The sequence below is a fragment of the Papio anubis genome, chromosome 1, assembly GCF_008728515.1.
Source record: "Papio anubis isolate 15944 chromosome 1, Panubis1.0, whole genome shotgun sequence".
In the NCBI taxonomy this organism is placed as follows: domain Eukaryota; kingdom Metazoa; phylum Chordata; class Mammalia; order Primates; family Cercopithecidae; genus Papio; species Papio anubis.
The window spans coordinates 107,940,117-108,080,147 of NC_044976.1; the positions used below are offsets into that span (position 1 = coordinate 107,940,117).

Genomic DNA, 140,031 nt, shown 5'->3' on the forward strand with positions numbered 1-140,031 from the left:
TCCACTCCGGGCCTGTTCATCTGTAAAATCAGGAGTTAGACACCTGACCTCCTGCGATCCTTTCAGCTCTGCTACTCTGGCCCCATGCCAAGCTTCTGAAGCAGGGCTGTGCTGAGCAGTGGGCATTGGTGTCTGCCTCCCCAGGCTTCAGCACTGGGGACGACCCCACCCAGGTCCTGGACAGTATTTCCCAGAGAAGGGAACAGAACCCAAAGCCACGGGGAAGGAGGTATGTGACCTAGGTAAGCTGTGTCCTGGTTTGGAGGATGTGAAAGCAGTTCCAGGGGGAGATCACACCCCTCCAATTCAGAGCAATTAAAGTGCCAAGTTTTCAGGCCCCAGGGAAGGGTTTTGGAGGACTCCCCTTTCCTTAACTGTGCTTCCCTGTCTTCTTCCTTGCCTCATCCCCATAGTATAGATCTGGAGTTTGAACCCCAGTTGCTCAACTATGTGGCTCTGCAAAAGTCACTTAATCTCTCTAAGCCCCAGTGTCCATATCTGTAAATGGAATCATTGAGACTAACACAAAAGATTGTGTAAGACTACTCACACGAATACGCCTAGTGCTGTGCCTACTGCCAGAGCTCCCTTCCTGAGTCTGGAAAAGGACTGTTAGGACAGATGGCCCCCAGGCCACAGGGCAAATGACTAATGCTGCTTTGCCCATGCACTGGGTGTGCGGCAAGGCCTGTGGAGGGACAGGCTGATGATGGGAAGGTTGGATGGGAAGAACGTGCAGAGGATATTACCCTGATTGCTAGTGAGGAAGGGTCACTCAGCCTGTAGACCTATTTATTGTGTTATTAATAAATAGGAGACCCAGGAGCTCTCTGGGACTTTTCTGTGGGGTTCCAGCATTGAGCCCCTGCTGATGGACAGGAGGTGGGCAGCATGGGAAGGGCCCTGGTCCATAGCAGGCCTGGCCTAAACATGCACTGTGGGTGTTCCTGCCACTCTTTTGAGCCTGGTTCATCCGAGGCCCCCAGTTTCTAATCTGGTTGGGAAGGATTTATTTTTGGGTCCCTGTAACCTAGCAATGGGCTCACATGACCAGTGGCAGCTGCAGGCTGAATATACCGTTGGATCTCAGCTCCTGGCAGGGGGTATGGGCCAGACTGTGGGGGAATAAAGAGAATGGAAAGGCTCTCACCTCTGCTTTCCTCTGCCTCCCTCCTCGGCCCCTTGGCCTGGCCCCCAGATGGTAGGCAGGGTGAGGCGGGTGCCTGGAAAGCAGGCATGGCTGGTACTGGTACAGGGGTCTCCAGGCAGCCAGGAACTGAGCTGTGGTGGGGAGGTCCCAGCTGTGAGCCTGCTGTCTGGGTGGCAGGGGTGGGGGGGTTGGGTGCCTATGTGGATGGAGGTGGATGCCAAGAGGACACAATGCCAGCAGCTTGGCGGGGGAGGCCTGGCTAGGGAGTAGGCGGCTGACAGGCAGTCTATGTTGTGGGATCTCAGGGACATCCCTGGTCGATGCTGGAATCCCAACATTCTGCTTCTTCTCTTTGTTCCCTGTTAAATTGTTAATATTCCTGGGAGAGAGAACACGTTAAGCTGCTATCAGTGCAAATGGATTTATCAACCTCTTTCCTGAGAGCAGATTCTGACACAAGGCAGAGAAGGAGGGTAGTGGGTGCCACTGAGCAGGCGAGGGACTCTAGGGAGGGGGCAGTGGCAACCTAAGAAGCCTTCAATGTTTATTGAAGAAGTGGATGGATGACTGAAAGATGAACTTGGTTGGCTTCCAGGTCTCATCCTGGGGCAGAAAAGGGTGGACAGGCAGACACGACCCTGTCACGAGGTGCTGGTGGGCAAGGGTTGGGTAGGACTGTACCAGAAAGCAAGTCTAGGATGGAAAGATCAGTCCTCAGCACCAAGGGCCCTGCCACGATACCAACAGGAGGGATGCCACTGTCGGGAACAGGGCCTGGTCCCCGTCCTGTAACAGGATTCCCTTCCTGGGTATGTGCACAGCATAGTGAGCCATGGATTTCTTACGTGGTTTGGGGGATCACACCCAGTTTCTCCATCTTGGTCTTCTTGCCCCCTCCATTGTGCTAAGCTTTACTAAAAGGAGGAACTGGCAGGTGAAGTTGGGGGTGTGCTGTCAGTAGCTACTCCACACCCTGACTGAGATCATTTAATGAGATACAGCATAAGAAGTGCCTCCCAGAGTGGGCTTTCAAGAACTAGTAGCATCGGCCGGGCGCGGTGGCTCAAGCCTGTAATCCCAGCACTTTGGGAGGCCGAGACGGGCGGATCATGAGGTCAGGAGTTCGAGACCATCCTGGCTAACACGGTGAAACCCCGTCTCTACTAAAAAATACGAAAAACTAGCCGGGCGAGGTGGCGGGCGCCTGTAGTCCCGGCTACTCGGGAGGCTGAGGCAGGAGAATGGCGTAAAAACCCGGGAGGCGGAGCTTGCAGTGAGCTGAGATCCGGCCACTGCACTCCAGCCTGGGCGACACAGCGAGACTCCGTCTCAAAAAAAAAAAAAAAAAAAAAAAGAACTGGTAGCATTATTATTATTATTATTATTATTATTATTTTTTATTATTACTATTATTTTGAGACAGAATCTCACTCTTGTTGCCAGGCTGGAGTGCAATGGCGCAATCTCAGCTCACTACAACCTTCATCTCCCAGGTTCAAGCGATTCTCTTGCCTCAGCCTCCTGAGTAGCTGAGATTACAGGCATGTGCCACCACGCCTGGCTACTTTTTATATTTTTGGTAGAGATGGGGTTTCACCATGTTGGCCAGGCTGGTCTTGATCTCCTGACCTCGTGATCCACCTACCTCAGCCTCCCAAAGTGCTGGAATTACAGGCGTGAGCCACTGTGCCCAGCCAGCATGACGATTATTATTATTATTATTTGCCCACAGGCTAGGATAAGCAGTTCCCCACCCCGACCTCCTGAGCAAGACGGTTCCAACAGCTGGAACATGCTCCCTCTTTGGTACCACCTTTCCCAGTAGCTCTCTGGGAGGGGCTTCAGGACACGGAGGCCTTGCCTGCTGTCCACAATACGAGCTGTGATTACCTGTACTAGCTCCCTGAAGCCGGAGAGGCAGGCTATGTTTGTTTTGCAGGCTCCCTATCACTATTAGATAAGCTTGGAAGTGAAGAATTTTGCCCATTTTCACAGACAGCCAACTCACAGGCCAAGGTCTTACCACCAACCAATAGAATGGCGCCAAACTGGAACCAAGGTTTATCTGACTCCAGTCTAGCGCTCTTTCTAAAATCCTGTTCCAATGGGTCCAGGTCTGCTCTGGTTCTTATTGAACCCCTTGGAAGGGGCCATGCCAGTCTGGGCTGGGGCCCTGCAGGAAGAATGTGGGTGCTGAGCAGGGACAGGCTTTACCTAATCCCAGACAATCTGCTTGATGCCAAATTAATCTTGCCAACACAACAGCACAGGGCTTCATAAAAATCACTTTGCTGTCTACAGGTTTTCAATTTGGTATTTCCATTTGAATTTCTTGTACTCAGGTATACCTAGTTTTGAGGTCTGTTTTAGGCTTTCTGGAAGGCAGTGACTACTTCTATGAAGATAGCTTTTAGGGCTGTAGTCTACAGTCTTGTGTCAGGCCACTGGAGAGGGCATGGAGCCAAGGGAGAAGGAGGAGGAAATACTTGGACTTCAAACAGATCTGGGTTCAAATATCAGCTCTGGCACTTATTAGCCGTGTGATCTGGGGAAAGTCACTTCTCCTCTGGCACCTGGTTCCTCACTTATAAAATAGGGCAAGTCATGGCTGCCTCATAGATTGGTGTGAGAATTGAACAAACTGTATGTAAAGGGCCTGGCACTCATAAGAGCTCAAAAAGTGGTGGCTGGTGACAGCCGCACTTGCTGCATCGGCTCTTGGTTGGTCAGTGGCCTCTTTGTTGTTGACCTGGGGCAGCCAACTTGTCCCAGTGAGGTCCTTGGGTAACTCATTGTTCTTATGGCTCTTTGGGTTGGGTCTGGTAAACAATTCCAGAATTCCCTTTTTCCTTCTTAGAGGCAGAAGGAGTCCCTAGATAGGCAAGTCTGAGGGAAGAAGGCTCTGGAGTAGGGTATCATGCCTGAATTCCCTGTTTAGGCTCATGGCTCTGCCACGTGGAGCTATGTGGCCTTCAGCAATCTCTTTATCTCTCTGGGTCTCAGAAACATGGATACCTTGGCCTGTAGGACGTCTTACAGCTTTGCAATGTTAGGATTCTATCCTTGGGTATCAGTCATGTACCCGGGGAAATGATCATTTTCTTCATAGCTAGAGGGAAGCCATGCCCCTTCATTGCGTCTCTAAAGGCCCATCATGCCACAGATGGGCGATGCTCAGTGGCTGATGCTCCCGAGCTCTCTCCAGTCCTACAAATCCAGATCAGTGTGAGCACTCCTGAGTCCCTGGCTCCCACTCTGTCTCCTTCAGGAAGCAGTGTTGTGTGGTTCCCATGGTGGCTCGGGGGGAGGTTAGATCCTCCCGCCCCCTCCCTGCCAATCTCCATCAGCCCTCACAGCCCCACTCCCAATAAACATACAGTCTAAGCAAATAATAACAATTTGCTTTTTGGTGGCAAGGACAGGTTTAAGACAAAGCCTTCAGCTGCCCTTCAAACCTGAGTGCTGCTCCTAAACCTGTCCCCCATATGCATTAGGCAGCTTCCAAAGGAACCAAACTTTGGACCATCCCTTGGAGCCTCAGTCCCCTCCCTGGCCTAAGCCTTGGGGCCCTGGGTCTGCGCTGACCTGATGCATCAGTACCTTGGTTCTGATGTCACACAGAACCATGCATCTCTCCTATTTTCTCTTTGAACCACTAAGAAATCAAGGCCAAAATGTAACTTGCCCAAGGTCACACAGCTAGTAAGTGCCATAGCCAGGCCTTAAACCTGGATTTTCTGACTCCATGTACTTTTTTTTTCACTTTATCAGGCTGATCAGGAGGGTCTCCTCTACCTATCATTACCTGGTCCCACGAAACTTTTGAGATGCAATCCAGCAGCCTGGAGAAGTGAGAGGAGTTGAGCTCACTGCCCGGCACCTTGCCTGGGACATTGGTGCCCATCTTTTTGCTCCAGAAGTGACTCTGAGGGGCTGGGTGAGAAGCAGGAGGCCATTAGGACCCAGAGGCTCTCGGAGCACTCTGCTTTGCCGGCTGCCTCTCACCGCTCACTGCAGTGCTTCAGGCTTCAGCAGCTTTGGAGAAGCATCAGCTGAGAGGAGCTATCACATGGGAGCCGGGACTGCTCAGCAAAGGTAGGAGTTGCCGACTAGGCCAGGAATGGGGGCCAGACCCAGGGCCTGGTGGTGAGTGCCAAGGTATCCCCATAGAAGGGTGGCTTTCCAAGGACCAGCCCTGCCTACCTTCTGGTGAGCAGTTTGATCAGGAGATGGGCTCTCAGGTATCCCAAAGGCGGTATTGGGGTGTGGGCATCTCTGAAGCCCAGAGCTGGGGGGTTGATCATCTCCTGCCGGCAGGAGTACCCACATCCTGCAGACAAACAGCATTCCCGGTCTGTCTTGCTCCATGTCATGGAGATGGGTCTCCCACATTCTAGGAATGGGCCCTTCAGCATCCAGGCTGATGGGCAACTGTGTCCTGGGCGTGGGCAACTCTGCTGAGGAGAGGTTTTGTAGCTCCCCGGAAATCTTCCCTAGCTTAGGAGGGGCATGCTCTTGTCGGAAGGAAGGCTAGGCTCAGGTCTTTGGGATGGAAGCTCTGGATCTGGAAAACAGGTGCATGTGAATCCCAATACCTCTGTGGCCTTGGGCTGGGCACTTATGCACATCTTGCATCCTGTAACTTGACCATGCCCCTGCTAGAGGCCCAGATCTCAGGCCCTAGTGGCACAGCCTTCTAGGTACTGAAGGTCCTGGAGGTAAGAGGGGTGTTGTTGGAAGGAAGTAGTGGGGAAAGGAAAGCATCTGTTGGGGGAGTAGGCATAATGATATGACCTGGGAGAAGAGTAAGGAACCCTGGTTTCATCTATGAAACTGCTACACCACAGCCCTCCCCTCCATAGCCCCCGTCCATTAGTGAGGGAGTGCCAAGTAGCCAGATACACTGATCTGTCTGTTAAGAGAAAAACTGGAGTCCTGGCATTTAGTAGTCATTGTGGAGACACTGGCAAGCTTGAGGGGGCTATGAAAAAGAGCAATGTCCAATGCCTTCGTGCTCAGGGCTCCATCATGGCTGCATGGCATCCCTCCAGCTCCACGTGGAAACCACATCTGCTTCCCTCCGTCTGGGACTCTTGATGTCCATCCAGACATGGTGGGTCTCTCCTCCTTCAGCCACCAGGGAGGGACTCTGAACCACGTTGTCTGGGCTTCACTTATAGGCAGAAGGGATAGGTAAATTGCAGCATGGAGAGTAAGGAGGAAGGATGCTTCTCCTAGCATTTCTTTCAGGCATTTTTCCTGGTAGACTCTTATGAGAAGCTGATATCTCACTTTTTGCCCACTCTTCATCTTCTCTGCAGACCCTAAATCTCTGTGGGCATGTTAACTGTGAAATGAGCTTTCTGTATCCCTAGAGAGAGGCACGTCTCTAGGCAGTTGCCCAAAGTTAGGGCTTCCTCAAGTCCAGGAACCCCGGCTACCCTTTCCACAAGAGAGTCCCTTGGCTGGCACACAGCTGGCTGACTGAGTGTTCTTGGAGTTTGTCCTAGGGGGCAGGGATTCAACTATCAATTTGAGTTTGATTCAATTCACAAAATTGTATCCAGCACCTATTGCAGGCATAGCATGTTAGAAGTTGGATCGGTGTAAGGTTTGTGGAAACACCAAAAACCAAAGGTGACTGTAAGGCTGTAACTGTGGAGGAGGGTGAGGCCCATCTTGCCATGTGGTCCTCTTTATTGCAGCCATAGAAATGATGGGTTTTTAAACTGAGCAACCTCAGTGCCTCCTCCCTACTTCTTGTTCCGTGACTGCAGTAATAGTCTAGAACTAAGGGGGTTCTTGGTCAGGGATCCTCCAAGGGTCAGCTCTAGAGACCAGAGATTTGGGAATCTGGGGAGCCGGAAGTTGGCAGCAGCTCCTTTCCCACAAGAGGGACACAGTGGCCTTGAAGAGTTCATGAGTGGGTGGAGGAGGGCAGCTTGAAAGCGACTTCTGGCTTTGGGAGCAGTGGAGGCTGGATGAGCTGGCTTCCCAGTTTCCTTCCAGCCGGGACATTTTATTTTCACTGCTCCTTCTCAACATTCCCAAAGTGGCAGCTCTTTGTGCTGGGAGTAGTGATGTCAAAAGAGCCTAAAGCACAGCTCCCCTTCTCAGGTGATAGCCCCAGAGCAGCAAGAGACATTTTTAGAGACAGCTGAAATTCAACAACTATTTAATGGATGCCTATTATAGTCCAGCCGGCATGGAGGGCACCTTCACATATGGCATGGCACAGTGAGCAAGAGTACTGGCCCTGGGGCCAGATTGCCCAGGTAGGTGCCCAGCCCTTGCTGCTTACTAGCTGTGTGACCTTGGGTAACTTACTTAACCTCTCTAGACCTCAGTTTCACCCCTTGCAAAATGGAGATAAAAATAATACCTACCTCATAGGGTTGTGTGAGGAATAAAATGAGTTAATATAGGTAGAGTGCCGAGAACAGGGCCTGGCATGTGGAAAACGCCATTTTAATGCTACTGCTTGTCATTAATATTATTATTAACAAATCACGCAGGATCCAGAAACACAGTTGTGAAGCAAGTCTTCTTCCTTTCATTTTACAGATGGATTTATGAGGAAACTGAACTTCAGAAGATTCACAGAGTTAGTAATGCCCAGAACTGGGACTAGAAACTAAATTTTGTGCTCCTTCTACTCCCCAGCAGCTCCTGCCATTCTGAGGAGACAAGAAATCAGGAAATTTACATAAGGAACCCTAAAACTGAGGCACCATCCCAGAGATCAGCAGGACACTGGGAAGGAGAGACAGAGGATTTAGAATCCCCGGCTAACAGTTCTGGAAAGGGTAGAAGGGTATGGAGAATGAGAATGGCAGAAAGGAAATGGAAAAGGAAGAGGTGAAGGCCATTCCGAAGGCGAAGTGTTGAGTGGGTCAGGCTCCTGTACCTCTCACGTCTCCTGCTTCTTAGCAGTCACCAAGGCAGATCCTGGAGCTACCTCTGGCCAGAAAGGGGATATGAGCTTCTAATCCTTCAGCTGCCTGGCCTGGCGCTCTGTACGCAGACAAACCTGCCCAAGAGGCTCCAGTGGGAGGCGCCCCCTACAAAACCGGGAAGCCTGGGCCTGGGCTCGCCATCCCAGGGTCACTGGACTAGGATGGGGGATGGGCCTGTGACAGGAGGTACCCTGGGTGTCCTCTTTCGGCCCCATGGAGTCCTCACCCATCCCCCAGTCATCAGGGAACTCTTCGACTTTGGGGAGGGTCCCTCAAACCCCAGGTCCCTCTACTGCCAGTGGGGTCCCGGAGGTGGGGCTGCGGGATGTCGCTTCGGAATCTGTGGCCCTCTTCTTCATGCTCCTGCTGGACTTGACTGCTGTGGCTGGCAATGCCGCTGTGATGGCCGTGATTGCCAAGACGCCCGCCCTCCGAAAATTTGTCTTTGTCTTCCACCTCTGCCTGGTGGACCTGCTGGCTGCCCTGACCCTCATGCCCTTGGCCATGCTCTCCAGCTCCGCCCTCTTTGACCACGCCCTCTTTGGGGAGGTGGCCTGCCGCCTCTACTTGTTCCTGAGCGTGTGCTTTGTCAGCCTGGCCATCCTCTCAGTGTCGGCCATCAATGTGGAGCGCTACTATTACGTGGTCCACCCCATGCGCTACGAGGTGCGCATGACGCTGGGGCTGGTAGCCTCTGTGCTGGTGGGTGTGTGGGTGAAGGCCTTGGCTATGGCTTCTGTGCCAGTGTTGGGAAGGGTCACCAGGGAGGAAGGAGCTCCCAGTGTCCCCCCAGGCTGTTCACTCCAATGGAGCCACAGTGCCTACTGCCAGCTTTTTGTGGTGGTCTTTGCTGTCCTTTACTTCCTGCTGCCCCTGCTCCTTATCCTTGTGGTCTACTGCAGCATGTTCCGAGTGGCCCGCGTGGCTGCCATGCAGCACGGGCCGCTGCCCACGTGGATGGAGACACCCCGGCAACGCTCTGAATCTCTCAGCAGCCGCTCCACGATGGTCACCAGCTCGGGGGCCCCCCAGACCACCCCACACCGGACGTTTGGGGGAGGGAAAGCAGCAGTGGTTCTCCTGGCTGTGGGGGGACAGTTCCTGCTCTGTTGGTTGCCCTACTTCTCTTTCCACCTCTACGTTGCCCTGAGTGCTCAGCCCATTTCAACTGGGCAGGTGGAGAGTGTGGTGACCTGGATCGGCTACTTTTGCTTCACTTCCAACCCTTTCTTCTATGGATGTCTCAACCGGCAGATCCGGGGGGAGCTCAGCAAGCAGTTTGTCTGCTTCTTCAAGCCAGCTCCAGAGGAGGAGCTGAGGCTACCTAGCCGGGAGGGCTCCATTGAGGAGAATTTCCTGCAGTTCCTTCAGGGGACTGGCTGTGCCTCTGAGTCCTGGGTTTCCCGACCCTTACCCAGCCCCAAGCAGGAGCCTCCTGCTGTTGACTTTCGAATCCCAGGCCAGATAGCTGAGGAGACCTCTGAGTTCCTGGAGCAGCAACTCACCAGCGACATCATCATGTCAGACAGCTACCTCCGTCCTGCCCCCTCACCCCGGCTGGAGTCATGATGGGCCGCTGGACACTCGGAGGGATATGGGGCTGGGGGCCAGTTATGATCGCAAGGACCACCTTGTGGGATCACCTTTTCCCAGCTGGCTAGGGCTGAGGCTGGGGTCTCTGCACACAGCTTTTGCTTAGTGTTTCCTGGGTCAGGAACAGAGTCAACAGGACGAACGTGTGCAAAAGCCTTGGACTTGGCTGTGATCTTTGACTGCTGGGGGAGGGAACCTGGGTATGGTGAGACGGTGACGAGAGAAAAGGGTCACAAAGGTGAGGTGAAGCCTCTCAACCAGTGAAATTTCCATGCTTCCAGAAGTAGGGAATTCTCTAAGGGTAGGAGTTGGAGGATACAGGGCAGCAGGCCAGGTTTGGAGTTATTCTAGGGGCCATTTAGGATATTTTATTTTTCAGTGTAATTGTCCAGGGCAGTAATTGCACCCAAGCAAGGTAAGAAAATGACCCATGTTTTCTCATTTCCTTGCTAGGTTTAAAAAGAACTAAATTATAGCCAAGCGTTTCCACTTGAGTTAATAGATCGTTTTTCTGGTTTTATACCTGAGATTTCTTTAAAACGAGAGGACCAGTAGGGTGTATTCCTTTACTGAGTTTGGCCAGAAACAAGGCAAAATAGAAATTAGGGTACATGGAGTAGAAGATAGGAAAGCTGACTGCAGCTCTCTTTCTCCCATTCTTCAGGATAAGCCCTTCTGTTCTATTTTTCTGTCTCTCTCCTGCACACAGGAGATCAAGGGTAGAGCCTGATCTCAGCAGAGACAAAAAGAAGGCAGGATGGCTTCCCTCTCTTTTAGGAGGAAGAACTAGAATGCCTGGGGGTCAGATGGGTGAGGGTGGAGGTTAGCATTTGAATTGGTAAAGTAGCTGGATACAGAGAGGCCAAGTAATCAGCCTGACCAATAATACTGCGAATCTTTTCTTTCCAGGACTGGCTTCCCTGATCTCTCTCCTCATGGCAGCGACCCACCTCCAGTCCCGTGGACAATCGGGTACAAGAGACTTAAGGTTGGGCATGGGAAGGGTGGGGTTTCCATGATCCATTAAATGCCTTCCTACTCCCATTCATCGCTCTCAAAATTAGCTTCAGTGACAAAGACTTAAATCTCTCTCCTATCTGCAGCACTGGGTTGGAGAGAGGGCACAGGAGTTGGTCTTGGCTGTTCATTGATTGAGACTGTAGGAACTGTGTTGGTTGGTATTGGTGGTGGTATTTTCAGCAAAGAGGGAATAATTGCAAACTGGACAGGACACCCATCTGGGACCACCTGTCCATCCTACTTCCCTCAATTGAAGCAGGTAACACTAAAGGGTCAAGGCAGGGCCAGAGGGTGGTGTGGTCTGCATTTGAACAAATTCCTGGCTCACTGAGCATCAAAGGGGGAAATGGGCTGGTGGGAGTGGGATAGTCTCCCCTTTAAACAGTTAATAAATAATTTTTATAAAAGGTTATACTGATATCAACATTGACTCCTTTAGTTCAATTCAGTGCATAATAGTTGAACACCCACTAGTCCCTGGGACCCACACAGAGTGTGTGGTCACTGCTTTTAAGGAGTTCATAGTCTAATTTGATGAGATACCTTGTATTTTCACAAAGCACTTTGATCTGATAAAGCACTACAGAATGTGCTTGAGAAATATACTGGAGAATATGTCCATGGTTCTAACTTCTGAGAGTTCAGCCCATAGCAGCAAGATGCATACCTGGAAGCTTCCTGCAGATTGTAGAAAGCATAGGGGTTGTAAATGAAACTCTCTAATAAAGAAAAAAAAAATTAAATGAAACTGGGCAAACAGCTTTCCCCCTTTGTTGTAGGAAAATTTCTAGGTTTGTCTTCCTACCACTAGATTATTATACCAGTCTAGTGCCTATTAACATTGAGGAAGTCACCTAAAAACATAGTATATATAGGGAGGAGAGTCGTTTGTGATTGAAAAACATGTTCACCTCTCCTCCCTATTAAAATAAATGCATACTGAGGAATCAATCATTCCTAGACAGGGAAAAAAACTTCTTTCCAACACCACTAATCAGCTATTAGATACAAAGCATTGCCAGCAGGTGGCAGTGTGAGTCCAATGGAAGGAGGAAACGCGAGTGTATGTGGTGGGAGGGGGAAGGGGAGGGCATTAAACATTGCCTGGCAGCCATTTTGTTAATTTATTTTGCCTTTTCCTTTGACTTTGCCCTCCAACCCTTCCTTCACATACATCAAAGAAGAAAGTTTTAAGAGTAAGGGTATCTTTAATTCAGGCTGAAATTTCCTGACACTGTGATCTCACTGGTGTTTATTACAGAGTTTGACATACATGGGTTCATTTGCCATTTATTTTTCCCTGTAGGAGTGGATCATGAAGGAAATAAAAATTTCTCTTTTATTATGCTGAGAACTTTCCCAACAATTTCTGCTATGACCACCTTCCAGGAGTTTTCTAGTCACCAGGATGCCTTGGTAAAGTTCAATACGTAATCTTTGGCTCTGAAAGCTGTTCCTGGACAAAATCTGAGCTAACTCACTGAAGAATCAACAGATTGAGGCAACCATCCGGTCAGTTACTTTTTCCTGCATCCTGCTGGTGTTGGGGTAACTCCCAATCCTAGATGAAAACCTTAGACTTTCTGTTGTCAGGTGTCCCCAGGCAATATCGTAGAGGGGCATGATAGAAAAAGGTAACTCTGGGGTCAGAGAGATCTACTTACTCACTGTGTGAAGTTGGGAAAGCTGCTTAATTTCTCTGAGCCTACTTCCTCACCTGTAAAAATGGGGATCTTTATTACCTACCTCACAGGGTTGTTGTGAGGATTAAGAGATGGGATGTGGAAGCACCTAGCCATATCTGGCAAATAGGTACTCAATAAATATTGGTTTTACTTCCCTTTCCTCTTGCCCTTTTTCCCCAAAAGTATTGATAATGGAAAAGCAGTCCCTTTCATTCTAACAGTCATTTGGGAATGACTGGGGGCTATTCAAACCTTGAAGAATTGGCATTGCTAAGAGTTATGGTGGACGAGGCTTTTTAAAGTGGCTCTAATCCTCTAATTAAATCCTTCCAATTAATGAATCATCACTATATAGCCCTCTCTGTTGGGACCTTACATTCTCAAGTTCAGATTCTATTAGAGAAAGAAAGTAATTTACAATCACAGGGAAAGATTTTAGGGACTGAGTTCCCTTCCCTAGAATGTATAGTAATTATGGGCTTATTTGCCTGAAAAGTTCATTTACGACTACCTTCACGCAGTATCCAGGGTTATTAGTGAAAGATGCTATCGGCCTGGGGCTTTCACAGTGGACTTAAGTTTCAAGTGAGAATAGGGCTGAGAGGCAAATTTTACTAGAATTTCTCCTTTTGTATGTAATCGCAACAGGAAATTTTAATAGGAGATTCACAGGATGCATTGGTTTGTTTCAGGGTGTGGAACTGAAGTTGACTTATCTTGGTTTTAGTTCTAAGACCCTAAGGTAGGAAGATATGAATTATACTGGAGAGAAGGGCAGCATGGAAATTTTATGGAGGAACTACAGGCTTAACTTTAAGGTTATCGAGTATCTGCTAGTGATTTCATGTGGCCTTTTGCCAACATAGGAGTTAAGCAAATCTCAAGCCCACAAAAAAAACGTGAAAGGTATAAGGACCAGGGGACATTTTGAGAGGAGTCAGTGGGCCAGAGAGGGCAAAAAGATATTGCTAAGGTCCTGAACACAGTCGGTGTTACGGTCTCAGATGTGAGACGTGAACGGCGCCCAGGCCGGGCAGCTTGTTCCCATTCCATTGATCCGATACAACCCCAACAGAGGCAGTGTCCCAAACTTGGGTAGGGGCCCCGAGTCTCCAGAGCAAGAGATCAAAGGAGTTTTCTAACAGCAGAGAAATTATCAGCAGAAATTCCCGCGCGGATGTAGGCTTTAATTTAGACATCTCCGCCCCAAAACTGGCATTTTGAACGCGGGAGGGCATTATTTGTTGGAGGCCCCGGTTTTTCTCCATTTATCCAAATCAGGTAGCCGAAAGGTAAATGAGGCTTCAAGTTGGGCGGCGGGCAGCGAACTTGACAGAACCTCGAAACTGTAGATCCGCCGCCCAACCTGGCCGCCAGGTCCCCGTGACTTCCGCTTTCGGTCTCAACTCCTCTCCCCGAGGAGAGCGGTTTAAACAGTGAAGGCTGCGGGGCGTCGCCGGAAGTGTCGTAAACGCCGGATATCCGGTTCTTCAGGGCGCTAAGGGAGCTGACGGAGAGGGCCGCCGCCCAGCAGTAGACGCTGCCTTAACCTGCCGAGCCGCAGTTCCCGCGGTGTGTGAGTGAGCCCGGGCAGGTGTCCCCTCTTCCGCCGCCGCCATGGGCTGCACGTTGAGCGCCGAAGACAAGGCGGCAGTGGAGAGAAGCAAGATGATCGACCGCAACTTACGGGAGGACGGGGAAAAAGCGGCCAAAGAAGTGAAGCTGCTGCTACTCGGTGAGAGGCTGGAGGCGGGGACTGAGTGGTGGTCGGGAGAGCCTAGGCGCTTGGAAGGCCTGAACGGGGTCTAGTCGGGCCGACGAAAAGTACTCTAAAGGGATCTGGAGGGCGTGCCGGGTGTGGGGCGGGGTGTTGGGGTTCATAGCTGAGGCCCCAGAGGGCGTGATGAGGGGGGTGGGGTTTTGGGGTTGCGGGAATTAGGCTGTAGAGGGTGTGACTCCGGGCTGGAATTGCGTTTAGCAGAGAGACTTGGGAGTATGGGCAGGTAGGATATTGAGGGATTAGGAATATGGGAAAAGCTCATAAAGGAAGAGTTGATACTCGGGAAGGTTTTACATTGGGTTGGAGCGTGTAGGTAATGGTTTGTGAGATTGGAGCGTCGTGGTTCTTTGGCAGGATAAAGCTAGGAGGCTTGAATGGATGGTATAGAGACTGGAACAGAATGGTCACATAAGGACGTTGACATTTGTTAATGAGAGAGCCTTTTGAACTGTTGGAGGAACCCTGGATTATCCAGGAACATGAAGGTAGGTAGATGAGATAAATGACAAATTATCAAGTATAAAGGAAAAGAGCTTGGGTGCAGAGGCCATGTCTACCTTTCCACCGCTGTCTATCATTTTTATTTTCAAGGTTTTATAACGCCTTCTGTTTTTATAAAAGGATCGGAAATGGTGTGAGCTAAAGAAATTTAAAGAATGATTTGTTTGAGGTTTGTAGCAGAAGATACAGTGAACAAGAGATTACACATTGGAAAGTGCTGAACAGTTGCTATAGATGATGTGCAGTTGGAATAGTTACCTTAGGATAAGTTACAGAGTTGGACATATTTACTGTAAAGACTATGGTAGACTTCTGGTGGCTGTTGTATCCATTTTGGCCTCTTCAAAGCAAAACCATTGGCTTCAGGAATTACTGTTTATATTATCTGATAGTCGTTTTAAGTGGCTTTTTTTGTGCAGTCGGATGTGTTTTACTCAACATGAGTTTTAAAATTTTTGAGAGGCTCAGTAAATCACACAAAGAATCCTGGCATTAGCTTACTAATAAATCAAGCCACATTTCATTATTAGTATTTTCTAGGGTAGTATTTCCATTAGAGATGAATAAGTAGGAGTAGGGGTTTCTGTAAGCAATAGAAATTTACTTTTTAAAACAATTGATTTTTGAGGAAAAGGAGTCACTTTAGGGGAAGTGCTAAATTTTCGTGGTATAAAGCTCCAGAGAACAGAATGTACCATTGTAACCCAAGACTAATTTTGTACTCTAGGACATGCTAAGTGCCCCGGTAGTCTCTTCTTAACGTATTTGGTTGGTTGTAGGTTGCAGAAGCTCTGGTAATAGCTTTTTTGGATATACTATAAAGGGAAAGTTATGTATTGGAGCTTAAGCTTCCGGTTTGTATACTTGAACTTTCAGAAGATGCAAGTTCAAATTGTTCTAGACTGCCACTGTCTGTATAACAGGTAGATAAGCATGGTCCCTGGTACATAGTAGGTGCTCCTTAAATATTTACTGTTAACCAGCCTGAGCCAGCAAATGTTGAACATTGGTCCTTGGGGCCTTTGAGAAATTTGATATAAACTATAATATTTAGGGCATTCACTTTTTTTTTTTTTTTTGAGACTGCTCTGCCTCCCGGGTTCACGCCGTTCTCCTGCCTCAGCTTCCTGAGTAGCTGGGACTACAGGCACTTGCCACCACGCCCGGCTAATTTTTTGTGTTTTTAGTAGAGACCCCGTGTTAGCCAGGATGGCCTCGATCTCCTGACCTCGTGATCCGCCTGCCTCAGCCTCCCAAAGTGCTGGGATTACAGGCGTGAGCCACCGCGCCTGGCCAACATTTTCTTTATTGATTTATTGGTTATGAAATTAAAGATGTATTCTCATCTTCTATGAGTGATTTGATTTACACTGACCAACAGAGATACCCTCAGGACATCAGCTTATTGTAAGGTAGTTGGAAACTTTTGAGACTTTCTTCCAAAAGGCAGGATTAGGCAGGCACAATTTGGACAGGCGGAACTTGTCCATATGTCTAGAAGAATTTTTATTCAGGATTTTACAAATAGTGCATTTAATTAAAAACAAAATTAGACACTTGATGACTTAGGGAACTGAGTAAGCAGTGAGTAAAAATCAAAGTACTAAACATATTTGCTTTCAATTTTTATCTTCATTCTTTTTTAAGTAGGATTTTTTTTTAATATTCTTGAGCAAGTTAAATCCAGAAATTCAAATAGTTTGCAGAAACATATGTTCTTGCTTGAGCCATATCATAACACACATAGAAAATTAAAATTATCTTCTATGCTATTTCTGTAAGCAAAATGTACCCAAAACAGTATACAGTTTTCTTTTTCCTGAATAATATCTCCTTTGCTGTAGATGCAAGTCGTTTTTACTTTATCACTATGGAACTTAGTTTAAGTTGAGATCTATCTACTTACCCTTGTGTCTCCTGGCACATGATATATTTTCTTATGGGGGTATAGTTTAACATGGTGATTAATAGCATGGGTCCTGAAGTCAGACTGCTTCAAATCCTAATTCCCATTTGCTAGTTATAGCCTTGGGAAAGTTAATTTCTCTTGGCCTCAGTTTTCTTATCTTTAAAATGGAGAAAATAGAGCTACTTCTAGGATTGCTGTGAGGATTAAATATGATAATGATGTAAAGCAGAACACAGCTTGGCACATAGTACTAGCTTCATGAAGATTAGCTATTCTTATTAAGTCAAAATCAATGTTACAGATTGTAGGTATTATGGAAATTATACCAAATTAAGAAGCTAGTGTGGGCCAGATTATTAACAGACACTTCAGTATTGTAATTCTTCCTTTGATAACCTTTGGTTCGAATTTCCTTTAGATGTTCTTGGAAGGGCTGGGCATGGTAACTCATTCCTGTAATCCCATCATTTTGGGAGGCTGAGGCTGGTCGAATCACCTGAGGTTAGGAGTTCGAGACCAACCTGGCCAACATGGCGAAACACTATCTCTACTAAAAGTACAAAAATTAGCCGGGCATGGTGGTGTGCATCTGTAGTCCCAGCTACTTGGGAGGCTGAGGCAGGAGAATCGCTTGAACCTGGGAGGCAGAAGTTGCAGTGAGCAGAGATGGCACCACTGTACTCTAGCCTGGGCGACAAAGTGAGACTGTTTGTCTCAAAAAAAAAAAAAAAGTGTTCTTGGAAAGATCTTGGTAGGTATATCAAATTAGTGTTTAATTATGACATTCTGTTGAAAAAATACTATGCAAAGCTTCCCAACCAATGTTCCAGTGCTTAGGATGGCATATAGGTGTGCTGTTTACAAATTTTTTATAGCATTGAAATTTTAAATCATTTTTAGAAGTTCAAACTTTTACAGCAGTTGAAATTACATTTGAACGTCTTTGGTTTGATTTCCTCTTTAAAATTCCTGAATTTGGTAATTTGGTTATTTACTATTTAAAAAGGTAGAGATGGGGGTCTCATTATGTTGCCCAGGCTGATCTCAAATGCTTGGCCTCATATGATTCTCCCATCTCAGCCTCCCAAAGTGTTGGGATTACCAGTGTGAGCCACTGTGCCTACCCTACCATGAATTTGGTAATTTGAAAAAATTGTATTTGGTATAAATACTAAATTTATACCAATTTTATATTTAATATCATCTGTAATACTTTGTATTTTTTATGCCATAATTTCATAATAAAAAGAAATTTTGTGTGTGTGGGTTTTGTTTTGTTTTGTTTTGACCCCAGGACAAGCAAGAAAATTTTTTTTCACCAAGCTCTTTCAGCGCACCCCAGTGAGCCTTACAAATATTTTTAATATGTGCCATCATGTGACAAAGGTTGGGAAGCACTGGTATAATGGATAAGAGCAGTGCTTTTGGATTCACACAAAACTGAATTTAAGTTCCACCTCCATTTATTAGCTCTGAGACCCAGAGCAAGTAACTTAACCATAAGAATCATAATTTTTACATATGTAAAGCAGAGATGATGTTTCATAATATGAAATGAGATAATGCATGTAAAATGCTTCACATTAGTGCCTAGCAAATAAAAAATAGTAAGTGGTCACTTCTGTCAATGATGATTGTGAGACTTACCATTTTAGCTACTTTTTTCAGAGGTTTTTCAGACAGCTATTTTGTTATTTTCCGTATTAATATACTGTTTTCAAAGATCTTCAAATAATTTTAATATCCTTTTATGGTGAAAGGAATTAAATGTTAGTCCTTTTCTTTTTTTACTCGTCACTATACTAATGAAGATATTTAGTTTTGTAAGTTGTTGAATGATCTGTTCTCTGAATTTCCATTTCTTGATAGTTTCCTTTAGCAGGTTCTGAGAAAACTTAAAAAAATACTTTGTTATTTGGGATTTGCTGGTGGTAGTATGGCAAAAAGCCAGTTGCATGCAGAGAACTGGAATCATCTTATTTACTTGAACTGTTTATTATACAGTTAGTTATTTATATTTAAATCGCTGCATATTATTGGCTGAATATGCTTATTATTGAGAATAAGACTGCCCTTTGGTAAACATGCCATTACATTATATCCTCCTATAGGATTATACCCTTTATTATGTTTCCATTTACTTGGGATAAGGTTCATAGCCAGTTACATTTCATGTGAGGATGCATCTTGTGTCTCGGGGAAGAAAAGCTTTGTGTTTTATAAGCACTTGTCATTCTTTGTGTCTTTTATTTAAATGCATTAGTCACTTTTTTTTTTTTCCTTTTTTTAACATTTCTTTTTTTTTTTTTTTTTTTTTTTGAGACGGCGTCTTGCTCTGTCTCCCAGGCTGGAGTGCAGTGGCCGGATCTCAGCTCACTGCAAGCTCCGCCTCCCGGGTTCACGCCATTCTCCTGCCTCAGCCTCCCGAGTAGCTGGGACTACAGGCACCCGCCACCTCGCCCGGCTAGTTTTTTTTTTTTTTGTATTTTTTTAGTAGAGACGGTGTTTCACGGTGTTAGCCAGGATGGTCTCAATCTCCTGACCTCGTGATCCGCCCGTCTCGGCCTCCCAAAGTGCTGGGATTACAGGCGTGAGCCACCGCGCCCGGCCTCTTTTTTTAACATTTCAGTAAGTTTTGGGGGAACAGGTTGTCTTTGGTTACATGAATAAGTTTGGCAGTGATTTCTGAGATTTTGGTGCACCCATCACCTGAGAAGTGTACACTGTACCCAATGTATAGTCCTTTATCCCTCACTCCCCTCCCACCCTTTTCTCCGAGTCCCCAAAGTCCATTGTATCATTCTTATACCTTTGTGTCCTCATAGCTCAGCGCCCACTTATGAGTGAGAACATATGTTTGGTTTTCCATTCCTGAGGTACTTCACTTAGAGTAATGGTCTCCAGTTCCATCCAGGTTGCTGCAGATGCTGTTATTTCATTCCTTTTTATGGCTGAGTAGTGTTCCATGGGTGTAGAGGGGTGTGTGTGTGTGTGTGTATCACATTTTCTTTATCTACTCGTTGATTGATGAGCATTTGGGCTGGTTCCATATTTTGCCATTGTGAATTGTGCTGCTATAAACATGCATGTGCAGGTACCTTTTTTGTATTATGGCTTCTTTCCTCAGGGTAGATACCCAGGTGCGAGATTCGTGCATCAAATGGTAGATATACTTTTAGTTCTTTAAGGAACCTCCACACTGTTTTCCATAGTGGTTGTATTAGTTTACATTCCTACCAACAGTGTGAAAGTGTTCCCTTTTCATCACATCCACGCCAACATCTATTTTTATTTATTTATTTATTTATTATGGCCATTATTGCAGGAGTAAGTTGGTATCACATTGTGGTTTTGATTTGTATTCCCCTGATAATTAGTGATGTTGAGCATGTTTTCATAAGTTTGTTGGTGATTTGTATATCTTCTTGTGAGAATTGTCTATTCATGTCCTTAGCCCACTTTTTGATGGGATTATTTTTTTCGTGCTGATTTGAGTTCCTTGTAGATTCTGGATATTAGTCCTTTGTCAGATGTATAGATAGTGAAGATTTTGTCCCACTCTGTGGGTTGTCTGTACTCTGCTGATTTCTTTTGTTGTTCAGAAGCTTTTTAGTTTAGTTAAACCCCTTTTTTTATTTTTGTTTTTGTCTTTGCGTTTGCTTTTGGGTTCTTGGTCATGAAGTCTTTGCCTAAGCCAATGACTAGAAGGGTTTTTCCAATGTTATCGTCTAGAATTTTTATGGTTTTGGGTCTTAGATTTAAGTCATTAGCCCTATACACCAACAGTAACCAAACTGAGAATGAAATCACGAACTCAATCCCTTTTACAATAGCTGCAAACAAAAAACAAACAAAAATACCATAGGAATATACTTGACCAAGAAGGTGAAACACCTCTACAAGGAAAACTACAAAACACGGCTCACAGAAATCATAGATGACACAAATAAATGGGAACACATCCCATGCTCATGGATGGGTAGATTCAATATTGTGAAAATGACCATAGTACCAAAAGCAATCTACAAATTCAGTGCAATTCCCGCTAAAGTACCACCATCATTCTTCACAGAATTAGAAAAAACAATCCTAAAATTCATGTGGAACCAAAGAAGAGCCTGCATAGCCAAAGCAAGACTAAGCAAAAGAACAAGCCTAGAGGCATTACATTACCCGATTTCAAACTATACTATAAGGCCATAATCACCAAAACAGCATGGTACTGGTGTAAAAACTGGCATATAGATGAATGGTACAGAATAGAGAACCCAGAAATAAAGCCAAATAACTTCCAGTCAACTGATCTTCGACAAATAAACAAAAATGTGAAGTGGGGAAAGGACACCCTGTTCCACAAATGGTGCTGGGATAATTGACAAGCCACATGTAGAAGCACTAATCACTTTTGCAGTCTGAAAATACGGCCCTTTTCAGGAATTAAAATAATGTAATCTTCCCTGACTACGCTATTCCTGTAGTACACTGATGGCCATAGAGTAGGGTGCTTAATACTAGATTTGACAGGGCATGTACAGTTCTAATAAGTGCTGCTACTATGTCTCTTTAAAAAATAATTTTTAGCATATTAAACTTATATGCACTATTACAAAAAAGTCTTTTAGTTTTTAGGCAATTGTCTCTGTTAAAAGTAATTCCTGGCCTAGAGATCTTTTAGAGATGGTTAGTAAAACCTGAAGCACTATGCCACCCCGTGGTGCTGAGCTTCTTCATCCTCTAGCTTCTTGGGAAGGAAAAGAGAGTTGTTAGGCCTCTGCAGATATTTCCTTTTTTCCTATCCTGTCTCTCTTCCTTCCCTGGTTTCTTCTACAGCATACTTTCTCTTGGGGAAAGGAGTGTGTGTGTGTGTGTGTGTGTGTGTGTGTGTGTTTCATCAGGTCCTTCCACTAACTTCCATTCTTTTTTTTTTTTTTTAGACAGAGTCTTGCTGTGTCACCCAAGCTGGAGTGCAGTGGTGCAATCTCAATGCAACCTCCGCAATCTCACTGCAACCTCTGCCTCCCGGGTTCCTCCTATCTCAGCCTCCTGAGTAGCTTGGACTACAGGCTAATGCCACCACCCCTGGCTAATTTTTTGTAGAGATAGGGTTTTGCCATCTTGCCCAGGCTGGCCTTGAACTTCTGGGTTCAAGTGATTCACCCACCTCAGCGTCCCAAAGTGTTGAGATTATAGGCTGAGCCACTGTGCTCAGCCTCTAACTTCCATTCTTAAAAGTCTCTCATCTGTAACCAGGAAAAAACAATATAGAGAGACAGATGGCAGGAAAATCAGTAGCTATGCAAAAATGGAATGTTCAAAACGTGGAAGAAAAAACTGAGACATTGTGAAGAGTCTTTTGGTTCCTTTATTAGAGGACAATTTTTTACTTGGAATTTTTGAAAAATCTGTTCTCTCTACTTGAGATGGCTTCTCTTTCTGCTCTTCCCCCAGCGTATTAATGAACTACATCCTGCTAGTTACCTTAAGTCAGTTTATCCAGTACAGAACTTGCCTTCACTCTTCACCCCCAAATCCACCTGTTGGGAACTTTTCTGTTTTAGTACCACCATTCTCAACATCATCTAGGCTGAAAACAGCACTTGTTTTTAACTCCTCTCTTACTGTCATCTCTTACAATCAGTCAGTTGTGAGGTCCTATGACTCAGTCATTACTAGATTCCAGATTTTTGGACTTTAAGGTTTTTGGTAGACTGACCTAGGATTTTAATATTTTATTTTTCTTAGTAAATACATTTTAAAAATCTCAGACTACTGTCTGTTATGATTACTATTTAGTTCTCTTTCCTCCGTGAAACTTTTGAGACAGTCTCACTCTGTTGCCTAGACTGGAATGTAGTGGCACAATCTTGCATCACTGCAACCTCTGCCTCCCAGGTTCGAGCAATTCTCGTGCCTGACCCTTCTGAGTAGCTGAGATTACAGGTGTGCGCCACTGTGCCCAGCTGTTTTTTGTAGTTTTAGTAGAGATGGGGTTTCATCATGTTGGCCAGGCTGGTGTCAAACTTCTGGCCTAAAGTCATCTACCCGCCTTGACCTCCCAAAGTGCTGGGATTACAAATGTGAGTCACCATGCCTCACCACTGGTAAAACTGTTTTGATGTTCTGAATTGGATATGACATGACTCTCTCTTTTTGAAACCTCATAGTACTTTCTATGCCGCTTTTAGTCTGCCTTATATATGGTTATTTATGTACTTACCTGGTCCTAACAATATGGTCTTTTAGGGCAGGAGGACTAAGTATTTCTCATCTTTGTATCTGTTGCAGGACCTAATATAATGCTAAAGTGTTTTTGCCCATAAGGAATAGGAACACCACTCATACAAGTCACAAGTAAAAGAGGTATATTGAAAGGACACAGTAGGCAACTTCATAGGTGTTAGACATTCAAGAATAGGTAAGAAATGAAATACAGGTAGGTTGTATGTACGTGGATTGTGATACCCAACTCCCACCCTCTCCCCTATTTCTCCTAGAGCAGAATGACCTCCCCCGAGTCTTCAACTTTGGCTTACTCTGACATCTTCTGTGGCTCACACACTGCCCGACCTGGTAGTTCAAGTGCTTCATGTTATCTGATGCAGGATCCCATTCCCAGTTCCTGGGAAAGAGTATCAGATTGGCCCAACCTTGTCATGTGCCAACCACAATCCAGTCGTGTATGGTTGGGGTATAGCAGGGTTGATGGGGTATCATGAGTTTTATAAGGTAACCCTTTCAAGGACTGGAGTAGGTCAAATTCTCTATTAAAGGCATGGCCAGAGAATTAATGTTTAATAAAGAGATGACAATGCCTAACACCTGGTAGGCACTCACTAAATATAAGTTGAACATAATGGAATGACATGGGAATATTGAGGAACTAAACATATCACTGTGTTACTTTCTCGTTAGTTCATGAGAACGTGCCTGCTCATTCTCAATATTACCATCTTGTAAGGTTGGGAGAGAGAACTTAAATTCAGATTTAAAATTAGGCCAGGCACACTGGCTCACGCTTGTAATCCCAGCACTTTGGGAGGCTGAGGTGGGCAGATCACCTGAGGTCAGGAGTTCCAGACTAGCCTGGCCAACGTGGTGAAGCCCTGTCTCTACTAAAAATACAAAAATTAGCCAGGTGTGGTGGCGCACACCTGTAATCCCAGCTACTTGGGAGGCTGAGGCATGAGAATCACTTGAACCTGGGAGGCGGACGTTGCAGGCAGCCAACGTGGCACAACTGCACTCTAGGGTGACAGAGTGAGACTCTGACTCAAAAAACAGAAGCAAAATTTGAAGTTAAATTGAAGTAGGGTACAGGATTTTAAAGTCCCATTATCAACACATTCAACTCAGAATAGTTAATGTAACCTGAATTTAATTACCTTTGATTTTAATTTAGGAATTAATTTTTTTAAATGCATATAACCAGCTCAGGGTCTGTGCATCATCACCCCGGCTCTTTTTTTTTTTTGGTGCTAATTTTTCCTCTTACTACTTTTATGAGTATCAGAAAATTGTCCAAAGCTAAGGGAAGAAATAAAACACTATTTTTGCTCCTTATTAATAATTTTGCTTCTAAGTTTTTGTTAGAGAGTGGCCGGGCGCGGTGGCTCAAGCCTGTAATCCTAGCACTTTGGGAGGCCGAGACGGGCGGATCACGAGGTCAGGAGATCGAGACCATCCTGGCTAACACGGTGAAACCCCGTCTCTACTAAAAATACAAGAAAATTAGCCGGGCGAGGTGGCAGGCGCCTATAGTCCCAGCTACTCGGGAGGCTGAGGCAGGAGAATGGCGTGAACCCGGGAGGCGGAGCTTGCAGTGAGCCGAGATTGTGCCACTGCACTCCAGCCTGGGGCACAGAGCAAGACTCCGTCTCAAAAAAAAAAAAAAAAAAGAGAGTAGATAAAAACGTTTGGCAAAGTAGATTGCTCATAGAGTTAAGCTATCCATGCTTTGTTTTTACCTTTAGTTTAGTTCTATGGCGGGAGCATAGGGCTTGTTGAAGGGAATGGGGAAGAAGGGATGCAGGTCTTCATTAATAAGAAATGTCAGCCAGGTGCAGCATCTCACACCTGTAATCCCAGCACTTTGGGAGGCCGAGGCAGGCAGATCACTAGGTCAGGAGTTGGAGACCAGCCTGGCCAGCATGGTGAAACTCTGTCTTTACTAAAAATACAAAAAATTAGCTGGGCATGGTGGTGTGCACCTGTAATCCCAGCTATTTAGGAGGCTGAGGCAGGAGAATTGCTTGAACCCAGGAGGCAGAGGTTGCAGTGAGCTGAGATTGTGCCACTGCACTCCATCCAGCCTGGGTGACAGAGCGAGACTCTGTCTCCAAAAAAAAAAAGGAAAAAGAAATGTCTAGAGCAGTGTGCACTGAATTTGTTCACGTTACTGAAGTTCATTTTTAAACTTTGTTTTCTAGTCAATAAAATATAGTAGACTAGCAATAATAAAACATATCTCTTTGAACTGGTAACTCACATCAGAAATAGGAGATACCATGCAATTAATATAGGGCAAAGAAACTGAAAATTGAGAGATTAGTCCTTATCACTGAGCTTCATTTTCCTTTGTTTTTACCACTGAGGGATTTAAATTGAACCTCAGGGGTCCTTTGTCTGTGAGCTTAGTATTATTAACCAGATGGAATATTTTAGCAAATTATAAAGATAATTATTTTTGTGTTATGTCTCTTATTCTTGAGTTTGATTGAAATTAGTTTAACATCATAAAGCTGGTTACAAGGATAGTTAAAAACTGAAGTTAAAAACCTGAAAAACATAAATTCATGAAGTACCCCTAATGTCAATGTTCAAAAGAAAATACAAAGAAATCACTCGAGTATTTGACTTCCCCTCCAATTTTAATTGTCTTTTGGTATAATTCTTTTTCGGTGTTTAGCAAGTTAAAGTTATCTTTAAGCCATTATCTGTCCAGGTGATCCTGTTACCGGCTTAGTAATCAGCTGTATCATTTCTGTAATTCAAGCTGCTTGAACTGAATAACATTGTGTTAGGATCACTGTTTAATTGTTCTAGTTTTGATAGATACAGTGCTTTATATAAGTGAAATACCCTATTTTTCGTGACTTTCTGTTAAGTTGTAACAGAAATTCATATATCTGATGTGAACTAAGCAAAGAAGAAAGATACCTAAAAGACCAAATTTGTTTGACTTGTACCTAAATAATGGTCTAGTGATCTTAGAAACAAGTTTCAGGAAGAGCTAGTCTTCAGATCTGAACTTCCTTTGATTTCCAAGTTAGACTTAGATACCTAAAAGTTTAAGAAAGATTGTTAAGGATTAGCTGAGATGTTATTGTGTTTGTTGATCCATTACTAATTGCTGTTAGTGCCTCTTTTTGTCACCAAGTCACGTTTTCAGATGGATAAATGTTTTTAATATTAATACAAAACATCTGTGTTTTGAATGATGTTAGTATTTTACATCTCAAAGAATTCTTATTGCTCTTGGAAGTAGATAGTATTCTAAGTCGTAATAATAATAATTATTATTTTGCTGCTCAGTATAATATTCTGAATTTTTTCTAGCTGTAGCAGCTATTGAGTCAGGCATGCCTTGCTGTGATCAAAACATACACTCTGTTTGTATATTTAAATTGTACTGGCTGGGCAAAGTCCTGTAATCCCAGGACTTTGGGAAGCTGAGGCCGGAGGACTAGCCTGGGCAAGATGACAAGACCTTGTCTCTACAAAAAATTTGACAGAGTGAGACCCTGTCTCTTTAAAAAAAAAAAAAAAAAAGTCATTTGAGGAACAGCAAAAGTCCTCTCTAGTCAATGCTCTTGTGATCCTCCTGCCTCAGCTTCCCGAGTAGCTGGGACTACAGGCATGCACCACTATGCTAGGCTAATTTAAATTTTTGGTAGGCATGGGGTCTGTCTACAGTGCCCAGGGTAGTCTTTAACTCCTGGGCTTAAGTGATCCTCTCAACTCAGCCTCCCAAAGTGGTGGGATTACAGGTGTGAGCCACCTTATCTGACCTGATTCACTGCTCTTAAAGAGCTGATGTGAAAGTGAGTTTTGATGGGTTGTTTTAAAGTGACATATCTTTAACAGAACATTTTCCCTGTATTTCTTCAAATTAGAACTTGGGAATCATTAACTTCAAAACAGGGTTTTGTTTGATATAATGATAAAACTACTACCATGATTTACGTAGGTAATGTAGTCCTGAGGTATATGTTAGGATAGTGCAGTCTTAATTTTGGTTCATTCCAGGGTATTGAGAATAATTTGCTTCTTTTCTCCTTCTGCTTCTAAGAAGAAAAGTATTTCTTACTCTATTTTTGTTATTATGTTTGTAATTAAAATCCACATTCATGTCCCCAGCAAAAGTTGAAGTAGTTCTTTCAACTTTTTCTAGACTACTCAATTTTTTTAAAATAAACTTTTAATTTTGGGAAAATTTTAGATTTACAGAAAATCGTTGCAGATAGTGCAGAGTCCCTATATACTTTACACCTGTTTTTCCTTAATGTTGATACCTTATGTAGCTATGGTACATTTGTAAACACTCAGAGATTAATGTTGGTGCCTTAATGTTAACTAAACTTCACATTTTATTTAGATTTCAGCAGTTTTCCCACTAATTTTCTGCTCCAGGATCCAATCCAGGATACGCTATTGCATTTAGTCAAGGCTACTTTTTATTGAGCTTTTTGATTTTCAGTGTTGCACTGTTCAGTGGAAGGCTCATGTATTAACTTATTTTCCAGCCTGGAGATATAAATGAGAAATACACAATTCTTAAGCAGTTCAAGTAGGGGAGATACAAAAGTAAACAATGGTAATAAAATGTGATTACAGAAGGAATAGTCAATTTTGTAAGGAGGAGGAGGAAGAGAGAGAGACATTTACATCAGGGAGGCCCTCCCAGAGGAGGTGACATTTGAAATGTGCTTTGAAAATTAAATAGCAACTTTTCTTTTTTTTCTTTTTTTAGTTTCTTCCTTTTAGAATATTTTACCAAGCAAAAAGCTGGGATGAAAGTTAAATAGGAACTCTTAAGGCAGAGGCTGGAGAGAAGCATATCCAGACAAAGGGAAGAGTAAGCACAAAGACTCAGAACATGAGTGAGCAAATAGATTTGATTGAAATCAAGGGTTGGTGCCGGGCGCGGTGGCTCACGCCTGTAATCCCAGCACTTTGGGAGGCCAAGGCGGGTGGACCACGAGGTCAGGAGATCGAGACTATCCTTGCTAACACGGTGAAACCCCCATCTCTACTAAAAATGCAAAAAATTAGCCGGGCGTGGCGGCGGGCGCTTGTAGTCCCAGCTACTTTGGAGGCTGAGGCAGGAGAATGGCGTGAACCCGGGAGGCGGAGCTTGCAGTGAGCCGAGATCGCACCACTGCACTCCAGCCTGGGCGACTGAGCGAGACTCCGTCCCAAAAAAAAAAAAAAAAAGAAATGAAGGGTTGGTACAGGAAGAGTGTAGAAGGTGAGCCTGGAAAGGTATGCAGAGGATTTGGAGAGTGTTTATGTTAATTTTTTTGGTAGCTGTATTTTAAACTGTATTATGTATGTGTGTGTACATATGAATATATGTGTGTGTGTATATACCTACACAAAATATATATGTATGCACGCATATGGAGTAGGTTCTGCATCTGGATTTAACCAATGATAGATAAAAAATATTGGGAAAAATAAAATAATATGACAAAAATTAAAGTATAACAACTATTTACATAGCATTTACATTTTATTAGGTATTATAAATAATCTAGAGAGGATTTAAACTGTATAGCAGATTGTGTGTAGGTTATATGCAAATACTACACCATTTTATGTAAGGGACTTGAGCATTGGTGGATTTTGGTATCCTAGGGGAGTCCTGGAGCCAATCCCCTGTGGATACCAAGGTGTGTGTGTGTGTATAAAATTTAGGGGAACTCATCCAGAGACTGCGTTGTTCTCCTCCTTATTACCTGCTTTTTTTTTTTTTGTCATTCCACCACTAATTCATGCTGTAACAAAAGGTTAAGTGGAAGTAAATACATATGTGAAATCCAGACTGTTTTGGGTTTTAGCTTAACAGCTTTGGTGAGCAATTATTATAGTAAAGGAAATGAAATTGCAGGCATTCTTATCTGGCAACTCAGTGTGTAGAGTTTGCTGTTAGTGAATTTTGAAAGTGTAGTTTGATTTACATTTGATTAAATATACCTGTAGAAACGTGCTCTATGTGGCTATCGATGTTAGAGGGCCCTAGGTAGGGAGGAATATGATTTCAACATTTTAAATCCCAAAATTGTAGAATTTTGGGATGTAGGTGTTTTGATAAATGATTTAGCATTGCAATTAACTTTGGAGGACATCTGCAGTGTGATGAATAATTATTTCTATGGGTTAAAATGAAATATTTGGATTATTTGTGCATTACAGTTGCTTCTGTCAGTTCTGTTCCCTTTTACTCTAAACAAAAGATAGTTTTCAGTCATGTCATATATAAATACTGCGTAATTTAATATTAGCATCAAAATGGCTTTTTGCTGCCCTGCTTTCATACGTAGAGGGAAACGTACCACAGGCCAAAATTAGAACACTGAGACTGGGCACAGTGGCCCATGCCTATAATCTCAGCACCTTGGGATCGCTTGAACTCAGGAGTTTGATACTAGCCTGGGCAACATGATGAAACTCCATCTCTACTAAAAATACAAAAATTAGCCGATGTGGTGATGTGCGCCTGTGGTCCCCCCTTTTAGAGGCTGAGGGGGAAGGATTGCTTGAGCCCTGGGATGGGGCAGAGGTTGCGGTGAGCAGAGATCATGCCACTGCACTCCATCCTGGGTGACAGAGCAAGACACTGTCTCAGAAAACAAACAAACAAACAAAAACCATTGAGGCAGCTAGAGGATGATCCCAGTCCTTGCTCACAAATGACTGCTCCCTTAAGCATTCAAAGCCAAGGAAGGAACTTAAGTGGTAACATTTTGAGGAGAGCTGCTTAGCTGAGTGAGCTGCCTTTTTTTAAAAAAAACCTCAAACCAACCCTTCCTTAGATGATTTATGAATGTAAAATGCCTATTAACTTTCTGCTTTATGGTTTATGATGCTTGTAAAACGATAGAATTATTGTCCATGTATGTAATTGGTGAAGGATGTGAAACTCAGAACAAACCATACAGTGCCATGTAAGTTATGGACATATTTTGGTTGTTAGGGCCTTTAAAAAACATCTCCCCCTCTGTCATTACATATTTTACCCTCTAGAAATATTTAATGAAACAGTAACTGATATTGGAAGGGACACATAGGTTGCTTCAAAGATAAATGGTAATGTTTAATTTTTTATGCTGGACAATAGGTACACAGATATTTTTGTTATACATTTGCTGTAAGTATTCCCTTTTATGTATCCAATATTTATTTAATAAAAAACAACCTAAAGTTTTAAAGGCAAAAAAGGTAATTCTCATGTCCTTAAAGCCAATTCCATTCAGTTGTTTTGTGTGTGTGTTTTTTTTTTTTTTTGGTGGCAAGGAAAAGAAAACTCATTCAAACTAGGACCAAAAGTTGGTGGGTTGATAGGTTATTGTTAGACTATAGAAAGGTGTATGTGGGAATACAGGAAGAGTTGGAGAATCAGGCCACAGGAACTGAGGCAGCTCTTAGACTGGCCAGACTGTTGTCTCTTTTTTGTCTGTTTTTGCCTCTTGCTGGCTTCACTGTTTCTGCCTTTATTTTATTTTATTTATTTTATTTTTTTGCTTTCTTACCTTTGCTTGTTCCCCTCTTTCTCTCTTTCCTTGGTCCCATCCATTTGTTTTTTTGTTTGTTTGTTTTTTGTTTTTTAAACTGGGGCAACAACCTTTGTTGTAGAACAAAGGTGCCCTTCCCCCATTCACTCTCTGTTTCCTCACTTACTTGATGTCTCTTTTTTTGTGAACTCTCTCCTTTAAGTCTCACTGCACATTTGTCTGTTCTCTTCTCTCCAGACCAACCTTCCTCTGAATCTCTTCCTTTGTGACCTTGTTGTGCATGAAGCTCTATTATGGTAGCCTAGGTTTTTCACATGGATCTCCTAGTGCAGATTCCTCAGATAATCCAATTGGTCCTGCTCATCTTTTGGAGCTAGGTCACGTAGGCCCCCAACAGTCTGTGACTGGGTGACTCCTGTGTTAGGTATTCACTCTCAATTCAGTCACAGGAAAGGATGTGGCCTAGATGGTGTGGGCCATTCCCCACTGAGGTAGTGAAGTAGGGATTTTTATAGAAGAGATTATGGGCAGGCAGGTGTTCTGAAATTCTAATATGTCAGTTAAGTTTTATCAAAATTTTCTCATATGCTCTTTAAGCTATTTTGATAATTGGTATGTGATTGCTTCCTAGAACAATGTTTTTCAAAGAAAAGACCATTAGCTCTCTTCCAGTTACAACTCACTGCCTTCTTTTATCCTTAAGATACTCATTCGTAGCCAGGCGCGGTGGCTCATGCCTGTAATCCTAGCACTTCGGGAGGCTGAGGCTGGTGGATCATGAGGTCAGGAGTTCAAGACCAGCCTGGCCAAGATGGTGAAACCCCGTCTCTACTAAAACTACAAAAAAAAATAGGACGGGCGTGGTGGCAGGCGCCTGTAATCTCAGCTACTTGGGAGGCTGAGACAGGAGAATCAGTTGAACCCGGGCGGCAGAAGTTGCAGTGAGCCGAGATTGTGCCTCTGGGTGACAGAGTGAGACTCTGTCTCAAAAAAAAAAAAAAAATACTCATTGATGATCTCCCTGAACAAATAATAAATGAGTGCTCACTATGTTTTATGTACTCTTCTAGGAGTTAGGGATAGAATGAGATGATGAGTGCAAGGGAACTAGGACAAGGGTTTGAGAGTAAGGCTAGAAGGGAGTGAGGTTAGTGAGTGAGTCCAAATTTATTGTCAGTACAGTCATGGGATAAGAGTTGAAGGGCCAAGAGTGGGTGTGAGGCGGAATAAAGATAGCATAGAAATGGACATCTTCTGTTTCTGTTAACTACCCACATTGAAGATTCTATCCATTGCATCTGGCATCGTGATTAATGTGATTAAGCAACCACTGAATATTATAGAAACTCAAACCATTCATCTCACAGATAGTCATTAAGTGCCTACTCTGTCCTAGATTTTACTCTAGATTGGCAGGGGGTGCACAAAAAGAAATCACAATTTTGTGCTTTCAAGGATTGTGCTTTGAGCTTAGGGCTAGTGGAGTCCTAAACAGGCACAAACCCGAATAATTACGATAATTTGACCAAGTACTAATGTAATAGTGTTTGACATTACCCTGTAAAGCCAGGTAGAGCCTGGTCAGGGTGCCTTGAGGGAGAATTACATAGATATGGAAGGGTTTTCAGGTTGTGACAGAAAGGGTTTCATTACTATTTTAATCAAAATCAGGAAAACCAACTAGCAACTTATGAGAAGCAAGGAGATTAGGAGCTAGGAAGAGAGTCAAATAATTTTTTTACAGTAGCCAGAGCTGGCTAGAGATAAAATGAGGTGAGGTGGCTGGGAAGGACAGTTTGGGAGCTAGTTTTGGAAGTTAACCTCTTGAACTGATGTGCAAAGGGAGTAATCTATGTCAGCCACCAGGGTGGAAGTGATAACTGTTCAGAATGAATGAGGAGGGCTTCAGCAAGGAGTTGAAGTCTGAGTTGAATAGGGGTTTCACGGATGTTTATAGCATATATAGAGGCTTGTCATGTTTAGCGGGATAGTGGGCTGGCTGAAAAACTGTTTTGAGATTGTAGGCTAAGGAAACTTGGTAATTTCACAAGAAAAATAGATCTCTAACTTCTCCCACCAGACCATAAAGTCCATAAACTTATTTGTATTTGAAGTCACAATTTTCATCATTTTCAGGCATGTAGGAGACATGTTTGTTAAAAAATTTTTTTTATTTGCTCAGTGCTGTTTTTCCTATCTGTTATTCTTCTAGCCTTTTCTTTTATTGAACTAAGAAGCAACGGGTTTTTAAATTAAGTGTAGTACCTTGAAAAGCCATTTGAATGAAATGTCATTTTTTGTTTGTTTGTTTGTTTGAGACGGTGTTTTACTCTTGTTGCCCAGGGCAGAGTGCAGTGGTGTGGTCTTGGCTCACTGCAACCTCTACCTCCCAGATTCAAGCGATTCTCCTGCCTCAGCCTCCTGAATAGCTGGGATTACAGGTGTCCGCCACCACACCTGGCTAGTTTTTTGTATTTTTAGTAGAGACGAGGTTTCACTATGTTGGCCAGGTTGGTCTTGAACTCCTGACCTCAGGTGATCCACCCGCCTCAGTCTCCCAAAGTGCTGGCATTACAGGCATGAGCCACTGCACCCGGCCTAGAATGTCATTTTTAACCTTACTTTGAACTTTTAGAGTTACATACCTATGCCTGTTACTAAAAGGAATCAACCAGGAGCAGTAGGTACTCCTATTGGAAATAGCATGGGCTTTCTCCTATGATCTTTAGTTGTAGATGCTCACAATTCTTTTTTCTTTCCTGTTGTAAATGAAAGGCGAGAATAAGTTAGCAAAAAAATCAATTTTATTTGCTGATCAAGCTTTCAGCCTGCTGTGAGAGAGGGGCTGTCTGCGCCTGTTTTGGTCATATGTTCCTATATGTCTGATAACGGGGGCTGGTAGAAGAGAGAGTGTTGGTCTAGCACTGACTAGAAGGTTATCTAAAAATAGTGCCATACTGGGATTTGATTGTCCAGACCTCTGGAAGAGGGGCTATACTCTAATTATAATCCTGCTACTAAAAATTTTAAAATTTCTCTATAGAAACTGGTATTTAACAGGAAGAGGAGATGTTTCAGGTACCCCTGGAATAACCACTATCTCAGGTGGTAGCAGTACAGAGAGACCTGTGAGAAAGCTTCAGGGAAAAGCTATAGAGGTATAAATGGATGAAAAGGAGAGGCGATAGTAGACAGGAATATCTGGGGCTGAAAATACATTTAAGGAAGAGAGTGTTTTTGTTCTTCAGGATAGGGTGAAGAAAACGACTAATGCTTTGATATATTACAGTTTGCTGTAACTTTCAGGTTATAAGTTACAGTTTATGTGTGTGAATCCAGATTCTGTCTAGGATTTTATTATGAAACCACTGCTAAATAGTTATACCATTTTTACTGTAATTTTGAACCAACATCAGTATCCAAGTTATTACTAAATGAAACTTTGTGAGGCCTTAACATTACAACATTGAAAACAGCATTCATAAATAATAACTAGTTAACATTTATGGAACGTTTACTGTGTGCCAGGCACTGTTTTAAGCATTTTCTATTGACCCCCATTCAAATGAGGAAATTCATTGTGCTTGAAGGCACAGAAATAGAAATTCGCATAATATACTCATGTATCTTCTTTGGACTGGCTTAAGTCAAATGAAAGAGAAAAAAGAGAAGGCCTCAGGGGATAGTGTTTTTTTTTTTGAGAATTAGCCATCTGTCAGGGTTAATTTTTAAAATCAGTCTGTATGTGAGCTGAATGAGTTTGCTCATATATGATAATGGTTTATTTGTTTTAGCAGTTCCAAATTCCAATCACTTTAGGCCTTGTTTAAAAATTATCTTGCAAAGAAATTATCACCATCTCTCACTTTACATACCCATAATGTAATAGGGTGGAGAGCATATGCTCTGGTACCTGCTCAGAGATCATTTTAAAAATTTAATTAAGAACATGTGGCTGGGTGCAGTGGCTTGCCCCTGTAATCCCAGCACTTTGGGAGGTGAGACGGGAGGATTGCTTGAGCTCAGGAGTTTGAGGCCAGCCTGGGCAACATAGTGAGACTTCATCTCTACTAAAAATAAAAAAAAAAAATTAGCCAGGCACGATGGTGTGCACCTGTAGTCCTAGCTACGCCTATCTACTGAGGAGGCTGAGGGAGGAGGATTGCTTGAGCCCGGGAGATTGAGACTGCAGTGAGCTGTGATTGCGCCACTACACTCCAGCCTGGGTGACAGAGTAAGACTCTGTCTCAAAACAAAAAACAAACAAAAAACCCATGTTTAGGTAAATACAGTGATTCTACATTAGAGTACATATTGGTGAATTTTTTTTTTTTTTTTTTTTTTTTTGATATGGAGTCTCGCTCAGTGATCCAGGCTGGAGTACAGTGGCGCCATCTCGGCTTACTGCAAGCTCTGCCTCCCGGGTTCATGCCATTCTCCTGCCTCAACCTCCCGAGTAGCTGGGACTACAGGTGCCTGCCACCATGCCTGGCTAATTTTTTAAATATTTTTAGTAGAGACGGAGTTTCACCGTGTTAGCCAGGATGGTCTTGATCTCCTGACCTCGTGATCTGCCCGTCTCGGCCTCCCCAAGTGCTGGGATTACAGGCGTGAGCCACCGCGCCCGGCTCCATATTGGTGAATTTTTTTTTGGTTTAACAGTGTTGATGGTTATGTATTCAAATTGTAGATAAACACAGATGATTTTCTTTTTCTTTTTGCTGGGACAAGGTCTTGCTCTGTGCCCAGGTTTGAGTGTAGTAGCACGCTTGTAACTCACTGCAACCTTGAATTCCTGGGCTCAAGAGATTTTCCCAAGTAGCTGAGATTACAGGTGTGTGCTACTAGGCCCAGCTAATTTTTTTGTGTTATTCTTGTTTTGTTTTGTTGGTTGGTTTTTTTTTTTGGTAGAGATGAGGTTTGCCTATGTTGCCTAGACTGATCTTGAACTCATGGCCTCAAGTGATCTTCCTGCCTTGGCCTCCCAGAGTGGTGGGATTATAGGTGTGAACCAACCATGCCCTGTTCCCAGATAGTTTTCTAAATTAATCCTCTTCCTTTATTCTCTGCAGATTGCCTTGCCTCTTTTATTGAGAATGAGACTAACATGGCTTCCTTCCTCCTTTTATTCTCAAAAATCTCTGTGACTTCACCTCTCATCCTTTTTTCCTACTTATATAGGATATCTTTTAAAGGACAAAGCTTCTATGTTGAATGGATCCTATTCCCTCCTGTTTCTGGGACCTTTCCAACTTTTTCTCCCCTGTATATCCTAACCTCCTGCGCAGTTCCATCCCTCTGCATACAGAGTCCTCTTCAGTTCCTCCCTTTCCAAGCCATAGATGCTGTCTTTGCAATATCCTTTACATCTTCCCATTCTTTGTATTTCAACTATCACTTCCCTGGTGTATTGAAGATGGGCAGCTGAATCTCCCCTTAAACTTGTGATAAATTTTTGAAAAAAGAGATAAAAGATGCAGATAAAATTAGGAAGTTCCAAACACCACGTGTGTTGTAGGGTAGGGAGATGGAACATAGGAAGCAGCTTGGGGAAAATGCAACGATGAGATGTTATGAAAAGGGAGCTTACTGCTAGAACAATGGAGCACAGAGAGTTGAGGTAAAAGTGAAGAACCCAGACCTAATAAGAAAGGGTTATAGAAAGTGTTTCAATAATTTGGAGAATTGTTAGATAAACTGATGGTTTTAAAAATAGTGCCACTTGGGGCAGGCGCCTGTAATCCCAGCTACTTGGGAGGCCGAGGCAGGAGAATTGCTTGAACCCGGGAGACAGAGGTTGCAGTGAACTGAGATTGCACCATTGCACTCCAGTCTGGGCAATGGAGCAAGACTATTAAAAAAAAAAAAAAAAAAAAAAGTGCCACTTGGAAATGATGAGAACAGGGAGAGGGGCTTTGAACTGGAAGCTTCAGAAAATCACAGCAGTAACATATAATAGGTGCAACATCAGGCTCAGACATGTGAAGGATAGAAAGGATTAATTTGAGAAATGCGTAAGAAGAAAGAAGATTTTGTTACAGCTTGGTAAGGACAGGAGAGAAGTGAGTGGGTTCCAGATGACTCTTATATTTCACACTTGGAAGATGGATAAGATGGTGGCACCCTTCATGGTGATATAGAAGCCGAGTGGGTCAAAGACTTTTGGTATAAAGTCATTCACTCTTTATTTGTATAAAATGCCCCCCGGAACACCCACTGAAACAAATCCGTATTTAGTTCTGTGGGCAGTTAGAAGTGCCTTTTTTTTTTTTTCTTAAGATAGAGTCTCAATCTGTTGCCCAGGGTGGCGTGCCATGGTGTGATCTTGGCTCACTGCAACCTCTGCTTCCCGGGTTCAAGTGATTCTCATACTTCAGGCTCTTAAGTAGCTGAGATTACAGGTGCCCACCACCACGCCTGGCTAATTTTTTGTATTTTTAGTAGAGACGGAGTTTCACCATGTTGGCCATGGCTGGTCTCGAACTCCTGACCTCAGGTGATCCACCAGCCTCGTCCTCCCAAAGTGCTGGGATTACAGGCGTGAGCCACTGTGCCCTGCCAAGGTGCAAGAGACAGAACTGGAAGCTCGGAAGAAGATGTTAGTGTGATAACAAAGGGAAAGGCAAACTGACATTTTCTCAGGGAGCCTTGGAAAAATGTGAGGGAGGTAGGGCAACAGAGGGTTTTTTTTTTTAATCAGCACATCCGTAGGCTAGGATTAATGAGATAGGTAGAAATTGATTCTGAGATTAATAGATTTATTATTTTATTCAAGATAATCTCACATGAATGATGGAAATGTGGTTTTCAATATATAAAAGAATAGTACACATTGATTCATTAATCTCAACTTTTCTTAATTTAGTAGCTTTTGTTAATATGGATAATCTGAGAATTCTGTCTTTTAAACAATTTAAAATATAACTGGTATGCATTTGTATTTTCTTCCCCAGAGTAGAATCATTGGTTTTTTTAGATATGAATGAGAGGATCCACCTTTTTATAACAGCATCCTAAGAAAGTCACTATGTGCTTCTTGAATATTAACTTTGTAATACTACCCTGATTATCGATTATGTAATGAGACAAGGTCATATATAAATGTGCCTTTTGATTCTGTAAGAATGTAGTTGTCTAGAATTTTTATATTTGGATTTTAATTAACTTTTGGTTAGTAAAGTTGAGAAATATTTAGTAAAGAATCATGGTTACTAAATATTATTCATTGTTTAGTAATATTTATTTGAGTAGATAATTTATGTCATGACCAATTTAAGGCCCTGGGAATGCAGGGATGAATAAGCCTTCACGGAGCTTATATTTTAGTGTGGAAGATAAGAAATGAGCTAATCTGTCATGTGAGGAAGTGGTAAGTGCTATGAAAAAATATAACACAGAATAAGGGGAGAGACTGTGACGGGGTGAGAACTATTTAGATAGATTAGTCAGAAAAAGCTGTTCCTGTGAAAAAGAAAATCTTGCAAAACTTATTTCAGGTAACAGTAAACTCAAAGACAGGAAAGACAGAGTCAGGACCTAACTCAGTAAGAACCGGTTTGGTGTGTTGGAGGAAAAGCAAGAATGCTGGTCTGACAAGAGCAGCGAGGACAAAGTGAAGAGTAACAAGAGATGAGGGTGAAGAGGTAGGCAGGGGCCAGAGTATATTGCACAATAATGCCCATGGATTTTGAGTATAACTGGAGATCGTGTGACATGGTCTAATTTACATTTTACAAAGTTTATTCTACCTACTGACTGGCAAACTGGCTGTAGAAAAGGCAAGGTCTGAAGCACTGGACTATTTAGGAAGCTTTTGCAGTGATCTAGGCCTATGGTTTTCAATGTTCAGGAACAAACTGTTAAAACTATTACATTAACTATTTATATTGCTTTATTAAAAAAATTAAGCTTTACTAATATTTAATATACAGATTGGCACTGGCATCCTTGTCTTATCTGCATGTTAGTCACATGTCACTTAACATTTTTGACTTGAGCAACTGGTGAATGTTGGTGCCATTTACTGGAATGAGAAGACTGAGGGAGGAGCAGGGTTTGTTTTGAGGTGAGAGTGAGTTGGGGAATCAGTATCTCAGTTTTGAGCATTTTAGGTTTGTGAAATCTAAATACCTGCTAGAAATCTAGTATCAGGTAGATGGTTTAGATATATGAATCTGGAACCAAGGTTAGAAGCCAAGATTAGAGATCTAAATTTGCAAATCAGTAGTATAGAGGCAGTAAACACCAGCTTTGGAGCCAAACTGTGAATGCAGATTTCAGTTCTGCCACTTACTAACTGTGTAATTGTAGGCAAGTTACTTGACATCTGTCTGCATCATTAATCTCATCTGTAAAATGGGGATGATAATGTCTACTTCATAGGGTTGTTGTGAGGATTAGATTAGTTATTACAAACAAAGTGGTTAGAACAGCATGGCCGAGGTTACTCACTAGATGTTACCTGTTATGACTGGTTTATGAATAGTATTTAAGCCATGAGATTAGGGCCGGGTGCGGTGGCTCACTTCTGTAATCCCAGCACTTTGGGAGGCCGAGGCAGGTGGATCGCTTGAGCCCAGGAGTTCGAGAGCAGCCTGGTGAACATGGTGAAACCCCGTCTCTACTAAAAATACAAAAATTAGCCAGATGTGGTGGCGCGTGCCTGTAGCCCCAGCTACTCAGGAGGCTGAGGCAGGAGAATCACTTGAACCTGGGAGGCAGATGTTGCAGTGAGCCAAGATTGAGCCACTGCACTCCAGCCTGGGTGACAGAGCAAGAGTCTGTCTCCAAAAAATAAAGGCGATGAGATTAGATAACTTAGAGAATGAGTTTAGATAGGGAAAAGGGCCAAGGAGGGAGCCCTGAAGCAATACAACCTTTAGAATTCAGAAACTGGGCCAGGTGCGGTGGCTCATGCCTGTAATACCAGCATTTTGGGAGGCTGAGGCAGGCAGATCACCTGAGGTCAGGAGTTTGTGACCAGCCTGGCTAACATGGCGAAACCCTATCTCTACTAAAAATACAAAAATTAGCTGGGTATTAAGGTGGGAGCCTGTAATCCCAGCCACTCGGGAGGCTGAGACAGGAGAATTGCTTGAACCTGGGAGGCAGAGGTTGCGGTGAGCTGAGATTGTACCATTGAACTCCAGTCTGGGCTACAGAGTGGGACTCCATCTCAAAAAAAAAAAAAAAAAAAAGAGGATTCAGAAACTGGAGAGAGGAGATTGAGGAGTGAAGTAGGAATCAAACCTGAAGGGTATGTTGGCTAGAAGCCTGCCTAGTGAAGAAGATATTTCAACTTAGACAAATTCTGCTTGAGAGGCTAAGATGAGCAGCAAGAATTGACCAACTGGGTTTGTCAAGATGGAAGTTTTTGGAGACCTTGAGAAGTGGTTTCAGTAGAGTGGTGGGGATGAAAGCCTGATTAGCATAGCTGAGGGACAGAATTGAATGTACAAAATTGGAGACACTGAGTGTAGATGGCACATTAGAGGAGTTTTGCTGCAAAGAGGGATAGAGAAAATGGAGTGGTAGCTAGAAGAAAATGTGTGGGGTCAAGGAAAGTTAGGGGTGTGTATGTGTGTTGAGTTAAAGATGGAAAATAGTATAGTAAGCTTGTATGCTGATGAGAATGACCCAGTGGAAATAAAAAATTGATCATATTTGAGACATGGGAAATATCATGGGAAATTGCAGCAGCCATGACCTTGAGTAGGTAAAATGAAGGTGCACAAGGGGAGAAGTTGATTTTAAAACATTGGCAGAGATTTTTCATCCGTTGATGAAGGTAGAGAATATTAATGGAGGTACAGATAGACTGGTAGATGTGGTTGTGGGAAAATGAGGTAGTTTTTTCTGATTGCTTTAATTTTTATGGAAAAGTAGGGCAGGATCATCAGCTGAGAGTCAGAAGTGGCAAGGGGTTTATAAAATTTGAGAGAGAGGAGGTGGTGTGATATAGGGATCTTGAAAGATAGGAAAATGAGTTGACTAGGGAAGATCTAGCAGGTGGCTTTGTCAAGGAGGTCAGAAGGCCAGCTTGACATTTGTGGTCATTTGTTTAAAGTGATTGCAGCTGGCTAAGGAGGGCAGGGTGGTCTTGAGATGGTGTATGGTGAGAAATTGATAGGCACAGTGCCTTCTCTGCTTCTATTTAAAACATCTTTAGTTCTGTGACTGATAGGATTGCCCTCAGAACATTTCTCTGGTATAGGCAGGCAGCAACAGAGGAATTAATAAAAATGAATAGACCAAAATATAATCATTACATTTTTGCCCATATTCAGCGTTTATATCATGTTTTATATAGTGAATGAGTTCCTCCAAAAGTTTATGTTGCCATCTGTCCTTGGATATGCCTATTTTACACAAATGATACCAAGCAAGCCCTAGGACACTTTCAATAAATTATACTTGGTTGCTGAGTTATGTAAAGAAAGTAAAATGCTGTAGTGGAGAAGCTGGATACATTTTCTTGATAGACATGAAAGCCTCACCAAAATTTTCCCTAGGACCCGTGGTTTCCATCAATCTAGAGTTATCATTCATGTTGATATTATACTTTTATGTTGATTACTGAGAAATTCAAAGTCTGGTTTTCTTTTCTTTCAGGTGCTGGAGAATCTGGTAAAAGCACCATTGTGAAACAGATGAAGTAAGTTGGAATGTGGCATTTTGTTAGACTAGGATTTCTCCTAATGCATATAAAACTCATAGTATCTTTTCATTTTAGGTCCACGCTATTGACTTGTGGTTTTCTTTGTTTTAAAGAATCATTCATGAGGATGGCTATTCAGAGGATGAATGTAAACAATATAAAGTAGTTGTGTACAGCAATACTATACAGTCCATCATTGCAATCATAAGAGCCATGGGACGGCTAAAGATTGACTTTGGGGAAGCTGCCAGGGCAGTAAGTGTTTCTCATTTCCTCTTCACTTGCTCTTATTCAGCAGATATAGTTTTAAGTTAAGCAAAATTTTTGCTTCATGTTTTAGGGAAATGAATTTAAGCAACAAGATAAAATGTAGTAAAGTACTTTGTGCTCACTTGAGAAGTGTTAGCAATCTACTTTAGAAGGTGTTAGATGTAACCACCCCAAGAGGAGTCTAGGAAATGGGATTCTGTGGATGCATCATAGGTTTCTGGGATAACTGTTCTATTCAGTTGCCTTTTTTTTTTTTTAACAGCACTGTTGACTTTTATAGTAGTTGATAATAGTACATTAAAATAATAATCTAAGAGAAAGGTTGCCATGATATGTAGCTCTGCTTTCTGAGGTGTACAGATTAAAGGCCAAAATCAGTCTTGCAGAATAAATTCTGTAAAGACATGAGCACTAAGTCCAAATTCTTGAATATCTAAGTCAGATATTCAAGAATACTGTATACTACATGGAACCTTAGGCTATAGAATTGGCATATACCATGCCCTAGTATAATTCTTTAATGCCTTGCACATGTCAGCTATTTAAAAAGTTGTATTATTAATTATAATAATACTTAGTGGACCCTGAAGATCTAGTTTATAAAATTAGAGCATGTATAATTAGGATGTTTTATGCCATTGGGGAGGGGGCCAAAATGAAGGCAGGAGATCTTTGATATTACTATCAGCTAAATTCCAGAAAAGGCTGGGAAATTATAGAATTATTTCCTACATCTAAGGGACTCACTGGCTGTGTTCAGAGTGTCATACTTACGTGCCATGGCAAAATAAAAGGAGATGATTTGGGAAGTCTGCCTGGAAAGGCAAAACCTATATGTCTATGAAGTCGCTTAGGAACTCTTATAAGCCACTTCCAACTTACCAAATGCGAATTTATATTTGATAAAAAGATAGGAAATTGTTGAGGGGAAATACTGAAAGGGTGGTCACAGTTGGATAGTGTTAGACTGGAAAGTGTCTTAGAAATGGCATAAAGGAAGAGGAGCTAGATTAGGGATTGTAAAATGAGAGATGAGTATCAAAAAATAAGAGAAAATATGTGAATGTGACTTTTATATTTTTGTAAAATATATCACATAGAAACTATTTTTCTATGCATCCGAGTGGGGAAGTTTGGCAGTCAAGCAAAAAAAAGCCTTTATCCTTGTCTTACCCTTTCCTATTCCTTCTCTCACCTCCTGCTTTTCTTTCCTTCTTTTCCTCTTTTTCTTCTTTATACCAGCTCTATCTGTGGTCTTATTTTCTTTTTCCCATTTCTCATTTCTCCCTGTTACCTAACTCTACTTCTCTGTTGTATTTGTTGTATCTGATAACAGGTCAGTAGTACTGTTATTTATTCTCTTCCCTCTCTCTGTTGGCTTTTTCTCCATCTCAGTTATTGATTCTTTTAGTTTGTCCCTTTTCTCTTTCCCTCTTTAATTTTATTCCCCACTGTCTGTCTTCCTTTATTTATCTCCCTACCCTTTCATTTCTTTTTTTTTTTTTTTTTTTGAGACGGACTCTCGCCCTGTCACCCAGGCTGGAGTGCAATGGCACAATCTTGGCTCACTGCAACCTCCGCCTCCCGAGTTCAAGTGATTCTCCTGCCTCAGCCTCCCGAGTATCTGAGATTACAGGCGCGCGCCTCCACGCCCAGCTAATTATTGTATTTTTAGTAGAGATGGAGTTTCACCATGTTGGGCAGGCTGGTCTCGAACTCCTGACCTCGTAATCCGCCTGCTTCAGCCTCCCATAGTGCTGGGATTACAGGCGTGAGCCACAGCGCCCGGCCCCGTTTCTTTCTGTTATCAAATAATTGTCATTAATCTTTGGGTCCTAACACTCCTGTGTCACCAGATGCAGTTGACGTCATTAATCCCTGTCAGGCCTCCTAAATCATCCAGCTTTCTGGTGTCCACATAACCTAATCTGTAATCCTATATTATAATTTTTAAATGTTTCTTTTTTTTTTTCCTTCTGTGTGTAAGGTTTTATGTTTATAGCTCCTCTCTTATTGTCCTCTAGTGTTTTTGTTTGTTTGTTTGTTTGTTTTTTGAGACAGAGTTTTGCTCTTGTCACCCAGGCTGGAGTATAATGGCACAATCCTGGCTCACTGCAACCTCTGCCTCCTGGGTTCAAGCGATTCTCCTACCTCAACCTCCCGAGTAGCTGGGATTACAGGCACCCGCCACTATGCCTGGCTAATTTTTGTATTTTTAGTAGAGACGGGGTTTCATCATGTTGACCAGGCTGGTCTTGAATTCCTGACCTCAGGTGATCCACTTGCCTCGTCCTCCCCAAGTGCTGGGATTACAGGCGTGATTCACTGTGCCCGGCCTCTACTCTAGTTTTTTATAGTTGGTTAGAGAGTGTGAATGGAAAAAAAGAAATAGAGCTGGGTGTGGAATAGGTTACTTTTTCACATCTGCTTAAGTGTGGGGGTGTAAAGTTTATTATTAAGAGAGGCCTCTTCTCTTTTTTTTTTTTTTTTTTGAGACAGAGTTTCGCTCTTGTTGCCCAGGCTGGGGTGCAATGGTGTGACCTCGGCTCTCTGCAACCTCTGCCTCCTGGGTTCAAGCGATTCTCCTGCCTCAGCCTCCTGAGTAGCTGGGATTACAGGCATACACCACCATGCCCGCCTAATTTTTTTGTATTTTTAGTAGAGACGGGGGTTTCTCCATGTTGGTCAGGCTGGTCTCGAACTCCTGACTTCAGGTGATCCATCTGCCTCGGCTGCCCAAAGTATTGGGATTACAGGCATGAGCCACCATGCCTGGCCAAGAGGGACCTCTTTATAGACCTTTAGAGAGGGTTTATTGTGGGGAAGCAAGAGCAGGTCAGTGGAAGAAATTAAGTGATAAGAAAAAAGTGTTTCCTCCTAAAAGAATATTTATAGAGTCAGGACAGCAAAAAAAGTAGTAATAATTCCCTCTCTTTTGAAGTTTCTCAAATTAGAATCGTATTTTGTTTTTTTTTTTTTAAGTAATGCTTAATAAGATTATTTTAATATGTGCATGAGTATAGGTCAAATTTCAGAACCAAGGGATTATAAAGACTTCAAATGTTAAAGCACCATACCTTGCATATGTAGAAGGACATGCTCACTGTTGAGTATGTTTGCCAATTTGTCTAATATTTCAACTTTTCTCTTTCATTTGTTTAAAATTTTATCTTTGAAAAGAAAGGGAGGGGCATATAGATGTCAGCTAAGGTTTCTTTTCTTTTCTTTTCTTTTTTTTTTTTTTTTTGAGATGGAGTTTTGCTCTGTCGCCCGGGCTAGAGTGCAGTGGCACCATCTCAGCTCACTGCAACCTCCACCTCCTGGGTTCAAGCAGTTCTCCTGCCTCAGTCTCCCGAGTAGCTAGGACTACAGGCACACCCACCACGCCCAGCTAATTTTTGTAGTTTTAGTAGAGACAGGGTTTCACCATGTTGGCCAGGATGGTCTCAATCCCTTGACCTCATGATCTGCCTGCCTCGGCCTCCCAAAGTGCTGAGATTACAGGCATGAGCCACCGCGCCCAGCCAGCTAAGTTTTCTTAGAGTTGAGCCTAGTCTACCGCCATGCCACCCTGAATGCGCCTGATCTCAGAAGCTAAATGAGAGTGGGTTGAGCCTAAATATTACTAGAAAGAATACAGGAAAGGATCATAAAGGAGGAAATATTACTAGGTAAAAACCATTAGAGCTGGAGACCCAGAGTTTGGCAACAATAATTTGAATGCACTTTGGATGGTTTTCTTTTGGTAAGGTGGATGCACAAGTTCTGGTAATTCACGAGTCTTTGGAGTTTTTGGTTGTGAGTTCACCTGTGGTCTGAAATGACTTTTGTTTGTTAGTTTACTTGTCCTGATGACTACTTAAGATACAAATGATTGCTCCCTTTTCTCCTTTACTTTTTCTTTACATGTTATATACTTTTTAAATGTTTTATTTTTTAGTTATTTGGAATCTCTCAAGGTAGATAAATATTAGATGTGGTTGGGAAAATCATCCTGTGAGACCTGTGTTTATTTTTAAACAACAAGTAGGGATGGATAGAATAAAGCAAAACAATAAAAATCTCATAATCCATTTCTGTCCTGTCTGTCACATATTTTATGTTTAAAAACTATAACAACCTAGAAAACTATGGCTATGTCTAGGCCCGGTGGCTCATGCCTGTAATCCCAGCACTTTGGGAGGCTGAAGCGAGTGGATCACCTGAGGTCAGATGTTCAAGACCAGCCTAGCCAACATGGTGAAACCCCATCTCTACTAAAAATAGAAAAATTAGCTGGATGTGGTGGCAGACGCCTGTAATCCCAGCTACTTGGGAGGCTGAGGCAGGAGAATCACTAGAACCCAGGAGGTGGAGGTTGCAATGAGCAGAGATCACACCATTGCACTCCAGCCTGAGTGACAAGAGTGAAACTCTATCTCAAAAAAAAAAACAAAACTGTGGCTATGACTCATGAAGTTTTGGTTACTTTCTTTTCCTCCTGCTGCCTTCCTTTCCCTCTCTCAGAACATTATTATTATTCCTTTAGGGAAATCTAGGGACTGTTTGAATCTTTCCCTGAGGGATTTATTTCCCCCATTAGACTTCTAGACTCCTTAAGTGCCTCCATCTCCTCTTCTTGTTCTGCTCTCTGGGCTGAAGGCAAAGAAGATAATACTTTTTCTTAAACTTGATTAATGTTTTACTCCCTTTGAGGTGTTTAGACTTTAACTCTTATGTGCTAGTCTTTTTATTTCTATTTTTATTGTAGGCTTCCTTTAATAGAACGGGAATGTTTTACATAAGCCTGTCTCATAAACCAGTTTTTTTCTCTCAAAAATTATTAGCAATCTGGATGGAGATTTGTGGGCTGGCCAGAAATGATCTTTTCTGGGGATGGTGATGTGTGGAGGAGTGGTGGGGAAGTAAAATCATTTCTCAGCTCAGTTCTGAACTTAAAATGGTAGTGGAATGAGAATGAGGAAAGACTTAATTATAAATTCTGTCATGCTGGCCTGTCAGAAAAGGTCTCTGTAACAACACCTGTTTTAACATAACATGTAATGTGTGTATATTTTAAGAGACTGTCATCAAGTCTGAAGGAAATGGAGAGTCATCTGTCTCTTTCTTAACTGCTTTCTTCAGGATGATGCCCGACAATTATTTGTTTTAGCTGGCAGTGCTGAAGAAGGAGTCATGACTCCAGAACTAGCAGGAGTGATTAAACGGTTATGGCGAGATGGTGGGGTACAAGCTTGCTTCAGCAGATCCAGGGAATATCAGCTCAATGATTCTGCTTCATAGTAAGTAATTTTTCTCCATGAAACTATAACAGAGAATAACTTGGTGACACTAGAGAAAGTTTAGTGCCCATCCTTAAGGAAATGTTTAAGTAATAGACACTCTTAGAAGTTTATAGGATGCTTTATAAAAATTGTCTAAGTTTAGGATTATAGAGCCCTTGGTCATTTGTATGATTTGGAGAAAAAAGTTCCCTCTTGGAATGTAAATGGGAGACTTGGCACCACTAAATTAGTTCCATGGCATTTTATTATAAGCAAGTGAAGGAGGAGAGACATCTATTGTGGCTGGGTTCTGAATCTGTTCCAACTCATAAGTTCTGTGTAAGAGCTTGGCACTGATAGCCAGCTAGAAAGGGAAATTAGAATTGTGGTATTCCTTTTTATGCAGCCAGCTCTCTGTGTCTGGGCTGCACCGTGGATTTCACTAATAAATATTTTGCCAGATCACAATAGTAGACTTTGTATAGAAAGAGGTTGAGTCATGGAATGAAGTTGAAGTATCTTTTTTGTCGAGGATATTATCTTGAGTGTTAACATAGTTTTAGAGAATTTGTAATGAATACTTATGTAAAGCTATTACATGTTATCCTATTTTACCTCTTTTACATATACTTATTTATAAAACCTAGATTCAGAATTTTTTTTTTTTTTTGAGACGGAGTCTCGCTTTGTCGCCCAGGCTGGAGTGCAGTGGCGCGATCTCCGCTCACTGCATGCTCCACCTCCCACGTTCACACCATTCTCCTGCCTCAGCCTCCTGAGTAGCTGGGACTACAGGCGCCCGCCATGACACCTGGCTAATTTTTTGTATTTGTAGTAGAGACGGGGTTTCACTGTGTTAGCCAGGATGGTCTCGATCTCCTGACCTCGTGATCCACCCACCTCGGCCTCCCAAAGTGCTTGGATTATAGGAGTGAGCCACCGTGCCCAGCCCAGAATGTATTTTTTTAAATGTACTTTTGCGGGGCCTGGTGGGCACTTGTTATCTGTATTTCTCTTTGTACTTTTAAGCATTAAGGTTTTTTCTCCAATATTATTGTTTTCCTACTTTTCACATCATCATTCTAGCTTAAATTGTTACAAGAAGAAATTAAATGATATAGTCAGGCTGTGCATAAGGACAGGGATACATTCTGAAACATGCATCATTAGGTGATTTGTCATTGTGTGAACATCATAGACTATGCATACACAGAATTAGATGGTATAGCCTACTACACACCTAAGCTTTGTGGTATAGCCTGTTGCCCCTAGACTATGAACCTGTACAGCATGTTATTGTACTAAATACTGTAGGCAATTGTAACGTAATGGTAAGTATTTGTATATCTCAACATCTCTAAACATATAAAAGGGTAATACGGCCCATGATGTCACTAGGGACTAGGAGTGTTTCAGCTCCATTATAATCTTACAGGATCACTAGCATACATTTATGGAGTCTGTTGTTGACCAAAACATTGTTATGCAGCGCATGACTGTATTTGAAAACTTTCTTATTCTTTCAGTGAGAACTTGACTTTAGAAACGTTTCAGGATTCTTGCCTACCTTTTAATAACATATTTTAGTTGCAGGTATTGAGAGCTTAAATAATTCTACCAGTGGTCAACAAAAGTAGATTATAATTGCTTTTTTTCATCATTCATTCAGAAAGCTCTGAATCCTCTAACTACATGTGCTTACATTATAGAGATTTTCATAACAGTTGATCTAAGTTTGCCTCTTTACATTAGTGATAGTATTTGGTTTTCTAGATCATTAATGATTCACTTATATTGGTGCCATCTGCTCATCAGTTTTCTAGCCTGGAATCAGCAAAGAATATAGTTTTGAAGCAGTCTTTTAATTATTTCCCTGAACAAATTAATTTGTTTGGAGGTATTTACAATTTGTTTTTGGTTTAGATTAAAAAAACCCCCAAACCTCCCCAACTCTTCTGTTTATTGAAAGAAAACGGAAAATATTCTTACTCACTATAGTTATCTTAATTTTAGTAAATCAAACGCCATTCTCTAATGTCCTGTCAAATGGTTAAACACACATGACCTATTAAGTTTAATTGTCTGAGGACTTTTGGTATAGTTTGGTTTTGGTATTATACAGTACACAGTTAATTTAGTATTACATTTCAGGAATTTTTCTTTACTAAAAACATTTCCTGTTCCTATTGTTTTAATTTTTTAAATTGGCCTTCACAGTTTAATTCTGTAGAATTAAACCTACTTTTGTGTCTGGGCACGGTGGCTCACGCCTGTAATCCCAGCACTTTGGGAGACCAAGGCAGGCGAATCACCTGAGGTCAGGAGTTTGAGACCAGCCTGGCCAACATGGTGAAAACCCATCTCTACTAAAAATACAAAAAATTAGCTGGGTGTAGTGGTGAGCATCTGTAATCCCAGCTGTTCAGGAGGCTGAAGCAGGAGAATCACTTGAACCTGGAAGATGGAGGTTACAGTGAGCCGAGATCACACCACTGCATTACAGCCCGGGTGACAGAGTGAGACTCCGTCTCAAAAAAAAAAAAACAACAAAAAGAAAACAAAACAAAAACCTACTTTTGTTAATGTATATAGACTCTATACTTTAATTGTCCTATGTTGGATTCGTATTTTTTCTTATTATTTATTTCTTTTTTTTAAGAGACGGGTATCTCACTCTGTCACTCAGGCTGGAGTACAGCGGCACCCTGCAGCCTTGACCTCTTGGGTTCAAGTGATCCTCCTGCTTCACTCAAGGGTAGGAGGATTAGCTAGGACTACAGGCGTGCACCACCATGCTTAGTTAATTTTTAAAATATTTTGTAAAGACAGGGGTCTCTTTATGTTGCCCAGGCTGGTCTTGAACTCCTGGCCTCAAGTGATCTTCCTGCCTTGGCCTCCCAAAGTATTGGGATTACAGTCATGAGCCACCATGCCTGGCTTCTTATCTTTTCTATGATACTGAAGATCTGATTCTGTTTTGCCACTTTAGTAACTAGTAACAGGTTTAGAATAGGAACTAATTTAGTCTGTTGATTTGCTATGCACATGGTTGGCTTCACCAACTAAAAGTAAGCGTGTCTTTTATTTAGTTATCTAAATGATCTGGATAGAATATCCCAGTCTAACTACATTCCAACTCAGCAAGATGTTCTTCGGACAAGAGTGAAGACCACAGGCATTGTAGAAACGCATTTCACCTTCAAAGACCTATACTTCAAGTAAGTCATTAGCCTTTTTGCTAGGTGTGCCAAATACAAGTATCTTTTGTTTTAGTTTACCATCTCTTAATCAGGGCAAAATTCCTCTGGGCAGTATTCCTTGGTTTAGAAACTTAACCTATTTATCAGCATTGTTTGAATATTTTAACTGAATGGGGGCCCAAACATCTCTTGTTTCTCCAAATAGCATCAAATGTTTGTGTTCATTTAGAGGAATTTAAATTCAAAAATAAATTGTAACTTGCCTCCCCGTAAAATTTTTCCTGTGATAACTGGTTTGTTTTAATTTTATTCTTTTCAGCTGCTTGTTAGACTCACCAAAACAGATATTGAATGTTTAATAGGGTAACAATATTGAACTTATGAAAACCAGTTTTTTTGGTTAGTTACATGGTTTTGTTTTGCCATTTTGATATTAAAATAGAAATGCTTTTCTCCCCAGTGTCACTTCTTTTTGGTTTGAATTTCCCTTCCAGTTGAATGGAATGGAGCAAGTATTATCATGGCTCTTGAAGTAATTTGTGCGTAGTGTCATGTACAATTAAGTTCTTAGTACAGTGCAGAAATATGGGGATAGAGGATTTTGGGTTGGTAAGATGACATTTAAACAGTGATTTTTTTTGGTTTGTTTTTAAAATTTTATTTTTTAGAGACAGGGTCTTACTCTGTCATCTTATCTGGAGTGGAGTGGTGTGATCATGGCTCACTGCAGCCTTGACCTCCTGGGCTCAAGTGATCCTTCTGCCTCAGCCTTCCAAGTTGCTGGGACTGTAGGCTCATGCCACTGTGCCTGGCTAATGTTTACCAAAAAAAAAATATGTAGAGACAGAATCTCTCTTTATTGCTCAGGCTGGTCTCAAACTCCTGGGCTCAGGTGATTCTCCCGCCTTAGCCTCTCAAAGTGCTGGGATTGCAGGTGTGAGCCACCATGCCCAGTCCAACTGTGATAGTTTTAGAGAGAGAAAATTCTAGTATTCTAATACAAATAACTTTCTCATTAGCATTAGTAATTCTTTTTTTTTTTTTTTTTTTTGAGACAGAGTCTTGCTCTGTCGCTAGGCTGGAGTGCAGTGGTGCGATCTTGGCTCCTTGCAACCTCTGCCTCCCGGGTTCAAGTAATTCTCTTGCCTTAGCCTCCTGAGTAGCTGGGAGTACAGGCGCATGCCACCACGCCCGGCTAATTTTTTTTTTTTTTTTTGTACTTTTAGTAGAGATGGGCTTTTACCGTGTTAGCCAGGATGGTCTCTATCTCCTGACCTCGTGATCCGCCCGCCTCGGCTTCCCAAAATGCTGGGATTACAGGTGTGAGCCACCATGCCTGGCAGCATTAGTAATTCTAAAACAAGCCTCAGCTTTTCTCTGTGTTAATGGTCTTTTATAAATATTAGGAATGTTTTTTTGGTTCCCATTTTCTTCTTTTGTGACCTTTGCGATTAGGAGTAAACTTTTCTCCTTCAATATACCATGTGTTCTTTAGTTATGTTATTATGCTTATATGTAGAATGTGATGTTCGGCATTATTGCATACAGATGTAACTACTACCTCAGAGCCTGTCAGGTTTTTTGTCTGAAACCAGCTCTTACACAGGATTTGTGAAATCCACATAGGGTTTACTTATTACTAGATACCAGTCAGGGTCTTGAAATCCTAATACACTAAACTAGATTTTTTCCTGGTGCAGGAAAATAGCAGTTCAGCTCTGAATGCTTTTAGAATAGACTTGCTGCTTGTTGTTAGTACTGATGAATTTATTTAGCAAGAGCAGCAAAGACCACGTGGATTATCACTCATAAGATGATAAGAATGAGATTTCTTTGTATAAGGTTTGTAATCTACTTATAATTAAAAGTTGTGATCATTATTTAGTGTTGGAAACTTTCTTATTGGTGTTGTTATATAGATCAATCTTTAGTTAGGCAAATCCTAACTGTCCTGTCTTTTTATGCCATAATCAATAGCCAGATCTAATTAAGGTGCCACACCTGCTTGATTGTTGGCATGTAGTTATCTTGTTATGAAGTACTATCATTTCTTCCTTTTCCTCTTCTCTCTAGGCAAAACTACTATCCATTTATTCAAACATTTATTGAGCATCTACCATATGCAAGGCATTGTGTAATTGCTTACTTGCCTCTCAGTTAATGAGGTAATGTTTATGAAATGTTGATCTCTTAGTGAATGATATTGTAAATGTTAATATGTGCTAAAAGCCCACCTTGGAACTTCACAGTGTTGTATAGACTTTGTAGAGAAAATGGGGGAGTAAATTGAAGTTATTGGTGTGTCTCCCCTTCAGACTTCCATGGTGAAATATATGATGTTAGCCTTCCTAAAACCTGTATTATGACCCTATATTAAAGCCAACTTGTGATTACATCATTTCAGGTGTCATGACCAAAGGTCAAAAAGAATTGTGCAAGATCAACCCAAAGGAAGAGTTGGGTCATAAAGAGATAATTCCTTTCAAGCATACGTTGAGAAATCACCAACTGTGTCTTATTTCTTTCAATTTCTGGGCAAAAACATCTCTGGAAATGTAGGCCTCTAGTCACTATTGATCTTATACATTAAACCAGTTCAGCAGAGTTTAGCCTTTAAAAATTTTATCATTTTCTTCAAACACAGATCACAGAGTAACAATTTGCATGTATACGTCATTAGACCTAAGTATCAGCTAAAACACAAAGTAGTGCAGGTCTTCTTTTTACTGTAGGAGGTAGTTGAGGATGCTGTTGATGGAAGTTCAGCAGTTGACTCAGAATACCAAGTAAGTCGCCCAGAAGAGAGTATTGGACTAAAACTGATCTGGAGTGGAACATAAAGTTTGTGAACAGTTGAGACTTTGTTTTTATTAATTAGGTTTAAGTAAGACTTGAAGTTTGGAAATGTTGGTCAAGGCTGTTTTTCGGTTATTGGGTTCATAGAATCCTACCATAAAAATATAATTTATTTGTTTTTACAATTAATCTCCAAATTTTTTTTTTAAGGTAAGGAAAACAAACTTAGTAGGAAGAAGTTATGGAAGCAGAGTGCACATTGGGCATTTATAGGCAAACCATTTTGAGAGTCAGAACATGGGTGCTGGAGTTACAGTGCCTAGGTTCAGATCCCCAGTCCCTGTTTGTTAGTAGTGTATCTTTGAGCAAATCATTTAACATTGAATGTGCCTCAATTTCTTTATCTGTATAATTGGGGTAATAATAATAGTACTTATAGGAGTGTTACAAGGGCAAAATGAGTTAAGATGTTTAGTAGTAGTGTCTGGCACCATGGTAAGCACTCAATAAATATGCCATTATTATTATTATCTCAAACTGTATTATTTAGCTCTTTGCTTTTCCTATCTTTTCCCCTCCTTCCTTTAATCCATTTCAGTGCTTATTCTGCTTACTTTTCACACATCTGGTACAAGCTTTGATAGAGAGGAGGCTCAACAGTCTGTCTAAAATTAGAATCTAGATTATTCACAAATTTTATTTTCTCATGTTGTTGTCTTGTACTTTTAGCCAAGGTAATTATTTTGACTGCATTTAATCTATTCCTTGTTTGTCTTCTATTGTAAATGAAGTTTTGAATATGTAATAGTGGGAAGTTTCCTAATTATTTCAGTTTAGGGAGAGGTGTATGTGTGACCTTGCTGAATTTGTGCTTTCTTTCCCCTTGCCAGGATGTTTGATGTAGGTGGCCAAAGATCAGAACGAAAAAAGTGGATTCACTGTTTTGAGGGAGTGACAGCAATTATTTTCTGTGTGGCCCTCAGTGATTATGACCTTGTTCTGGCTGAGGACGAGGAGATGGTATGTTGGAGCTTCTGGTAAAAAGCCTGTCTAATGTAACCAGGAAATAGAAAATAACTTATTAGGAAGATTGTCTGCATCCATTTGCTCATTCAGTCAAAACTTAGTATCTTTAATTTTTTTGATCTGTGTCCTGTTACTCTAAAAAAGATGTTATAGGCACATTGAGTATGTGGAAAGGATGTTAGCCAGCCCTTCCTCCTACCTCCTCTCGCCTCAAAATTACACAAATGAGGACTGACACTCAACTTTATCTTATTGGTGTTTGACTTATTTCCATTAATGCCATTCAGTGCTGCAAAACTTGTTGGTTTATCTTTTTCTTTAAGTTAATCCACTTTTACTATTTGCTACTGACCTATCATCCTTTCTTTCTTTTTCAGAACCGAATGCATGAAAGCATGAAACTGTTTGACAGCATTTGTAATAACAAATGGTTTACAGAAACTTCAATCATTCTCTTTCTTAACAAGAAAGACCTGTTTGAGGAAAAAATAAAGAGGAGTCCGTTAACTATCTGTTATCCAGAATACACAGGTAAGAGGTTATGAAAGACTTTGTTGGAGGTACACATCTTACTTAGATCGACACTTTGGTGGCATTCATAAAACTGCCTTTTTTTTTTTTTTTTTTTTTTTTTTAGTGATTGACGGAGAGTATTCAGTGGTAGTGGCATTGGCATTAAGCCTGTGATTAAAACCCCCTAAGTCAAGAGTGCCATATCAGACACAATTGAATTTTCTGTGTTTATTTTAAATTTCTCTCTTCATTTTTTAAGGAAAATAAAAAAGGAGAAAAAGTAAATTTGGGAGCTGGGCATGGTGGCTATAATTCTAGCTACTTGGAAGGTTGAGGCAGGAGGATCATTTGAGCCCAAGAGTTTGAGATCAGCCTAGGCAACATAGTGACACCCTGTCTCACAAAAAATAAAGTAAAACTTGGTATATGTCGAAGAAAATACAAGGGTAAGTTGTAATCATTGTGCCCAAGAAACTGACTTGTAGTTGCCGAGGGACATAAATAAATTTATTGTAGTGTAAAATGTGCATTAACAGAAATGGAATAGAAGTGGTTACTTCTGATGGGGTCAGTGTAGTCTTTTTCTAGAGCGGCTAAGAGGATGAAATAGAAATCATCAGGCAGACAGGGGAATAAAAGCATTTTAGAAAAGAGGAATTGCATATATGAAAATATGGAAGTAGGAAAATGGTGTGACCAGTCGTGGAACTCAGAAGGAGTTTGGTATTACTAGAGTTTACAGTGGCAGGGAAGAAGTGGTTGGAGAGATGGTCAGAGATCAACTCATGGAGGGCCTTATATCTCATGCTGAGACAATGATAATCAGTTGAAGGTTTAATAGCCTTCCATGATCCATATCATGGGGTACATGATATAGAAGAAACGGTGCTTTAGAAAGATTATGCAATAAATAATAAAGATAGTAGTAGATTTGAATTAGTAAGAACTCAGGATGGAAATAAAAACTCTTGATGGGGATTAAGGGATAGATCTTAGAACCCAAAGGCAAGAATGGACAGGTCTTAGAATGGAATTAGAACTAGGAAATAATTGTGAGGAACCCTGGAAGCACTCTTTATCCCCATCTTTTTTCTCTCCTCTGTGTATCTTTTTTATTATTCTTTCTCTCCTTACCGGCTTTCTCTGCTATTCAGTTTATGTGATAACAGCTTGGTCACAGTTTCTGTATCTCTGTTAAAAAGATCAGACTAGGCCGGGCGTGGTGACTCACACCTGTAATCCCAGCACTTTGGGAGGCTGAGTGGATCACGAGGTCAGGAGATTGAGACCATCCTGGCTAACACAGTGAAACCCCGTCTCTACTAAAAATACAAAAAAAAAAAAAAAAATTAGCTGGGCATGGTGGCGGGCACCTGTAGTCCCAGCTACTCGGGAGACTGAGGCAGGAGAATGGTGTGAACCTGGGAGGCGGAGCTTGCAGTGAGCCGAGATTGCGCCACTGCACTCCAGCCTGGGCGACTGAGCAAGACACCACCTCAAAAACAAAAACAAAAAAAAAGGTAAGACTAGACTGGGATTGCTTGGCCTTGGTTTCAATTCCAAGGAGAGAGATTCTGGCCATGGTTAAGTCAGGCAGAAATCTGTAGGCCAATCAGTTGAGGTCAGGGGCAGAAATATAACCTGCCAGGGATGGATCACTATGAAACTAGGAGATCAGAGTCAGGTATTTCCAGAGAATAGGAACTCTTATTAGCGGAGACACTGTAAATGCTTTCTGTAATAAAGTGAGGCCGGGTGCGGTGGCTTATGCCTGAAATCCCAGCACTTCGGGAGGCCGTGGTGGGTGGATCATGAGGTCAAGAGATCGAGACCATCCTGGATAATGTGGTGAAACCCTGTCTCTACTAAAAATAGAAAAATTAGCTGGGCATGGTGGCGCGCACCTGTAATCCCAGCTACTCGGGAGGCTGAGGCGGGAGAATCGCTTGAACCCAGGGGGCGGGGGTTGCAGTGAGCTGAGATTGCACCACTGCACTCCAGCCTGGAGACAGAGTGAGTCTCCATCCGTCAATCAATCAATAAAGTGAAGGGGTAAAGCAGGGTTAAGGAAATGGGAAGAGTCAGAGGTACTCCCAGGTTTCTGTCTTGGATGCTGGTGCTGTGACCTGAATTCATATTTAGGAATGTTGATTTTAAATTATTTATGGAACATCGAAATAATATCTCATGGGCAGTTATATTTGAGGTTGGGGAGAGGTTGGAGTTTGAGATCATCAGTAATGAAAACATGGAAATGGGTGAAATGACCTATGGAGAGAATAATATAGAATGAGGAGAAAAAGGACCACAGATAAAATGAGAGAGAATAGCAGCCTCTATTGGCAGGAGAGAAAGAAAGATATCATAACCAAAAGGAGAACTTAAAAAGTGAGTTGATTAAATATTTCAGTCAATAGTGTTATCTGCAGATAAGTAAGATAAATACTGAAAAATGGCCTTGGAGTTAACAGTTAGGAGGTCGGTGACCTGCTCTTGAGAGCAGTGTCAATGGAAAGGTGAGTACAGTGAGTTACAGAGTGGAAAGTGAAGAAAGAAGACAAGTGTAGACTACTCTTGAGCAACGTGGTAAAAGGGAGAAATTTAAGAATGTTTATAGGTTGAGGGCTAAGATCCTATAAGCAAAAGAGATGTTGAAAAAACAGATGTAATTGAAGGAGCAAGATTTGCAAGCAGGTGGGAAAAAAGGAATTAAGAGTCTAAGTAGGATAAATGGATAAACAAATTGTGTTATATACATACGATGAATATTATTTACCCAAGAAAAGGAATAATAATAGATGGTACAACTTGTATGAAACTCAAAACACTGTGCTAAGTAAAAGAGGCCGATACTTCTATTATATGATGTATCCAAAATAGGCAAATCCATAGAGACAGAAAGCATATTAGTGGTTATGAGAATTGGGAGAATGGGAAGAAAAGGGAGTGATTACTTAATGGGAATAGGGCATTGAAAAAGTTTTGTCGCTAGAGAGAGGTGGTGATTGCATAACATTGTGAATAACACTAAGTGCCACTGAATTGTACACTTTAAAATGGTTAAATATCTGTTATGTTAATTTTCCTCAATTTTTAAAAAGAGTATAGGTAGAGCAATTGATTTTTGAGGAAGAAGTAAGACACCTCTAAGACCAGAAGTACAAATAAGTGCAGATATGTAACATTTTGAGTGAGGTGGTAGGACAAAAAGTTGAGATGTAGTTTAATCCTCATGGCCTCTGTTTTCTTAAGGAAGTTGGAAATGTGGTTACCTGTTCAGAGTAAAGAACAGAGGGAAGTGAGAATCAGGTGAATTTATAGAAAGCAACCAAGTTTTAGGATTGGGGGAGAGAGATGTAAGACAAGTAAAAGAATCGGCATTAATGTTGAAGGCCCAGCTTAGAGTCTTCACACAAAGCAAAGAGCCTTTAATATCGTATCCATTTTCTTTGTTGTTGTTGACTTCCAAGCCTATCCTCCATTGTCTTCGTTCTACGTACAGATTCTTACAGTCCTTATTTGCCAGGTATTAGTATCTGTTCCTAGCAGACAAAATTCACTTTTCACTCATCTGCCTCTAATTTATAGAGGTTGTTTTCCAGATTTTAAGAACCTGCTTCAAGCACCTACAAAGCTGTTTTCCTTCAGTTCTTTAAATATTTTAATTAATATTCTTTTCCTTTCCTTTTTTTTTTTTTTTTTTTTGAGACAGTGTCTTGCTCTGTCTCCCAGACAGAAATGCAGTGGCATGATCTCGGCTCACTGAAACCTTCGCCTCCCAGATTCAAGTGCTTCTTGTGCCTCAGCTCCACTACAGGTGCCCACCACTAGGCCTAGCTAATGATTTTTTGATTTTTAATAGAGATGGGGTTTCACTGTGTTGGCCAGGCTGGTCTCGAACTCCTGACCTCAAGTGATCCACCTGCCGCAGCCCCAGGTGTGAGCCACCCCACCCAGCTCCTTTTTTCTTAAGCTCCATTTTGTTACCTGGTCTTCTTTATATCTTTGTTATTGATATTTTTGTTATGCTTAATGCTACTGAAAATAGCCTCTAGTTTATTGGAATAATGAATTGTCTTTGTTGCGTTTCCCTGGCTTTATAGCCAGTTTCTAAGGCTACTCTAAAGGTTCCATAAGTAGACAAGATGGTGTAAAAAGCAGGTGATTTAAGGGTATTAATTACAAATGTTGTTGAGACAGCTTTTACTTTTGGTTCCTGCCACCTTTCTTTTTGTAAAAACTAAGAGCTTTATTGATATATAATTCAGAAACCCTAAAATTCACTCTTTTAAAGTGTATTGCTTTTCCTTAAATTATTACCTTAAGGCTTTGAAGCTAAACCTCCTTAAAACTGTGGAATGATTTTGAAAAGAACAATTTACCCTGTTGAATTCCTTTTTTGTTTATTTTAATACAAACAATCCCATAGCATTTATTGCCATCTTGTAACATAAGGGTAATCAAAACAATATGAATAAATGTTCATATTGGACAAAGGACATCTAAAAGCAAACTGTATCCTTCTCAACAATTTCTCACTTCATTGATCCTTTCTAGTTGGAAACACTTTGTAGCAGAGTAATATTATCTCCTTTTAGCATGATCCGACCCAGTTGTTTTCAAAAATATGGAACGCTTCATGAATTTGCGTGTCATCCTTGTGCAGTGGCCATGCTAATCTTCTCTGTATTGTTCCAATTTTAGTACATGTGCTACCGAAGTGAGCACTACCCTGTTGAATTTTTATTCCAAGATCACTCCAAGGAACACAGCCTCTCTCAGACCTTTGAAGCAGTTGTGTTCCCTAGAAATGCACCTTCCTACTTTCCTAGTTTCCCTTTATACTTTCTAGATTTTTTTTAGCTGAAAAGTCTAAATGAAAGGGTAAAGAGAAACAACGTTATGTTTTCTTCAATCTTTGTATGTGATGATTTTATTTTAGTTACCATGAGAGTCTATTCTCATGAAGAACCTAATTATAGAAACATCTAATGATTATAGAAATAGAGAATTCTATTCGTATTTAATTGGGTTATGTTTCCTCTCCATAAGTAAATGGTAATGGTCTGACTTAGTTGAGTTCAGGCAGCTGTTACAATTTGAACTGAGAGTACGGGGTGTCTGTTTTAGGTTCCAATACATATGAAGAGGCAGCTGCCTATATTCAATGCCAGTTTGAAGATCTGAACAGAAGAAAAGATACCAAGGAGATCTACACTCACTTCACCTGTGCCACAGACACGAAGAATGTGCAGTTTGTTTTTGATGCTGTTACAGATGTCATCATTAAAAACAACTTAAAGGAATGTGGACTTTATTGAAAAGCATGGATGTTAGTGAAAGGTAAAGTTTCATACAAGGTAGTTATAGTGCTATAGTGATGTCTGTTAGCTTTGTAAAGTTTTTCTAATTAAGAATCTTCTTCTCTTCTAGTTACTACAGTGTGGAGTGTTGAGACCAGACACCTTTTGCTGTCTTACGGGGCAGCTACAAGCATGAACGGGACCAGGGAATGGCAGCAGCATGCAGAATCTTAGCACTCTTTAGCACAATCTTCTATATTAGGGAACTTTTAATTGACATGAGATGCTAAAGTCAGACATTGGAATTGGAAGAACTGTAAAGTGTGATTTGATCATCAAGACATCACTTGGATTTCTTAATCTTAAATGCTTATGGAAGATGTGAAGTTGAGGTGCTGCATTCTAGAACTTCAATATGTAGCTTACTCTTTTTTTCCCCCTTCTTAACAAACCACCAGTGGTTCATTTTTAGGGTTTTTTCATCAAGAGAAGAATAACTTTACTAAATTTTATTTCTTTATTTGCAAAAGAATCTTTATTAAAACACAATGTTAACTATGCACATGATGTGACCAGATCATCTTGAAAATATTCCTCTTTAGTAGGAACTCTTTGTTTGTAACTCTTGGTGTGGTCAGAATATAATACTTCCATAATTACTTACAATTCTTTCCAGTTACTGGGGCTATGCATACAACTTTTTTGATGAAATTTATGTTATTATCCTGCTCAAAGTACCATTATGGTTTCCATATGGTAATTACATTGGAAAGTTCTGCAATAAGATTCTAGTTCTCTCTTTTCTTTAAGCTTATGGTTGAAGGTTAACTTTGTTTATGCAGATTACCAAATTACTGCTGTGATGTAGTATGATAAAGTCAGCTTCTTGGATACAGACATGCCCGGGACAGCTGCCAATCAGAAATGCAAATTGCTAAATTCCAAACAGAACCAGTGACTTTGCTGCTACATATTTACTAAATTGACCACTTTGATTCTTGCTTGTTTGTCTCAGTTATAGGGAGTTTTGTACAAGGTGCCTCTTGTTTTCCATCTTCATGGCCTTTTCTGTTGAGAGACATCTAAAGTGTATTAACAGTGCATGCTTTTACTTTGTAAATGTGGTGCCAAATCCCTGTTTGCCATCGTTTTTACTGTAGCAATGTTAACTGTAGTAATCCTTAGTCAGTATGTTCTTTTGCTGAAACTGTTGCATTTTGGGACTTTTTTCCACTTTGTCATGTGTACATTTTTAATCTGTTATAGTTGGCAGCAGTATTAAAATGGTGAGTAAAGAGCCCAGGTTTGCTCCTGTTTGTAACTAGTCTTTAATGGAAATACTGTCTTCTGTTTCCTTTTGCCTTTGCAGAATGTGTTTTAGCCTTTGTCTGAGAATGGGTTTAGGTAGAAGGGTTTCCTGAAGGTCTAGTCCTTTGGTGTAATAGTATTGTTGAACCTTAGGTTTTATGTTATATCTGCATACAAGTGAATGTGATCATCATTCATTTTGCAGATTTACATTTTGCTTGTGTGGAGAGTTATATTCACTTCAACCTACAGACCCTTTTGTATAATGTACAGCAAATGTCATTAAATATTGAATGCTCTATTGGGGAGAGACAAATGAAGAGAATGCATTTTGAGCATTTCAAATCAAAAGTTTGAGCAGTGCCTTTTGGGGTCCAATCTTTTCGGATTGGATTCTATTTCATCTTTTGATGTGACCTTTCACTAGTTTACAGAAAAAGGTTGGTGTCAACAAAAAAGCAAGTCATAGCAGTTCAGTGCCTTTGTTGGTTGTTTTTAACTTTTTTTCTGATTCTTTTTGGAAAATCATAGCTTACAGATGGTATAACTGTATTATATAATGAAATTTTCTTTAGATTTGGGAAAACTTGATCTGAAAGAAAATTATCAGCTTCAGTTGGTGATTGATTCAATGCCCACAATGTAAACAGGGTTGGTAGTTCTTATTCATTTTGAATATATCTTTTCCTTATTGTATTCTGTAATATAGGATCATCTGGAAACGAGAACTGGTGGAATATTATTTTCAACTTTAGTCTTTCTATATTGTGGACTAATGGAATGGTGTTATTGATAATCTAAAATAACCAATAATCCAAAAAAGTTCATTTTATTTTGAATTTGTATTTTCATTTGAATATCTATCTGATATGTTAAATTTTTAGCCCTTCTGTTAAAGAAAAATAGCAGGTCCCCATTTTCTGCCTTTGTACCATTTACATTTGCTCTCTGTTTGTTTACATGAAGATCACTCTTATTTCACCATCCCAAATAACTTATCTAAATGCACATTCCTTGAGGACACAGGGAGACAATTTAAGTCAGTGGTCTTTAATATGACTTAAGTAAAAATCACTTGGACCCATCTAAGAGATTGACTTTTGGCTGGTGGGCTGGCAATCGATTTTTTTTTTTTTTTTTTGAGACGGAGTCTCGCTCTGTTGCCCAGGCTGGAGTGCAGTGGCGCTATCTTGGCTTACTGCAAGCGCCGCCTCCCAGGTTCATGCCATTCTCCTGCTAGGACTACAGGTGCCTGCCACCACGCCCAGCTAATTTTTTTGTATGTTTTAGTAGAAACGGTGTTTCACCGTGTTAGCCAGGATGCTCTTGATCTCCTGACCTCGTGATCCACCCGCCTCGACCTCCCAAAGTGCTGGATTACAGGTGTGAGCCAGCGCACCCGGCCGGCAATTTATAATTTTTAAAAGGTGATTTTGATTACCAGTCAGGCTTGAAAATCACTGGTTTGTATTGAAACAAAAGATATTTTCTTGTAGCAGGGCTAAAATGTGAGATGAAACATTAAATCTACTAGCTTGAAAAAAAACTTCGGCATTTGTAGTCAAAGAAGCTAAAAGTTGCCTTGTGTGTTTCCTCTGGAGAATGCTGGAGATTTGTGATGGATAATGTTTCAGAAGTCAGGTGCCTATGCTTTGGACCATTTAAGAAGCCATTAGTCTCTGTGTAAAGAAGAAATATTCTTAATGGACAGTCCCCCCAACCTTATAAATTCAGCTTTGCAACAGATTTTACCTCCTAGGATGAAAATTCCAAAAACTTTAACAATTATTCTTAAGTGGATCTTGAGATGACATTTTCATCTTGGACAGTTTGAATTCTAAATCTTTAGTTCACAGTGAATCATTTTTTAAATTTTTACTGATGGATCGTTATATTTCACAAGGTACTACATTTTTACAGTGTAAGACTAGATGGGACCAAAATTTAAAAAAAAAATTTCTTGCCTTGTTTTTTAAATTTTCATATATATTCTATTTGTTGTATATACACATTAGACTATTTTAAAATAACAGCTGGTTTTTGTAATTCATTCAGTCACTCTATATTATATTCTGGTCATTATTCTCTCATTTATAGCTGTGACATTCTTTGGACATTGCTTCCCTGGCCTGATTAGTTACTTAATATAATTTTTTCATTTGCTTAGCATGTGTGACATAGTTCTGGAGTTTCCTGTTGCAGAACTCCTTGCTGTATTGCAGTCATATATAAGGTAAAGTCAGCCTCTTGTTCCTATTAAAAACCTACCATTGATTATTTTCCCTTTTTATGTGTTCAAAAAAAAAAAAAAAAAAATCAGCAGCCCTCTACTCATTTGTATAAACCTAAAACGTCACTGTTTTCCTTGAGTGGTAGTACTTGTGGGATCTTTCCTTTTCATGTGTAATACTGATTTTAAGAACAATGATCTTAGTTTGCCAGTGCCAGGTAATTATTGTGTTCTACTTTAGGCTTCGTAGTGCAAATCAGAGATCTGACCTGGATCACCCTCAGCTCTTTACATAGCTTTATGGTCATCATATTTTGTTGTATTGCTCCCAACAAGCACAAGAGAAAAAGGCAGGCTGCCTAGAGACCTCAAGTTCAAAGCTGATTTTGCTGACAACTGTCAGGGAGTAAAAGAAAGGCTTTTTCAGGCACTAGAGAACTAACTTTAATGATGATCAAGGTCTTTATTCCTTTATGTTTTAGTTTTTAAGATCCCTTCTCTCCCTCCTTTCCCCTCAGTTTTCTCAACATTTATGAGTTAGTTCTGCTGAGAATGACATACTTCAGAACATATCAGGATAGGGCAGTTTTTTCTCTTGTTTTTCTTTTTTCTTTTTTTTTTTGAGACAGTCTCGCTCTGTTGCCCAGGCTGGAGTGTAGTGGCACCATCTCTGCTCACTGCAACCTTTGCCTCGTGGGTTCAAGTGATTCTTGTGCCTCAGCCTCCCAAGTAGCTGTGATTACAGGTGTGTGCCACCACACCTGACTAACTTTTGTATTTTTAGGAGAGACAGGGTTTCACCATGTTAGCCAGGCTGGTCTCGAACTCCTGACCTCAAGTAATTTGCCTGCCTTGTCCTCCCAAAGTGCTGAGATTACAGGTGTGAACCACTCCACCCACTCAGGGCAGTTTTTTTTTCTGATACCATATCAGGCCTAGACCTGGGCTGACTCAGATCTTCTCAGGAATAAGAGGTAATAACGAATGTTAAACAGCAGTAGTTACCTGGGGTACGTGGTTAATTTGATTTAGCGGATTCTTTGGCTAAACCCTAGTAAATTAAAATGTCTGAGCCAGGTCATGGGAATATACATGTTTTTAATACATTCCTCATGTGATTTTGATGTAGTCAATCTGGGCCAACATTTGGGGACAACTGAGTAGGACCTAATACAGGTTGAGTAGCCCTTATCCAAATCTCTTGGAACCAGAAGTGTTTGAGAGTTCAATTTTTGTCATGTTTTGAAATATTTGCATTATATACTTACTGGTTCAGGATTCCAAATCCAAAAATCTGAAATCCAAACTGCCCCAGTGCGTGCTTCCTTTGAGCATTATGTTGTCACTCAAAAAGCTTCCGATTTTGGAGCATTTTAGATTTTGGATTTTCAGGTTTGAAATGCTCAATCTATATTAAAGATCAACACAGGCAGCTGGGCGCGGTGGCTCAAGCCTGTAATCCCAGCACTTTGGGAGGCCGAGACGGGCGGATCACAAGGTCAGGAGATCGAGACCATCCTGGCTAACACGGTGAAACCCCGTCTCTACTAAAAAATACCAAAAAAAAAAACTAGCCGGGCGAGGTGGCGTGCGCCTGTAGTCCCAGCTACTCGGGAGGCTGAGGCAGGAGAATGGCGTAAACCCGAGAGGCGGAGCTTGCAGTGAGCTGAGATCCGGCCATGGCACTCCAGCCTGGGTGACAGAGCGTGGCTCCGCAGGAAATAAAAAAAAAAAAAAAAAAAAAGATCAACACAGGCTGGGCACAGTGGCTCATGTCTGTAATCCCAGCACTTTGGGAGGCCGAGGTGAGCAGATCACTTGAGGTCAGGAGTTTGAGACCAGCCTGGCCAACATGGTGAAACCCCGTCTTTACTAAAAATACAAAAATTAGCCAGGCATGGTGGTGGACGCCTGTAATCCCAGCTACTCTGGAGGCTGAGGCAGGAGAATCGCTTGAACCTGGGAGGCGGAGGTTGCAGTGAGCGGAGATGGCACCACTGCACTCCAGCCTGGGCGACGGAGTGAGACTCCGTTTTTTTTTTTTTAAAGTCAACACAAACATTGAAAAGCAACTTCAGTGCACAAATAACCTCAAAATCACTAGTGAATGACCTATTTTTTCCCGAGAAGAAGTACCATTTGTACATGACTTAAAGTGCCTTCTACCAAGAAAATTACTGAAGACTGTTGGGTCACATAACATTCCTACACTTTGGATACAGAGTATTTAGTTTTATACAAAATTAAGACAACAGGAAACCTAGGATGTCCAAACATTTATTTCATTTATTTTACTGCATTTATGAAGTGAAAATTGAAAGATACACCAAATTAAAGATAAAACCCTGTGACAGATAACGGTATATGTAATAACATAAATATTTATTTACACTTGGTAGAGAAAGCAAAGCTAACTAGCTCTAAACTAGAATGAAAGTCATTTTGAAATGGGTAAGGGGGTACATAAGGGGAATGATTGAGTCACATGTAAAAGCCTTTGTATGCCCAGTGCTAGTGTTTTTCTGAAATTCAGTGAGAATCACAAGGTACCAGAAATAATCAAATATTAATAAGTATTGATACACTACTGGGATAGACGTATCTCAGTGTACTAGCATTCACTAAGCTGTAAAATCTTTGACAGCAGGAATATTAAATTATGAACAACCTGGTTTATCTGTCTCCTCTTATCTTTTACCTCTCTCTACCCCCAAAATTCTCCTTGGGTTATCCAGACATTTTTACTAAGAGGCTTATTTATATGTAAGAGAGATTTCCAGTAGACATAACAAAACACAAGAAATTACCTGTTCTGTTTATTCTTGCTCATGTAGGATAAAGGTCCTGAGACCTCTTAGAATCTTAAGAGGTTGGCGAGTTGTTTGGAATGCTGGGTTCTGGTCTTTTCTCTGCTTCCAACTAGCTATGGAATCTTGTGTATTCTTTCAGTCTTACATCGCTCATCTGTTATCTAAAGAGGGACTAAATTATTCCTTCCTGCTGTGGTATTCTGTGGCTCTCATCAAATAGAAATAACATATTTGAAAGTGCTTTGTAAATGTTATGATACTCAGGATTATACTCTACAGGGAAAAAAAAAAATCATAAGGCAGCACCAACAAAGGTATTCAACGTAGCTAGTGGTCTTTTACAGCATTACTTTGCCTATATTCATTTTGAAGACCTGAAATGAAGTTAAACTACAAATTGCTCTAAAATTTGTGAAGCAGGGTGAAAAGGTCTTTGCTTTGTTTTAAATTTAAATCCAGCTATTTTCTGCTTATACTAGTGATTTTTCATGGCAAAAAGAAAAGTTCCCTTCTGCAGTCTCCAGTGTCTTCTGACCTCACAGAAATGTCTTCATGCTTTTACCTAGCAGGACCACCAGAGGCTCTGTCACACTTGCAGTCCCTGGCCCAACACCGAAATCCTGCTGGAATCTGTGCTCCGGGGGCTGTGCCGGGTAGAGAGGGCAGTGGGAGGTAAGAGCTCTTCACCCTTCACCACCTTCTCCACCCAGCATGGCCGGCACACTTTGGTCTACGGCACATCTCCAAGTATAGAGTGGGTTTTGAATGTTGTTATGTCTCACTGTGGGGATGGGAAGGAATACTCTGATTTGGACTATTTGGGGGTACATGTGAGTGGATTTTATTATCAGAGTAGGAGCTGTTTCAAGTGAACATGTCTTTTATGTTGCTTTTAAGACAACTTTTATGCCGCTTTTATCCATTCTTCCTTTTATCCACAGAAATACAAATTTCTAATTATAGTGTATTTTTTCTATTTTTAAAATTGTGATAAAGCATATATAACATAAAATTTGCCATCTTAAGTATACAGTTCAGTGGCATTAAGTACATTCACACTGTTGCACAGCCATCACGATCATCCACTTACAGAACTTTTTTCATCTTCCTGAACTGAAGCTCTATACGTGTTAAACAATAACTCCTCATGCCCTGTCTTCTTTCAGCCCCTGGTAACCAGCATTTTCCTTTGTCTCTATGAATTTGACTATTTTAGATACCTCATATAAGTAGAATCATAGTATTTGTCCTTTTGTATCAATCATTGTATTTTTGTCTAAAAAAGGAAAACTTTCAGATTTATGTGAAATGTAATGTAATTTACATTGGATTTATTGTAAGTAATGTCTCTTTAATCGTGCTATACTAGGGAAGTACATTATAGTCTCTCCCTCTAAGAATATGAAGAGGAAATTTTGCCTTCAACAAACAAGCAAACTTAGTTATGTTTTTGTGATTTTATGCCATTTTCATATTCTATTTTGAGATCTATTTGTCTTAGCTTGGAGATGGTTTTGTTAAATGTCCATGATTTAGAGATGGCATAATGAAAAAATAACCAAGAATTTGGTTGGGAATGGGAGGAGCCTAGAAGAACGAGAAATTGGCTTTGATTTTATAGTGTATGGTGGGCTGTTGGTAGCTGGACGTCACCACAGGCTTTGGATTCAGAAGACCTGTTTTGGAGTTCTAGTTCTGCTACTGCCTAGCACTGTGATCTTGATGAAGATACTCTTCCTCCCTGGGCTTCAGTTTTCTATCTATAAATTGCTAGTGATGGGGCTGGAATATTTTGAAGTTCGTTCTAACTTTAGCAGTCTTAAGAATTAAGGTTGCAGTGCCAGAAAATAGGGTTAAATATTTGTTTCTGATCTGTTTACCAAAAAAAAACTTGATGGCTTAAAGTAAATAAAAATTCAACAGTATAGTGTAAATTTAAAATGAGGCAAAAGGAGAAAGATAATGACAGCAGAATATATGACTTACTTTTTATTTTAATCTTACAGCTGTTTTATATAAGAACTTTTCATGAATACAGTCAAAATGTCCATGAGATAAAAATAAGCTATTTATGAAGGAAAAGTACAAATGCACTTTTTCTCTAGCTCTAACATGTAAGGTTTGGGAATAATCGTTGGCCTGACAAACAGTTAAGCTAGGGTAAGGGTGAATGCCTCTTCTGGAAGCCTATCAAGAGCATCAAAGTGAAGTCCTCTTACCTTTAATCACGGGAGAGCCCAGTCTGGACCAAGAGTTTGAGAAAATTATTTTGACTTTGTTCTAAGGTAATAGGTGAATGGGTGCTCAAGGGCCCCTGTTGCATTTCATGTAGACTTGCCAGAAGAGTTTTAGCTTGAAAACATCATAAGATGAATATAGGCAGATCCCAACCTCAGTAAAAAACAGCTATATAATGTTGCTTTAAGTGCTACTGTCTTATCCTCTATCCTCCAAGATGAACGCTTTACATAAAGTTTGTACAAGGTGGCTTGTGTGAGTTTGTTTATAAACCAGTTAAAAGTTGGGATATCCACCAGCTATCCCAAAAGAAGGGGACTAAATACAACCCTGTTTTAGTCTGCTAGAGACTTGTCTTCTGACGGAAGACCTGTCCCACTGGCTCTGCTTCTGTACTAGTACTATAAGGCAGGTTCTGTGTGAACATTAATAACCAAGGATCCTGAGTTAGACTTATAGTTGGGTCGATACCCAATTTGTACCTAGATTGAAAGACCAAGGAAAAGTTAATAAAATAAGCAACAATCTAGTACTATGTGAGGGAAAGTAGGGCTGTCCTATATGGAGATGGAATAAATGGGATAAATTATGTTTGGGGCCTGAATAGACAAGAGCATAGCTGTATAGTGAGGGTTCTTAACCTGGGGCTTCAGAGCTCCATGAGTCTACAAAGAGACTATTTGATATGCTAGTTTTCTTTGTAATTCTCTGAATTTAATTTTATGTGTTTAAAAATATGATGAAGAGAGGTACATGGTTTCATCAGACTGCTGGAAGGATCCATGATACAAAACAGATTCAGAACTCCTATATGTTGAGTTAAAGTGAACAGGTTAGTAATGGTTGCAGCATGATATTCAGAGTAGTTCCTGAACAGCTCTTGAGTATGAGAAGTCTTTCCTAGGTTTTTTGTTTTGTTTTGATTTTTTTTGAGATGGAATCTCACTCTGTTGCCCAGGCTGGAAGTGCAGTGGCATGATCTTGGCTCACTGCAACGTCTGCCTCCTGGGTTCAGGTGATTCTCCTGCCTCAGCCTCCTGAATAGCTGGGATTACAGGCATGCCCCACAACGCCTGGCTAATTTTTGTATTTTTAGTAGAGATGGGGTTTTGCCCTGTTGGCCAGGCTGGTCTCGAACCCCTGACCTCAGGTGATCCATCTGCCTTGGCCTCCCAAAGTGCTAGGGTTACAGGTGTGAGCTACTGTGCCTGGCCAGGTTTGTTCTTTGGCTTGTTTTTTCATCAGCAGTAGCCAGAGTAGTTTCTCGGATAATTCTCCCAAGCTGCTTTCTTTTTAGGAAATCAGAAAGACTATTAAATGAATTTAACTATTAAATGAACTAATTTAGCTACAAATTTGTTCTTGTGTATTTCAAGCTTATATGGCTCTCTAGTATTAATATTGCTAGTAGCAGCCTAAGTGTGAGTGGGTGTTTCTGGCAAGGAGCAATTTCCATTTTAATTGACATTTTCTTCTATGTACTAAATTTTGGATGCCAAGAGCTTTCCTCACTGGTAGTTGTAAATGCTAAATCTATATACCTAACTTCATCACCTTCTGTCAAGATAAATGCAAACTGCATTTCCCCTCAAAGGAGTTCAAAGGAAAACTTGTTGGCGTGTTTGGGGAGATGTTGTTTTCATCCACGATCACATGGACCCAGCTGCAAAGATTTTCAGTGCCTAAAACAAGCTCACCTGTCTTGGTTCTTCTGAAACATGTAGCAGTTGAAATGAAAGTTTAGAATTGTTCCCTTGTTCCAAATTCTATGACAGAGAAGCGGCAGCAGCACAATAATTAACACTGTAAATAAGAGTATTTGATGTCCTCTAAGTTTATTCAGAAAGTATCTTCTGTAGCTAAGAAACATTTGTAGAGATAAAGGTCTGTTTGATAGGGGCAGAGGGATAATCTTTGCTTAATAAAGATGATCGTTTTGGGATGTGTGCCTTAGAAACTAACAAACTCGCATCTTCTATCCAGTGATCCAGATCTCTGAGCTAAGGCACATAGAGGTCTGTTAGTAAAAAGGGAATGGCAGGTTTATTTAGGTTTGGTTAATACTAGTTTTTTACAGACTATAGGAAGCCTTGCTATTTTGCTTGGAATAGTTTGTTGCAGTATTTTATTCTAAAAACCAGGTGTTGAATTTAATATATGGCAGCTTTTATATAGGATTTATTTCTGTGACCCTAAACACAAGCAGTTTTCTTTTTTCTTTTTTTTGAGACAGATTCTAGCTCTGTTGCCCAGGTTGGAGTGCAGTGGCGTGACCTTGGCTCACTGCAACCTCTACCTCCTGGGTTCAAGCAATTCTCTTGCCTCAGCCTCCTGAGTAGCTGGGATTACAGGCGCCTGCCACCATGCCCAGCTAATTTTTGTATTTTTGGTAGAGACAGGGTTTCACTGTGTTGGCCAGACTGGTTTCAAACTCCTGATCTTGTGATCCGCCCACCTCAGCCTCCCAACATGCTGGGATTACAAGCGTGAGCCACTGCGCCCGGCCTGCACAAGCAGTTTTTACGTGCCTTCCCTTCAGTTATGTTCGTGCTCCTCAGAATAACCCTGTGAAGTAGGCAGGGAAGTCATCTTCATTTTATAGTTGAAAGACTCAAGACTCAAAAATAAAGTATTCACATTTTTGTATTAAGTTGGAAAACCAGTACTGGAACCTGGGGGGTCTTCTAACTACTGGCCTGTGCTCTTTAAGCTGCACTAGCTATCCCACTTTGAAAAGAATGTATGAAACACAGTTGCAGTCATGTATACTTCATCTCCAAAGAATGGATTCATTCTTCATGTCATAGTATATTGACTATAATCTTCTGTTTTTAATTACCCAGATTCCAAGCCTGTTTATAGAATTTATACCTGAGGAATGGTGAGGATTAGAAGAGGCCACAGTCCTTGAGGTTTTCTTTGATGATAATATCTGTAACTGCATCAAACACAAATTTGACATTCTGTGTATCTGTAGCACAGGTCATGTGACTGTAGATTTCTTTGACATCTTTTCGCATATTGAGGTCAAGGAACTGGCTCTTGATGTAATTCCCCGCATCATCATAGGAGTTGTTACCTGGTTTTCCAGAAAAATAGTGAAAAAGTAGAATAAATGAACCCTTGTTAGTTGCTGACTCACTTTAGGTGATTGACTTGATCCTTAAAATGTAGACAACAGCAGCTGGGGGCCTGTTTTTGGAGGGAAGGTTCTCGATTACACTCCAATGTTTCTCACTTTAGTTGAAAAGAAATTGAGGAGAGGTGTCTCTCCACCTTTGGTTTTTAGTAGGTATCATATGAAGTCAGTGGCTCTCCTGCATCTAATCCCTGCTGTATTCCAGAGAATCTGAATTTAAACCCTGTAACTGTGCCCAAGGTTTTCCCTTAAGTTCTTTATGTCACCTTAGCCTAAAAAATGAGACAATTGCCAGTCACTACTAAAAGGCATTATTATTATTTCCAGCCCCTGACACTTACCATCATACTCTGGAAAACAAATGCTGAGATGGACTTTCTTGATTTTTTCCTCAAAGAGATCCTTCTTGTTGAGAAAGAGGACGATGGAAGTAGCCGCAAAGAACTTGTGGTTACATATGCTGTTGAACAGATGCAAAGACTCATGCATACGATTCTAGTAAGAGGAAACACCATTGGAAATATCAGATTTGGCTTACGAATAGCTACCTACTTCCTGCTCTTGTTCCCCTTGGAGAGACCAGTGCTCCAAATGTAAAAAGCAAGACAGAGAACAGCTTATCTCTTTTTAATGTACCAGAGTAAAGCCAGAGAGATGTGGGTTCGTTCTAGTTCCCTGTCTTTTTAATAGCTGTGTGACTTGTGGAAAATTATTGAGCTTTTTCTGAGTCTGTTTTCCTGTCTTATAGGGTTATAATGAAAGCTAAATGAGATTGTATATGTATTGTGTCCATGATAGTGGCTGGCATATAGGTCTATAATATGTGTTATGCAGATCTTTAGCAGCCAGGGTGCAACTGAGAACTTGACATTTTATAAGTAGTGCTGATAATGGGTTGAAACAGGCCCAAGTTAGCATGTGCCCATATGCATCTCCAGGATGATTTTGATAGGCTTCTTTCATGGGGTCCCAGATCTCAGTTTGGGCTACTTTGGTCCTGTTGCCACATGGTGAGGGTTGGAGAATTTCCCAGTGCCATACCACAAGCATTTCTGCTCTCTCATTTCCTTCTCTGATTGCTACTTAGAGAGCGAGAAGTCGTGCTATATATCTGCAGAGGCTGCCCATTGCCCCAGCCCAGCCTGCTTTTAGGGAGCAGGTCTTTAGGATTTTGAAGTATGCTATCAGTTGACTAGAGTTCAGTCTACTTATCTAATAAAACAAGAACAATCTCATTTGTGGCTTTTCCCCCCCATAATACTCCTGTACAACCCTTTAAGGGTCTTACAGACTTGGTTTATAGACTTTAGGGTTAAAGATGGAAAGTCTCTTATACTTTAATCTTTAGGGTTAAAGATGGGAAGTGAATAGCTCTGTAAGCCATCTTGGTTAGATGATATTCAGAGTGCCCTAATGTGAAGTTAAAACTACAAGGGGAAGGGAAGAGAACAAGCTGTGGCAAGGGATAGGAGTATCCCTTTCATCAGCAAGCTGTGGACCTCCATTTGTAAGCAGATGCTTGGGTGAAATTAACGTTTTTCACGCCTCTAACCTTTCTCACTTCAGAGAAGGTAACTGGCTGGGCTCTAACACTTGTGCTGTAGAACTCGTGTCCTACAGAATTCTACAGGCTAAAGAGAACCACTCTTGGGTAGTCTTCCAGCTGCCAATTTAATTGGCATGAGAGCTGGTCTGCCAGTCTCTCCTTACTCCTATGGACAGTACATTTTTAGCCTTCTAAGTGGGGTTACTAGTTCAACCCCTCTATTATGTTGCAATGAAGATTCATATATGCTATTTTCTCTGTTCTATCATTTTCATCTCCTTCCTTAGGCAACTTGGGAGAGTACTAAGTGTAACTCCTTTGCTTTGCCTAGTTGATGGTCCCTTATCTCTTTACATTCAATTCCTCTTACGAGCTTTGTGATGTCCAAGTGATACTTCGATGTCTAATTTGAGACCAAGCTCACTCTCAGTAAATTTGGAGCGCTAAAATGCTAACCTAGAACCTGCAGAAGAAGTTGTTTTTCTAGAATTATTTGCATGAGACATTGATTGGTCTGCTAGACTGAAATTACCTAAGTTGGGCAGTAGAGTGACACAAGACTTAGAGAAAGGCTCATGGGGAGAACTTGTTCTACCAAAGCTGCTTGGTGCAAGGGCCACTCACCACTTCGTCATCTTCCACCAGCACCATATCATAGGCACTGAGGGCTGCACAGAAAATGATGCAGGTGACTCCCTCGAAGCAGTGGATCCACTTCTTTCTCTCTGATCTCTGCCCTCCCACATCAAACATCCTGAGGGAAGAAGCAGCTATTTTCATAGGTATGCCCAGCATCTGACCCATAGGCCTTTGATGTTCACCCCATGAAGTGGGAGAGGAAAAGGGGGAGAAGCAGAACAGTAATTTAGATTAGGCTTCACCAAAGGCCAAGAGGCCTGCCTGTGCCCCTTTTCGGGATTTCACACGTGTATCCGAGGTGCCCCAGGGAACCATGCACTTACCTGAAATTCAAGTCTTTGACAGAAAACTTGGTTTCAATGATGCCCGTGGTTTTGACTCTGGATCGGAGCACATCTTGCTCACTAGGGAGGTACTCAGGGTCTGTGATTCGTTCTAATTGGTTCAGGTAGCTAGAGAAAAGTGATTAGCATCAGTGACAAATTTTCCACAGATAAGGCTAAGAGATGTAAAAGGTATCTTACCCAAAGTCACACAGCTAATTTGGTGATAGAAAGCAGGACTAGAAGCCATACTGTTAAATTTAGGATTCTTTCCTTTAAACCTTCATAAGTCATTAACTAGAGGAAATGGGGGATGGACTGAGGAACAAGCCCACTTGTGGCTGGGGTTCCAGCACATTTAAATCAAGTTAGGTAAGTTTTCCTTGGGTTTCCCCTGACTGCAAGCTTTTGTAGATTTTGGAATGAGATTTAGTGGTTTCAGTGGGTGCTAAAAGTTCCATCAAGAGGCAGTAAATTGAAAGAGACTTTAGAGACATGAACCAATGCAACACATGGACTTTGTTTATATCCTGAATCAAACTGGGGAGGAAACATTTGAGATAACCGGGGAAATTTGAACACCAATTTGGTGATATTTGATGCTATTAAAGAATTGTTAACTATTTGGGTGTGATTATATTCTTTTTATAAAAAGGGTCAATATTTTAGAGATTCATAATGACATTTTTAGCATGAAATGATACCTGGAATTTGCTTCAGAATAATCCAGTAGGGAATGGAGGTAAAATGAAATAAGATTGGCCATGAGTTGATAACTGTTGAGGGGTAATTCATTATATTATTTCTACTTTCGTATGTTTGAAAGTTACCATAAAAAAGAAAAAGTTAGTTTTTTAAAAGAAAAGGCAGGAGGAAGGCAGATGTGAACTGAGATGACTGAGAGGAGGAGGGAAGCACAAGTAACACAAGTGCCTGCTGTATGCCAGGCATTTTAATGTGCAGATTCTCGTTTAAACTCCTAAGCCATCAAGTTTCATATCCCCATTTTACAGATGGAGAAATTCAGGAGAATTAAAGACTTGGCTAGGGTCAAGAGAAATTGTGGTGTATTATGAAAAATATTCAGCTTTGTAGTCAAGCAGCCCAATGCAAATGCAGTCTCTGCCATTTATCTACATGACCTTGGGCAGTTGATTAACTTCTCTGAACTTCAGTTTTTCATGTGTAAAATGAGGCTAATTAGAAAGGTACCATCTACCTTAAAGTCTTATTGTGGCCAGGCGCGGTGGCTCAAGCCTGTAATCCCAGCACTTTGGGAGGCCGAGGCGGGTGGATCACGAGGTCAGGAGATCGAGACCATCCTGGCTAACATGGTGAAACCCCGTCTCTACTAAAAATACAAAAAACTAGCCGGGCGTGGTGGCGGGCGCCTGTAGTCCCAGCTACTCGGAGGCTGAGGCGGGAGAATGGCGTGAACCCGGGAGGTGGAGCTTGCAGTGAGCCGAGATCGCGCCACTGCACTCCAGCCTGGGCGACAGAGCGAGACTCCATCTCAAAAATAAAATAAAATAAAATAAAATAAAGTCTTATTGTGTAGATGGGTAAAGGGCCTTGAGATGATATACACAGCACACCTAGCAGTGACTTGGCTTTGAGTGCTCCAGGAACAGTAAGTGATAGCATTATTACAAGATTAGGAGACAGATGGTTAGGTTAAATAAACTCAGGTTTGACTTCAAAGTCCATACTTTTCTATGATCCCATACTGTCTGAGGTAGGATTGATAAATTATGTCCCTTATCTTTTTGGAAGCAGCTTTGCAATGATGGTACTAATTCCTGACCACCTTCCTTTGGTTTGCCCTCGTAGTTTGTGTCCCCTACCTTGGCATCCTGACATAAGATGCTCCAGGTGTAGGAGACTCATTTCTGCTTAGTGGCCTAAGTAGATCTTAGATTACCAGATAGAAAATTCTGCCCTGAAAGAGCCATCATGAATCACATTACTCCTGGGAGAGTGTATGACAGAACTGCAGGGCTATCTTAGGGTTTTGGAAGGAGAGGCTCAGTGTACACCTCAAGAGAACAGGGCTGAGGGCTATGAGGCAGAGCACCTCTTTTGAATTTTGCATCTTTAGCCTTGTAGGCTGTAGTGAGCCAGTGTAAAGCAATATAAAATAGTGACAACTGTGGCAGATCTCCCCATAGCATTAAATTCAAAACATTGCTGAAAACAGATCCACAGGCCGAATTCAGTCTGGGTCTCCAGCTTTCAATGCCTGAAATTTTGGGTTGGGTGAAATTTCTCCCAACCAGAGAGAAGACTGGCTAGAAGATTGCTTAAGCATCAACCCACCCTCTCCCCAGTCAAGAGTCTTACTAAGATGCGGAGTCATTGAGCTGGTATTCTGCAGCTCTCTCGAAGCAGGCTTGCACCCCGCCATCCTTCCACAACCTCCTAATGACCTCCACGAGCTCTGGAGGCATGGTTCCCTCCTCAATGGAGTCAGCCAGGTTGTTGAGCTGTCGCCCATCGTCCTGTAATGCAGAAACCTGGTTAAGAACTTCACAGGAGTAATAGCTTTCCAAGAGGCTTCTGGGAAGACTGCTGAATGGAGCATTTTACATTACTACAAAGACCTAAGATGGAAGCAATCTGCAGTGAAGATTCTATGTAAGAAAACTACTGATTAATTTTTGAGTATGCTCCCCAGATGCAGAGGGTGGCACTATACCCAGCCCTGGGATGTGTCTAAAGCAGGGCAGGGGTCCCAGGTATTTCCTCTCTGGAGTTTCTGGCTTCCATCCTTAGTCTGAAAGTTTACTGCCACAAAACGTGGGTCCTCTGCTGCAGAGAGACTGGGAATGTAAAGGCCAGATTGACCATGAAATAGACAAGATAGAAGACAGGGACCCATCACCTTTGTTCTTCAGTGATTTAAAGCTAGAAAAAGGCCAATACTAGAAGTAGGGATTTCACTTACAAAAGTTCCATGGCCAGGAACCCAAGGGTAGCAATTTAAATGTAAAATAAAGTAAAAAAGCAGAGGAGGCTGTGAGCAGCTTTATTTTGTAAATATTTCTTATAAAGTAGGGCTTGAGGCCAGGCACGGTGGCTCACGCCTGTAATCCCAACACCTTGGGAGTCTGAGGCAAGAGGAGTGCTTAAGGCCAGGAGTTTGACAAAAAAAAAAAAAAAATTGCTGGGCGTGGTGGTGCACACCTGTGGTCCCACCTACTGGGGCTGAGGTGGGAGAATCACTTAAGCCTGGGAGGGTGAGATTGCAGTGAGCCATGATCACACCACTGCATTTCAGCTTGGGCGAGAGAGCAAGACCCTGTCCCAGTAAAAATAAAGGTGGAGGTTGCTTACTTCTCCAGGACTGCATTAAGAGATTTGAAATTCAGCAGGTGGGATTTTAGTTACTATTTTTCTTTTTTTTTTTTTTTTTTTTTTTTTTTTTTTGAGACGGAGTCTGGCTCTGTCACCCGGGCTGGAGTGCAGTGGCCAGATCTCAGCTCACTGCAAGCTCCGCCTCCCGGGTTCCCGCCATTCTCCTGCCTCAGCCTCCCGAGTAGCTGGGACTACAGGCGCCCGCCGCCTCGCCCGGCTAGTTTTTTGTATTTTTTTTTTTAGTAGAGACGGGGTTTCACCGTGTTCGCCAGGATGGTCTCGATCTCCTGACCTCGTGATCCGCCCGTCTCGGCCTCCCAAAGTGCTGGGATTACAGGCTTGAGCCACCGCGCCCGGCCTATTTTTCTTACCCATCTTTCCATATAGTTTGTATGTTTCTTCTAGCCTTTCTGCTTCCACCCTTAACCACATAATAGTAACCACATACCGCACAGCTTGATTCAGCATAGTCGATGCCCAGTGTGGTCATGGCCCGGATGATAGCCAGGATGGACTGCAGCACATTTCCATAGATGATAGCCTTGAACTCCAGGCATTCTTCTGGTGAATAGCCATCCTGGTGAATGATCCTGCAAGGGGCAGACACTCTGTCTTTAGTTGGACCTCAGTAACCAGACCTAAGGGATTAGGAATTTGGGGGTATTTAAGGGGTCATAAGAATCCTATCTCTCTGTTGCTACTGCTTTCTCAAAGCGGAGGGTAGGGGCAAGAGGTACAGATGAGGGGCATTGGAATCAGATCCTTTATACCTGGGCTCCTTGAGGCTAAAGAGCTTTTCACTTTGAATACCTCCACTGGCTGACTTCTTCACCCTATCCCAGTGCTTTGGGGCTTTGTTGCTACTCACTTCATCTGTTTGACGATGGTGCTCTTTCCTGACTCCCCAGCACCTGGAAGGAAAAATGCTTGTGCTTTCGATTTCCACCAGTTCTCCCCAGCCTTCCAGGAGATGGCTTGGGAGAAGTCAGAGCCACTGCTTGCTTGGGGGTCTTGTTAGAGGAGAATACATAGGGATGACTGCTGCCCTCAATTTCTGGCAGGCTTGAGCTTAGGCCATTCACCCTGGATTTAGAGCAGTTTCTTAATTTCAGTACTAGTTAGTTTGGGCTGTCTCATGCATGGTAGGATGTTTAGCAGCATTCCTGGCCTCTACCCACTAGAGGCCAATAGCACCCCACTTCCCTAGTTATGACAACCAAAAGTGTCTCCAGACATTTCCAAATGACTGCTGGGAGTCAAAATCTCCCAGATGTAACAGATACAGGGGCAGTCCTTTAACATTTCTCCTCTGTGCCTATTTTTGACTCAGGAGAGTGATCTTGGGGTAAGATTGGAGAGAGCTGGATCATTTCACCAAAATACTATATTTTCATCACCTTGCCGGTTCCCTTTTTTTTTGAGACAGGGTCTCAGGTTTATAGCCCAGGCTGGAGTGTCATGGCAGGATCTCGGCTTACTGCAGCCTCGACTTCCCGACTTCCCAGGCTCAAGTGATCCTCCTACCTCAATCTCCTGAGTAGTTGGGATTCCAGGCGTGTGACATCATGCCCGGCTACATTTTTTTTTTTTTTTTTTTTCTTTTTGAGACAGTCTTGCTCTGTCTCCCAGGCTGGAGTGCAGTGGTGCTATCTTGGCTCACTGCAACCTCTGCCTCCTGGGTTTTAAGCAATTCTTCTGCCTCAGCCTCCTGCATAGCTGGGACTCTACAGGCGCATGCCACCACGCCTGACTAATTTTTGTAGTTTTAGTAGAAACAGGGTTTCACTGTGTTGGCCAGGCTGGTCTCAAACTCCTGACCTCAGGTGATCCACCTGTCTTGGCCTCCCAAAGTGCTGGGATTACAGGCGTGCACCACTGCACTCGGCCTATTTTTTTTTTTTGTAGAGACAGGGTTTCACCATGTTGCTCAGCCTGATCTTGGATGGGACTAAGTGGGTTTCCTTTATTGACTAAAGTGTCCTAATGTCCTCATTCACACTCTGCTCTCCCCATCAAAAACTTATACCTTTAATACTGAGTTTATACTACCCTAATGCCTCGACCTCCTCCCATTTCGCCTGTGCTTGTTCCCTCTAAGCAGCTTATCCTGAATCTAGAAGAAATCTGCTTAGGCTTAAAAGATCTCTCAGTGGCCCCACCATCTCTGTTTCCCCCTGCGTAACCTCCTGGGCTCCTTAGAGTCTGGGTCCAGCTTACAGAGATATGCTCCTTTAGTGTGTCCTTACGACTGTGCCACAGATCAGCTGGGGGAAAAGAAGGCACCTTAGCCTAGTGCGTCAATTCCCAGATCCCTTATGAGGGCTTGGAAACCCAGCTCAGGCATCCAATCTTCTGCTACATAGACCCCACCTGCTCCAGCTACCCTACTTCTGTGGTACCAGTGGTTTCTTTTCCTAAGCCACATGTCTCAAATGTTCTTGTCTTGGTTTTATTTACAGCCATGATCAATTTCCCTGACAAACTGAGGTGCTTTTATTTTCTCAGCACAGACTAGTGATCTGCTTAGGAGCTCATCAAGTTGATGAACCTTCCATCTGGCAGGGGCTTTGAAGGTGGCTATTGAATAGAGAGCCAGGAAGGGACTGCTATACATAGACGCTATTCCTCCTCACTCAGGGCCCCCTGCTTCCAGAATTTTTACTGCAAACAAAAAAAACCACTATACTTTGGCAAAAACCAGTGGGACTATCTCTGGGCCTGTTGGCACTGACTGTATATTGGGACTTGTGAGCCTGTTGGTGAGGGAAGGTCCTGTTCTCTTCTGATTTCTTGGCTTAGGGTTCTCTGACTGCAGATTGGGTACAATGTGCAAGTCCAGGGTCCTTGAAGCCTAAAGGATGTGTTAGGTTTGGTTAGATTTGGAAATGGGAGGGTTCATGGTGGCCCTTGCACTATTCCTCACTCAAGAGTAGAAAAACTCTGGAATAGCCTTGGCATTCTGGATCCCCTTGGGGTGGCTTTTTAGGCCCCATATTAACTCAGCTCTAGATCTCCTGATCACCTAGCCTGAGACTGTGTAGAGGAGAGGAAAAATGACCTGCCACCCCTCCTTCCCATGGGGTGAGGTAGAACCCACTGACCCTTCAGGAAAGCAGGAAGGACCCCTGCCTTCTCTGGCTCATCTTCCCATCTCACTCACCCAGCAGTAGCAGCTTGACAGTCTTGGCTTCCTTATCAGCATCTTCCTGCAGCTTCTTTTCTAGCTCCTTGGACCTCTTGGCCAGTTCTTTGTCCTCAGCACTGGCTCCACTTCCCATCTTTGCCGTCTTGTCACCTTTTTCAGGCCCCTAAACCTTTCTCGTAAGGTTTCCTGTATGTGAGACGGAGAGAAGGAAAAGAGTTGGAATTGAGTATCCCAACTTGGCTCCCCTAAAAGCTGGTCTATACAAGGTCAGGTAAGAGAGCAGGCTGTAGGGTCTTGTACTCTGCCTACATTGACTGAGACTCCCTACTCCAACTGGAGACCTACTTCTTAGTCTGGGGATTGTAGCCTTTATATCTAGCAATGTGATAGGTCAAGCCAATTAAGAGCTTTGTCAATATGGCAAGGGGTAAAGACTCAAATGTTTATGTAACTAGGGAAATGATCTGCTGGGTTCTGGGAGAAGGATAGGATGCACAACCACTTCCATCCTTTAAGGGGCTCATCCCCTGAAAGTCTCTTGCTTCCTTGGATTTATTTGCATCATAGAGCTAGAGATTACGGGCACATAGGTAGGAAGCATTCCTTATGTTGAGTCTCCAGATTATGAGGTCTTGGTTTCAAGGGCTTCAGGGTATCAAAGCATACTCGTTTACCATAGGCTGGTCCTGGCAAGGAAATTTGTTTTGGGTGGTGCCCTTCCTTGGGAAGATTAGGAATGTTTCAGGTCCCACAGTGGCTGCTGCTCCAGGAAGCTACTAGCATTGCTCCTTTGTACTGGCCCCTCTCTTTGTACTTCTGTTATTGGCACTTATCATTTCATATTGTATGTCATTTTACAAATCTTTTCCCTCACTGCATTTCTCCCCCTGGAGCTCAATGGACCAAATCTGACTCATCTTTGAACTCTCAGAACCTGTAGTTTGTTCGTGGATCAAAAGGTTTGGTGAATGAATAAATGTAGAAAAAGGGTGTATGGTGAAGAGAATGGGGTTGCTTCCCTTCGGCCCACTAAAGCCAGCTGAGTCCCAGCTTCACTTCATAAGTGAACTTTGCTGGTATTCAGTGTGGGATTTGTGCTGCCTCACACAACAAACTCTGCTTCTTTGGGAAATTGGACTCCAGACTCTGGTTTCTCAAAGGTCGGGGCAGCTCTCTCTCCCTCTGGCTCTCATCCCAGCTGCCCTTTCCTGGGGGAAAAATGAGGGTGCGGTCTAGTAACTGCCTCACAGACATTGAGGACTCCACAGGTTGTACTTCTCTATGCCAGTTATTTCAGCTGACTTAAATGAGTCTTGCTGGCGGAGCGTCCTCGGGTGGAGATGTTTTAGAATTTTGCTGCCCAAAATGCGGATCAAGAGCCAGCAACATCAGATCACCCAGAAGCTCATTAGACATGCAGAATCTCAGGCTTTAACCCAGAACTTCTGATTCGGAATCTGCATTTTAACAAGATCTCAGGTGACTCTAAAGACATTAAAGATTGGGAAGCACTGCCCTCGGGAAACTTTTTTCCCCTCAACTTGCCTAATCCTAAGAATCAGCTGGGTTGCTGGTTTCTGTGTGTCTTCAAGTCTTAGGTGCCACTGACTAGAAGATCACCCTGCTTTCTGAGATGTTAAAATAGTGTACATGTTTTTAAAGGGTATGTTAGAATCAAACTCCAGAGCCAGAGAAAATATTTGAAGCTAATACAGGTAGTTATTACGCCTGTGAAGTTTGAAAAACCCTGCCCTGAAACAGTTCTCAACTTTTAGTGTACAGTAGCATTTACCTGGAGTGCTTTTTTAAAAATACTGATTAAATTGGTCTGGAGTGCAGTCCAGGCACAAGAATTTAAAAACATCCCCAGCTGATTCTAGCGTACAGCCAAGGTGGAGAACTGAGCTCGAAGGATGTAATTTGCTCTTTCATTTGAGAGCTGGACTTGTGCAGCAGTGGCCAGTTGGGACTGGGATGGTCAGGAGTAGAATCTAGGTCTCCCCGCCTATCAGGTACCCTGAGCCATAGCTAATTATCTTCCTCCTTCACACCACCTTTCAGTGACTGTACAGGCTGATGGAGAAATAGGCAGCTGCTGAGGGGCTTTCCGTGGTAGCCATGTTTTCCCATCAAATTGGCAAGTGCTTATTGATCTAAGGGAAAACAGGAGAGTCTCTTTGAAATTGTGACTATCTTGGAATCTTCATTATAAGGTTTCAGTAATTATACCCCACTGCCAGACGTGCTGTAGCCTACCCACAATACCGGTAACTCACACTGAGGCCAGAGCTATGCTGAAGGCTACACTGTTCAAGGGGCTGCCTGGAACTATTAATAATTATTATGTTATAGTTATTATAATAACTGCTGAACAATGTAAGTGGCTCATAACAGTTAATTCTCACAATAACTGCTATCATCCCCAATTTACAGACTAGATTAACAGAGACTTGAGAGTTAAGTAACTCATTTAAAGTCGGCTGGGCACAGTGGCTCATGCCTGTAATCCCAGCACTTTGGGAGGCTGAGGTGGGCGGATCACCTGAGGTCAGGAGTTCCTAGCCAACACGGTGAAACCCTGTATCTACTAAAACTACAAAAATTAGGCCGGGAGTGGTGGCTCATGCCTGTAATTCCAACACTTTGAGAGGCCGAAACGGGCAGATCATCTGAGGTCAGGAGTTTGAGACAGCCTGGTCAACATGGTGAAACCCTATCTCTACTTAAAAAAAAAATACAAAAATTAGCCGGGCATGGTGGCAGGCACCTGTAATCCCAGCTACTTGGGAGGCTGAGGCAGGAGAATCACTTGAACCCAGGAGGCGCTGCACTCCAGCCTGGATGACAGAACAAGATTCTGTCTCAAAAAAAAAAAAAAAAAAAAAAAAAAAAAAAGCCCAGCATGGTGGCATACATCCAGCTGCTTGGGAGATAGAGGCACGAGAATCGCTTGAACCCGGGAGGCGGAGGTTGCAGTGAGCCGAGATTGCACCACTGCACTCCAGCCTGGGCGACAGAGTGAGACTCTGTTTCAAAAACAAAAAAACGAAGTTATATGTCCTAGTGAACAGACAAACCAGTGATCCTTCTTTCTATTACTCCCACATAAGTAGCCAGAGAGAGAAAGCATGGGCAAATGCATGAACTCGATAACAGCAGCCCTTGTTAAAGGAACCACTAACTTGTTTCACACACAGGGAAAGTGGGCTCGTTCCTTTTTCTACTGCTACCTCTGCAAACTTCTGTGCTGCTTCTGCTTTGTTCCCTAACCTACTGGGTGGAAGTTCCCCATTCTCACTGGAAAGCTGAGAGAGGGAACTGCTAGCCCTCGCCTGGCCTGAGAACACAGATCCATTACTGTGCATACATCATCCTGATGCCCGTGACCTCCTGCCTCTGCCTCTGTTGTCAACTCTGTGCCTTTGTTGTAGCTGTTCCACTTTATGATCACATTTAGGGACAGTTTCCTGATGAAGTAAGTAAGGTATGTAGTGCTATTTCCATTTTTGAGGTGAGTGAACTGAAGTACAGAAAAGTGATCCTCACATTAATAAGCAAGGTAGTATCAGAAGCCAAGCCAGAGCTCAGTTGTTTTGATTCACAGCCCTTTATAACCATATCATCTTGGATGAAAAGTAAATCACTGTTTCTCAGTGATTTGGGCATGTTTCCTGAGTTAAGGGATCTGTCTGACATCCGTGGTAAGCCTTGTCTTAAGTGAACTGTGGGTAAAGACTTGTCCCAGATGGAGTGGGAGGATATGAAGGATGAGAACTACCTTCAGGACCTTCCAGTCCATAGGCAGAGGTGGGGGAAATTCACAGAGAAACAAATTAGTGAAAGGGATACTGCAGTAGTGCTGGGAAATTCAGAGCTGTTTAAGACCTAGCATTCACCCCTGGTAGGAAAGGCAATTAAACACACAGCTGACTGTCTGACAAGTTCTATGGCAGAAGAAAGAAAAGGGTGATTGTGAAATGAACAGACTTTCCACAGAGAAGCAGAACAACAGTGGAAATGGGAGATTAGTGTTTTGGGGAAAGGAAAGAGCATGAAAAAACAGGTAGAGGTACAAGGTACAAGGTGTGCTCAGAGAAGACCTGGACTTTGATGTGACTGGACTGGAGTGAAAGGTGCATGGAGTGGAGGGCTGGGAGGTGAAGATAAGGACAAGAAAGGGAAATTGGAGCCAGCCAGTGAAGCGCCTTCAATGGCAAGGGGTTTGGCTAAAATCCACTGGGGTCTTATAAACAAGTACAGATGGAAACAGCTGCATGGTGCTATAAACACAATGCTGGGTGACTGAGGTGGGGGGTAGAGGGAGCTGGCTGCTAGGAGAAGCTAAGAAAGCAGAGCTGAACAGCTTGTTTCTAGAAGGGCCTAGGCATAAGGTATGGTTTGGGAAATTGCCCTGGCCAAGGACCTTTTTGGAGATGCAGATATTCTCTCCCAAGTTTAGTATCTGTGAAGATTGTTCTGGCCTAGCTAGGGAGGCTGACATCACAGTGAGCTGAAGTCCAGAAGTAAAGAAAAGCAGTTCTTCAGAGAAACAGGAGTGCACCATCGTTAGGGAGCTGGGATTCCAGGAGGGTCAGTTAAGGAGCCATGTGGGGAACAGGCTAGGAGGGGAGGAAGCTGTGTTTGGAGCTAGGGAAGATCCCAGAGGCTCAAAAGCAATGTTAAGGCCTCAGTGTGAAAAAAGCCCAGGCCATAGGATGACTCAGGCCTTTATTTCCCAAGCTCTATTCTGCATAGACAATGAAACCTCACTGTGATTCTTGCTGGTATTGAGTGGGTGGAGGGACTGATGCTTAACTGTAATCAGGGCCGACTTCCTAGCAGCGACAATACACCAGATGACCTGGAAATAGGGGAGGGTTGTAGAGTGAGGGGTGTGTTGCAGATCGGACTAGGGGACTAGCATAAAGGGACTAATGAACTGGTTTGCCTGGGCTGGGTGGAGGGCAAGGATTGCCACCTATTGGCTGCTGAGGTAGGTAGGTCTGCATTAAGCAGGAGGCTCAAGAGGCCTGGCCCAATGCAAGATACTATCTTTAAAACTATGTCAACATTTGCATCTTATCAGAAGATACATGACATTCTATGTAGTTACATGGTGCTTGATTTTTGAGATTCATTTTATTCATTCTTGAGAGTCCATCAGCCTCAAAATCCCTCAGGGCCCCAAGACCAATTCAGTGGGCCATAAATGTAAACAGAATAGTTTAAGTCTGGGGTTAAGACCCAGGGAAGTCTGGGTTGGGGGGACTGTGGAGTCAATTATGGATTTTTACCGATTTTTGTTGATTTCTAGTCCCTTGATTATAAAAGTTATGGGTATGTATTATAATTTTCAAAATGCAAATAAATAAAATATAACCCATAATTCCACCACTACAGATAATCATTGGTAAACTTGTTGGTGTGTTTCTTTTCTACCCATGTATATCACATAAGTAGGACCATTCTGTATATAGTGTTTTGCATCCATTCTTTTACCTAACTTTATATTGTAAACATTTCCACATCATTAAACATTTCTCCAAGAACAATTTTTAATGGCTGTATTTCATGGTATGAATCTTCCATAAGCATTCCCCTACTGTTGGGCCTTTAAAGTGTCTAACTTTCCTACGCAATACACATTGTGGTGCTAAGCAACTTTTTGCATACATATTTTTCTGGCAGCTCTTTTTAGAAAAACTCCAGAAAATTGATTACTGAGTCAAATAATAAGAACCTTTTTGAAACTTTTGATTATATATTACCAGATGGCTTTCAGAGAGATTATATCAGTGTTCAAGGCCACCAGTAATGTGTGTGCACACGTACGTGTGTGTGTGTCTCCCATCTCACTAACTATACCCTTGCCACCTGCATTAGTGTTTGTTTTTTTGTTTTTTAGTCTTTGCTATTTTGATAGGTAAACCTGGTTATCTCTGTTCTCTTTTTAGTTTTATGGATTCTGTGTGAGGTGAAGAGGCCAAGTTTTTTTAAGTTTGTTCAGGGAACAGTAGACAGGGATCAATGGAAGTGGCACCAGATGCAGGTGGAGCACAGGGTTCAAAGTCCAGAATCCAGCGTGGGGAGAGAAGAGGCAGGCAGAGTTTGGGAAGGAACTCTGCTGTGGAGGTGGTGAGAACTGGGAGGAGCCAGACAAACAGCATTAGAACAACTGGGTTTGGGGGGCAAAGGCCTCCCACAAGAGGGAAAATAGGGAAGAGATTAATTCCTGCTAATGCATTTAATTATATTCAGTGAAGTCTTAGGGACTTCCCTCCACAAGTTCCCTTTAGGTCGGATTTTCTACCCCTTGGCAGTGGGGATGCTTGTTGGATAGGATGTCTGCAGACCCCAGAACGGCTGTAAGTGAATCAACCTGTGAGTGTCAATAGAGAACCAAGGCCAAGGCTAAAGCAATGGTAATAATAAAAAAGTGCTAACTACAGGCCAGGCACAGTTCTAAGCAGTTAACTTATATTAACTCATTCATCTTAACCACCATATAAAGCAGGTACTCTTACACTCATTTTACGGAAGAAACAGAAGCACAGAGAAGTTAGGTAACTTGCCCAGTATCAGTCAGGAAGTAGGTGAAATCTGGATTTGAACGCAGACATTCTGGCTAGAGTTAAAGCTCTTAACCACCAAATACAGAAATGTGGGAAGGGGAGCCAGAATTGCAGGGCACAGCCTCCTACCTATGCCGGCCGGAAGAAAACAGACGACCAGGTGAGATTGCAGGGGCAGGACTTCTGCTTAAAATGAATCCTGGGACGATAACAACAGCTACCTTTCATTGGGCCCTGACTTCGTGCCAGGCACTGTGTAAAGGGACTTTACGTTTAATCTTCACAGTAACCCTTTTGAGTGAGGTACTGTCATTACCCCAACTTACGGATGAGGAAGCTGACGCACGAAACTGGCCCAAGATCAAGGGTCAGCTCAGGCCAGCCCTACCGCGGTGTGGCGGCTGCCCACGTGGCGCCCAGGAAGAGAAAAAAATGGCGAGGCGGGGTCGGCAGGCGGGGGCGGGGCCAGGCGGGGGCGGGGCTAAGGGCCACAGAGCCTGGCGCGGAGCCGGCGAGATTTTCGTGGGGTCGCACCTGTTGCGTGACTCCCCCACAGTCCGGCCGCGGGAGTCCGACCCTGAATGCCCAGGGAGTGTTGAGAGAAACCTGGACGAGTTCCGGTCCCGCTCCCTTGGAAGCACGTGGCCTACCCGTCTCTCGATTGCGATTGCGGGGTTGGGTGGTCGCGACACCGGGGTCGCCTTGAGGCCAGTCTGGCTGCCGAGATCTGCAGGAGTCCACCTCCGGCCAGCTGGCAATTTTGAAAGACTGCCTTACTTTCCCCATCTCAGTGCCAGGGCAGGGGCCCTTGGAGTGACTTGGCCGGAGTCTGGGGCCCGACCACCCTGCCCTCTCTCAGGACCCGGGCTTTCTGCTGTGCAGACCCTCCTGGGCAGCCTCCCCTCGGAACTCGGACAGCATGGCTTCAGGTGAGTGTGTGTACGTGTGTTGGAGGGAGGGTCTCTGGGACAGAGAAGTGCTGTGGCCAGGGTGACAAGAGGGTGGGAGTCACAGCACAGCAGCAGGACGTAGGGAAGGCGGTCAGCTCTTCCTACGAGGGCCTGGGGAGCAGAGCCAGAGTGTGCAGAGCCAGAGGAAAAATCCGAAGAGGCTAGGGTCTCTGTCCCAGACCCCCAGACAAGGGGGTCTCCTGGCCTTCCTGCCTTCCTAGGAGGTAGCTATTTGGCGACGGTGGAATTTTCCCAAGACAGGCCCCTCCCTCCTGGGCTGGGATTCTCGGTTCTTCCCCCTCCTCCCAGAGCTGAGCTACCCCCGGAGCTGAGGGTCAGATGTGGAAGGAAAGTAGGTGCTGGGTTTTCACGGAGTATGCCAGCCCTGCCCCGGGAGGACTGTGTTTGAGCTTGGACTCACTCGCTGCTGAATTCCTATTTGTTATTCTTTTTTCTTCCAGACTAGCTGGAAGGACCAGCTAGCCTGGACTTTGGCTTCTTTGCCCTGGAGCCCTGGCATAATGGGGTGAGGGCTCTTGGTGGGTTAGTGGAGAGCTGGGGTCTGGCCCTTCCCCATCTTCTTTTCTACCCACTCCCTCCCCCGCCCCCCGCCAAGCCCAGCCACCATCAGTCACGTCACTCCTGGGACTGAGGAGGGAGGGGAGGGATAGGGGGCAGAGATGGAGGCCCCACTCCCCGAGGTTGCCTAGACAACATGAGAAATCGTGGCCGGGGCCTCTTCCGCCTGCGGAGCCGCTGCTTCCTGCATCAGTCACTCCCGCTGGGGGCGGGGCGGAGGAAGGGGTTGGATGTGGCAGAGCCAGGCCCCAGCCGGTGCCGCTCAGACTCCCCCGCTGTCGCCGCCGTGGTCTCAGCCATGGCATCCTATCCATCTGGCTCTGGCAAGCCCAAGGCCAAATATCCCTTTAAGAAGCGGGCCAGCCTGCAGGCCTCCACTGCAGCTCCAGGTGAGTGTGTGCTTCCTGGCCTCAGGATAGATGCTGGGCTCTGTCTTGCCACCTCTCGCCCAAGCTGCTGGTCCCCTCAGAGGAGGCCACCTCCTCTGGCATCCTCTCTGTGGTGGTGCCTCTTAACCTCAATCCCAGGGACAGCCGGCTTGGAAGGTGGGGTGAGGGGTGGCCGGGGGTGGGGGTGGATCTGAGATATCTGTGCCAGGGATGCTGTCCTCTGTCACAAGGAGTGGGCATGGTGTGGGTGCAGCAAGAGGTGTGTGTGCACACGTGTCAGCGTGTGCATGTGCTAAGACTGCATGTGGAGCATGTGTGAATGGAGTGGGGGTGTGTGGGACTGTTTTGTGGACTGGCCACTCTGACTGGTGCCTGTGCCTTTACCAGGCAGGCTCAGGCTGTTCTGTGACTAGTTCCACTTTTTAGGACCCCACATCTAGATCCCCCTCACTGGGGGTCTGACATCTGGGCACAACCATTGTTGGCTGGCATCCCACAACTGGGGGCTTGACTGTATTTATCGTTTGCTATTTGCTCGTTCCTTGTCTATGTCATGAGCCTCCTTAGGAGTATGGGGCGTCCTTGGTCAGGTCCGTGCAGGCTTCAGACTGGGGCTGCTGCCCGCAGTGCGTGTGCTCCTGCACCCTTTGGTTCGTCTCTCACTCTAGTAAGCATCTCTGCATCATTTGGAGCAGGCAGCGAGGTGCGGCAGTGCCTGTCTCAGTGAGGGCTTGGCTGCCTGGCTCTGTGCTTGCAGAGGGCTGTCTGCCTGCTGTCTGCTCCCAGGCCTTGTGGCTAAGGAAAGACCCACCCTGACTTTGATGACCAGATCATGCTGACTGCCCCCCACTCTTGCAGCTGTCTGTAGCCATAGCCCTACTATCAACCTCCTATATTTTCTTGTTTCATTGAAGATGCCTCGTGCTAGGTCTGTACTGCCCTGAGGGTGTTCTCTGTGCCCAGGTCTGTGCCATCCAGAAAGGGTGTCCCCTGGGTGGGGCCCTCCCTGGCCCTGTTTGGTTCAGCAATAGGGCAACTGATATGGATCTAGCCCAGAACTGGATACCCTTCAGTGGTCAGATGGTAAGAGCATCTGACACTTGTGGGGTCAAAGCCGTGGACACCCCTGTGCCTACTGAGGCAGTCCTGGCAGTGTGTGAGGGGCTCCTGGTCGAGAGGGGAGATGGGGTGCTCAAAATCTCAGAGTTGGTGGGAGTGGCTCTGGAGCGGCCCACTCTGGCTTTTGCTTGACTTCTCTGTAAGTGTGGGTGTATGTGTGTGGTGCTGGCCCCTAGAGAAAGGACCAGTAGGCAGCTGAGTCTTCTAGGCCTGGCCTCTGAGAACGTAGAGGTTACTGCCTGTGTGTCACCTTCAGTGAGCCTGTGGCAGCCCTGGAGAGTGGCCTGGCAGGCTAGGGGGATGGCGTTGGCTGTTGGAATCTGTCCTGCTCACCCCAGGACTGCTGTGGAGCCCCAGACCCCTGTGCTAGGAGAGGGGGTTGAGATTTGGGCCTTTGACTCAATTCCTCCTAACCCAATATGAACCAGCCATGGAGGTCTGTGGTCGGCCTCCCCTAGATGGAGTTAGAAGTGGTCTGGGGCCATATGTAGGGAGGAGGTGTGTAGAATCAGGGTTCTTGGGCAAGAAAAGGTCTTAACACTCTGGGGGTGAGGCAGGTTCCCCTCTTTTCTTCCTCTTTCTACTTTGTCCTTTTCCAAGAAAGAGATAGAGTCACCCCATCTCCACCCCTGCCAAGTTCACTTCACTGCCCTTTACTGGCCTATTGCCTTCACCCTGCACTGGGCCCAGAGAACCTCCCACTGTCCTCAGTGGGCAGGGCTACAAGTAGGATGTATTTTGAAGGTCCCAGGAGTTCATAATTGCAGGCCTCGCCTCAACACAGAGCCTGGTGTTTTGCAGAACACTTGCAGAGCCATTATCTCTGTGAGCCTTATGGCAGTTGTGGCTAGGCAGGGAAGGGAGCACTTACCGCCCCACTTGTAGATGAGGAGCCAAAGCCTTCCGTGGTGGGCAGAGACATGCCTGGAAGCAGGAACAGAATCAGACCCATGTCCTCCAAATTCTAGCTCCCTTTCTCCCAAACTTATTCTGGACAGTTTGTCCCGTCCCTGATGATAGGCTTGGATCAGGGATTGCAAGTCTAGGGGCCTGTGAACCAGCCCCCTGAGCAGCTGGGCAGCGGGGAAGCCTCAGTGACTGGCCCCTACCTAGACTGGGCCAGTTCCTCAGCTGCCAGTTAGCTTCTTCCCCAGCAAAGGCCCTGTCTCTCCTAAGGGACCCCATAGTCAGGGCCCAGAGGACAGTGGTGAGCACCAAGGCCACTGCCAGGGGAGGCTGACCTGGGGCTGTGGGTGTGGAGATGAGGAGAGCTGTTCTCTTCCTTTTTCTCCCCTCTTACTCTTTGGCCAGCCAGGCCCTGTCCACTGACTGTCCCCTAGGGCAGTGGATTTTAAGGAGGCTTGGCTCCTCCCTGCCGGCCTGCCCTGCCCAAATCAGCCTACCCTGCTACTCCCCCTGAGGAGCCTCACATCTGGCTGGGTCCTCCCTGGCACTGTAGGGGCCCTCTTCAGTTCTGGAGCTCATCTGATCTCCCAACTCTGATGCTCCTTTCCTTGGTTTCTGGGCTCCCTTGAACTCCCCTAGCTCTGTGCTCACGGCCATCTCAGGGTCTCCCCTGCTTGCAGCTGCACTTGGTACAGCCTGTGCCAGCCCCTGAGGGACTGGCTGCAGCTTCACTGGCAAACAGGCGGGCAAGGGGCACAGGGCTGCTGGCTGGAGCTGCCTGCACTCTGCAGGTAGGGTTCAGGCAGGGCCCAGGGTGTGCAGGGGACGGGGTCTTGGATCTGGGGAAGGCCCCTCCCTCTTCCCTTCGTCCAGCTTTGGGACCAGTCCTGGAGTATTGGGAAATGGGTGCAGAGACTTTAAGGCCGGCTACCCAGGCAGATCCTGTAATCCTTCCCTAAGCCAGGGTGGAGGGTGCTGGATGGGAGCACTCCTTACAGCCGGCTGAGAGAGGCAGTTTGGGTGTGGACAGCTTCCCACTGAGGAGCTGGGGCTGCTGAGCCCAGGGAGGGTCCTTCGGGGTAGGCTGGAAGCCTTGGCAGCCCCATAGATTGGCAGCTTTACGGCCCTCTGGTGCCATCCTCCGGGTGGCACAGATGAAAAGTCTAGTCTTGATGGAGAAAGACCCCTGGCTTCTGACACTCCATTCCCCAGGGCCCTCTGTGGTGCCCCCAGCCCAGATCCTGGAGCCTGAGTGACATAGACTGTTTGTGGCAGCTCCTTTTAGAGGGGCAGGCCAGGCCACATTTTGGCAGCCGTGGGGCCCTGGGGGAGAGGGCAGGCCTCCAGGGAGGAGGTAGGGTTCCCCTGCCAACCAGGCCTTCCACTTCCTTTCCTCTTCCCTTGAGGGCTGGTCCCCAGGTCAGAGCTGAGCAGCAGCTGTGGCTTTTCTTGTGCTGCACAGGTCCAGGATGTCAGGTGCAGGGTCCTGCCCCTTTGACTGGAGAATCTGCTAGTCCAGGGGCGGGTCTGATCCTGGGTTGCCTGCCCTGGGAGCTGCAAGCTGGGGGTCCCTGGTGTGGCCGCCTGGTCCTTACCAAGCGCCTGGTGTGTGTCTCTGCGGGTGTCTGTGCGTACGTGCATGTGTGCGCACATGTACACGTGCACCTGCCTCTGGGAGGTAGTCATGTGGAGATTCTCATGGCCTGAGGGAGCAGGCTCTAGTCTGGGATTCGGTTCTCATTTGTGGAGGTAATGAATCTACTTGTTCTAGGGGCAGACTCAGAATCCCCACCCCGAGCCTGAAATGGTGAGGGGTCCTTATGTTAGAGGTGAGGGTGAGCCCTTTGGGAGCCACACACAGGCCTACTCCTCAGCTACTGAGGAGAGACTGCCCTCTTTCCCCACCCTGGGCTCTCTCGGGAGCTGGCCTAGTCAGGGCAGGGGCCCAGGGCTATCAGGGGCTGCCCCTCCACCCTTTGACCCTGGCATCACTGTCTCTGCAGAGGCTCGGGGTGGTCTGGGGGCCCCTCCGCTGCAGTCTGCCCGATCCCTGCCGGGCCCCGCCCCCTGCCTCAAGCACTTCCCGCTCGACCTGCGCACGTCTATGGATGGCAAATGCAAGGAGATCGCCGAGGTATCACCTGGCACCACCCGCACCCTCACCCTGTGTCTCCATGCCCTGCCTCTGCTCCCCACACCCCTCACCTCAGCTGTCCCCTCACCTCACGCTTGGCTGTCTCCTGATCCTCAGCCTCTCCCAGGTACCCCTGGTCCTGCTGCCCTCACCCCACCCTTAGACTGTGTAGGAGAGTGCCCGAGGGCGGAGGGCCAGCCATGCTGACCTTCCTTCCCTCCCCCCAGGAGCTGTTCACCCGCTCGCTGGCCGAGAGTGAGCTCCGTAGTGCCCCGTATGAGTTCCCCGAGGAGAGCCCCATTGAACAGCTGGAGGAGCGGCGGCAGCGGCTGGAGCGGCAGATCAGCCAGGATGTCAAGTGAGCCCAGCAGGCAGCTGCTTAGTCTCCCTCCATACCCGTCCAGACCCTTTCAGAGCCCCTTCTCTGCCTCTTTCCCTCGCGCCCTCCCTTGGGGGGCTGCACAGGGAGCCTAGAGTGGGCTTTGGAGTCGGGCTGCTGGGTTCTGTTCTGTCTTCTAGCCGCCGGTGTGGCTGGGCCATGTTGCTTAACTTACGGGTCTGCTTTCTCATCTCTAAAGTGGGTGAGAACAGCACAGGGTTCTGCAGCTCTGCCTTTGAGGATCACATGTGACAACATGTGCACAGCACCTAGTGTGGTGCTGGGACCTGGGAGCAAGGGCCGTCCCTCGTGATCTGCCTGACCTCTCACCCCTCTTGCCTCTAGGCTGGAGCCGGACATCCTGCTTCGGGCCAAGCAAGATTTCCTGAAGACAGACAGTGACTCGGACCTACAGTGAGGAGGGCAGAGGGGCACAGGGGATGCGGAGCTGCAGTCTGCCCTTCTGCCGGCTCCAAACCCCTCCCTTGAATGCACCCCCTGCAGGCTCTACAAGGAACAGGGTGAGGGGCAGGGTGACCGGAGCCTGCGGGAGCGTGATGTGCTGGAACGGGAGTTTCAGCGGGTCACCATCTCCGGGGAGGAGAAGTGTGGGGTGAGTATGGGGTACACGTGGGGCAGGGCCTTGAATCTCCATCACCTATGTCTTAGTGGGTTCCCCCAACCTGGAGACCTGGGGGTGGAGGCTGGAGAGGGTGTTTCTCTTTCCAGCAGCTGGAGGGGCAGAGGGGCTGGCTGGGAGCCACTTGATGTGCTGGACCAGGGTGATCTGAGTATTCCTGGGGGCCAGGGCCTGTGGGAGGTGGGGATAGTTTGGGGTCTGAGATAAAGCCTCAGGGAGGAGGTCTCTGAGTCCGAGACTGAGGATGGTGATTGCATGTCCTCATCTTCAGGTGCCATTCACAGACCTGCTGGATGCAGCCAAGAGTGTGGTGCGGGCGCTCTTCATCCGGGAGAAGTACATGGCCCTGTCCCTGCAGAGCTTCTGCCCCACCACCCGCCGCTACCTGCAGCAGCTGGCTGAAAAGCCTCTGGAGACCCGGACCTATGAGCAGGGCTCCGACACCCCTGTGTCTGCTGGTGGGACCCCCCATCTCTGCCCCACCCCATGTGCCCTAACCTCCTGGGCTTCCTCAGCCTAGTGCCTGGGCACCTCTGCCCTGCCTGCCTCTCCCTACACCCAGCCTCATTCCAACCTCGTGGTGTGCAGGGGTGGAGGTTGGGCAGGAGCTGTCTGACCTACTGGGTCTTCAACATCTCTTGCCCTCTGTGGGGACTTTGGGTTGGGCAGTGGGTGGCTTGGAAGAGCCCTGCTCTGACTTTACCCTCCTCACCCCTGCAGATGCCCCGGTGCACCCCCCTGCACTGGAGCAGCACCCGTACGAGCACTGTGAGCCAAGCACCATGCCTGGGGACCTGGGCTTGGGTCTGCGCATGGTGCGGGGTGTGGTGCACGTCTACACCCGAAGGGAACCTGACGAGCAGTAAGAGGGGTGTGGTGCGTGTTGGGGGGATGCAGCGTGGGAGGTTGCATTGGCTTGGGAGAGGCCACAGGGCTCAGCTTGCTCTCCTCACCCAAGCTCCCCTCCATGCCAGTTGCTCAGAGGTGGAGCTGCCATACCCTGACCTGCAGGAATTTGTGGCTGACGTCAATGTGCTGATGGCCCTGATTATCAATGGCCCCATGTGAGTCCCCTGCCATCCCAGACACTTAGCTTGCCTCCTAGCCCAGATTCTCCAGCCCCAGTTCTGCCCCAGACTCCCATCACCTGGTGTCTTGCCTTTCCTAGTTGCTGAGCCCTCGACTTGCCTGCAGTCTACTGGCCTCTTCGCAGCCTCCATCCTTACCCTCCCACCTGCTCCCTCTGATCTGCTACCCGAGCCCTCCCCAGGTGCCTCCCTTCAGGGCCTAAGTCCCTGCCTTGTTCTCCTCATGCCCAGAAAGTCATTCTGCTACCGCCGGCTGCAGTACCTGAGCTCCAAGTTCCAGATGCACGTGCTACTCAATGAGATGAAGGAACTGGCCGCCCAGAAGAAAGTGCCACACCGAGATTTCTACAACATCCGCAAGGTGGGCCCTGACCCCGTGACCCTCTCCATGTCCTCATCCCACACCTCTGCCCAGCCTCCCCTTCAAGGGCCAGGCCCCCCACAGAGCATCCAGTACAGAGGGTCCTTTCCCATCGCACTGCCCTGGGCCCCAGACCTTCCTGGCCTCTGGTGGATCAGCAGTGCCCTGTTCCACTCCAGGTGGACACCCACATCCATGCCTCGTCCTGCATGAACCAGAAGCATCTGCTGCGCTTCATCAAGCGGGCGATGAAGCGGCACCTGGAGGAGATTGTGCACGTGGAGCAGGGCCGTGAACAGACGCTGCGGGAGGTCTTTGAGAGCATGAATCTCACGGCCTACGACCTGAGTGTGGACACGCTGGATGTGCATGCGGTCTGTGCCAGTGGTGTGGGCTGTGGGACTGAGTCACTCAGGGGACCAGGAGTCAGGGGTGACCTGAGCCTTCCCACGTCCCCCAGGACAGGAACACATTCCATCGCTTTGACAAGTTTAATGCCAAATACAACCCTATTGGGGAGTCCGTCCTCCGAGAGATCTTCATCAAGACGGACAACAGGGTATCTGGGAAGTACTTTGCTCACATCATTAAGGTAAGGAGGCCGCCTTCCCTGGCAAGCCTCGAGCCTGAGGATCTGGGGGCTTTTGGGGGGTGAGACTCAAGGAAGGTGGGCAGATGACCCCCTGAAGAGCTCTGACTCAGCTCACCTCATGTCTAGGAGGTGATGTCAGACCTGGAGGAGAGCAAATACCAGAATGCAGAGCTGCGGCTCTCCATTTACGGGCGCTCGAGGGATGAGTGGGACAAGCTGGCGCGCTGGGCCGTCATGCACCGTGTGCACTCCCCCAACGTGCGCTGGCTGGTGCAGGTGCCCCGCCTCTTGTGAGTGTCCCTTGGAGTGGGAGGGGAACCTGTGGGGTCATGTTCAAGGGGTCAGGGCCTGCCTCCTGCCCTCCTAAGATGGCTGAGCCTTCCTTGTCCCTGCCAACCCCTCTGAGTGCAAAGAAGGGCTTCCTGGTCCCACCCATGGTCTGTCCAGCCTGGCCCACCTGGGTATCCTTGCTTTCCCAGTGTGGTTCAGATACGCCCCTATGCTCTTGGGCCGAGCTCTGACCCTTACTGGCCTGCTGGGTTTCCTCCCATTGGCCCTGACTTGCACACACCTGCATGTTATGTCTCGCCTGCAGTGATGTGTACCGTACCAAGGGCCAGCTGGCCAACTTCCAGGAGATGCTGGAGAACATCTTCCTGCCACTGTTCGAGGCCACTGTGCACCCTGCCAGCCACCCGGAGCTGCATCTGTTCTTGGAGCATGTGAGCAGGCAGCACAGGGCTGGGTATGGGGAGCACAGCCAGCTTCACGTCCAGCTGCAGCTCTGGGTCTGACCTCAGGGTTCTGTATTAGGTGGATGGTTTTGACAGTGTGGATGACGAGTCCAAGCCTGAGAACCATGTCTTCAACCTGGAGAGCCCCCTGCCTGAGGCGTGGGTGGAGGAGGACAACCCACCCTATGCCTACTACCTGTACTACACCTTTGCCAACATGGCCATGTTGAACCACCTGCGCAGGTGCCTGCACCACCCTGTGTCTGTTTGCTGTGCCGTCTCTTGCCCAACAAACTTCACTCTTGGCACCTTGGGCTGGGGCCACCAGACCTCTGACCCACCTGTTGCCTGGACTAGATGGGTTCTTTCTCTGCCCTTGGAGCTACATCTCTCACCCCTCACAGCCAGTAACCTACCCCTGTCCCCCTTATCCCAGGCCTGCATAGTTATCGGCTGGAGGACATATGCAGGCTGGGTTGGGAGGTCAGGGGCTCCAGTGAGCCCAGGTGATCCCAGGCTCGGGAGCTGACACTGTCTTCATGTCCCCCAGGCAGAGGGGCTTCCACACGTTTGTGCTGAGGCCACACTGTGGGGAGGCTGGACCCATCCACCACCTGGTGTCAGCCTTCATGCTGGCTGAGAACATTTCCCATGGGCTGCTTCTGCGCAAGGTCAGGATCTGCACGCCCAGCCTTCCCTCCCAATTGTTCACCTTCCTCTGAACCATTCGAGCCCCTTCAGTAACCAATCCTCCTCCCACCCAGCCCTCAGATTGGATTCTGCCTTCCCAATGTAACTACCCTTCCCCGCCCTAGCCTCCAGCCTGGGGCCCCAACTTGGATTTTGACTAATTCACCCTTTGCACATCAGGCCCAGCCTGGATTCTCCTCCCCCTTCCCTCTTCTGTGGCTTGGACCCCCAGAACCACTGTGCCCTGCCCAGCCTCGAGGCCACCTGACAGGCCCTCCCTCCCTGTTGCCTGCCCAGGCCCCCGTCCTGCAGTACCTGTACTACCTGGCGCAGATTGGCATCGCCATGTCCCCGCTCAGCAACAACAGCCTCTTCCTCAGCTACCACCGGAATCCGCTACCGGAGTACCTGTCCCGCGGCCTCATGGTCTCCCTGTCCACTGATGATCCCCTGCAGTTCCACTTCACCAAGGTCAGAGCCCAGCAGGCAGCCAGGCAGGCGGGCGGGTCCCAGGACGCTGGGGTCTTTCGGGTTGGGGGGGGGGTCTCTCGGGTTGGTGCTGCCCCCTGGTGGTAGAGCATAGCAGGCCAATTGGCAAGTCCTATGGAGTTGGGGGGTTGGGCGGATGGGGGGCGGGGGTGGGTAGAGCGTGTGGGGAGGCGGGGGAAGGGAGGCAGGGGCAGCTAGCCAGGACGCACTCATCTGAGGGAACCTGGTCCGTGCAGGAGCCGCTGATGGAGGAATACAGCATCGCCACCCAGGTGTGGAAGCTCAGCTCCTGCGATATGTGTGAGCTGGCCCGCAACAGCGTGCTCATGAGTGGCTTCTCGCACAAGGTACTACAGCGCCTGCCTGGACCTTGGCATGGCATCGCTCCTCCCCTCCTTTGCATTTGGGGTCCTGACCTGTCCCTGGGATGGCTTGGGGTGGGGCACGGCCCCTCAGCACTGGCTGCAGCCCTGCCCATTACCCCTGCTCCCTGCAGGTAAAGAGCCACTGGCTGGGACCCAACTATACCAAGGAAGGCCCTGAGGGGAATGACATCCGCCGGACCAATGTGCCAGACATCCGCGTGGGCTACCGCTACGAGACCCTGTGCCAGGAGCTGGCGCTCATCACGCAGGCAGTCCAGAGTGAGATGCTGGAGACCATTCCGGAGGAGGCGGGTATCACCATGAGCCCAGGGCCTCAGTGAGCCTGGTCCATGAAGTGCCCACCACATCGCAGCACTTTTACCACGTTTTGTCCTCAGACCCCTCCCATGCTGCGTGGTCTCTGCATGTCTCCGTTCTTGTCTGTCTCTGTCTTGCATGTCTCCGACCATGTCACTGTCCCTGAGCCGCCCAGTGAAAGCAAAGCCTGGGAATCTGCTCGTTGTTGTTCGGGCTCAGGTAGCACCTGACAGCCCAGGTATTGAGGGTCCCCCCTGCTGGTGGCCCTGTCCTGGGGTCCTCAGAAGCCTGACTGTCCTACGGGCTTCTCCAGTGTCCATAGGGGCTTGGGATGGTTGTGGGGGGCTGGCCCCTCTAGCCTTTCAGGTCCTTCCTGGACAAATCTAAGCCTTGGCCAGGGCTGGAGTTTAGGCCCCTGTCTTGTTCATGTAACCCAGGGGCAGGCGGGGGACCTGTACACCTCTGCTGTGGGCATGGGGCTGCTGAGGGTCTGTGGAACTCCAGCAGCTCCGCACTGGCTAGAGCTGGGCTGAGAGCTCAGTCACAGCCCTGGGCTTCCTGGCCTAAGTGGGTAGACGCAGGTGGCAGAGGTGCTGGACCACATCTCCGCCAAGTCACTGCCCAGCAGCCTTCTCCGTCCTGTCCCCAGCCCACGTGCTCCTTGGGTGTCAGCTTCCTGTGCCTCTGTGGGAGAGGGCAGCTGCCTTGTGTTATGTCTGGGGCCACGGTCACTGCAAGGTCCTGGATCTGCCACTCAACCCTGGGAGTGGTGTTCCCAGTGTGGCTCCCAGAGCTTTGACCAGATCCTGATCCCAGCTGGCCCCTGTGTTATGTTCTGGACCGAGGCCTTTGCTGTGAACTGCAGTGTTTCATACGACCCATCTTTCCTAGTGCATGAGAAATAAAGATTATTTAATTAATGAAGCAGGTGGGGTTTCTGTTGGGAGAGGAAGCACCATGGTGGGAGGTGGCTGTGAATGGAGGCACTGCACATTCTGAGGGGAGGGACTAGTCTTGGGTGATGTGTATGTTGTGCTTGTGGAAACTGACAAAGGAAGCTGTGGGAGAGAGGAGATACCCATCCGACCCTCATCTAGCCTGTCCCCTATGAGGGGGACAGTTAGCCCCAGGTCTGCAGCACATCCCTGTCACACCAGCTCGGGGGCTGGTGTCTGTTTCCTACCTTGTACTTCTTCCCCTCTTCCAGCCTCTGAGGGGATGGCCTGGTAGGTGGGGACTGTGCACCTACAGGCAAACCGGAGGCCAGGGTCTTCTGGGGGGTCTTATTTAGATGGCCCTCTCGAGGCCATACTCTCAGAGATTCTGATTCAATAGGCAGAAGGTGTGGCACAGACATCTGCAAACTCTCGGGCAGATTGTATTGCAAGAGGTTGGCACAAGCCTGCGCATTCTGATTCCAGCGCCTCCCCCCACAACCTCAGCCTCTGTCCCATGTTTAATACACAATTTCTGGAGCACCTCCCTGGCACAGAGGTTGCTGGAGTCTGTTCCCCAGGTAAAGAAGGAAAGTGGAATGTGCCCTGGGCTGTGCAGGGTCCTGGGTGGGCGGAGAGAAGCCTGTCGCTGCCCCTGCTGCTGGCTGGGGAGGCCTGTCCTCCCCTGGCTGGCTGCCTCAGAAGCGATTAGCCCTGGAACAGCATGAGCCTGTGTAATTGAGGGCCTGCCCAGAGCCAGAGCAGCTGGAGCAGGAGGGGGAGGCTGGGAGGCCGCTGGCTTCCTCCTCCCTTCTTGTCAGCTGCTCTCCCTCACCCCAGCCTCTTTCAGCAAGCAGGTCTGCACCTGGCCCTGGGCCTCCCAGCAGGTGCCCCGGGAAGACGCTCTCCTCATCCCTCCTCACTTCCCATTGGCCAAGCCCTCTCCCGGTCAAGACCCGAGGCCCTTCAGTTCAGAAGACACCCCTTGCCAATTCATCCTGGCCACTTACATGTCACAGAATTGAATGCTGGAGCCCAATGAGGGTGGGAGGTGGTGAGTCCAGGGCTCCCCCACGCAAGCTGGGCCTTGGCTGCCCAAAGATCCCCCTTTACAAGGGTGAGAGGGACTCACTTTTCAAGTAGGTGAATAATAACACACCTGAGCTATGTCTTGTCTTTGTTTTAACAAGGAAGCAGGATTAAAAGATGTTTCTAGAAGGTCTTTCGGAGGCAAGAACTGCCTGTCCCGTCTGCCAGCACTTAGGACTCTATATTTACTCGTTGAATTTGTCATTTAATAGAATCCTTCAGTTCACTTTCTTGTCTCCTGTTTTTCTTAGTGTGTGCTGAGGCTTAGCTCTAAGAATATTACTAATTTGAAGTTCCTAGCAGCCTCTCCATGGTTTATTTTTGAAACAAGGTCTTGCTCTATCATCTAGGCTGCAGTGACCTCCTGGGCTCAAGTGATCCTCCCACCCTAGCCTCATGAGTAGCTGGGACTACAAGCACGTGCCACCTTCATCATGCTGCGCAGGCTGGTCCTGAACTCCTGGGCTCAAAGTCCTGGGATTATAGGCGTGAGCCACCGCGCCCAACCCACAATTTATTTTTTAAACAACTTCCCTCTGGTTTCTTAGTTTCTCAGAAATTTCTCTTTCAAATATTTGTGAAGAGAAAATAATCTTAAAACAGTAAGCCCTTAATACTTCTTCCTATCTGAAAAGAAAATCATTTTCGTTAAAAAAAATTGGAAAATAAAGAAAAACAGGAAGAAGTAAAAAGCCCACTCATAATCTACCAAATATTCAGTTTCACCAAGTATTTGCTGCATGCCTGAGATGTATGTAGATATTTTAATACATATCTATGCATATTTGTGCGTTCTTTTCAGTTCTTTTAAAAATCGTATTTTTGAGTTGATTTCACGTGGATAATTTGGGCTTTTAAAAATATTTATTATTTTTTTTTTTGAGATGGAGTCTCACTCTGTTGCCCAGGCTGGAGTGCAGTGGCACAATCTTGGCTCACTGTAGCCTTTGCCTCCCAGGTTCAAGTGATTCTCCTGCCTCAACTTCCCAAGTAGTTGGAATTACAGGCGCGTGACACCCACACCTGGCTAATTTTTTGTATTTTTAATAGAGACAGGGTTTCACCACATTGGTCAGGTTGGTCTCGAACTCCTGACCTCAGCTGATCCACCCACCTTAGCCTCCCAAAGTGCTAGGATTACAGGTGTGAACCACCGGGCCTGACCCCGGCCTATTTTAAAAATCATTTTAACATATGTCTTTCCACATGTCATTAAAATACTCTGCAAATATGAATGTGAACTACTGTGCACCACCCCCTGGTGAGCCTCCCGTGGTTTATGATTACAGCTCTCCTCTGTTAAGAATAACTGTGGCCTAATGTGACCAACAATGTGCACTCTGGGTTTGACTTTTGGTTCCACCACTTTCAGGCTGTGTGACCTTAGGCAAGTTACTTCCCCTGTCTGTGCCTCCAGGTCCTCACCCATTTCATGGGGATAATAATAGCACTTTTCTCATGGGTTGATTTTGGATTCAATCGGCCACTGGATATAAAGCACTAAGCAAGAACTCAGTAAATATTAGCTATTATTATCTTTGCATAAATCTCTCCGGATTATTACCTTAGTGTAGATGCCCTGAGTGAAATCATCAGGTCCAAGGTAGAATTTTTTTACTGTTCTTGATAGAAATGAATCAAAGTATGTGAGCCGAAATAAAAAGTCATTTCCTTGCCCTCGACCTTGCCTGCACCTTCCATGCCAGCCCGTCACCTCCTCTCCTCTTTTGGAGCCACCCTTCCTCTCGACCTGCTCTGTGTGCCTGTGTGTGCGAAGGAGCCCACATCTTCTTTCTGGTCAGGGGCCAGATCTTACATGGAATCGGGGGGTGGGGGAAAGAGGGTGGGTGGCAGAGGGAGTAAATAAAACAGGCAACCCAACCTGTCTCCTTCCAATGTTTGGGGCCTGTCCTGAGTGAAGTCGACACTGAGGCACTGTCCCTCATCTGTCCCTAAAGCTTTCGGACTGGGAAGCATGAGGGCCGTGTGCCAGGCCACATCTCACATGCCCTGCATGGGGTCACCTCTCCATGCCCACTCCTGGGGGAGTGGAGGAGAGTAACTGGGGAGCTATCTGGGTCCCCAGGCTGGGGTAGAGGACGGGTAAGGGTGTTTGGTTGGGTGACAATAATCCTGATTTCTAAACCCTACACCAGAACATTTACCATATCAAAGTATTGCCTCACTTATGAATGTATTCATATGAAATTCCAATGAAGTCCTAAGCATTAACTCAGATTTAATCCAATGTTTGACAAATCACTTTATTTTCAAAATGAGAGTGAAATTGCCCAAATTAGGATGCCCTGAACAATCTGGGGTGGGTGGTCTCTGCAGCTGCACCTGAAGCGGGCAGCCTGCAGGTCTAGAGATGGGGACCATCCAAATGCCTTGATTTTGTGCGCACACCTGTCTTCTCCTGGCAGGCCCTCAATGCTGCCCACCCCCGGGCAACACAGGGAGCTGAAAGAAAAGCTTTGAGGGCTGCAAAAAAAAAAAAAAAAAAAGTTGAAATTGACAAATGTTTAATGAAATGCCTTCAGAAAGTTGCATGTCAACTTTAATATTTGTTAAGTCACATGTCATTATATTTGAAAACAATTTGTAACTTGGATTTTTGACAAAAGTTCCAGAATATGCAATATGATGAAACAGAAATCATAGCCAATAGTAAATTAAGTGAGTTACTCAGAGTCAAGTAATTTCAAAAGCAAATTTATAAAAACTCCTTTAAAGCAAAGTAGAGTTCTATTTAATGAGGGGTGTGGGTGCATTTTAAATGCAAGTGAGGGTGGGGCCTCCAAGAATCAGATGCAGGGTCTATAAAGGACTTACTTAAAATGGCTCAGCCCCACAGTCCCACTCTGGGCCAGGGGGTTGGCTCAGTTGTTGGTCTTGCCATCACCTTCAGCCCCTCCTGCCTCCCTAAATAGTCTGGGCAGATTTGGAGCAGCTACTGCTGCCACTGGCATCTTCCCTGAATCTGTGCAACGGATTCGCACAGCTGGAATTTCTGTCTCCCCTTTGCAGATGAGAGACTGACCTGGGTTTAAACCTGAATGTTCTGTTTATTATTTGGGCAAGTCAGCCCTCCTCCCTGACTTCCCAGGCTTGGAGGAGATATGCAAAGGGGAGTGGCTACCAATCCATTACCAGCCTGGGTCCCAAGCCACGGCTGGGGTATGCTGGTGTATGCTGGTGTACCTACTACGCATTTGCCATGGTGGGGTAAAATACCTATGAGCACCTGGCATTGGGCTGAGCTCTTTGTAAGTGTGAATGTACTTCCAGCTCCTAGGACTCTGCATGATCTCTATCACCATCTTCCCGCACGTCAACAGGGAGAATGAGGTTTGGGAGGTTATGTAACTCATCCAGAATGACTCAGCTAATGAGTGCCAGAGCTGGGATGTGACCCGAGAACTGTCAGGCTGCAAAGTCTTTGTTCCTCCTACTCTATCATGGTCCCTGGGATATGTGTCTGGTCGAGGGGGTCCCTCTAGGGGTGGGGTGCTCAGGGAAGGGACAGGGTCAGGCTCTGATGAGCAGACGGATCAGTGCGGGTGAGTCTGGAGGCAGAAGGGTCATTCATGGAGGAGGCTCCTGCCACATCCCGGGTGTGATTGACAAGGACCTGGCTGGTGGCAGTGTGGGTGGAGAGGAGCTTTTGTGGGGAGGCTGTTAAGACCAGTAGTTAAGACAGAGGCGGTAGAGGTGGCCACAGGATTGTGATTGGCTGGCACAGCCTGATGAGAGATGGAGAATATGAATGCTCTGAGGCGGCTGCTAGCCTGACCCCTCCTGGTTACCTTATACCCATCCCAGTCCATACACGGCCAGGGAGGTACTGGGCTTGTGATCCCTGGATTCTATCCCATGGCACAGCTATCACTTATTAGCCACAAGATCCTGAAAAATTTCTAGGAACTCCGAGCTTTAGTTCTCTGATCTATCAAATGAGGATATCGGGGTCCACGTGTATTGGTTTGCCATGGAGATTAAATGCTGTGTATAAGGCTGAGTTCAAGGACAGGGGACTTGAACAACTATGGAGCTAGGACAGAAACTCCACTGGGGGGACAGAGAAGGGTGGGCTAATTCCTTTTTGGAGAAAATAGCAATAATACCACGCTTGCTTTGTGCTTTATAATTTTCCATATTTAGGCTTTTTTTTTTTTTTTTTTTTTTTTTGAGACGGAGTCTCGCTCTGTGGCCCAGGCTAGAGTGCAGTGGCCGGATCTCAGCTCACTGCAAGCTCCGCCTCCTGGGTTCACGCCATTCTCTTGCCTCAGCCTCCCGAGTAACTGGGACTACAGGCGCCTGCCACCTCGCCCAGCTAGTGTTTTTGTACTTTTTAGTAGAGACGGGGTTTCACCGTGTTTGCCAGGATGGTCTCAATCTCCTGACCTCGTGATCTGCCTGTCTCAGCCTCCCAAAGTGCTGGGATTACAGGCTTGAGCCACTGCGCCCGGCCATATTTAGTTTTTGCAACAGCCTTTTGAGTTGGTCAAGAGAGTGTTTATTCCTCCCAGCAGCCTCAAATCCTTTTGGAACCAGGTGTGAGCTAAACAGAAGCCATAAAATGTTACAAGTCCATAATGGATAATGGTACCAAAAGTCAAAGAGTCCCATACTTTGCCTGGTCACAGGGATAGGAGGTGGAGAGTGGAGTGAGGTCCTGGCACCGGACTCCCAGCCCAGTGCTCTTATCTTTGTGCTCCCTTTGGGACCTGCTGGAGCTTTGAGTCAGAGCCTGGCCAGGGGCCTTAACTGGGGGTGGGAGGATGACTCTAGGTGACTGTGAAGCTGAGGTGGGGATGGCGAGGGTGGAACAGGGTGTGAGGTCTGGGCCTTGATGGAGTCACTAAGACTTTCGTTTTGTTGTTGTTGTTGTTGTTGTTGTTTTGAGATGGAGTTTCACTCTTGTTGCCCAGGCTGGAGTGCAATGGTGCGATCTCTGCTCACTGCAACCTCCGCCTCCCGGGTTCAAGCAATTCTCCTGCCTCAGCCTCCCAGGTAGCTGGGATTACAGGCATGCGCCACCACACCGGGCTAATTTGGCATTTTTAGTAGAGATGAGATTTCTCCATGTTGGTCAGGCTGGTCTTGAACTCCCAACCTCAGGTTGATCTGCCTGCCTTAGCCTCCCAAAGTGCTGGGATTGCAGGCATGAGCCACCATGCCTGGCCAAGACTTTCAAAGGCAAGTGTCCATGTGTCTGTTTGTTTGTTTATTTATTTATTTATTTATTTATTTATTTATGTTTTTATTTTTTGAGACGGAGTCTCACTCTTGTCACCCAGACTGGAGTGCAGTGGCATGATCTCAGCTTACTGCAACTTCTGCCTCCCAGGTTCAAGTGATTCTCCTGCTTCAGCCTCCCAAGTAGCTGGGATTACAGGTGCCCACCACCACACTTGGCTAATTTTTGTATTTTTAGTAGAGATAGGGTTTCACCATGTTGGCCAGGCTGGTCTCAAACTCCTGACCTCAGGTGATTTCACCCGCCTTGGCCTCCCAAAGTGCTGGGATTATAGGCATGAGCCACTGCGCCTGGCCCCATGTGTGTCCGTTTACCTCTGCTGAGCTCCCTCCTCTCTGCTCCTCCTACTGCCTTGGGCCTGTGCATCTTCTGGGAGATCCCCTGCTGGCTCTGAATCTCAGTGCACCTCCTGGGCAGCTGTGGAGGCTCGGCGCCCTGCCCTCATCTCAGCCTCTCTCGCACCTGTTCCTGCTCTTCTGCTCCTGGCCCCATCAGCTAACTCCCATTTACCTCATTTCTTTTCCTGAGTAACTGTTCTTTTTTAACTCTCACAGCAGCACTGTGCAGTATGTATTAGCGTTATCCGTATTTCACAGATGGTTATCCTAATGCACAAAGAAATTAAGTAATCAGCTCTGGTCACTCAGCGGGCATGAGGTAGAGCCAGGACTCAGCTCCAGGCCCATCCAGTTCCAGATTCCAAGCGGAACCATTATGGCGTATCGTCTCCAGAGGACTGCCAACCTCCAGAATCCTGCACGACCAAGCTGTCTCAGAGCATCGGAATCCCACACCAGCTGAGACACAGCGGCATCCAGCCAGGATGCGGCTGAGATGAGCGGCCTTCAGGTTCTGTCACAGGGTAGCAGGGGAACCCGGGACAATACCCAGCGGCCCACCAACTGCTCCCTTGTGGGGGAATATTTCTTGCCTCGTAGCATGGGTGAGCCTGCTCTAGCTGGTCCTCCTGCCTTCCTGATGGCTTCCTCACTGCCTCCCTCTCTCTACCCACCTCTTCCTTCTCCCCAGCAGGCCAGGAGGCCAATACCTGCTGCAGGGGCCTGGCCTGTTGCAGCTCTCTCCTCAGAGCCTGGAGTTAGGATGGAAGTTGGTTGGGAGAGAAGCAGGTTCTGGGGCGAAGTGGAAGGAGGAGGGGAGAGAGGAGGAGAGGCTCCTCCACGGTGTTCATCGAAGGCCCTGGGTGGACAGATGCAAGATGGACCAGCAGCTGGTGTTCAGGAGGCCACTGGGCAGGCCCTTGCTCTGTTCTCTCATGCAAATATGACTGCCCATAGAAACAAATTCCTCTAACCCAGCACACAGGAGCTGATAAGCTCCTTATCAGCTTACGATAAAGACTCAAACAACAAGCACAGGGTTTTTATAAAAAGTCAACCAGAAGTGGCTTGATGAGCAGTATGTTGGAAACGGGGTTTTGAAGAGTCTTGGTCAGCCCTGGGCCTCCTTCTCCTCTGCACCCATGTGCACTTGAGCAGAGCCCTGCTGGCCCAGAAAGTGCCTTTATTGGTTTAGAAGAAGATATCCCGTCATTGGGTAGACACAGCCTCCTGATGGGGAGCACAGCTTGGCCAGCAGAGCACAGGCTGGCTTGCAGTCCATGATTCCCCTCCGCCCCCAGAGGCTCTTGCGCAGCATGTAACCCACCTGATATCTGTGTCAGCCTGGCTGGGGGTCCCCGGAGCGCCCACAGCCTGAGGGTGCACATGTAGCTGCATTCTCACTGATGCCACTAGTTCTTGTGCCTACTCTTGGAGGATGTCACCTAGCCAGGTCTCAACGTTCCAGGCAGCATCCTACATGAGTTTGTAAATCAACTGAAGTTCCAGCAGCCCCAGCTCCACCCCAATTGTGTCCTGCAGCTGAATACGGCTCAGTGCCCACAGAGCTGCCTAGGCACCTCGGGTTGCCATGGGAGTGTGCATATTCATGCCTCAGTGTTCCCAGAGTGGTCAGCCATGGGGGCCACAGCCCCCACCCTGAAGAACCCCAGTGTATGGCTCTCTCCTTTCCCTCTGTCACATCCTCTCCCTGTGCACCAGATACCTTGCTGGGCTGCTTGAGCCCTGGGGTCATGCACAAACCCAGAGCTGAAACACCCTCCTGCCACCTTTGTGTGAGTTAGGAAAAGGTGAGCCTCTGGGCAGATATACCCCTGAAAGCTCAAAGAACGAAGGGCATCTTTTGGTATACAAGAGTGTCTCTCTCTCCAGGTGACTGCAGCTGTGCAGTGTGAGTTCTTGGGTTAGCAGAGTGTAGGCTGGGTTTCAGCTCCTGCTTGCCCCTTGGCTGGTAGTCCTTGTGCAGTACCCAACTTGTCCACAGGGTGGCGGTACCTCCTGAGAACAGCTTCTCCTGCCTGAGGTTGGGTTCTGGGAATGGATGGGCTGCAGCACCCTCTCTAGGCACCCATGCCCACTAACTTGGCAGCGGGCACACTTGGGGCCCCACCCACCAGCGCGGTGGGCAGGCTGGTTCATGACCCCTCCAGTGAGAGCTACGGCTTAGGTTCACGCCAGGATCCCCACTAGGAGAGCTGCACTGCCACTAGCTGAGGCGGACCCCCTTTCTGCAGGGCAAGGCTGGAGCCACATGCACACACTGGCTTTTTGGCTGTCCTGTCCTTAGCCCCCACACCACCCGCATTATCTCGTGACCACATTTTTTCCTCCAGATATGTGGGCCACATGTGGTTAGGCCGTATCTTCTTCACGTCGGCAAAACCTAATGGGATTTCCAGACTCTTCCTGCTCTTCAAGTGGAATGCCTCTGAATTTCTAGATGATGTCTGCAGGTGTGTTTTGTTTTTGTTTTTCGAGACTGGGTCTTGCTCTCTAGCCCAGGCTGGCATGATCTTGGCTCACTGGAACCTCCACCTTCGGGCTTAAGCAATCCTCCCACCTCATCCTCCCAGGTAGCTGGGACTATAGGCACACACCACCACACCCAGCTAATTTTTGTACTTTTTATAGAGATGAGGTCTCACTACGTTGCCCAGGCTGGTCTTGAACTCCTGGCCTCAAGCAATCCACACACCTTGGTCTCCCAAAGTGCTGGGATTACAGGCATGAGCCACCGTGCCTGGCCTTTCTGGGGGTGTTTATTTCATCTCTGAGTGGATTTTCTGGTAACCCTCAGAGCTTTGAGGAAGGCCTAATTGTCACCCTCATAGCCTGGTCACACCCCAGGAGATAAAGCTCCCAAAGGAGATAAAGCTCCTTGCTAAGAGCCCTGGCGGAGGCTTACATGGGCTGTGGGTAGTCAGGGCAGGGAGGAAGCTCTAGGGTCTGGGGCACTTGGGTAAGTCTCCAAGGAGGAGATGGGCTTTGACCAGACGGTAAGGATGGGGAAAGCCTGCATGGAGGAGGAGGAGGGAGGAAGGCATTTGGGGACTGTGTTGGGGGCATCTTCCCATCCTGCTCTGGTGTGGGGTCAGTGCTCCAAAGGCCCACGGTAGAAGAGGATGGCACTGCCCTTCACCCTCAGACTAGTGTCTCCCTGAAATCGAAACCAGATGATCTCCTTGCCTTCTTCAGAGAGAGAGAGAAAGAGAGAGAGAGAGAGAGACGCTCTGCTGGCATGGGAAGCTTGTCTCATGACACTTAGTCCAATAATTGTTCCCAGTGTGTGCTTAGCCCTGGGAACCCTGCTGATCTTGGATAAGGACACAGGGCCATAGCAGAGCCCAGGAAGGACACTTGGGGCTCCAAGGTTAGGTTCTTGGTATTAAGGTGAGAGACAAAAAGATGGTCCTCTGACTGAGGAGATTTGCCCTAAAGAGGATGACCAGGAGCTCACTGTGTGGCAGGGGATAGAAAAGAAGATTTGCTGGCCTCTTATGGAGTTAAGGTTGGGGTTGGCATGGGCTACTAGAGGGGAGGCGATGGGGCCAATAGAGAGGGACAGGCCTGCAGAAAGCGCTTTTCTATCCAAGCTATAGGACTTGGGTTTCTCAGTCTCACCCACCCTATCCACATAAGCCTCAGCACAACTTTACACCCACTAGGATGACTACAATAGACAAGAATGGAAAATCAATGTTGCAAGGATGTGGGGAAATTGGAACCCTCATAACTGCTCGTGGAAATGTACAGTGGTGCAGCCACTATGAAAAACAATTTGATGGCTCTTCAAAATGTTAGACATATAATTGCCACATGACCCAGCAATTCCCCTCCCAGGTATATTCCCCAAAGAAGTGAAAACTGGTACTTCAAAAATATATGTACACTCTCTGGGCATGGTGGCTCACGCCTGTAATCCCAGCACTTTGGGAAGCCGAGGCAGGTGGATCACCTGAGGTCAGGAGTTCGAGACCAGCCTGACCAACATGGTGAAACCCCGTCTCTAGTAAAACAATACAAAATTAGCCTGATTACATGCCTGTAATCCCAGCTACTCAGGAGGCTGAGACAGGAGAATCTCTTGAACCCCTGAGGCAGAGGTTGCAGTGAGCCGAGAATGTGCCACTGCACTTCAGCCTGGGTGACAGAGTGAGACTCTGTCTCAATAAACAAACAAACAAACAAATAAATAAATAAATGTTTTACACACACACACACTCTCATGTGTACAGCAGTAATACTCACAATAGCCAAAAGGTGAAAATAGTCCAAATGTACATCAACAAATTAATGGATAAACAACATGTGTTATATCCATATAATGAATGTCATTCAGCCATAAAAGGGATAAAGTACTGATGCTTCCATTCAGTGGGTGAACCTGGAAACATGCTGAGCAATAGTAGCCAGACAAGACACAAAGATCACGTGTTGTATGACTGTATTTATATGGAATAGCCAGAATAAGTATGTCTGTAGAGACATCTACAGATTGGTGGTTTCCAGAGGCTGGGGAAGTGGGATGATGGGGAGCAAATGCTTAATGGGTATGGGATGTCTTTTGGGGGTGATAAAAATGTTTGGAAACTAGACAGAGGTGGTGGTTGCCCAACATTGTGAATGTACTAATTGCCACGGAATTGTTCACTCTAAAATTGTTCATTTTAAATTATGTGAATTTCACTTCAATGTAAAAAAAAGAGAGAGAGAAAAACCAGCCTCAGTGTTCTTACTAGTAAAAAGAGGCTAATAACACTACTTATTTCATGGAGAGGTAGTAAGGAATAAAATAATAGGCGCAAAGTGGCCAGCATTCAGCTATTGAATAAAGGGTAGCCAGTGTTCTCTGAATGCTACTCTCTGGGGTTGCAACAAGGGGTGCTCCAAATCTCTTTCTTGGCCCCTGGGGAACGTGGCTTAAGTTCCTGCGCAAAGAACCGAAAAGCCCAAAGAGCTGTAGCTGCGAGGTAGAGAGCTGTGCCTCTACTGTGGTCAGAGCCGTGCCCCTTACAGCTGGGTAGCGCTGAGAGCAGAGCAGCGCCCGCGGGACTGGCCTGGGGATCCCGCAGGCGGGAGGGCCTTTCCCTACCTGGGAGGTGCACGGTTGGCCACCAGGGCGCGCTGCTGGAATCTCCCTTCCCAGAAATCGGACGGAGGTTTAGGCCTCAGAGTCACTTAAACTTGTAACCCTACCAGTAGCTGTGGAGTCTAGTAAATGTGGGGTCTGCCGGGGTTCGCCAGTCATCCCATGCTGCTGAGGGGCAGACATGGGGCCCATTGGCCACAGGAGACCTCCAGGCTTCTCTCCCACTCTTCTCCTGCCTGCACCTCGTCTCAGGGAGAGGCTGCACCTCCTGCTTGGGATCAGCCACCCCCAAATACTGCATCAATGGCCCGTGCCTCTGCCTGCGGGGCTGGGCCAGCGCGGGAGAGGCGGGCAGAGGAGCTGGGGATCTGTGGTATGTCCTGACCCCACATACTTTGTGTGTGCCATAAAGCCACAGCCTTTCCTTCCCACCCAGCCCGTCTGCATGAGAAAGCATCACCTCTGCTTTCTGTTTGATCCGGCAGTTCTCAGCCAGGCTGGAGGCGACCTGGAATCCCAGATCGTCTACCGACACCCCTAGTTTCCCTCGCCGCTCCTCTGGAGGACGTCCCTAACCCCTGATGCTGCACCACAGACAAAACTGATAGAATCCCACCACCACCAAGATTGCTACCTGGTTGTCCCCAACCCCAGGTCAGACCCCTGCATGCATCTATGGCCCAGCTCCCGTTTTCTGGGGCTGTCTTTAAAACCTACTTTGCATTCCTGCCAGATCCAACTCATCGCCTCCCGCCTCTTGACCTCGTTCTCTCTGTGCACTTTCTTGTATTTAGGGAAACAGCAACAGTAAACCCCAAAGACTCATTAGAGGGAGCTTTTTTTTTTTTTTTTTTTTTCAGCCAATGATGTTTGTGTTCCCCGGTGCACTGCTCTGCAGCTTTCCCACGCAGTCGGCTCAGGTCTCTCCCCCGCATGTCTGCTGCCTTGTTTACTCCCCGCTTAGCGTGTGTTTATAGGATCTACATTACCCTGCAATATTCCAGCCTTGTGAACTAGCATTTCTTGCTGATAATGAAAACAAAAGACACAAAGAATTCTAAGAAATGCCTACTGCGCTTGGCACGTGAGGGCCTCTCGGCTTAGTGCAAGTTTGTCTACTATCAGCCCCCACGGTGTCTGGAGAGTCTTGGATTGTTGTTGGCTCTTTGGGTCCTGTGGTTTCACCCTGCAGCCTTTTGTAGGCAGTGTGGTGTTCTGGGTAGACCCAGGCCTTGTGGTTGACTGGACTAGTTAGATACAACTTGGTGACTTGCTAGCTGTGTGTCGTTGGGCAAGTTACTTAATTTTCCTGAGACTCAGTTTTCTCATCCATAAAATGAGGGAAGAAAGACATAATTCAAAGAGATGTTTTGAGAATTTAGTGAAGAGGTATATATAGTAGACATGTCATAGACACTCAATAAGTATTGGCTGGGGTTATTAGCAAAAGCGAATAAGCCCCTTCTTTAAAGGGAACATAGCTTTTTTCTAAACACCTCTGTCATACTTAAATTGGTGATCAAGAAGTTATGTTCCTGAAGACACCCAGGAGCAGAGGCCAGGGAGAAGGATGTTCCAGGGTGCAGGGGAGACCTGGACTGCCACTTGCATTTAGGGATGACCTGCACCTTCAGACGAACAGCAGGAAAAAAGACTCTTTTCCACCTCTGCTGGTTTGAGGTGGAGTTGGGCCCCCTGTCTGAGTAGGGTGAGGTGGCTGGCGGAGAGCTGGATGCCCCTTCCAATGGCTGGCCAAAGGTAGCAGAGGTAGGATTGTTCTCCAAGGAATTAGGTAAAAGGCCCGCAGCCAAGTGTGAGATCAAATCTCAGAAAATGTCAGTACTGGGTTGGGCATGGTGGGACCATGCCCAGTCTTAGCTGGACAGTTTTTAAACTTTCTATTCTCTGGGTTTTTTTGTTTTTTTGTTTTTTTTTTGAGAAAACAAGAAAAGATTGGTTACTCTAATTAAATATAATAATGAGAATAGATGGCTAATTGTACTGGATACACTAATGCAGAGAGATACAGGTATGTGTACAGAATAAGGTATGATTTTCTGTTTATTTAGAAAAGTTACTACAGTTTAGTCAAAAGATACATTTAATATACACATATTTTATTCAATTATATTGTAAACCTATAGTTAAAAGCTTTAAAATAACTTTTGCTATTGAGTTGTGGGAGTTCTATATGTATTTTGGATGTTAGTTAACCTCTTCTCAGATATGTGGTTTGCAAACATTTTCTCTGATTCCATAGACTGCCTTTTCACTGTTGTTTCTTTTGCTGTGCAGGTTTTTAGTTTGAGGTGATTCCATTTGTCTATTTTTGCTTTTGTGGGCTGTGCTTTTGGTATCATATACAAGAAATCATCGTCTAGACCAATGTCATGAAGACCTTCTCCTACGTTTTCTTCTAGGAGTCTTATAGGTTTAGGTGTTATATTTAAATCTTTAATCCATTGTGAGCCCATTTTTTAGTATGGTGTAAGACAGGGGTCCAATTTTATTCTTTTGTATGTGGATATTCAGTTTTCCCAAAACCATTTGTTAAAGAGGCCATCGTTTTCCCATTGTGTATTCTTGGCACCCTGTTGAAGATCAGTTGATTATATGCACATAAGTTGTTTCCGGGCTCTCTGTTTTGTTCCATTGGTCTTTGTGTCTGTTTACATGACAGTACCATACTGTTTTAATTACTATAGCTTTGTAATATATTTTGAAATCAGGAAGTTGATGCCTCCAGCTTTGTTCTTCTTTCTCAAGATTGTGTTGGTTATTTGGGATCTTTTGTGGTTCCATATGAATTTTAGGATTTTTTTTTTTCCTATTTCTGTAAAAAAATGCCATTAGAGGCTCGGTGAGGTGGCTCATGCCTATAATCTCAGCACTTTGGGAGGCCAAGATGGGCAGATCACCTGAGGTCAGGAGTTTGAGACCAACCTGGCTAACAAGGTGAAACCCGTCTCTACTAAAAATACAAAAATTAGCCAGGCATGGTGGCAGGTGCCTGTAATTCCAGCTTCTCTGGAGGCTGAGGCAGGAGAATCGCTTGAACCCAGGAGGCAGAGGTTGCAGTGAGCCAAGATCGCGCCACTGCACTCCAGCCTGGGCAACAGAGCAAGACTCTCTCAAAAAAAAAAAAAAAAAAAAGCCATTAGATTTTGATAGGGATCACATTGAATCTGTAGATCATTTAAAGTAGCATGAACATGAACATTTAAACAACATTATTAGATCTTTCAATCTATAAACATGGGATGTCTTTCCATCTACTTGTGTCCTCTTTGATTTCCTTCATCAATATTATGTAGTTTTCTTTGATTTCTTTCATCAGTGTTATGTACAAGTCTTTCATCTCCTTGGTTGAGTTTATTCCTAACTATTTTATTCTTCTTGGTGCTACTGCAAATGGGATTGTTTTTTGTAATTTTCTTTTGGATACTTTGTTGTTAGTGTACCAAAACATAACTAACTTTTGTACGTTGATCTTGTATCCTACAACTTTATGGAATTTGTGTATTCATTGTAATAGTTTTTTTGTATGGCATCTTTAGGGTTTTCTACATATAAGATTATGTCATCTGCAAACAGAGAAAGTGTTACTTAATCGTTTCCAATTTGTATGACTTTTAAATTTCTTTTCCTTGCCTAATTGCTCTGTTAGGACTTCCAGTACTATGTTGACTAGAAGTGGCAAGAGCAGGTATCCTTTACCTTGTTCCTGATCTTACAGACAAAGCTTTCAGTTTTTCATTGTTGAGTATAATGTTAGCTGTGAGCTTGTCATATATGGTCTTTATTTTGTCCTTTTATACCTAGTTTGTTGAGAGTTTTTACTAAGAAAAGATGTTGAATTTTGTCAAATGCTTTTTCTGCATCTATTGAGATGATCATTTGATGTTTATCCTTCATTTTGTTAACGTGGTGTGTTACATTGATTGTTTTACATATGATGAGCCATCCTTGCAAAGGATTTGAATAGACATTTCTCGAAAGAAAGCATACAAATGGCCAACAGGTACATGAAAAGATGCTCAACATCACTAATCATGAGGGAAATGCAAATCAAAACCACAATGAAATATCACTTCACACCTGTTAGAGTGGCTATCGTCCAAAAAAAAAGGTAAACAAAGTGAGACAAACTCCAAACCAGTAACAAGTGCTGTTGAGGAGACACTGGAACTCTTGTACACTGTTGATGGGAATGTAAAATCGTGCAGCCACTATGGAAAACAGTATAGAGGTTCATAAAATAATTTAAAACAGAACTACTAAATGATCTAGCAATCCCACTTCTGGGTACACATCCAAAAGAATTGAAGGATCCCAAGGAGATATTAGCAGTCCTTTGTTCATTGTAGCACCATTCACAATATCCAAGACATGAAAACGACCTCAATATTCATCAACAGATGAATGAATAAAGAAAATTTGGTATGTACATTCAGTGAAATATTAATCAGTCTTAAAAAGAAGGAAATTCTGCAATATATAACACTATGGATGAACCTGGATGACATTATGCTAAGAGAAATTAGCTCATCACAGAAGAACAAATACTACATGATTCCACTGATGTGGGGTATCCAAAATAGGCCAACTCATAGAAACAAAGTAGAATGACTGTTTTCAGGGGATTGGGAGAGGAGGAAATTAAAACCAATCCAACTGTCCATAGACAGTTTTAAAAGAAATTTTTTTTTTTTGAGACAGAGTCTCGCTCTGTTGCCCAGGCTGGAGTGCAGTGGCACGATCTTGGCTCACTGCAAGCTCTGCCTCCCGGGTTCACGCTATTCTCCTGCCCCAGCCTCCCTAGCAGCTGGGACTACAGGCGCCCGCCACCACGCCCGGCTAATTTTTCATGTTTTTAGTAGAGACGGGGTTTCACTGTGTTAGCCAGGATCGTCTCAATCTCCTGACCTCATGATCAGCTTGCCTCGGCTTCCCAAAGTGCTGGGATTACAGGCGTGAGCCACTGCGCCCGGCCATAGACAGTTTTTGTTTTTTAAAACAAACTTAAAGCTTGAATCTCACCAGATCCAGATAACGAAATACCAAGCCTCTCAAAAGGTATCAAAGAACGGAAACTCAACAGATCATCACATCCAGACAATGAGATGCCAGGCCCCTCATTTGTCGTGATTGCTTCCTTAGCCCTCCAGAATTCCTGTTTTCCCATACATAGTTACACTTTTTCTCTGCTATATAAACCCCTAATTTTAGCCAGTCAGGGACATGGATTTGAGACTGATCTCTCATCTCCTCTACTGCAGCAATTAAAGCCTTCTTACTTGGCAGTAATCATCTCAGTTGTTGGCTATCTTTGCAGCAAACAGCAGGACTCAGACTGAATCCCTGGTGTTTCGGTAACGAAATGAAGAGTTGCTATTCAAGAGGTATAAAGTTTCAGTTATACAACATATTCTAGAGATCTGCTGTACAACACTGTGCTTACAGTTAACAATACTGTGTACCTGTGTACTTAAAAATTTGCTAAGAGAGTTTGAGGCAGGAGAATAGGGTCTGGAGGCAGGGAACCTAAGGCTGATTCACACTGACTTTCTAGAACTAAATCGAAAAGAAAATCCCAACTTTCCATGCCGAAGTAACAAAAGGACGAGAAGCTACTCCCTTTGCAAACCCCCTGATATTGAGCTCTGCAGGTGGAAAATGGACAGTTCCTCTGATTGGTTGCAGAAAGCAACCAATCAGATATTTGCATAGCAGTGTAACTTTGTAACTTCACTTCAGCCTCTGATTGTGGACCACTATTCATTTGCATGGGGTGAACACCAAGTGGCCAATGGGAAACTTCTAGGAGGTATTTGGACCCCAGAAGATTCTGAATGCAAGCTCTTGAGACCCTATGCTTGGCCTGCTCCCACCCTGTGGAGTGTACTTTCATTTTCAATAAATCTCTGCTTTTGTTGCTTTATTCTCTCCTTGCTTTATTCAAAATGCCAAGAACCCACTATTCACAATAGCAAAGACTTGGAACCAACTCAAATGTCCATCAACGATAGACTGGTTCAAGACAATGTGGCACATATATACCATGGAATACTATGCAGCCATAAAAAAGGATGAGTTCATGTCCTTTGCAGGGACATGGATGAAGCTGGAAGCCATCATTCTGAGCAAACTATCGCAAGGACAGAAAACCAAACACCACATGTTCTCACTCATAGGTGGGAATTGAACAATGAGAACGCTTGGTCACAGGGTGGGGAACATCATACACCAGGGCCTGTTGTGGAGTAGGGGGTGGGGGGAGGGATAGCATTAGGAGATATACCTAATGTAAATGACGAGTTAATGGGCGCAGCACACCAACATGTCACATGTATACATATGTAACAAACCTGCATGTTGTACACATGTACCCTAGAACTTAAAGTATAACAACAACAACAAAAAAACAAAATGCCAAGAACCTGAATGCCCTCCACCACTAACAAGCAGATCTCATTTTAAGTGTTTTTATTACAACTTAAGAAAAGTTTTAATTTGTTACCTATTTGTATATTTATATATCTGTGTATGCCTAAATGCATACAAATAAAGGAATATTAATAGAGCCTTTATTATAATATATTAGAAAATTATGTACTAAAGGAGTAAAATTAGGATTTGGCTCTGTCATGTGAAATGACTCAGTTGTATTACACCCAGATTACTAGAAGTTCTTTTTTTCACCAAATTATTCTGTTAACTCTCAGTGTTTTTCACATGCTCTTAAAATATCTTGTTGGAAATTCCCTTGGATAGCTCTGATCTGATTTGATTTGTTCGTATTTTAAAATGCTATCACAGACCTAAATTCACCCTTAAAGTAGAGACCACTCCGGAAAGTAAATCAGCTGCAATGAATGAAATAATTGCCCTCATCTGGGTCTGCTGGCTGGTAAAGTGTAAAACAGTAAGCATATACACTAATGGCAGATGCACTTTTGGGGAGTCTGTGAATTGGGAATGCTTTGGAAATGAAGAGTTTTCTAACCTCCACAAAAACCTGCAAAAATTGGATGATGGATGAAAAGTAAAACTTTCAGCTGCTTTGCTGTTACCTGAGGAAATAGCTGTAATAAAAGTAGACGACCATTCAATGCACAAAGACCCAGAATTTCCAGTAATACTTTAGCGGACCACCATGCTAACCCAAGTAGCATCACCAAGATCAATGCTCCTGAAAATCACACAGAAAAGAGGGGTCTTAGAGGATTCAAAGAGGCCATTTTTAACTGTCAGAGACAAACCTCTGATTCCAAAAAGTAGAAAAGTGAACAAATCTGGAAGTGGGAAAATTTTGGGTGTTCATGGCAAAAGAGATTATTTAATGCTCTCAGGATAGCTGACACATAATGCCAAATAATTTAAAGTGGACTTTCAGAAAAATGCTTTGTGACATTACTCATAATAGCAGGGATAAACTGGCAACAATACTAAACCAACATTGGTGGGGGTAATTTTAGAGGTATTCCTAAGGATATTTAAAAAACTTGTCCTACTGCCAGCAATGCGATCCTAGTAAATGCAAAGGTGGGATATGAATAAGAACTAAGATCTCGAGGGCCCTTCAGACCTCCAATCACTTTATATGAATGCCTCCTGCAATGCACTATAAATATGTTCTGATTATTATTATTATTATTATTATTTTCTCTTTCAAGATGGATGATTAAAGCTTTTCCTTGCTGGAGAGTTATGGCTGTTTTAACTGTGGCAAAAATTTCTGCTTGATTTAGTTTTCCAACCTGGAAATTTCCACTTATTTCTCTAATAATGACAACGACACTCATTTTACTGGTATTGTTATTAAGGAACTCTGTAAAGTTTGCCTTTTACCCCAGAATTTTACCGTCCTTATCATCCATGGTCCTCAGGAAAAACAGAGAGAACTAATGAAATTTGGCAGCTAAGATGAACAAACCTCCTTTAAACTCCAGTGGTCTAAAATCTTCTCTTTCCTGGCTGGAACCATGGAGGGTGTCAAAGAGAAGAAGAAGGTTCCTGCTGTGCCAGAAAACCTTCAGAAAAAGAAAAGGAATTTCACAGAACTGAAGATCAAGCGCCTGAGAAATAAGTTTGCCCAAAAGATGCTTCAAAAGACAAGGAGGAAGCATATCTGTGAAAAAGCGAATAGGCAGATATATAGAACTGAAATTCTACTAGCGAGGGGGGCAAGAAAAGCTGGCAACTTCTATGTGCCTGCAGAACCCACATTAGTGTTTGTCATCAGGATCAGAGATATCAATGGTGTGAGCCCAAAGGTCCGAAAGGTGTTGCAGCTTCTTCGCTTTCGTCAAATCTTCAATGGAACCTTTGTGAAGCTCAACAAGGCTTCAGCTAACATGCTGAGGATTGTAGAGCCATACATTGCATGGGGGTACCCAAATCTGAAGTCAGTAAATGAACTAATCTACAAGCGTGGTTATGGCAAAATCAATAAGAAGTGAATTGCTTTGACAGACAATGCTTTGATTGCTCGATCTCTTGGTAAATATGGCATCATCTGCATGAAGGATCTGATTCATGGGATCTATACTGTTGGAAAACTCTGCAAAGAAACAAATAACTTCCTGTGGCCCTTCAAATTATCTTCTCCACGAGGTGGAATGAAGAAAAAGACCACCCATTTTGTAGAGGGTGGAGATGCTGGCAACAGGGAGCACCAGATCAACAGGCTTATTAGAAGAATGAACTAAGGTGTCTTCCATGATTATTTTTCTAAGCTGGTCAGTTAATAAACAGTACCTGCTCTCAAATTGAAAAATAAAAATAAAATAAAATCTTACTTTTAGCTTCAGTGTGTATAAGATCAACCCCTTCTGGGACCAACAGGTTACCTCCTTATGAATTAATACAAGGCCAAGCTGGGTGTGGTGGTTCGCGTCTGTAGTCTTAGCTGCTCAGGAGGCTGAGGTGGGAGACTGCTTGACGCCAAGAGTTTGAGGCTGTACTGCACTATGATTGCACCTGTGAATAGCTACTGCACTCCGGCCTGGGCAATATAGCAACACCCTGTCTCTAAAAAAAAAGAAAAAGAAAAATGGCCCGTCCATGTATTTGAAAATTTCACTACCAATCTTTGATTTGGTCCTATTACAATGATGATGAAATATGATTAAGAATTGCAAGGGCGTCATAGAGTACCTTCCACTTTATCATCAACAGATATGATCTGCATTTCCAAACCACTCACCTATGATCCACAACAAGAGATTTAGTGTTCTGGGGAAGACCTGAGATAAACTACGTTTGATCCTCGAGGAAATGGACCTTATCAGATACTGTTAACAACTGACGCAGCAGTAATACTCCAAAGTATGGATCCTTAGGTTAACTATTTCCTAGCTCAAAAGACATAAATTTCCTCCGGACTCTGGGACACGCATTCCACTGGAAATCTTTGTGTTTTTTTTTGTTTTTTTTTTTTTTTGAGGTGGAGTCTCGCTCTGTCGCCCAGGCTGGAGTGCAGTGGCTCGATCTTGGCTCACTGCAAGCTCCGCCTCCTGGGTTCACGCCATTCTCCTGCCTCAGCCTCCTGAGTAGCTGGGACTACAGGCACCGGCCACCACGCCTGGCTAATTTTTTGTATTTTTTAGTATAGACGGGGTTTCACCATGTTAGCCAGGATGGTCTTGATCTCCTGACCTTGTGATCCGCCCGCCTCGGCCTCCCAAAGTGCTGGGATTACAGGCGTGAGCCACCGTGCCCGGCCTCCACTGGAAATCTTCAACTGAGATTCTTAGGTATGCTGCAGAAGATGCTGACTTCAGAAGTGGATAGCTTCTGCCCAGCACTCTGGATAAGGATTAACATTCTGACCCAACACCCTTTCCTGGCTATTATTCTACTTTGAAGCCACCTAAAATATTAATGTTAGCTTCCTTATTTTTATCCTATTACTTCTTTTCTTTTTTTTTTTTTTAGAGCCAGGGTCTCACTCTGTTGCTCAGGCTGGAGTGCAGTGGAACAATCATAGCTCACTGCAACCTCAGACTCCTGGGCTCTAGTGATCCTCCCACCTCAGTTTCCCAAGTACCTGGTATGATGGGCACAAGCCACTGTACCTGGCCCTCATCCTATTACTTCTGACCTCTTATGTTCTCGATCTACCACTTAATAGAAAACAAAATTTTCTTATACTTTTTTTTTTTCCAGACCATTGCTGCCACTCTGAATCTAACAACCCTGCTGACAAAAATTTCATAGCTGTCCTTTTAAAAACTTCACAAGGCAACCTCCCTTTAACTGGCTCCTTAGGGTAATCATGTTTCACTCACATCGTTAATCCCAACCTTCAGTCTTGCAACAATTGCGCTTGGACTTCATGCCAACAAATTGCTTCTGCTGAGGCCGTTACAAGGCCAATCAATCAGGACTAATATTGGGTTTATTCTGGCTACCATGGTTGTTTGCTTTCTTCAGAGACATCTGAGCATGCTTCGCAGAAACTATTTAATTCTACTCAAGACATCTGTTCATCTTGAGGAACACAAAAGTGACTCATTCCTATTGTAATAAATGATACTTAATACCAGTGTAATCAGTGCTCCACTAAAATCCTATTTCTTACATGACATCAGGCTCATTCTGTCCACTGCCCAGTAACTTACCCTGTGATTCCAATGAATTGTTACAGATTGCAAGATATTTAAAACTACCATCCCACCAGGAAATCATGTTTTCTTAAAAAAGATATCCAGAAGTGCCCAGGCGCGGTGGCTCACACCTGTAATCCCAGCACTTTGGGAGGCTGAGGGGGGCAGATCACCTGAGGTGGGAGTTCGAGACCAGCCTGACCAACATGGAGAAACCTTGTCTCTACTAAAAATACAAACTTAGCTGGGCATGGTGGCGCATGCCTGTAATCTCAGCTACTCGGGAGGCTGAGGCAGGAGAACGGCTTGAACCTGGGAGGTGGAGGTTGTGGTGAGCTGAGATCACGCCATTGCACTCCAGCCTGGGCAACAAGAGCGAAACTCCCATCTCAAAAAAAAAAAAAAAAAAAATACCAAGAGCTTCTAAAATGAGGAAAGCACAGGTCATCTGGTAGACCATCCAGGAAGGATAACTGATTTCTCTCATACAGGATGCAATTCCCATAGTAGGAATAAAACAAGATATATGCAGCAAAATTTGACAGAACTGAAGGGAGAAATAGACAGTTCTACATTAACAATGGGAGGCTTTAAAACCCCTCTTTCAATTATGGAAAGGCTGAGACAGAACGTAAGTAAGGAAATGCAGAATGTGGACACACAATGAACCAGTTAGATCTCACAGACATGCAGAAAATGAACTGACAACAGCGTGCACATTCTTCCCCAGGGCACTACTTCTGCCTCCTCCATCCCCGCTGCTCCTGATCCCTGTCCACAGACTCACTTCCCGCGCTGGTGTGATCCTCGTGGCCACTGTGGCCCTTACTTTGGAGATCCTGCTGTTCCAGTCCTTCCCGCCTTCCGCAGAGCTGTACTCCTCCTTCTGAAGAAGCCACCTGGGGCCCATCTTCCTGGCTCCTCAGAGTCCTTGCAACAGCGGGCACTACTTCTCTCTCCTGCACTCAACCCCTCTCCCACTCCACTGCCTCTCAGTGTGCAAAAACACTAAGAAGTGTCCCGTATTTTCAAAATATCTCCCCTGTAGTTCCCACCTGACTTCTAGTCGTAGGTGGCCAAAGTACAATGTCTTTGAAGGATTGTTTTCCAGTGCCTGGAATATGGTAGGATCTCAACAACTGTTGTTTCAATAAAGGAATTACCAAATGGGTGAATACTAATGTAACAATATCAGTTCTGGTTTCTTTCATAATTATTATTCTAATGAGTGTTAGCTTTCTTAAAAAATCATTTTCACAATTGGACCTAGACATTTTATCTTTCCCAGCTCAAGACGGATAAACGCAGAATGACAGGCCAGGCACCGTGGCTCATGCCTGTAATCCCAGCACTTCGGGAGGCGGAGGCCGGTGGATCACTTGAGACCAGGAGTTCAAGACCTGTCTGGTCAACAGGGTGAAACCCCATCTCTACAGAAAATACAAAGAAGTTAGCAGGGCGTCGTGGCGCTCACCTATAATCCCGGCTGCTCGGGAGGCTAACGCAGGAGAATCACTTGAGCCCAGGAGGCGGAGGTTGCAATGAGCCGAGATCGCACTACTGCACTCCAGACTGGGTAACAGGGTGAGTCTCCGTTTCAAAAAAAAAAGACGCAGAATGATAAATTCTTAATATCTTAATGTATAATGAAAAGTGTAACTATTCAGAAGTCCAAGCACTTGTGTGTGCATGGTGCTATCGCCTTGCTGTAGGCAAACCTACATGGGAATCCACCTTGACACACAGGCCACTTCCTGAGCCTGGACCGTCTCAGAGCTGGGGAACCGGCCCAGCGCAAAAGGGTCGGGAGCATCTGGGACAGAGACTGCGCTCTACCAGCTTCAGTGACATGGCCTCCATCCACGCTCCCCAACTCAGCAGAGAGAGCACACCATCAGACTTCTAAGACTTAGTTGCCAAGAAGTGTTGAATTAAACTCTCTGAGACCTCTCTTTGGTCTGACTCTGGCAGCCTCAGTTTCCCAGAGCCTGTGGAAACTCGGCAGCCGAGAGGCGGAAGGCTGGGCCACGTCCGGAGAAGAAGGAACCTGGGAAATAACTTTTCTCTTAGGATCTGGCTTGACTCTCACGGGCCCAGCCAAGTACCTGGGGACCTAGCAGAGTTCTGAAGCGCGGCGGGGCGCGGTGGGGTGGGGCGGGGCGCGGCAGGGTGGAACGCCCCAGGGCGGGGCTACGGAAGCTGGCGAGGTCCAGCCCCGCCTAGGGCCTCCTGACGTTGCTCCCTGAACACTCGGAGGTGGCGGTGGATCTTACTCCTTCCAGCCAGTGAGGATCCAGCAATCTTCTCCGTGCCTCCCCCCGCGCCTGTTGGTTGGAAGTGACAACCTTGAAGATCCGCCGGTTGGAAGTGAAGACCTTGAACATCGGCGGGCGCAGCGGGGCCGAGGGGGCGGGTCTGGCACTAGGTCCCGCCCCTGCACGCCAGGAACCCCAGAGGAAGTCGCAGTTCAGCCCAGCTGAGTCCTGTCTGCAGAATCCACACCAACCAGCATCATGTCCATGACACTGGGGTACTGGGACATCCGCGGGGTTAGTGAGGGTCCGCTGCACGGTGGGACCGGGCGCGTGGGCGGGAAGTGCCGAGCGGCTGGGGACCGGCTCTAGGGACGGTTCCTCTTTAGGGCTATCTCTCACAGGAGGGCCTGTGCATGCCTCTGTGTGTGTGTGTGTGTGTGTGTGTGTGCCGGGGAGGCGGAGAGGGGTTCAGTGCAGTGTAGACTGGGGGAAGAAGAAGGGCAGGTGCGTAGGTGCGTGCAGTGTAGACTGGGGGCTTGCCTGGTGCAGAGAAATTCACCAAGTCAGGGACCCGCCATCTCTGACCCGAGCTGCGGGCCATCTCTCCCAGCTGGCCCACGCCATCCGCCTGCTCCTGGAATACACAGACTCAAGCTATGAGGAAAAGAAGTACACAATGGGGGACGGTAATGGGCACCCTCGTGTCCGGGCCCTGCCCACTCCCGCTGAGTTGGCACCAAGCAACCCATGGTGGCCACCTGTGGCTGACTCTGCAGGCCTCCTGCTGGAGCTGCAGGCTGTCCCTTCCTGAGCCCTGGGTGAGGGAGCCCTCTCTGTCCCTAAAAGGTAGAATGCTACGGGATGCTGGGCCCCTTTGTCTGGGTAACTGGATGGTGGTTCCTGAGCTCTGCTCTAAACCCTGGAAGCCTTAGTCGCTAGTCCAGGAGCCTCACCGATTCTCTCTCTCTGAACTCCCTGGGATGTGGGACTGAGGGTCGGATTCTAGGTCCACCTGTCTCAGTCTTGCCACTGGCCCTTGGGAGGGTCCTGGGAAGGAGGGCTGGGCTCTGGGGAGGCTCTGTTTCACTTCATTCTCCCACCACAGCGCCCCTGACTATGACAGAAGCCAGTGGCTGGAATGAAAATTCAAGCTGGGCCTGACTTTCCCAATGTAGGTGCAGGGGAAGGGGCTGCCTTGGGGCAAGTGCAACACTGACCGTGACTTCCTCTCCCAGCTTAGAGGGGTTAGATCCGAGTCTTCCTGCCCACCCTCTACTCCTGGCTGTCTACACAGCCCTTCCATGATGATCTGTGTCCAAGCTCATTCGTCCATATGACAGTATTCTTATTTCAGGCCTGCCATGAGCAGGCACAGTGAGTGCCCGGTCTCCTCTCTTCTCATAAGTCCTTGCTTATGAGAAGGGGATGCTGGGGAACCTGGTGGCCCAACTGCACTTCCCCGGTTTCCCATTCATCCAGCTGCCCTACTTGATTGATGGGACTCACAAGATCACCCAGAGCAACGCCATCCTGCGCTACATTGCCCGCAAGCACAACCTGTGTGAGTGCGGTTTGCTGCAGTGTGTGGGGGGAAGGTGGCCTCCTCCTTGGCTGGATTGGGGTGCGATGCTCAGAGTGAGTGTGTTTTGTGGGTGGCAGGTGGGGAGACAGAAGAGGAGAAGATTCGTGTGGACATTTTGGAGAACCAGGCTATGGACGTCTCCAATCAGCTGGCCAGAGTCTGCTACAGCCCTGATTTTGTGAGTCCCTCCCTGGTCTGGGCCAGAAGCCAGGCTTCTTGTATTCCCATCTGCTCTGGTCCTATTCACAATTTGAACTCCTCACTGCTCTTGGTTCTCTCAGGATTCCCTGTACTGTAGCAGAGTGACTGACATATCATTAAACTCTATAAAATAAAAACTTGAAATCAGTCCCCACCAATCATAGGAAGTCTGTACATCCCAAGCTAGAAATTCAGTTCCTAGACAATAAAGTCATGCATTCAGAATTCCCTTCACCTCTGACCCCTGACCTTTGCCACGGGTCATCTAACCCAGCTGGTTCACTCCATCTGCCTGTTTGGGGAATACGCAGACTCACACTATGGGGTAAAGAAGTACGTAGTGGAGAAGTAATAGCACCCTCCTCTGTGGAATTCCGTGCTATTCTTTTCCTAGTGCTTCTCCTTGACACGCACAGGGATGAATGCATTTTCCTAACAGGCAGCTCAGTGGCGGCCAGAGGGCCTTTGTTCCTCTGTCTCCTTCCACTCAGCCTCTCAAAATCTCATCTCTCCAGAAACTACTCAATGTCCATTGTATTATTCTGCCACTCCACTAGGAGGAACTTTCAACTTCTTTCTCTGAGCTCCTTTAGTTCTTTGTATCCTTGATTCTGCTCGTGTCTGGGTCCAGAGCCTGCCAGGTACTCAGGTGCTCCTGGGCTGACCCAGAGGAGTGTGGTTGGGAGGTCAGTGGGGACAGATTCAGGGATAGTGTTGCATTCCTCTCTGCCTTCCCATCGCCACAAAAGCCTCCAGCTACCCATTTGGAGTCTAATAAATGCTGGTATGTCCAACTGAAGCCAGTTCCAGCTGTGGGGAAGACGGCTGCTTGCTCGTGGCCAGCTGGGGCCATACGCAGAACTAGGGAGGCCGCATCTGTGCAGGGAGCTTGTGTCTGACGGTGGTGACAGCTGTTTTCTGCCTCAGGAGAAACTGAAGCCAGAATACTTGGAGGGACTTCCTACAATGATGCAGCACTTCTCACAGTTCCTGGGGAAGAGGCCATGGTTTGTTGGAGACAAGGTAATGGGGGCATGTGATGGGGACACTAGAGATTTGTCATACATCCTATGTTATGGAGGTTCCAGCCCACACATTCTTGGCCTTCTGCAGATCACCTTTGTAGATTTCCTCGCCTATGATGTCCTTGACCTCCACCGTATATTTGAGCCGAAGTGCTTGGACGCCTTCCCAAATCTGAAGGACTTCATCTCCCGCTTTGAGGTGATGCCCCCATCCTCCTTTCTCTTTGATGCCCCTTGTTCTGTTACCTCCTTTGAGATGCTTTCCCAGTCCTGGAGCTACACAAAGAATAACTTGCTTTTATTGAGTGCTGGCTTTATGCCAGGAACTGTGCCCAGCACATTATACCTATTGTGTGGAATTTGAACTTTACAACATTCCTACAGGGTGACAGAATTATCTTGCCCATTTTAGAGATAAGGAAACTGAGAATGAGAGGGTCAGGCCTTTGCTCAGGGTCCCAGAGCCAGTGGAGACTGTGCTGGGCTCCCTGTGAGCCTCTGGATCTATGGGCAGCAGTCAGGGCTCTCCCTTTTGTGACAAAAGAAAAAAGCCTCAGGCCTCATCCAGCCTGGGTTTCACAGCCCAGGACGCTTTGGAAGAGGCAGAGAACTTTAGGAGTGCGGATGCAGCTGGCAATAGTAGGACTGACACACGGTGGCATTGATGTCGAGTACGAAACCCACAGGCAGTATTCATAGCTACCCCCAGAAGCTTTGCACGATCGGACCCCCATGTGGAAAATCCTGAGAGCCAGAGCTGTGGCTGGAGCTAGATTAGGGCTACATATGTGGGTGCCCCTGTTGAAGGAGTGTGTGTTGACGTGCTCTGTGCTGGGGCAGTGTCCTTCTTTATCTTTCTTCCTCTCTTTTTTCCCTCCAATGTTCCAAGTGTTCCCCCTGTGAGATGAGTAGCACACTGATTTTACTCCTATTCACCGACCTTCTCCTCTGCATGAGGCAGGGTGTGAGGCACAGTGGGAGATGCATAGATGACCGCTCCATCCTAAAAATGAGTGCAGTGAGAGGCCTGCAGTGCAGGCAGAGCAGCCTGTGAGGTGTGTGTGGCACCACCTGGGTACCGGGCCCAGGGTCTGCCCCCACTCACGGGGAACCATCTCACCCGTGCTGAACTTGTTTGAGAGCAGCAAATCCTACTTTAGTACAGATTTGGGAATTTGAGGCATTAGTCCAACAAGTTTTTCAGCCTAGAATTTGTTTTCCTTTCCCACTCCCCATCGAGATCTGGTTACTCAGCTAGTTCCCATCAGCCCTGGCTCTGGTCCAGGCTGAGTGGCCTTGGGGTTATGTAAGAGGTGGTGGGAGGGGAGGAGAGCTGAGGGCTGCAGCATACGGTCCACCTGGACGTGGCCCTTTGGGAATAGGCAGCCCTGGCTCTGACTGAATCCTTAGAAATTACATGGCCATTTGATCCTGGGAAGATCGTACAGAGCACACCTGAGTGTCATACAGCCTGGTCTGTGGCAGTGGGGTTGGAGATGAGGTGGGTTAGGGCACAGTAGTATTTAGCTCAGGTACCAGGTGGGGAGGTTTAGACTTTCTGCTTTACAAGGAATGATTAGAACCTGGTCTGACTTTTCTTTTGCTGGCCCAACACACCTCGTCCACTTTCATCCAGGTTTTGCCGGGTCCTTGGGTGAGATCTGGGCTCTCTTCCAGGCTGCACGGACATTTTCTGATGACCCCTCTGTGTGTGCAAACCTAGGCAAGCCAGGAGCCTCCCCGTGAAACAGGAGAATGTTGTGCAGTCAGAGAGCAAGAGGACCTCCTGAGGGATTTGGGGGAGGATGGGAATTTGGCAGAAAGATGCCAGAACTGGAGAGAGACAGAACCAGGCTACACTGCAGCTCTGTCCCCCTTACTAGCTATTTGAGTGTGAGGTAGTTGCTGGACTTCTGTTTCCCACATGAGAAATGGTGATAATAGATTCAGCCTTGCAGAAGAGTCAAGTGGATTTTCTAAGCTTATGTTGTAATTTCTCTTGGATATAGACCACCCAGCACAGTGTAGAATCTTCATAAGTGGTAGCTGTTATTATGGTATGACATTATTTCAAGGAAATTGGAAGAGTTAACTCTGCAGATCTGGGGACCCTAAGAGGCTGTGTGATGCCACAGCACTGGAGCCCATGTGGAAAGGCTGTGGCCAGGGCCCTGACCTGCTGTGTCTGCAGTGGGGTTACCCCAGCCCTCATGGGCAGCTGACCTTGAGCTCTGGCCTTATTTTCCCCCGTCTCAGGGCTTGGAGAAGATCTCTGCCTACATGAAGTCCAGCCGCTTCCTCCCAAAACCTCTGTACACAAGGGTGGCTGTCTGGGGCAACAAGTAATGCCTTGGAGGCCAGAAGGTGGGAGTGAGGAGCCCATATTCAGCCCGCTGCCCAGGCTGTGGAGTGAAGCTGGACTGTGCATCCCAGCACCTGGCTCCTTGTCCTTTTCTCCTGTTTATTCCCATCTTTACCCCCAAGACTTTATTGGACTTCCTCACTTCCCCTAAACCCCTGTCCTATGCAGGCCCTTTAAAGCCTCAGCTACCCATTTTCCTTCATGAACATCCCCCTCCCAACATTACCCTTCGCTGCACTAAAGCCAGCCTGACCTTCCTTCCTGTTAGTAGTTGTGTCTGCTTTGAGGGGCCTGCCTAGCCCCTCGCCTGTGGAGCTCAGCCCCGAGCTGTCCCCGTGCTGCATGAAAGAGCAGCATTGACTGGTTTACAGGCCCTGCTCCTGCAGCATGGCCCCTGCCTTAGGCCTACCTGATCAAAATAAAGCCTCAACCACACTTGCTATATATAGTCTTGTCTTATTTGCTCCTGGCTGCCCAGACCGTGTCTGTCACTGCTCCTTCCAAGGGACTGGCTGGTGACCCTGGCGGTAGCTGGGTTCATAGAGATTATGATGGGCTTAGTAAGGTGTTTCCAACTTTTTTTTTTTTTTTGAAACAAAGTCTCCTGCTTTCCAAGGTGAAGGGCACTGGTGGGATCATAGCTTACTGCAGCATCCAGTCCTGGGCTCAAGCAATCCTCCCACTTCAGCCTCCCAGATGGCTGAGACTATAGGTGTGCCACCACACCTGGCCGTATTTAAAAAATTTTTGTGAGATGGTGTCTCTTTATGTTTCCCAGGTTGGTCTGGAACTCCTGAGCTCAAGCAATCCTCTTACCTTGGCATCCCAAAATGCTGGGATTGCAGGTATGAGCCACCACGCCTGGCCCTGTTTCCAACTTCTTGATCCCTTTTCTGATCGCCTTAGAGCAGGAAGCCACATAAAGTGCTCTATAGAAAGGATGCCTCTTTCTGGGCCTAGATCTTCATTTATTTATATTCAGTATTATCCAGTGCTTTCCATGGTTAGGCAGAGCTAGTCTCAGAGAATAAGTCTTAGATGCCTAGAGGTGGTGGAATTCCCGTCACAGAGAACAAGGATCCTTCTGTCTTCCACACTGTCTGACTCCATCACAGCTCTTAGATCTCCAGGACCCAAGCTCTACTGTGAGCTGCTCCACCGGAAGGTTCTCCCAGCTCAGCAGTTCCCAAGCTATGTTACCATGAATAGTTGTTGATTTTTTGGGTCAGGAATTCAGGTAATGCTCAGCAGGGAGAACTTACTACAAATCAACAAAGGTCTCTTCTCCAAAAACTGTATATCCAAAAATACAACCCATGACTGAAAACTTGAACAGGCATTTCCCAAAAATGAATATCCAAATGGCCAATAAGCTCATGTGAAGATGCTCAACATCATTAGACAACAGAAAGTTAAAAACCCATAGATCCTACTGTATCCCCACTAGAATGGCTGACATTGAAAGGACTGACAATTGTTGGTGATTTGTGGAGTAACTGGAACTGTCATGCCTTGCTGGTGGGAGAGTCACTTTGGAATACTGGCAGTGTCAACTAGAGCTAAATATGCATCTACCCAGGACCCAGAAGTCCTATTCTACAGGAATGAGTCCTAATGGATTCCAAGAGCCAGGTATAATGATGCCAAAAGCAACTTTATTTTAAATAGCCAATAACTGAAAACAATCCAAATTCCCTGAATAGAAGAATGAGCAAATGAACTGTGGTTTATCAGCATAATTCCATTATTCGTATAATGGAATACTTACTCTGCTATAATAAAAATAAACGTGCTAACGCTATGTGCAAAAACATGGATGGGTCTCACAGACGTGTTGAGTAAAAAGATCCAGACAGGAGAAAGGACACACGATCTCATTCCACTTACACGAGAATCAGGAGAGGGAAATGAGTCCATGGTATCACAGGTCAGGTGATTGGTGACCCTGGTGAGAACTGGAAGGTTGCCTATTGAAGGCGCCTGGTGGAGTGCTGTAAGTTTTCTCTCTTTATCTGGGAGATGATTCCAGAAGAGTATACAAGTGGAAAAGCCCACAGGGTAGCACACTTAAGGCCTGTGTGCTGTATGTACATTACACTTCAATGAAAAGCATGCACATAAGTCTTATACCATTTGTGTGCTTGTGTTTGTTTGCTTTTCCTCATAAGATATCAACGTCATGAGAGGATGTGTTTTTGTCTCTTCTTGTTCACTGATGTTACAGGTGTTTGCATATCACTTAGGATAGTCCCTGAGCATAGTAGGTTCTCACTAAATAGTTATTAAGCAAATTATACACTTATCATAGTGTGTCACTTCAAATTCTCTTAGGTTTGTATTCATGCCTACTTCTTTGGATAGGTGAGATTGATGTGCATACACACTCTTAGGTTCTACAGTTTTTTTCTCTTTAACATTTTACTTAAGAATCTGTACATGTTGGCAGTCTATATGCATGCCTATTTCTAACATTTAATGACTATCATTACTTCCTGTGGATAAATTATAGTTTGCCTAGTCATTCTTACCCTATTGGGCATGTGGATTTTTCTAATTTATTTCTTTTTATAACAGGGTGATCATGTTTAAACTAATTCTTTCTCTGGTTTTTGGTTACTTTATTTGAGTTGGTCCCCCAAGGCAATTACTACAAGGCAAAAGGTGAGGATGGTGTTACGGTATTATCGTAGATAAATTGATTGCTCTCCAGAGAGAATAGCTTTTTTTTTTTTTTTTTTTTTGATATGGAGTCTCGCTCTGTCACCCAGGCTGGAGTGCAGTGGCGTGATCTCAGCTCCCTGCAAGCTCCACCTCCTGGGTTCCAGCAATTCTTCTGCCTCTGCTTCCTGAGTAGCTGAGATTACAGGTGCGCACCACCACGCCCAGCTAATTTTTGTATTTTTAGTAGAGATGGGGTTTCACCATATTGGCCAGGCTGGTCTCAAACTCCTGACAGGTGATCTGCCTGCCTCGGCCTCCCAAAGTGCTAGGATTACAGGCGTGAGCCACCGTGCCCAGCCCAGAGAGAATAACTTAATTTATGGTGCCATCTGCAAGGCACATGGATCTTTCTGTACTACCTTAGGTACTTGAGGGATCGCAGTTTCATCTTATGATATTTTTAAAGATTTATAAGACTACCTTCAAGTTTTCTACCTTCACCTTTTTTGTTTATTGTGTGTGCATGTTTCTGCCAATGAATCACAGTCTATGAATCTATCTGTCTTTGAATCTCCTGTATAAAACTCTTGTTTACCCATTCTCTACCTGTGGCTTAGTCAATTCCTGGAGAAAGGTTAAAGAATGATCTTGTGGCAGTCAAAGCTTTTTCTCCGATAGGCACAATGTAATTAATTGTGATTCTGTTCTAGGTTTCCTGTGGCATAATGTGATGGTTAATTTTCTGCATCAACTTGACTGGGCTAAGGGATGCTCACATGGCTGGTAAAATTATTGTGTTTGTGAGGGTATTTCCAGAAGAGATTCACCTTTGAATCAAAAGACTGAGCAAAGATTTCCTTCAGCAATGAAGGGGGGCATCCACTAAACTGTCAGGGCCCAGAGAGAAGAAAAAGACAGAGGAAGGGTGAATTTGATCTTTCTGACTGGGACATCCATCTCCGCCTATCCTGGGACATCCACACTCCTGGTTCTCTGGCCTTCAGATTGATCAGGGACTAACAGCATCGCCTCCCACCCTTACCTTTGTTCTGAGGTCTTTAGACTCTGAATGATAGCACTGGCTTTCCCCCTTCTCTATCCTGCAGTTGGCAGATCGTGGGACTTCATTCCAAAACTGTGTGAGCCAATTCCCATAACAGATAGATACATTTATAAATAAACGCACACATTTCCTACAGGCTTATCTTAGTGGCGTCACTTCAAATTTTGAAGAACCCTTTCTAGTACATATAGTAAACAACAACAACAAACAAACAAAAAAACTACAAGTGGGTCACCATCATCAATGAGTAAGTTTTAAAAAATCAAACACAAGATAAAACGCTACAGCATATCTATTACCTGTGGGCTTTTTCTATATGTAAAGAACTGTCTGAGATGCCTTGCAGTAAACTCCAAGGAGATTTTGAGGGAAGGTATCCTCTTTTCTCCTGGTAAATCTCCCCATTGACCATTATTTTAAAGGCTCCAAAGATCAAAACACCTGCTTGTACAATTTGCCGATTCATTTTGGGTGAGGGTCTCTGGCAGGCTTGGAAGGGTGGGTGAACAGTGGGAAGGGGGCTGCCTCTGTGGTTACTAGCATCACTCATATCTATGTCTGTGGCAGTCATCAGGTGCTTATTATATATTCAACTTTTGGCCACCCCTATGGGGGTGTTAAATGCAGGGAGAGTCCAGCCAGGTCATTGCAAATTGGCAGTGACTTTTGAGACCTTTCTACACACGATAGTCAGGTAGATACCTTCTTTTTAAATTTGACTTTTTTTTACTTTTTTTTTTTTTGAGACAGGGTCTCACTCTGTCACCCAGGCTGGAGTGCAGTGGTGTGATCACGGCTCACTGCAGCCTCAACTTCTCAGGCTCCAGTGATCCTCCCACCTCAGCTTCTCAAGTAGCTGGGACCACAGGCAAGGGCCACCATGGCCAGCTAATTTTCATGTATTTGGTAGACAGTGTTTCAGCATGCTTCCCAGGCTGGGTGGATACCTTCCAAAAATAAGTTCAGTTCATCCTGCCTAGCCTTACCCCAGCAGCTTAAAGGAATTACCCACTCTGGTGCTGGGCTCAGGCTGCCTGGCTCTGGAACAATGTGCTCAGAGCTGCAGGGGAGGCCTGCAGGCTGACTGGCAGAGAGAGTCCCACCACTCCCTACCCCTGTACCCTGGAAGACCGGGCTGCCCAGCCTGTCCACCTAGTAGACCGTTACCCTGCCCAGTTCTCCTTCTCTCATTCCTGATGTGCAGCTTGATGCCTGCAGGGACTGCACCAGCTGAGATTATCTCAAGGTCCTCCCTTCTGCCAGCTGGTGTCCAGGGAAGTGGGTCCTCTGGTCTCCTTCCTGCCACCAGAATTTTGAGGGCCTTGTTTCTCCCACTGCAGCTTTTGACCCATTCCTGGGTTCCTTCCCTCCCTTCCTTCCTTCCTTCCTCCCTCCCTTCCTTCCTTCCCTCCCTCCCTCCTTCCCTCCCTCCCTCCCTCCCTCCCTCCCCCCCCCCCCTTTATCTCTTTCTTTCTTTCTTGACAGAGTCTCACTCTGTCGCCTAGGCTGGAGTGCAGTGGTGCAACCTCAGCTCACTGCAACCTCCGCCTCCCTGGTTCAAGCGATTCTCCTGCCTCAGCCTCCTGAGTAGCTGGGATTACAGGCACCCGCCACCAGGTCTGGCTAATTTTTTGTATTTTTAGTAGAGTCGGGGTTTCACCACGTTGGCCGAGTTTTAGATGAGGGTTTCTTCACCTCAGCAGTACTGTCATTTTGGAGGGCAGAATTCTTTGTTGTGGTGCACTGTCCTGAGCATCGCAGGGTGTTCAGCGTCCTAACCAAACTCTACCCACTAGATGCCATGGGCGCTTCCCAGTGGTGACAATTAACAAAGTCTCCAGACAGACCTACGTGTCCCCTGAGGGGCAAAGTTACCTCCACTTGAAGACCAGTGATGTGCTGGATGGAGACTAGTATTAAAATAATAATAGAAATCATAATGTAACTCATGTACTTAAGGTAAGTCCTTTTTGATGGAACATTTGTTTCAGTTAATAATATTTGTATTTGTCTGTCCTGGTAGTTTTTTTTTTTTTTTTAACTTTTTATTTTGATTTAATATCAGAGTTTGAAAAATTTGCAAAAGGAATTAATACAAAGACCTCTGATTACCCCAGATTCTAACGTTTCCACATGGGCTTTCTCCTCCCTCCCCTTGAGTCCCCCAGCCCCTGCTGCCCACCTTTCTCTCTCCCCGCCCAGCAAGCTCCCTAGGAGCACAGCATCACTTATGACAAAAACATCATTTTCTTTTCTCTGAGGCGGCATTCCTGACATTTGGATTTAGGCTGATAAGTGACAGTTACAATCATCCTTGCCTGTGTTGTCCTTCCCATGTTAGGTCTGTCATGCCATGTGTGTCTGCAGTTTATAACAATCTATATCATACATGCCTTTTGAAAAGTTTTGAAAACTTATCCAGTGAATCCCTGAGCACCAAATGTTCTTTTGTGTTATTTTTCTTTTCTTTTTTTTTTTTTTTTGAGACGGGGTCTCGCTCTGTCACCCAGGCTGGAGTGCAGTGGCCGGATCTCAGCTCACTGCAAGCTCCGCCTCCCGGGTTCACGCCATTCTCCTGCCTCAGCCTCCCAAGTAGCTGGGACTACAGGCGCCCGCCGCCTCGCCCGGCTAGTTTTTTGTATTTTTTAAGTAGAGACGGGGTTTCACCGGGTTCGCCAGGATGGTCTCGATCTCCTGACCTGGTGATCCGCCCGTCTCGGCCTCCCAAAGTGCTGGGATTACAGGCTTGAGCCACCGCGCCCGGCCTTGTGTTATTTTTCTTTATTAGGCTATTATTACTTTATTTAGAATCTCTCTCTCTTTTTTAGAGAGAGCCTTTCTTTCTTGCCTAACCTAGAGTGTGCAGCGGCGCAATCATAGCTCAGTTCAGCCTCGAACCCCTGGGCTCAAACACTTCTCCCCCCACCACCGCCCCCGCCGGGCTTCTGGGCATGGTGAACTCTCTCCTGGAACCCTTGGGGCTGGGAGGTGGGAGGGGATCCTATTCCTTCCAGCCCCGGGAGCGCGCTTCGGGCCTCCAGATTGGCGCGTTTCGGGGGCAGAGCCGGCCGAGGGGCGGGGTCTCAGCAAGGCTCCCTCTCTACCCTCTCTGGGCCCCTCACAAAGTCTGAGCCCCGCCCCGCCGAAGCCTGTCTGCAGAATCCGCAGCAACCAGCACCATGCCCATGACACTGGGGTACTGGAACATACGCGGGGTGAGTGAGGGTCCGCTGGGCGGTGGGACGGGGGGCGCGGGGGTGGGGAAGTGTGGAGCAGCTGCGGGACGGGCTCTAGGGAAGGTTCCTCTTCAGCGCTGCCCCTCACAGGAGGGCCTGTGCTTGCCGCTGTGTGTGCGTGTGGCGGGGCGGGGTGGGGGGAGGTGTGAGGCAGGAAGGAGAGGAGGCGATGGGTATGTGCAGTGTAAACTGGGGGCTCCCCTTGTGCAGAGAAGTCCCCAAGTCAGGGACCCTCCATCTCTGACCCGAGCTGCGGGCCATCTCTCTCAGCTGGCCCACTCCATCCGCCTGCTCCTGGAATACACAGGCTCAAGTTACGAGGAAAAGAAGTACACAATGGGGGATGGTAATGGCACCCTCCTGTCTGGGCCCTGCCCACTCACACTAGGCTGGCACCAAGCAACCCATGGTGGCCACCTGTGGCTGCCTCTGCAGGCCTCTCCTGCTGGAGCTGCAGGCTGTCCCTTCCCTGAGCCCTGGTGAGGGAGCCCTCTGGCCTTGCAAGGCAGAATGCTGGGGTGGGATGTTGGGCCTCCTGTCTGATTGGGTTGGGTGTCCCTTAGGGGTTGCCTAAACCCTGGAAGCCTTAGCCTTGTGGGGTCCAGAGCCCTCAACGAGATTCTTTCTCTCTGAACCCTGGGATGTGGGACCGAGTGGTCAGATTCTAGGTCCACCTGTCTCAGGGGTCTTGCCACTGGCTCCTTGGGAGGGTCCCGGGGAAGGAGGGCTGGGCTCTGGGGAGGTTTGTTTTCACTTCATCTTCCCCACCACAGCTCCTGACTATGACAGAAGCCAGTGGCTGAATGAAAAATTCAAGCTGGGCCTGGACTTTCCCAATGTAGGTGCAGGGGAAGGGGCGGTTTTGGGGGAAAGTGCAACGTGTCTCTGACCGCATCTCCTCTCCCAGCTTAGAGGGGTTAGGATCAGGAGTCTTCTGCCCAATTCCCTCACTCCTGGCTGTCTACACAGCCCTTTCATGATGTTCTGTGTCCAAGCTCATTCGTCCATATGACAGTATTCTTATTTCAGGCCTGCCATGAGCAGGCACAGTGAGTGCTGAGTCTCCTCTCTGCCCTTGCTTATGGGAAGGGGATGCTGGGGAGCCTGGTGGCCCAACTGAGCTTCCCTGGTTTCCCATTCATCCAGCTGCCCTACTTGATTGATGGGACTCACAAGATCACCCAGAGCAACGCCATCCTGCGCTACATTGCCCGCAAGCACAACCTGTGTGAGTGCGGTTTGCTGCAGTGTGTGGGGGGAAGGTGGCCTCCTCCTTGGCTGGATTGGGGTGCGATGCTGAGAGTGAGTCTATGTTTTGTGGGTGGTAGGTGGGGAGACCGAAAAGGAGAAGATTCGGGAAGACATTTTGGAGAACCAGCTTATGGACAACCGCATGCAGCTGGCCAGACTCTGCTATGACCCAGATTTTGTGAGTCTCCCACCCCACTCCCAGTCTCCCCTTTCCCTGCAGAGTTTTGATCGGGAGCCAAGACTCTGGTCCTGCCATCTACATGGGTCCTATTTTCCATTTGAACTCTTTAGTGCTACTCATCCTTCAAGCTATTTCCTATACTGCCACCAGAGTGACCCTCAAACCCCAAAGTCATGTCAAATAAAACCTCTGAATCAATTCCCCACCAATCTACTTACAGAATCCTGACTCTCCAGGTATGAACTCACTCTAGACAGTAATGGTTACTTCCAGGGTCCCCTCCATCTCTGACCCATGACCTCTTTCCAGATTCTCTCTCCCAGTGGTTTGGACCATCTCTCCCAGTGGTTTATATCATCTGCCTGCTTTGGAATACACAAACTATGAGGAAAACAAGTGCAAAACAAAGGAATCTAATGGCACCTGCAATTTTGGTGTCTTCTGAGTGCTCTCTTGACATACACTGAGATCAGCGAATTTTCCTAACAGGCAGCTTAGGGGCAGCCAGAGGCTCCTTTTTCCCCTCCTTTCTTCTACTCATCCTCTGAATATCTCCTTATCTTTCCAGAAACCACTCAATGGCAATTGTATTCTTCTGCTGCCCCACTAGGAGGAACTTTCTACTTCTTTCTCTGAGCTCCTTTAGTTCTTTGCATCCTTGATTCTGCTCATATCTGGGTCCAGAGCCTGCCAGGTGCTCAGGTGCTCCTGGGGCTGACCCAGAGGTTGTTGGGAGGTCAGTGGGGACAGATTTAGGGACAGTGTCACATTCCGCTCTGCCATCCCATCACCTCAGGAAGACTCCAGCTACCCAGTCAGAGTCTGATAAATGCTGATATATCCAATCGAAGCCTGGGCACTGCCCCAGTTCCAGCTGTGGGGAAGATGGCTGCTTGCCCATGGCCAGCTGGGGCCATGCACAAATCTGGGAGGCCGCATCTGTGCAGGGAGCTTTTGTCTGAGGGTGTTGACAGCTGTGTTCTGCCTCAGGAGAAACTGAAGCCAGAATACCTGGAGGGACTTCCTGAAATGCTGAAGCTCTACTCACAGTTTCTGGGGAAGCAGCCATGGTTTCTTGGGGACAAGGTAATGGGGGCATGTGATGGGGACAGTACAGATTTGTCATACTTCCTATATTATGGAGGTTTCAGCCCACATATCCTTGGCCTTATTCAGATCACCTTTGTGGATTTCATCGCTTATGATGTCCTTGAGAGAAACCAAGTATTTGAGCCCAGCTGCCTGGACGCCTTCCCAAACCTGAAGGACTTCATCTCCCGATTTGAGGTGATGCCCCGTCCTCCTTTCTCTTTATGTCCCTTATTCCTTTCCCTCCTTTGTGATGCTTTCCCAGTCCTGAAGCTACACAAAGAATAATTCGCATTTATGGCCATGCGCGGTGGCTCATGCCTGTAATCTCAGCGCTTTGGAGGCTGAGGCAGGCAGATCACCTGTGGTCAGTAGTTTGAGACTGGCCTGCCCAAATGGTGAAACCCCATCTTTACTAAAAAAAACAAAAAAACAAAAATTAGCTGGGCGTGGTGGTGAGTGCTTGTAATCCCAGTTACTCAGGAGGCTGAGGCAGGAGAATCACTTAAACCCGGGTGGTGGAAGGTGCAGTGAGCCAAGATTGCACCACTGCACTCCAGCCTGGATGACAGAGTGAGACTCCATTTCAAGTGGGGGAAAAAAAAAAGAATAACTTGCATTTATTGAGTGCTGGCTTCATGCCACGAACTGTGCCCAGAACATTATACCTATTGCGTGGAATTTGAAATTTTTAACACTCCTACAGGGTGGTAGAATCATCTCCCCCATTTTAGAGATAAGGAAACTGAGAATGAGAGAATCAGTCCTTCTTCAGGGTCTCAGAGCCAGTGGAGGCTGTGCTGGGCTCCCTATGAGCCTCTGGATCTATGGGCAGCAGTCGGGGCTCTCTCTTTTGTGACAAAAGAAAAAGCCTCAGGCCTTGTCCAGCCTGGGTTTCACAGCCCAGGACATTTTGGAAGAGGCAGAGCGCTTCAGGACCATGGATGCAGCTGGCAATAGTAGGACTGACACATAGTAGCATTGATGTTGAATAACTAAACCCACAGGCAGTATTTGTAGCTACCTCCAGAAGCTTTGTACAATCAAACCCCCATGTGGGGAATCCTGAGAGCCAGAACTGTGGCTGGAGCTGGATTAGGGTACATATGTGGGTGTCCCTGTTGAGGAGCCTATGCTGAAATGCCCTGTGCTGGGGCACTTTCCTTCTTTACCTCTCTTCCTCTTTTTTTTTTTGGAGACGGAATCTTGCTCTGTCGCCCAGGCTGGAGTGCAGTGGAGTGATCTCGGCTCACTGCAACCTCCGTCTCCTGGGTTCAAGTGATTCTCCTGCCTCAGCCTCTTGAGTAGCTGGGATTACAGGTGTGTGCCACCACGTCCAGCTAATTTTTGTATTTTTAGTAGTGATGGGGTTTCGCCATGTTGGCCA

At 45.3% G+C, this 140,031-nt stretch overlaps 6 protein-coding genes, 1 non-coding gene and 1 pseudogene across 27 annotated transcripts in view; 6 read left to right on the forward strand and 2 right to left on the reverse strand.

Moving 5' to 3' along the window:
* The first annotated feature begins 4,627 nt into the window (after positions 1–4,627).
* GPR61 (G protein-coupled receptor 61) lies at positions 4,628–12,559 on the forward strand. Of its 3 annotated transcripts, none has more exons than XR_651679.4 (3): positions 4,628–5,359; positions 7,715–9,937; positions 10,609–12,559. XR_651679.4 is itself a non-coding variant. In XM_009214696.4 (2 exons), the coding sequence occupies exon 2, from the start codon at positions 8,320–8,322 to the stop codon at positions 9,673–9,675; it is 1,356 nt and encodes a 451-aa protein (XP_009212960.3). In that variant the 5' UTR covers positions 4,628–5,245; positions 7,715–8,319; the 3' UTR covers positions 9,676–12,559. The 3 variants fall into 3 exon arrangements, 1 of the variants encoding a protein (XP_009212960.3); XR_651678.4 differs by having other exon boundaries at positions 4,628–5,245; XM_009214696.4 differs by having other exon boundaries at positions 4,628–5,245; positions 7,715–12,559.
* A 1,254-nt stretch (positions 12,560–13,813) lies between these two features.
* GNAI3 (G protein subunit alpha i3) lies at positions 13,814–60,677 on the forward strand. The gene is made up of 9 exons (XM_003892334.3): positions 13,814–14,139; positions 40,939–40,981; positions 41,098–41,239; positions 46,379–46,536; positions 49,608–49,736; positions 53,405–53,534; positions 53,918–54,071; positions 59,184–59,396; positions 59,487–60,677. The coding sequence occupies exons 1-8, from the start codon at positions 14,022–14,024 to the stop codon at positions 59,372–59,374; spliced, it is 1,065 nt and encodes a 354-aa protein (XP_003892383.1). The 5' UTR covers positions 13,814–14,021; the 3' UTR covers positions 59,375–59,396; positions 59,487–60,677.
* Positions 58,675–58,781, reverse strand: LOC116271929. The gene has a single exon (XR_004180661.1). It is a non-coding gene; the product is annotated as a U6 spliceosomal RNA (small nuclear RNA).
* Positions 60,678–70,567: 9,890 nt separating the features above from the next.
* Positions 70,568–87,072, reverse strand: GNAT2 (G protein subunit alpha transducin 2). Of its 3 annotated transcripts, none has more exons than XM_009214751.4 (9): positions 86,987–87,072; positions 80,104–80,274; positions 77,812–77,854; positions 77,392–77,533; positions 75,930–76,087; positions 73,590–73,718; positions 73,252–73,381; positions 71,423–71,576; positions 70,568–71,021 (listed from the first exon to the last, which is right to left on the reverse strand). In XM_009214751.4, the coding sequence occupies exons 2-9, from the start codon at positions 80,219–80,221 to the stop codon at positions 70,831–70,833; spliced, it is 1,065 nt and encodes a 354-aa protein (XP_009213015.1). In that variant the 5' UTR covers positions 80,222–80,274; positions 86,987–87,072; the 3' UTR covers positions 70,568–70,830. The 3 variants fall into 3 exon arrangements, with proteins under 3 accessions (XP_009213015.1, XP_009213005.1, XP_031507503.1); XM_009214741.3 differs by lacking the exon at positions 86,987–87,072 and adding an exon at positions 86,790–86,976; XM_031651643.1 differs by lacking the exon at positions 86,987–87,072 and having other exon boundaries at positions 80,104–80,434.
* A 47-nt stretch (positions 87,073–87,119) lies between these two features.
* Positions 87,120–99,317, forward strand: AMPD2 (adenosine monophosphate deaminase 2). Of its 6 annotated transcripts, XM_009214712.4 has the most exons (19): positions 87,146–87,589; positions 88,072–88,578; positions 92,607–92,737; positions 92,965–93,095; positions 93,462–93,530; positions 93,621–93,729; positions 94,028–94,214; positions 94,477–94,618; positions 94,731–94,820; positions 95,076–95,205; positions 95,385–95,579; positions 95,666–95,797; positions 95,924–96,087; positions 96,393–96,519; positions 96,611–96,774; positions 97,082–97,202; positions 97,519–97,692; positions 97,947–98,057; positions 98,207–99,317. In XM_009214712.4, the coding sequence occupies exons 2-19, from the start codon at positions 88,326–88,328 to the stop codon at positions 98,414–98,416; spliced, it is 2,640 nt and encodes an 879-aa protein (XP_009212976.1). In that variant the 5' UTR covers positions 87,146–87,589; positions 88,072–88,325; the 3' UTR covers positions 98,417–99,317. The 6 variants fall into 6 exon arrangements, 5 of the variants coding, with proteins under 5 accessions (XP_003892386.1, XP_009212976.1, XP_021777582.1 ...); XM_003892337.5 differs by lacking the exon at positions 88,072–88,578 and having other exon boundaries at positions 87,120–87,589; XR_002515487.2 differs by lacking the exon at positions 97,082–97,202.
* A 19,796-nt stretch (positions 99,318–119,113) lies between these two features.
* Positions 119,114–119,907, forward strand: LOC101012538 (annotated as a pseudogene).
* Positions 119,908–123,943: 4,036 nt separating this feature from the next.
* Positions 123,944–129,607, forward strand: GSTM4 (glutathione S-transferase mu 4). Of its 4 annotated transcripts, none has more exons than XM_031651714.1 (6): positions 123,951–124,287; positions 125,473–125,554; positions 125,653–125,753; positions 126,704–126,799; positions 126,890–127,000; positions 129,058–129,598. In XM_031651714.1, exons 1-6 carry the CDS (start codon positions 124,252–124,254, stop codon positions 129,145–129,147), a joined length of 516 nt encoding a protein of 171 aa, XP_031507574.1. In that variant the 5' UTR covers positions 123,951–124,251; the 3' UTR covers positions 129,148–129,598. The 4 variants fall into 4 exon arrangements, with proteins under 4 accessions (XP_031507570.1, XP_031507574.1, XP_031507578.1 ...); XM_031651718.1 differs by lacking the exon at positions 123,951–124,287 and adding an exon at positions 125,100–125,164; XM_031651710.1 differs by having other exon boundaries at positions 123,944–124,287; positions 126,704–127,000; positions 129,058–129,607.
* A 6,368-nt stretch (positions 129,608–135,975) lies between these two features.
* LOC101013512 (glutathione S-transferase Mu 2) overlaps positions 135,976–140,031 on the forward strand; it is a 20,889-nt gene continuing 16,833 nt past the window's right edge. For 3 of the 9 annotated variants that reach the window (XM_031651698.1, XM_031651695.1, XM_031651694.1), the window contains exons 1-7: positions 135,982–136,102; positions 136,334–136,469; positions 136,897–136,961; positions 137,270–137,351; positions 137,452–137,552; positions 138,546–138,641; positions 138,732–138,842. In XM_031651698.1, coding sequence (XP_031507558.1) covers positions 136,067–136,102; positions 136,334–136,469; positions 136,897–136,961; positions 137,270–137,351; positions 137,452–137,552; positions 138,546–138,641; positions 138,732–138,842 — 627 coding nt within the window. In that variant the 5' untranslated portion in view covers positions 135,982–136,066. Of the gene's footprint in view, positions 136,103–136,333; positions 136,470–136,514; positions 136,603–136,896; positions 136,962–137,269; positions 137,352–137,451; positions 137,553–138,545; positions 138,642–138,731; positions 138,844–140,031 lie in introns of those variants that run through there. The other 6 variants (XR_004176688.1, XM_031651701.1, XR_004176687.1 and 3 more) reach the window with 5 other exon arrangements.

Excerpts from the sequence above, each read along its gene's own strand:
- GNAT2 (XM_009214751.4), bottom strand. The coding sequence starts at position 80,221 with ATGGGAAGTGGAGCCAGTGCTGAGGACAAAGAACTGGCCAAGAGGTCC. Across the intron at positions 77,855-80,103 it reads TGTCAAGCTGCTACTGCTGG|GTGCTGGGGAGTCAGGAAAG; the intron begins GTGAGTGAGATG and ends TTTTCCTTCCAG. Across the intron at positions 77,534-77,811 it reads ACCATCGTCAAACAGATGAA|GATCATTCACCAGGATGGCT; the intron begins GTGAGTAGCAAC and ends TGCCCCTTGCAG.
- GPR61 (XM_009214696.4), top strand. The coding sequence starts at position 8,320 with ATGGAGTCCTCACCCATCCCCCAGTCATCAGGGAACTCTTCGACTTTG.
- GNAI3 (XM_003892334.3), top strand. The coding sequence starts at position 14,022 with ATGGGCTGCACGTTGAGCGCCGAAGACAAGGCGGCAGTGGAGAGAAGC. Across the intron at positions 46,537-49,607 it reads CTCAATGATTCTGCTTCATA|TTATCTAAATGATCTGGATA; the intron begins GTAAGTAATTTT and ends TCTTTTATTTAG. Across the intron at positions 53,535-53,917 it reads TGGCTGAGGACGAGGAGATG|AACCGAATGCATGAAAGCAT; the intron begins GTATGTTGGAGC and ends TTTCTTTTTCAG.
- AMPD2 (XM_009214712.4), top strand. The coding sequence starts at position 88,326 with ATGAGAAATCGTGGCCGGGGCCTCTTCCGCCTGCGGAGCCGCTGCTTC. Across the intron at positions 95,798-95,923 it reads ACTTTGCTCACATCATTAAG|GAGGTGATGTCAGACCTGGA; the intron begins GTAAGGAGGCCG and ends CCTCATGTCTAG. Across the intron at positions 97,203-97,518 it reads ATGGGCTGCTTCTGCGCAAG|GCCCCCGTCCTGCAGTACCT; the intron begins GTCAGGATCTGC and ends TTGCCTGCCCAG.
- GSTM4 (XM_031651709.1), top strand. The coding sequence starts at position 125,419 with ATGCTGGGGAACCTGGTGGCCCAACTGCACTTCCCCGGTTTCCCATTC. Across the intron at positions 125,555-125,652 it reads TGCCCGCAAGCACAACCTGT|GTGGGGAGACAGAAGAGGAG; the intron begins GTGAGTGCGGTT and ends TGTGGGTGGCAG. Across the intron at positions 125,754-126,703 it reads TCTGCTACAGCCCTGATTTT|GAGAAACTGAAGCCAGAATA; the intron begins GTGAGTCCCTCC and ends TTTCTGCCTCAG.